The 143,109-nt window shown below is 41.6% G+C and overlaps 1 protein-coding gene across 2 annotated transcripts; it reads left to right on the forward strand.

Moving 5' to 3' along the window:
* Window positions 1–39,847: 39,847 nt before the first annotated feature.
* LOC126416229 (uncharacterized) lies at window positions 39,848–117,502 on the forward strand. 2 transcript variants are annotated; one of them, XM_050083833.1, is made up of 5 exons: window positions 39,848–40,154; window positions 78,729–78,941; window positions 80,341–80,460; window positions 97,719–97,894; window positions 106,397–106,523. In XM_050083833.1, the coding sequence occupies exons 1-5, from the start codon at window positions 40,058–40,060 to the stop codon at window positions 106,490–106,492; spliced, it is 702 nt and encodes a 233-aa protein (XP_049939790.1). In that variant the 5' UTR covers window positions 39,848–40,057; the 3' UTR covers window positions 106,493–106,523. The 2 variants fall into 2 exon arrangements, with proteins under 2 accessions (XP_049939790.1, XP_049939791.1); XM_050083834.1 differs by lacking the exon at window positions 106,397–106,523 and adding an exon at window positions 116,937–117,502 and having other exon boundaries at window positions 39,865–40,154.
* Window positions 117,503–143,109: the final 25,607 nt, after the last annotated feature.

Raw genomic sequence — 143,109 nt, forward strand, 5'->3', positions numbered from 1 at the left:
ATGGCTCCACATCCCTGTTGGTACCTTCCAGAGCCTCACTGACACACTTCCTGCACATCTCACAGTGGTTTGCACTGCAAAAGGTGGTTATTCTGACTTTTAACAAGTCCTCACATTAATGTGTTTGGATAGTTTAGTTCAGTTCTACCAGAATTAGTACCTGTTATTGGTAACTGTAAGCAGATACCAGAAGTGTGGTTGTGATGAAAGGTCCATAAGGCAGAATTCACAAGATGGAGCACAGTGTACAGACAACTGCATGAGAGGTAATGTCAGGTGAGTTTCATAACTTGGAGCAGTGAGGCTGGCCAACAAGGACGCAGTACTGATAGGCAGGTCAGTAGTACCATAGATAGGCAGGTCAGTAGTACCATACTGTCAAGCACCTCTGCAAACAGCCACCTATTGCAACAGAGAGCTAGTTCCATAAGTATGTTGTAAAGTAGGGTTTTTCATTTCTGCTGTTTAAAAAAGATGGCATGGCCTTGGATAACAAATGTATTGATGATTACTGGCAGCAGCACATTTCAAAAAGAGACATATCATGTTCAAAAACATGTTTAGGCTTCTCTTACATTATCCCATGGAAATGTGAACATAGAGAGAAGATAAGCCATTTCTAAGCGCGTATCGAGAAGACAAGACAGCAATGACTGAAAGACTTTTAAACAACGTTTTAGCTGCTTGACTGTGAAGGATGGTTTGTGACAAGACCCCTATTTGCCAGTAATAGGGTGGTGCTGGCATGAGTTCATTTTATCAGTGCAGGTTGTATACACTAGAAGCAAGCAGGGGCAAAACTCATCGATTTATGACCCCATGGGGTTTAATTGATTTATGACTCACTGGGGATAATCAGTGCTTTTGAGAAACCCAACCTCTCCCCTTTACCTATTGCTATGCTAATTGATTTGTGACCCCCTGGGAATAACCCACCTTCGGAGAATCCCATCTCCCTAAACTATTGTTATGCTAATTTATTTATGACCCCTGGGTGTTGATTTATCAACCCCTGGGGATAATCTATCACTCTGAGAAACTTCTCCCTCTACACCTCCTCCCCACCCACCACACTGGGAAATCCTCTTCCCCCTCCCTCTCCCCTCCTGTTAAAAGCACACTGTTAATATCAAATTAACTGATTAATTAATTAAACCGATCGATTAATAACCCTCTCCCTTCCTAGGAAATTTCACAGATCTCTCCTCCCCACTACCCCCTCTTACCCCTCCAGAAATGGCGAGAAAAATACTCTGTCTAAGTTGAGTTACTGGAAAGATAGGACATGACAGGAAAGCTCAGCCCATCACATACCCACCCCTCCCCCCACCCAGAGAACATCAAAATAATCGATATCATCTGGGAATTATCAGTCATTTCTGGGAAAAGATCATTCCAATTATTCTGGAATGATGCAGACTGTTTACAACAACTCAAATCTCCAACACAGTGGAAAGGCATTTATTAGGTTCCTGCCAGTCATTAATATAGCATCAGGTGACATGACTGCATGTTATCACCATTACCATGTTTGAATAAAATTGTGCATGATAAAAATTTGGGGGGGGGGGGGTGCCAGATCAGTGGATATAACAACAATGCTTAATTCAAAACAATGATACTGATTTAGTTTTTTCAAAAGCAGTTATTTAATTCTTAAGAAATGTCTTCATACCTACCTGCTTTGAAAAAATCGTTTACACTTATAACCAAAGATTAAAATTATTTCTATGTTGTTTAAATGAAATCTGTTACTGACATTTAAAGGTCTGTTTTACTAACATAAATATCAAAAAATATCTTCAACTAAGTAATCAGTATTTGAAAAACAGACAAAGTATTTAATTTGATTTTTCGGTACTTTCCCATGGTCTGATTTTGTCTGATATTAGATATGTTAAAAGACAACATTTGTTGAGTTGAGCACCACTTCAATAGCTTTTTAAGCTTACGACTCATTTTTCTTAATTTTATTTGACTACAAGTCAGCGTGAGTAGGTTTCCTGTAAACAGAATGTCCCCATATACAATCAACGTTCCTCCTGACCAACAGATCAAGGAATGGAAGAGAGCTATCCTTTTCTGCTCCCATTGTGAAACGAATATTCCGGTGCATTGAACTCATGATAGTCTCAGTCTGTCTAAAGGGCTGATTATATAACGGTATATGTAAAAAAGGAGGATGCATTAACAAAATATAAATATTTCACAGAACTTATGATATTTTTTTTCAAAATACTTATCAGTATTTACGATTAATTCCTGGCTATAGGCTTCTGTTATGGTGTAGACTGGAAGCATACATTTCGTTTGTTAACGTTCTATTAATTTCTTTATTACAGACCTGCTTAAGTCTATTCAATACATTGCATCATTTCCCTAAGACTTGTACAAGAACAATATAATTTTATGAAGATTTTTTTTTCTTTAAGACGTATGAAATAGAAGATGCATATCTAGATACAATGTACGTCACTACAGTCTATTAGTGTTACGTTTCTTCCATAGAGAGGACGACCAACATCTAAACGACATATTGGTTAGTACTATATCATAAATTGTAAATTTAAGCTGTTCTTTTCAGAAATATCATTAATTGTGTAAACTTTTTTTCGGAAACTTGGGATCACAGTGTCCTCATTCAAAGTCAACAGCTCCCTAATTTCACTATATGTTTCCATAAAAAGGTATACTTTTGAGAATTTTAAAATATTTGCGTAGATTTTTGTAAGTTACAAGTGTTTTGCATAACCTACTTCGTATTAAATCGATGTTTGAGTTTTCAGTTATAAATAAATAACATACCGTTTCAAGTTAATGTTCTCATTATCAGGAGTCTACACTGTCTACATTTATCGTAAATTAACGCTGTTGTCGAATTTCTTAATGGTCATAACCTGAAAAACATTTAGGAGAAATAGTAAAACGTGTACCTAGCTTTCTGTTTCCGTAATACATATTTTGTTGTCTCTATAAATCGCTTTAGTTCTAAACGGTTAATGCTAATACTTTTAGTATATCAGAGCCATAAATTAAAGTACAATCGGCAAGCTTAATATCACTTGTTTACTGTTCTTTAAAATATTGCACCACACATAAGTTATTTGTTTACTATCATGTAAACAACTGCACCAGGTATAATGCAACCCAACTGTATTTGCGGTTCTTGGACAGGGGATGACTTAAATGCTCTTTGTAAGCAGTTAGAAATCGCCCTGACTACTGCCAAGCGATTAGAAGCTGCTGTAAATGGGTGTGTGGGAATGACTACCAAGGGTCATGTACCAGAGGTACCAAAGGATACTCTCTCATGCAGGAAATACAGGGCAGACAGGGACCCGAGAACTCAGGATGTAAGACCCATCCACATAATAAACAGGTCCGAGAAGCTGTCTTCCACTGAAATCGAAACTGAGACAGTGACATTCACATCCCATTTTGTGCAGCCTTCTGTATCCTATGTCAAGAGGGGGCAAACACAAATGGTTAGAGGTTTGTTAATCATCGGTAGTTCAAATATTGTGTAAGCAGTGGTACCCTTGCGAAAATGGCAGCAAAGAATAGCAAGGAACGCCAGCTGCACACAGTGTGTATGCCTGGAGGTCTCATTGAGCATGTTGAAGAGGCTATTCTGTGACAATTCAAGGAACAGGGTGTAACCAACTGCAAATTGCAGCACACATTAGAACAAACGATGACCCTGATCTGGGCTCCGAGGTTACACCTGGGTCTTTCCAGAGACTAACAGAGAAGGGTGAGAATATCAGCCATGACCATGGAGTTCCAATGAAGCTCACAATCTGCAGCATTGTCTCCAAATCGTGGCCCCTTCGTTCTGTGTAGAATGGAAGGCTTGAACCAGAGACTGTGAACATTCTGTGACATCGTAGGCTGTGGCTTGCTAAAATTGCACCCTGAATGCGTCAGGTGTGCACTATATCAGAGACTACCATTCAGGTAGATGACTGTGTGTGGGGTGCACACAAGGTTTCTTTTTAGACTAAGCGACTCTGTGTTCATTCCAGACAACGATAGCTCTTACAAACCCAGATGTATCAGCGCGCGATCCAAAGAAAAGCACCACAGAGATGAGAGTATTAAAATGCTAGCATTAGAATGCTAAAGAGCAGTGGAGGTCACGGAATATTAGGTACAGGAAGCTAGTTAAAGCTTGAAGTTGACAGTAGCGAGGTCTTTAGGGAAAAACTAAGCATATACAGAAGGTTAGGTTAATGGGAAATGTAGGTGGTGTATTTGTCACAATAGGCAAGAAAGACAAGAAACTCAAACCCACTGAGAATGAAACTAAAGCTGCATGCGAGATTGTTTGGGCAAGACTCATTATCAATGGTGGACATAAAATTATCACTAGATCCGTCTACTGACCCCTGGCTCATCTCCTTGTGTAATCAAAACCTTTAGAAAAAACCTTATTTCACTTGTCCATAAGTACCACAATCATAGTGTAGTCATCCTACAATCAACTGGGATAATTACTGTTTTGTTAGTGGTGGGCGTGACAAGACATCCTGTGAAACATTACTGAATGCCTTCTCTAAAAACTACATAGAACATATAGTTTGGAATACTTGTTAATGTATTAAATTTAATCGCAACAAACAGACCTGATCTCCTTGAAGCTGTCCACATTGAAACTGGTATCAATTATTGTGAGGCAGTTATAGCAACAATGAATATCATAGTATAAACGGCAGCTAAAAGAGGTAGAAACATTTATATCTTCAGTAAACTAGACCAAGAAATAGTAGTGTCATACCTCAACGAGGAACTTGAAACTTTTAGTTGAGGATAGGAGATTGTAGACGAACTATGACTCAAGATTAAGGGGGGAGGAGTAGGATTCAAAAATTTAAAATCCGATTTTTCAAAAATATGCCTATTTTCTAGCGTTCATCTCTCTGAATAGTTTGATGTATAACGTATAACCCTATCACAGCTTGCGCCCAAAAGGAAGTGAGTCATGTTGTGGCCACCAAAAGTAAATTTCTGGTGGTGAAGAATATCATCACAGGAATTCTCTACCAACTGATTTAATACAAGCTATCAAACCTATATTCAGGGACCTTGCAAATGAAAACTTATTGAACAAATGTCTTCATGACGGTACCCAAAACCCAAATGACAGTTCTAACCAATGTGTATGGGAAAGGTTGCCAAAAACCATTTTTGTGGGAGGAAATGCACTTGCTATTGGTGTTTATGATGCAATTTCATGTTTTAATGATGGTGTGCAAAGCAGGAAATATGTTTTAGAGAAAATGAGAATTAAGCCTGGAGTGAACTGCTTCAAAGCTTTGTATGTGATAGACAGTGTGTAGTGAAAGAAGATAATCATTTTTGGAGGTGATAAAATCAAGAAGAGTGCATCATAGGAATGTGAAAAGGAAGAGAACTGATTCGGAAAATGAAAAAGAACCTGCTTATGGTGCTGGACAGTTCTAACAGAATGCCAAATACAAGCAGAAACTTCAAGGTCCATTTTCCACAAAACACAAATTTATGTACGTAGATACATATTACATCCAAAATAAATATCCTATTACTTTCAAACTTGGTGTATTTCTTAAACACAAACTCCTTAACGCAAAACTCTAGAATTTTCCAAATCTATTAAAAACTGTGGTAAAAATTGGGATAATGAACTATAAAATTTGAGTTTTTTCTAAACATGAAGATTAAAATGTGACAGCTCATTAATTTTTACAAACTAAATAAATTCTAGAGTTTCATATAGCTGTAATTATGGTTTGTAAGCTGTCTAAAATTCATCAAACAATCTCACTTACTTATGAAGAAAAGTGTACCTATAGCAACAAATGCAGCCAATAGAAAGTGAAAAAAATGATTAAATTTCATATTTAAAACAAATATTTTGTTATGTTTTTGAAATTCCACTGCTATGAGTGTTAATCCTGAATCCTTCCTGGTCATGTTCACAAAGTTCTAATAATTTATTTGTAAAAATTATAGACAGTGGAAATTAAAATGTCCTGTTGTGCCTCTCCTGCTCCAGGTCGGCCTGTTTGATGTCCTGCCACCTTAAAAGACTGGTTGACCATGTACTGGTTGGATATGATCACGTAGAACAGTTCATGATTCAGACACTGTAACGAAACTCCTAAAGAAGTAGAGACTACTATGTAATAGGCGTAAAACAAAGCATGCGGCTATAGATAAAGAGAAGCTGAATGAAGCGTGTCCAGCTGACAAGAGAGTGATGCATAAAGGCTCCAATGACCACTGTAGCAGAAAATTGTGAAAAGATATTTCTCCAAGTCAAAAGAAATTCTGGTTCTATGTAAAGGCAGTTAGCGGCACAAAAGTCTGTGTCCATTCGTTCTTGGATGAGACAAGATCTGAAATGATGAGTAGCAAAGCAAAAGCAGAAATGCTTAACTGTGTTTTCAATTGTTCCATTACAAAGGAAAACCCGGGAGTACTGCCCCAGTTTAATTCTTGTAGCACTGAAAAAGTAAGTGAACTAGATAACAGTATCAGTGACGTTGAGAAACATTTGAAATAATTAAAACTGAACAAAGTCATTACAAATTACTGGCCAAACCCCACTGAAAATTTTCTTCTGGGGATTAGGTGGAAACAGTAACATAGCAGGTCGTGAACTGCGTGGCATAATCTCACTAAACTCAGTGTTACAAAGACATCACAAGTGAGTGGTCTTTCCAATCCATAAAACTGTGATCAGCAGGCTTGACTTTCCCAATTTTTTTTGCATAATTAACACTGTCGAATCTTTTGGTCGGACACAGATAGTTAATTATTATTTTTAGTACCTCATTGGAAAAAGTAGCATGAAAAATTTAATTATCATCTTGTTCATGTGTCTATTGTTCTCGACTTCAAGGTGCTTTTCAGAGTTATTATTCACAGTTATGAGTTCAGAGCTCAGAGCAATGTTAAGCAGTGGAATGAGTAATAAAAATTTTACTTCACAATATTTCCATGTTATGTGTCGTTGATCCAAGGACAGATGTGGGATGTAGAAAATCAAGAGTGATGGGAATGAGGATTGCTAGTCTTCAGCTCGTAGTCTGTTGTGGCAATAAATATTACTACTTGGGAAGTGGCTTGTGTTTTGGAGAGGAATGGAGAGGGATGAGAACGTTAGCAGCAGGGACAGGCTCGCATCACCCCACATTGCTTGTTGCTAGCATACATTCAGAAACAAACCTATTGTTCTGTTTCAAATGACGGTCCTTAACCTATTGTTCTCCGTAGTGGATTATGACACCCTGGGGATAATCTCTCCTTCCAAGAAACCGCCAACCAACCCCTCCTCCTCCCCTCCCTCTCCTCCTCCGTTTCCCCTCCTGCTCCTGCTCCTGCACCTCTCTGGGAACTTCCCTCACCGATGCAAGCACACTTATGATATCAAATTAATTGACTAATTGTTTAAATCGATCAATTAATTAACTCCTCCCCCTCTGGGAAATCCCACAGCCCTCCCCCTTCCCTCCCCTACTTGTAAATTGGAGCAAAAAAGACTCAGCTGATCGGCCATTTGGTGGGAAACACATTGCAGTGTATGGAATATTGTTTAAACAATTTATGGTAGACAAGGCAATGTGTGAAATATTGTTTATTTAAACAATTTATAGAATACGATGTAGTGAATGGAATATAGTTCATTTATTTAAAGTATTTGGCGGGAAATCGATTGTAGTGTGTGGATTATTGTATAAACAATTTCAGGTGGACTAGGCAATGTGTGGAATATTGCTTATTTAAACAGTTTACAGGATACAAGGCAGTGTTTCGAATATGGTTTATTTATTTATTTAAAGAATTTGTCGAGAAATTACTGCAGTGTATGGAATAGTGTTTATGTATACAATTTGTGGATGACAAGGAAGTAAGGAATATTTAAACAATTGTGGCGCTTTTTTATTCCAATCACGCAAGGAAACGCTGAGTGGATTTAGCTTATATTTGCTTCCTGAGTTAGGGACGTTAAGGCATTTATTGTTTATTTTCCTCACATTTGGAGACAGAACAATTACGTATGTATAAGTTCTTGATATATTTCGAAACCACAGCAGATCGTGAAGAAAACACAAACAAAATTCGAAGCATTGTCCTACTGATGAGAAAAATGGCTGAAATTTCTGGTGAATTGTTCTAAAACAATAGTGGTAGGTGGGGGACAGCATCCCACTTGTTCGAACCAGAGGGCAATGGTCTATTGAATTTGTCTATGAACTTTCGAACAAAAAAGACGTGACTCTCAGACGTCACGGAACTTCCTGTAGGTACTTTACACCTGTCTTGTTCGAATCAGTCAGTAGAGGCTCCTGCACCCCTCACAAATGGTGTCTTGTGACTCTGACGTCATGGAACTTCCTGTGAATGGAGCATTATGATTGGTTCTTACTGAATTTACCCGCCTAGTTGCTGCTGCCGGTATGGGCGCACTGCCTGCCGCTCTCTGTAGATGGACAAATTACGAGAAATTCAGCGGCAAACTATTTTTGACAGATCGAGAAACATACAGCAGTCATATTGCACTGACAGTTGAACCCTGCAGAAATGGTCTGTAGATCATGAATGGAATGAAGTGTGGTGTAGTAGCCACTATTTGGGGTCTCCCGCGTGTCTTCCTCAGGGTACCGTCACGAAAGTCAAAACTGCCCTATGTCCTAATTACATATCACGCTACTAAATACCATCGATCACAGACCGGTTATTGGCCTCCTTTAATCTCGTGGACCCCAAAAAGTATCATGAAGTGGCGGCATTGTGTTGATTGGGAGGTTCCAGACTCGCTTCCTGTCTCTGTCTCTCTTAAGAGGCCACTCTCTGTTTGTCTGTGTGAACCAACGTCTTGAAACACGCAGACGGAGGTTTTCATCTCTCCTCAGAATACTGTGTTCCTATTGGCTAATACTGGAAGCAAAGGGAGAGCTGACGCAATTTCGATATCAAAAATAGAGTGAAATAATCCTGTTGCGCTACCCTATCAAATTAATTGTTTAACAATTTAGAAGAGTTAAATAGATGGCTTGAAACACTTATGTCCACTTTATGGTGATCCTTCGTGATAAAACATATTTTCAACGTTTGAGTATCACATGCAAACGCTATGCAAATCAAGTAATGAAATTTCCACCACAAATAGATTGTCGCGCTAAGTATATCCGAGGTCATATACGCACCGACGTTTGAGAGCACAAACACCCTCCTCCAACACAACGTTTCCACTAAACATATCAGGAGAAAAAAATCCAATCGATAACATAAACTCTCGATCGCGAAGATTGTGCTGTCTGGCGACTGTCTGGAACATCGCTCCTTCCGCCGCTGGCAGGGACATCGCACCGTCTCGCGAGCGAGGAGAGACCAATACACGTATCGAGTATGCTGGCAGCTGCGCATCCGTCTCCCAGCATGCACACGCCCGCCATCCCAAACGACCAGAGGTGAGAGGAGACTGTCACCAAGCGGTCAACTGACCAATGTATATGGGTGGAATAATCGTCCAGCACAAACACCCATTATTCTATATCTTCTCACGCAATGCACACGTCTGCTTCTATCGCCACTCACCCAACACACTGCTCACATCGCTAGCTCCCACTGCCACAGGCAAGAGCAGACAGGTCGGCACAAGTCTGAGCTAATCCCTTAACTCCGGTCGTCGATTCCTCGTGGCCATTCTTGCTGTGGCACAGTCATTATGTGGTAATCAACAGCATACCAGTGGACAGATGGGATGGAAATGACACTGTTGATATGGGGCGATGTACTGTAATAAGCACTTTAGTTGATGGTGAGATCAGTTTTAGCGATTTTACCAGTTTCTCCATAATTTAAACACCAAGTTGATGGTGAGATCAGTTTTAGCGATTTTACCAGTTTCTCCATGATTTAAACACCAACCAATGAAATGGCTGATTCTGCCCAGTTTCTATATCATTGTTATACCACCTGTCCACTAGTTACAAATGTAGATAGATGACTATGCAGTATGACCATTGCTAATTCTCAGACATATACTCGGAAGTGTACCAGACAGCATTCTATACAGATGCAGTTAGGTTACTACATATTTCTAGCACTTCGATTATTGTGTTATGGGAGCTATCCACGACACAAGCACAGACACAGACATACAGGAAACAGAGCAAATGCACTGCAACTGTAAAATGTGCAGTTGGAGGTCGCTGGTTGCATTCGAGTACAGTGATATACTATAACGTCCGACCAGAAAAATGGTGCATTTGTGCTACGTGTTGATAACTGTACTACATTTACAAACAATTTTAAAATACGTGGCGAGAAGTGATGTCATGTTTGCATGGGCAGTAGTGACATAAAATCGATAAAATTACGAAAAATGACGGAAAATATCGTTTAAATTGAGGTAAAATACACCATAAAAGGGGGGTGGGGTGGAATTGAGGAGTGATAAGGGAGTACTTGCATGTCTTCTGCTCGGTACAGGAAAATTCTTCTGCAGGGGAACGAGTATGTGACAGCATGAGGAATACGAGGAAAGGTTATCATGGAAGCACTGGATACCAGGGAAATAGTTATTTTTCGTCATCAGTGGTAAGACTTGTTGGAACGGAATGTTTAACGTCAATGACCACCAGATGTAGAGTAATAAATTTATATAACCCGGGTACAAGCTCAGGTGCGACCCCAAAGTTATTGGAAGCTGCCTTATACATTTTTATTGAGTGTCCTTAGCTAAAGAGCATTGTATTACTAGCAGTGGAGATTGCAATATACAACTGCAGAATGGATCGAATGTTTGACCCAGTGCAAGAGCGTTTAGGTATTTTAAACCCTAACAGTCAGTATTTACAATGAGTCTCTCTGTTCTCTCCACCAATCACAATAATAAAATGCCGGCTAACAAATATCTCGCAGAACAGTTGGTGTATAGTTCTTAACAACATTCTACCGTATGTCTGTTGAAGTGATACATGCAAGTTAACTGCTGTTTTTTATGCTTTCTTGGAAAACAAAACCACCTGTCTCTAAACTGGCATGCATCTGCGTTAAAGGATGATAGAAAGTAGATGGAGTGATCCGTTGAGAGGGGTTGTACCAAGGTACGATTTAATGGTAGACTGATAATGCATTCTAGAGAGAGGGAGATGTTGCTGCAGGTCATTTATCACGAATTTCACCATTTTTTACCATTATTCTCTCGGGGTACACCAGTTGTGTGGTATAACGTGCGATCGACTTGTATGCAATTGCGTATTTTGTGCATGACTTAGAGCAATATCTACCTGCAATCGGTAACAGGAAACGTCTCCCCACCACTGTCAGCAGGGGACTTCCAACACAAGTGTGATGAATCATGTTCACCGATGGAAAACCTATTTCAGCACCCTCCTCTAGAGTCTAGACGAACGAAGGTGTATCCAAAGTACTCCATTTCTCTGTCATATCTAGGACATAAATCGAGTCTTCAGTTTCATATAGATACAAAGAGACTGCTACTATACTTTTCACGATCGTCCTATCCAAAATGCATGCATGTGTATCATTGGGGAGAGGGCAAGTTTAGGATTTTTAGTAGTAGTAAGATGGGAAAATATTCTCATAAAAAATCAAAGAGCACACGGGTACGTCAGAAATATGAACCTATATGTATGGAAAACTGTGGAAAAAATATGAAAAATGACATAAAATTGGTAAAACACGAGGAAAACCTGGTATAATCGCAAAAAACTGATGTGAATTACGTAAAAAAAGAGGGAAGTACGATGAAGTATGTAAAATTGCGGAAACCTAGTAAAATGATGGGAACTGACTGAGAATACATAAAATTAGAGAAAAATACCATGAAATGAATACTGAGCACAATAAAAAAGAAATTGCCTGTTCTGTAGGAGGAGAAAGACTGATTCCACATATACACATCTTAATAGTGGAAAGAAGAGGCATTCGAGATGTGTGACGTCAAGGTGATACGTCAATATTATCCCTCATATGAGCAATTTATCACAAATTTCGCGGACCTTGACTTCTGTGTGCAGGAGGAAGGTTACCAGGGCCGTGGTAAACTGCGATAAAACTGTCACATCTCCTCTGGCTACTGATCGTGGTGTTTATTTCTTCATAAGATGTAACTGCTTCTTCCTTCGCGTTTTCAACTGCTGACAATCATTTCAAGGGGTTGGTGTGAAAATATCATAATTTCTGAGCCGTTATTGGGCTTGAACTTCGTAAACAGAAAGTCTCACACACCTCTGGAAACCAATGTAGTGTTTGTGTAACAAAGAATCGATGTTTTATTTTAATGAGGAAGGTTGATGTTTTATTATTTTACAGGTTTTGTCCCCATAGTTTATCGTAGAGAAACTTGCAGGGAGAATGTATGTGATGCACTGGGAATATAATTCTTTCATTGGAATATTAACAGTGTTGCATTCCATATGACTGATAATTCAGAAACACCACCACTCTAGTATTATAGCGTGTTTAAGTGCAGAACTCTACAGCCTTTGGAATATGTTTATATTCAACGATCATTTCTCTCTTTGCAGTATCGTCTTGGTATGTACACCAAACACAGGACAATGCTTCAGAATTAATAGCATGGTTGATTTACGTAAAATGTTTCAAACTCCATCCTTCTGGAGCTCCATCATGCATAAAACACGTGTTTCTTCTTAACTGTCTGTTATAAGATCACAGCACGTAAGGGGTGCTAACCTCCTCGACATGCGCGCATATGGAGGAATCTTGCGTATTTGGATGGGCGCTGTGAGTAAGATTGATGCAGACTAGTCTTTGCTCAACACCAATTATAGATTCAGCTCACACTGTTCTTTCATGAAACACGGAATCTGGTAGGTATAGTACCCTCCTACTTCTGATCGGTTGCAAATTAAATCAAGGACTGTATTGCAAGGAGGGTTCGTCAAAGGCAATGTGAAGAGATCTTTCAGTGTCTGACTTTATCCTATGAATGCGATCCACATACGAAATAGATGATCAGTTGTAATCGTAAACTCAGCACAATAATCTAAATGCTAGAAATATGTAGTAACCTAACTGCAGCGGTATAGGATGCTGTCTGGTGCACTTCAGTGTTTATGTCCGAGAATTAACAATAAATGGATGTACTGCATAATCATCAATCTACATTCGTAATGGAATTTATGGTACTCACAAACTAGTGGAGAGGTGGTTTAGCGATGATGTAGAAAATGGGAAGCACGAAGCCATTTCGTTGGTTGGTATTTAAATTACAAAGAAACTGGTAAAATTGCTAAAATTGATCTCACCATCAACTAAGGTGCTTATTACACTACATCGCCCCATATTGACGGTGTCTTTTCCATCCCATCTGTCCACTGGTTCGCTGTTGATTATCACATAATGACTGACTGGCATAACTTGTCTGAAATGGAGAGTGTCTTGGTGGGACCAACACCTTCAAAGGATAGCCAGCACCGAAACAGTGATTGCGTACATGACTGCAATAAGAGGAATGAATCGAAACAGAACACGAAGACATTTGCTACCCGGTCAGAGTCGAAGACGAGAATATGTGTGGAGGTGATTGTCTTTGGACAGCTATTTGGAAACGCTCCACAGTGCCGCAAACTCTTGCAGTATCCATATGTTGCGATTTATTCCATATTTTTTGTCAATGAGAGACACAGCCACTGTCTTTTATTTCAATTATCCTGTGTGTTGTGAGAGCAGCAGCAGCAGCACAATTTACACCATGCGATGTCTAGCTTTCAGTCAGAGGCAATGGATCAAAACGTGTTAATGTCAGTCCAGCACCTGACACAGATCTCAAAGTCATGGCAGGAAAACAAAATGTATGGCTGTGTACACAGCTGCTGTCATACACTGTATAAGTGTGTTACAGAAAAAAGCAAATGCATCAAGTTGCTTATGAAAGAATTATCTCATTGTGATCGACAGTCAGTGGGATATGGTCCTCCTGCACTACAGGCGACAAAACTTTACACTGATCCATGGAAGTGACTTCCAGCACTGGTCGCCTGCACCAGTGGGCGAATACATGCATATTTAATGGGATCAGCCCATAAGGTCAGTGTGAACATGCAGACAGTATTTGGTTTCCAATGTATTGGAAGAGAGAGATGTAGTAAAATCTTATTCAGGTCTTTATGAGGTGATTTAGAAAAGTTTTCATAGTTCTTAGTTTTTCTCTTTTGCATGGTACAAAATATCAAGGAGGGAGAGAAGGTTTGGGTGACAGACATGAATGCGCCCTGAGAAATGAAGATCTCCTTCAGACTGCAGTACCTGTATGTAGTTTGGAGACGCACTGCAAAGCAGTAGCACAACCCTCGTCCTTCCTCCAGTTCCTGTATGATGTGGAGTCTTCCTAATTTTCCCAATAATGAAACACCACTGTAACTATTCGTTCTGTTGTACAACTTCGTTTGGAGCTGGTCTTACACAGTGTACATGGTTGACAGAGCTACAACAACATTTATCCATTTTGACCAAGTGGTCAAAACATGGTCCTGCCCCATTAACTCAGCTCACCCTGTTTCTCCATGGGATACAGGTCTTCGATATAGTGCTCTCCGACTTCCGTCCAGTTCCGACTTAAACTGGGACGATAACATGGACAAAGCTACAGGAGGGCAGGGGCAGACAGAGGGACAGTTACAAGATGCAGAGAGACTGTCGAAAATACCTCACTGGATTTTTGCTGTATGGGGTCCTTAGAAGATAGCTTCGAAAAAGGCAGTGGCGGATACAGAAAAACTTCAAGGAGGGGGCGCTATACTTTTACTGTAATAAAAAAATAATTCATATTTTTCCTGAGAAACTACTATGAATTACTATTATTAATACTTCACAATCAACTAATCCCTCTCACTCTTGACTAATCTTCACACTTTTACTTGCTACAGCTGGGACTTTGTACTTATTCATTCTTCAGTCTTAATATTTCTGCTTCTGAATGTAAACTAGCTTCCTATTCGGTGAATAGTCCGTATTTATAACGCCACATATCGAAGGTTCCCTGTAAAAGAAAACAGTAGAATATTGCCGACTTTTCTCGAACAAATGCCAGACAGAATAACGTATCGAGATCACTACAATGGCCGCGACTTTTATCGTAGGTATGTGTTAGCTGTCTACTGTATGTGCCAGACCGAAACGTATAAAATACGATGACGCGGACGCGCGTGCTACGTAGGAAAGAACAACTAATCGATAACTCGATTCAGTATAGTCGACTTACGAAAGAAACGAATGAATAGCAGGCAGGCTGACTGGTGGAGGCGGCGTGCCCCCCATATGTGTCCTTCACTGGAAAAAGGTGACTCGGTTTCGAGATATGAGAGTGCTACGAATATGATTCACCAGTGCCTGTAATCATAAAAAGACTTCTCCATAGGAGCCAACGCAAGTATGTGGTTGAATGGATAGACTTGATCTGGCTTTCTGCCAGAAAGCGCAGCTCTAACAGCGACTCTTGTGTGTGCCTGTAGAACCAAGACCGCTTTTTATGCAGTATGACAGTAATGTAGTCGTTGTGATTGTGTTTTCAGTAGCGCGCTCTTTACGCTAAATGTATGTTACTGGCTGTAGGATCCTTCTGCGGTCAGTTACAAATGTATGTTCTCAGCAGTGTTCCTCGAAAGGAACATCGTCTTCCCTCCAGGGATTCCCATTTGAGGTATTTGAGTGTAATCCGACTGCTGAAAAAAAAACATACTCGCCGTGCGAAGTGACTTTCATGATCAACTTAATTAATTAGCCCATCAATTTGATATCAATAACATGCCGCCTGGCATGTGGAAACGATGGTTAGGATACCAAGGATATGATTCGGGCCTTAGAGCGTTTAATCAGGCGTTTTTTCGTTGTGGTGAGGTCTTTTAACGGAACCTACACAGGGCGAAATGATCATCGTATAAGAATCAGACGTATTACCAAATTTATAAAGTGACACAGAGTATAAACCTAATATTTACAACTTCTTTGTGCTGTTACCTTAAGAGACTTCGTGTGTGGTGATTCATTTGGGTACTTTAAGGTACTTCGAAAGTATGGAGGTGTACTGTGACAGAGGTAGGTTTTAGCTCTATGTCATGAGCTAAAAATGAGTATAATATTCTAGTCGTATGGTGCAGAGTGTGACAGATATTAAGCTGATTAGAGCACTTCTTTTTCATCTGATAAGAGAATTGTATTGTATTGTATTGAACTGGGGCCCTAGAAACGATGGAGAGGCTTCTTCCCCGCCTTAGCCCTCAGTGGTACACAACCCCACAACAGCCTTCTGCAGTCCACTTACCCCACCGCCGCCCCACATCGAACCCAGGGTTATTGTGCGGTTTGTCCCCCAGTGGACCCCCCCCCCCCCCCTACCCAGGAACGTCTCACACCAGACAAGTGTAATCCCAATGTTTGCGTCGTAGAGTAATTGCGGTGTATGTGTATATGGAGACAGTGTTTGTGCAGCAATCGCCGACGTAATGTAACTGAGGCGGCATAAGGGGAACCAGCCTGCATTCGCCGAGGCAGATGGAAAACCGCCTTAAAAAATCATCCACAGACTGGCCAGCACACTGGACCTATACACTAATCCACTGGGCGGAATCGTGCAGGGGACCGGCACGTCATCCCGCCCAGAAAGCAGTGCGTTAGACTGCACAGCTAACTGGGCGGGCTTGATAAGAATTTGTAATTGTACAATAAACGATGAAAGGTTAATTGAAGCAGTTAGGCAGCAGTCTGAATTGTGTGACATGAGTGTTCTAAGTTATTTGCCATCTATGACATTGATATAACGGATTGTAAACATACCAATGCTGTATTTAATATTTTAAATGAAACGGCTTTGACATGAAGTGAAGAAAGTACTGTGGGTAGAATCAGATTGATTAGTGAGTGCAATTTATTTGTATGTTGTCAGGCATTTGTGATGTTTCATAAGGATATGGACTGAAACCTTCAGACACTCACTGGCAGTTTTTTTTTTTTTTTGAGGCATACATTAAGTAATGTATTGGAGTTGTTTGTTAAAATGTGTTATTGAGGCAGGCTTATTTATTGATAAGCAGCTCTATGGCTTGTGTTTGAAACAATGTTGCAACCATTAGTGATCAATATTTATGTGATTTCACTAGCCAATCCCAGTGCAAATAAGACACTTGAACTATTAAGAACCAAATACAAAATATCAAGAAAACCTATAAATCTTGAAGGGAAAGGTATTGAGGGACATATGACTATCACACAAAAATTTGCACTGGACTGACAACTAAACTTAATCTTCAATCAACTCTTCATGGGATGTGATGGCAGCTCGGAACACTCACTATGTTTATATGTGACATATCTTCCGATAGACGAATTTTGAAAACCGTTTTTCGCTGTTGTGTTTACATGTGGAGATCTGAAGCAGATTTGCTAGCCCATATAAGTGTAGCATCTGGAAAATAGCTGTTCCAGTTTCTGATTTAGTCAGCACACTCGCGATTTCTCTTCACTTAAACACTAGAGATAGACAGCTTCATACTTAGTGCAATGCACAGTACGTCACTCCATCCATATTAGTCGAATATTTTGAAAGTGAGACCTAATATGACATTCAAAGCCCGTTTACATGGGAGCAAAAATCGATTTTTTTTTTTTTTTTTTTTTTTTTTGCGAGGCATACATTAAGTAATGTATTGGAGTTGTTTGTTAAAATGTGTTATTGAGGTAGGCTTATTTATTGATAAGCAGCTCTATGGCTTGTGTTTGAAACAATGTTGCAACCATTAGTGATCAATATTTATGTGATTTCATTAGCCAATCCCAGTGCAAATAAGACACTTGAACTATTTAGAACCAAATACAAAATATCAAGAAAACCTATAAATCTTGAAGGGAAAGGTATTGAGGGACATATGACTATCACACAAAAGTTTGCACTGGACTGACAACTAAACTTAATCTTCAATCAACTCTTCATGGGATGTGATGGCAGCTCGGAACACTCACTATGTTTATATGTGACATATCTTCCGATAGACGAATTTTGAAAACCGTTTTTCGCTGTTGTGTTTACATGTGGAGATCTGAAGCAGATTTGCTAGCCCATATAAGTGTAGCATCTGGAAAATAGCTGTTCCAGTTTCTGATTTAGTCAGCACACTCGCGATTTCTCTTCACTTAAACACTAGAGATAGACAGCTTCATACTTAGTGCAATGCACAGTACGTCACTCCATCCATATTAGTCGAATATTTTGAAAGTGAGACCTAATATGACAATCAAAGCCCGTTTACATGGGAGCAAAAATCGATTGTGGAAGTGGAAAACCAGCAGCTAGAAACAGATTTCCAGAACCAATTTTGAAGTGTTTTGTACGATCAACCATAAAAGGAATTGTGAAATCGGTTTACGAAATACGATTTTGGGAGCAAAAATGTGGATTCTTCTTCCTGAAGCTCCTTTTGCAATGTATGAAATTCCCCTTCTGTACCACACAATAACATTTTTCGGACCCACACTTCTTTCTTGCTTTGCTTTGCATTTCTGTCTTCCTTATCTAATATAGCGAGTACCGAACGTTGGGACACCTGTAGACTTTGACCAGTGGTGTTACAAGTTACCACAGATGACGCGTGTTGAGTCACAAACGATGTCAGCATCGAGAAAACAGATCGTGGACATACTTCATGTACATCCGTATCTCGAACGTAACGTCATTTATATAAATTTTTTCGCTGTAGAAAAGTCTAATATCTTATTTTTCAGATTACCTATGTAGGTACTGGCATGGAACACCTGAATCGACATATATACAAATTTTATGTGTGACGATTTTTTAGTCTTTACTAGTTCTATTATCAGCTGAAAAATAGGATACTAATACTAGTGCAGGCGAAAAAAGCGACAAACGTAAAATTTATATCCTGCCCTTCAGCTGACTTTTATAGGTCATCTGAAGAATAGAATACTAGCACTGGTGGAGGGAAAATAGCAACAAACATAAAATCAAAGTAAAATTGTGTCCTGTTCTTCAGTTGACCTATATAGGACCTATATTGGTCAACTGAAGGCTAGGATACTAGTACTAGCCAAAAAAGTGACAAATGAAAACTGTGTATCCTGTTCTTAAGTTGACTTCTATAGGTCAACTGAAGACTGACAGACATAAAATTTATATCTTGTATTTCAGTTGACCTATATAGATCAACTGAAGAAGAGGATACTAGCATTAGCGATAAACATAAATTAAACCTAAAAAAGCGTCCTGTACTTCAGTTGACCCATGCAGCTCAGCTGAAGAATAGGATAATAGTACTGGCGAAGGCGAAAAAAGCGACAAACGCAAAATATGTATCCTGCATAAAGTAGTGGCAAGTACACACTCTCTCTGTAATTTGTGATCATATTTCGTCAGTAAAGTGTACTATATGTCGTGAAATTGTGTTAAATGGATTAAGAATTTGCGCCTTCTGTCATAAATGGTCTCACACACATTGTTCCTCACGGCTGGATGTTCTGAATAAGTGCACCTATGGTACAGGATGTAATGACGGTGCCATTGAAATGTACAGCGCAGTTTTGCAAGTGAATGTAGAAAATGATCCTAGAAAAGAACTTGATTTTATCATAAAATACGCTAAAGTGCTTGAAAATTTGGTAAGAAGGAATAGTAATTCTTCAAAATCCAGCCAACATGTGTTCTCCAGTGTCAGACTAAACAGGAGTGCACTACCTATAACAAAAACCGCACAACTTACTATACAACAAAGTAATAAGATTAATGTGCTTGAAAATAACACAGAGAAGAAGAACAGTCGAACTGTGCTACCATCCAGGGATGGGCTATGATCGCGCTCGAGAAACGCGCCACGCGAAGACAATTTCTCGAGAATTTCTCGGGTGCGCTCGAGAAGTTGACAGTGCTGCGCTCTTTGAGAAATTGCGCAAACCTTCAGTACACGAAGCACTGGGCCGCAGCTGTCGTACTCGTCGTACGTACGTGCACGGAGAACTTCGAAATTGTATGATCAACTGTACTACCGTTATTAATGTGTACTGAAGTATTAGTATATGTCTCATAAGGGAAAAATCATAGATTTGTTGTTTAAAACAAAGCACAGAATTCGTATAAAACAGAAGCTTTATTCTTACAAAATAAATTACCTCGTACATTCTGCATGTATGTATGCATGCTTTAACGTAAAAGAGAAGTGCTATAGCCTTTTTTTTTTATATACAGAAACCGCGTACATGCGTTTACTTACTGAAGAAAGAAAGGAAACAAAAGTTGTTCAGCAGAAGTCATTTTTACATCCCATTGCTACACTGCCGTCGACTTTTGTTTAGAAATATGGTTTTATTAACCAATTGGCCCTTTGGTCTGCTTCTTTGTTTGTTTATAAGTAGTCCTGTTTTCGAAAATATTCTTTCACTGGGAACAGAAGTTGCAGGTATTGCAAGATATTTTTTTGCCACGACAGCTAGACCTGGGTAACTGTTTTCATTTGTTTTCCAGTAGTGTAAAGGATTATCCGTGCGTTGTAGGTACGGCTCTTCCAAATATCGTTGTACCTCCAGGTCTGTGGTATCACAACCGGTTTTAATTAGATTTTTATTGGAAACCTCTTCATCGAAAGAAGACCATTAGGAACTACTGGCGTTTTGTACGAATGGTACTTGTGGCTAGTGTCGTTAGCAGCCGAATGAGTAGCTCGTACGGTCTCTACCACGTTTGTGTCCTCTGCAGTTAGGCTTGCAACGGCATGTTTTGAATGAACGGGATTCGTAAATGGTAACGTTTTGAATCTTGGGTCGAGAACTGTGGCAACGGCATGTACTTTGTTTGTTTCTGTTAATCCTAGCCAGGTTATTAGTGAGTTGTGCAGATGTTGCTGTAGCTCTTGCGCTGTCGTGGTAGCCCACTTCCCATTGCATACGGTTAGGATTAGCTGTCTGATTATTGGAATAGCTTTCGAAAGAGAGGTATAGTTTTCAGTTGAGATTTCACTTGTTACCACTTCAAATGGCTCCAGTACACATAAACATTCGCTCAAAATTCGCCACTCGTCAGCTGTGAGGTTCTCTACACCTGAATACAAAGATGATAAACAGGCTGCAATGCATTCCTTTTACTCCACTAGACGTTGTAGCATATAAAACGTACAGTTCCATTGGGTTTCGGTTTCCTGAATCAATTTATGAACAGGTTTTTTCATTTGATCCTGGATCTCATGGAGTTTTTCATTAGCATTGCAACTTGTTTTAAAATAGCTAACAAATTTTCTGGCCTTTTCCCGCATTATGAAGAGCTCACTGTTGCTGTTCAAAGAACTTTTCACATCTAAATTGATGGTGTGTGCTAAACAAGGCACATGCTGCATATCTATGTTGCCACTGTGAATAAGTTGTACGGCTGCCGTCATGTTACTGGCGTTGTCAGTTGTGGTGCTTACAACTTTGTTTGAAATCACGTTATCTAACGCCTCACTAATATTTAGCGCTGTATGCTTTTCTGGGAAACGGAATGTCTCAAGAGCTAAAATTTTCACGCACCAAACAGTGTTAATGAAATGACCAGTTACAGCAATATATGCCTCACTATTGAGTGAGGTCCAAATATCGGTCGTTAAAGAAACACAAGTAGTCTTCCACACCCAAGTTTACAGCCTCTTTCTGTTTATGTTAATCGTCCTCAATCATGAGGCGAAACTTTTTTCGATTTGGTATCGAGTATTGTGGGTCCAACAGTGAAACAAAACGTCGAAAACCAGTGTCCTCGACGATTAAAAGCGGTTGAAAATCGTCTGTTATCATGGATACTAGTGCTTCGTCTAGTTGCTGTTGCCGTTTACTTCCCTCTGTGAAGAGAAACGTAAGATTTAGATCAGTGCTCCTGCGAGTGGATACCTTATGCTCGACAACCAGTCCAATAAAATTCAGACACTATCCGAACTTTTGCATGGAATTCACCTTTTGTACCATACATACCTGGATATTTTGTCTGCCTCGCACTATTGGAAGAATGAGCCTCTGTATCCACGGACGTCGCTGTTTTATTGCTCGATAAATTGTGCAGTTTAAGATGTCTAATCATGCCCGTTGTATTTTTTGATACATTACGGAGATTTTTACGACAAATGTTGTAAGCAATGTTATCTCCATCCTCCGTAGAGTATTGCCAGCACCATAACGTTCGTTTTCGAGTGTCCATATTGATCTGAATAACAACTTTACTCGAATGAAACCTGGGACATACTAGTTACGAGTACATTGAGCGTGTTTGTCTAGCGGCGGCATTCAATTCATAAAACAACAGCAGCGCGGCGTATGTTGTCGCAGCCAACTGGCGCGCAGCGGCACACGCCGCCGAGCAGTTCCTCGTGAGCGTCTCGAGAATTGCTTGTGAACTAGAGGCTCGAGGAATTCTCGGTGCGCTCCAGTCGCCGCGCCTTGCCATCTCATCACTGCTACCATCAATTGGACAGTTGTATGATCAATGCTAAATTGAGTTTGCAAGGCAAAACAGATAATTCTATTTGTAAACAAAGCAAAATATACACACTGGAAAATAGACAAGACACCTTTATTCTCGCAGGCAGCCATGGAAGAGGTATAGCTGAACTTATGCGTATTAATTAAACAGGATTCGAGGTAACAGGCGTAATCAAACAAGGAGTTCCACTACATGAAGTTTTAAACAGCTGTACAAAAATTCTGATGAGTGGTAGCACATGTGTGACAATTGAAGGTGCCAACGATGTATGGAAATGGAAATGAAGTCCCGTGCTTTTTGCTGAGCGTAGGGGAACGATGCGGGAGACTCACACCGCCGAACTAGACAAGGTCCTAATGGATGTGGTTTGCTATTGCCTTCCTCTGACCGCAATGGGGATGGAATGATGATGAGGTAGACGACACAACAACACCCAGTCATCTCGGGGCAGGTGAAAACCCCTCACTCCGCCGCGAATCGAACCCAGGGCACAGGGGACACTGTGCTCGGGAAGTGAAAACGCCACCGCGAGACCACAAGTGGCGAACCCAATGATATATACCACAATAAAACTAGATATGCTAGGAAAATTTTAAATGGAGGAGTCTACAAAATGCCTGAAGTTAAATTTTTCGTTGTCAGTATTCCTCATAGGTATAATCTCATGGAAAATTCGTGTGTGATTACTGAGATTATTACCACCAACAGACTTTTTGCCAAGATATGTAGAGGTTATCATAAGGCTACATATATAAGGAAAATAGTGATTACAGAGAGTTTTTACAAAGCAAGGTCTCCACAGAAACATGAAAGGAAAACAAACCATCAGTGATGAAATACTGTATGCTATCAAAGAATCGTAAGTAGTGCAACACACTATCACACTGTCTGATAAAGAACATATTGGCGTCTGTGGAATCAGAAAGAGCCAATGTCCCTCATCACTGATAATGACAGGTGAATCTTCTACATTAAATGAAGTACAACAATCTGTATCTGCATTTGAAGTGTATTCCAGTACAGCAGCCACAACAGACAACTCATAAGTGGTATAAAAAATCACCATTAACAGTTGAAACATTTCTGTCAGCTGCAGATTTATAGCTCTCTCCAGTTGTATCGGCAACAAGCCTAGTATCAGTGACTAGTCCAGCAATCAGAAGAACAGAGCCAAGTCCAGTGCTACAAACTGCCACACACACATCGGCCACATCAGTAGCCAAACCGACATAATCAGAACAACAATTATCAGCTTCAATTGCAGCACAAACATTTTTTGTAACTCCAGTGGCTTCTACAGTCCAAGCTTTCAATGAAATTACAGCTTCAGCAAAAGTTCTAGCATCCACCAAAACATAAGCTGCAATAACAGATTCAGCATCAAAACTCGACGCATCCCCAGCATCTATTGAAACATTAGATTCAGAAACAATTCCATCATCCACAGAAACATTAACTACAGCTGCAGATGCAACATCAAGAATGGCATCACCTCCAGGGATAAGAAATACAAAGAATGTAAGTACAAACTCCTCTCAAGCTATTTTTAATAATTTAAAAATAATGAGACTCATATACAGTAAATTAAAAACAAAGAAACCTCGAGATTGCAGCCAAAAAGCTAGTATAGATTGTATTTGTGTTCAATAACATTGGTACAAGAGTTATGAACTACTACACATTAGTATTTTCCCATATAATTTAGCCATTCACTACTGTAGGAAGGAAACAAGAAATGGTGGCGTCTGCATTTATGTAAAACATGGAGTAAAAGTTAAAAACTACTCTGTAGGTGAATCTATGACTGAAGAAAAACATCACGGGATTGTAGAAATACTGCTGAATAAGTAGTAGTGAATAATAATAATAATAATAATAATAATGTCAGTGTACAGAGCACCATGTGGTGATCCTGAATTTTTTAGAAATAAGCTAGATACATTGCTCAGCATATTACATGATAAAAACAGCAATAATTATGAGTGGAGACTTTAATGTCAACTTATTAACTATAAATACATCTAAAGATGTGAATGTTCTACAGAGCTTCAACTTGTATCTGCATACAACTAGCCCTACAAGAGTAACAAACTCTTAGAACACCTCATAGATGATTTCTTTACAAACGTAAGAGCAATAGATACAGTTATAATTAATGTCGACCTAGGAGTATCTGATCACAATGCACTCATCCCTAAAAGTCAGCCACAGTGACTAAAAATACTTCACATCAAACACACAAAAGAACTCTCCTCCAACAGTTGTAGTCATTTTTTAGTAAATGCACTGGTTAAACAAACATGGGCAGAGGTATTGTTACAAACAAGCACAAATGTTGTATATAATGTTTTCTCTTCCCTTTTTACATTAAAATTTGAAATGCGTTTTCCTAAGAAAATTTGTCAGAACAAACTCATCCGTGCATTTACATACAAATTCCTGGATTACATGAGGTATTAGAAATTCCTCCAGGACACTGAGAATGCTTAACACTACATTGAAAAGCTATACTGACCCCACATTTAAAGAACATGTAATAAATTACAAAAAATATATAGAAACGGAATTACAATAGCAAAATTATTAAGTAATGATAGATTAATAAGAAAATCAGGCAATAAATCAGTAGCAAAAAGAGAAACAGGTAAGAGCATTGTGTATCAGGAAATAGTATTAAAAGTAGTGAAAATATTGAATAAAAAAATGAAACTGTCAAATGTCATTAATAGCTATTTTTAAGCATACCTGTTTCATTAATCAAAAACTTTACCAAACATGAGAAATTAACAGATTCAAAAGTAGACAGTAGTATCATGTTAACTCCCACAGCTGAAAACGAAATATTAAACGTGATAAAGAGTTCAAAACCAAAAATGTCTGCAGCTATGGATGAAGTGCCTATGTCACTAATTAAAAAGCTGCCCAACAAACTATAAAGCCCCTGGTACATATTGCCAGTTTTTGTTTCAGCAAAGAGATGTTGAAAATCTCAAAGATTATACCTCTGTTTATAAAAGGAGATCCATATAAGGTAGAAAATTACAGACCAGTTTCCCTTCTCCGATCATTTTCCAAAATTTTAGAGACATTAATCAAAATCAGTCTCATAAATTACTTCGATCAGACAAACTTCCGAACTGCAATCTACATGGCTTCCATTCAGGCCACAGCACAGAATCAGCCATCCGTGCCTATACTGAAGAGATTGTCAGGAATCTTGACAATAAAAACTGTGTACCAGAAATTAACTTACATCTATCGACAACCTTCAATACAGTAAATCACCAAATTTGGTTAAACAAGATGGAGGCAATAGGAGTAAGAGGAGTCGTGTGGAAATGGTTTGAATCTTACCTTCAAGGCAGAACTCAGGTTGTAGAAATCATCTCAGGTCATAATAACCAGAAAATCAAGTAGGATTCAGATGCAAAAAAAGTGGAAATAGGTGTCCCATAGGGCAGTGTTTTTGGTAGCTTATTGTTCTTGCTTTAGATAAATGACATAAAGAATCTAAATATTGCTACTAAAGTTATATTGTTTGCAGATGACATGAACATCATTATAAGTGCTGATAAAAAATCACTATCAACCACGACTGACATAGTCCTGGAACATTCAACAGTGGTTTAATGCAAACCAGTTAACACTTAACTGAAGTAAAACAAATTGTATACAGCATGGCAAACCAACCGTAGGAAATGACCTCCAATTAAAACAGTGACAAAGAGAGAGAGAATGTGCAATACAAAAAGTTTCTCGACATGCACATTGATCAATACTTAAGCTGGAAAGACCATATCAAGTATTTATCCAACACACTCAATTCGGCATATTTTGCAGAGTTGCTATATTAGTGCATTTTCCTGACTTTCAGTCTATTGTGTGTTGTGGTATGGTATTCTGGGGTTAAACTAAATGACACTTAATAGATTCCTTCAAACTACAGAAAAAAAGCTATCATTTATAACACAATTCTCCAAGAACTCACTATAAGGCCCTCTTCAAACAATTACAAATACAATGCCATCACTGTATATATTTAAAAGCATTCTATGCACAAGAGCACACCTGAAAAATTTACATACCAATGGGGACTGCCAAAATTATAATGCTCGCAATGGTAAAAATTTACATGTAGAAAGAATAAGGATAACACAAATCCAAAATCATGTGAGTTATTTTAGAATAAAATCTTACAATGCTCTGACAGTCTACATGAACGAAATTACAGATAAAGTAAAATTTAATACTGAGCTTAAAAATTATCTCTTATGCAAAAATTTCTATGACATAGATGAGTACTTGGAATTTGTGTAAAATTATTGGCTAAACATTTGTGTACATGTTCATGAAATACATTGCACTCTCAAATATGCATTAAAAATAGCTATTTAAGTGATAGTCTGTTTTTTGTCATCAGTCTACTGACTGGTTTGATGCGGCCCACCACGAATTCCTTTCCTGTGCTAACCTCTTCATCTCAGAGTAGCACTTGCAACCTACGTCCTCAATTATTTGCTTGATGTATTCCAATCTCTGTCTTCCTCTACAGTTTTTGCCCTCTACAGCTCCCTCTAGTACCATGGAAGCCATTCCCTCACGTCTTAGCTGATGTCCTATCATCCTGTCCCTTCTCCTTATCACATATTCCTTTCCTCTCCGATTCTGCGTAGAACCTCCTCATTCCTTACCTTATCAGGCCACCTAATTTTCAACATTCGTCTATAGCACTACATCTCAAATGCTTCGATTCTCTTCTGTTCCGGTTTTCCCACAGTCCATGTTTCACTACCATACAATGCTGTACTCCAGACGTACATCCTCAGAAATTTCTTCCTCAAATTAAGGCCGGTATTTGATATTAGTAGACTTCTCTTGGCCAGAAATGCCTTTTTTTGCCATAGCGAGTCTGCTTTTGATGTCCTCCTTCCTCCGTGCGTCATTGGTTATTTTACTGTCTAGGTAGCAGAATTCCTTAACTTCATTGACTTCGTGACAATTCCTACGTCATGTAAATTATTTACAAGACGATCAATAAAATGAAATGAAATGTACTTCAGTTTACCTATATAGGTAAACTGAAGAACAGGATACGAGTACTAACAAAGGCGAAACAAGCTACGAACTTAAAATCAAATATAAAAGTTGTATCCTGTACCTCAGTTGATCTTTATATGTTAACTGAAGGATAGGATACTAGTGCTAGCGAAAGCAAAAGAAACACTGGCAAGAAATACATCATTTGACATATATAAGTTATATCCTCTGTCACTTGACCTACTATCAACTAATGTACAGGATACAAATTTAATGTATGTCGGTTTTTTCACCTTCGCTAGAAAAAGTACCAACTGAAGAATAGGACACTAGTACCAGCGAAGACGAAAACAGCGAAAAATGTAAAACAAAACGTAAAATTTGTATCCTGTACTCAGGCTGACCTATATAGGTCAAGTGAAGGATAGGATACTAGTCCTGGCGAAAGCAGAAAACAAAGAAAAAGAAAACAACATATGTAACATTGGCATGGAATGCCTCAGTTGAAATGTGTAGGTTGGGTACTAGTGCTAACAAAGACGAAAAAAGCGATAAACGTAAAATTTGTATCCTATTCTTCATTTGAAGGTCAACTGAATAATAGGATACAGTCTTTGTAGTTCAACTGAGTTACAACATGCTAGTGTTATGTATGCTGCTTTTTTTGCTTTTGCTAGTACTAGTATTCTATTTTTCACCTGACCTCCATAGTACAGGATACAAATCAACTGTAGAGGTAACAGCAGTCTGAATGACTTACTATCAACAAAGGTATAAATGATTTAAAATTACCACAAGTAACAATCATTCAAAATATGTACACCAATTATTTACAATTACCACAAGTGAGGAAAATCATACACAGCATCTGTCTCTTAATAAAACATTCATTTATTATTATTTAAAATTATCACAAAGAGTGAACGATTTATTAACTGCAGCATGTATCTATGACTAAATTATGATGTTGTAGGTCAGAAATCAACTCCACATATACCTGAAGGCGTTTATTTAGTAAGCTTAGAGTCAGAAGTAACAGCTCTAAAGGAAAACAAGTAATAAACATCGAAGTCTCACAAACCACTCTTCTAAGGAATAAACAAAGCACTTCACTGGTCGGTCTCTTGTTCCCACAATGTCACTGATCAAAGTCGGCGAGTTATATCCCATTCTTCAATTGACCCCAAAGGTATAATTCAAAACATGTACACAATAATTTAAAATTATTACAAACAACAAAAAGCATACTCATTATCTGTCCCTTAATAACGCATTCATTTATTTCTATTTACGATTATGATGCTTCACCACAGAAGATAACCGATTTATTGTCTACAACTGTAAAATAAACAAATTAATATCTATGACTAAAATATGATGTCATTGCTCAAACCCGACAAGTTGTACAAGTATGGACTGCAGCATTCATCTATACAAGCTACCACGATGTGTATGTGCACTTGACGCATAAAAACAGTTGAAAATCATCTTACGAAGATCGCAGTTCCCGTGAATAAAAAAGTAGTTGAGGAGAGCTATGCACGCTGAGATCACATGACTCGAACTGAGGTGAAGGGGTAACGCTCGTTTCACAACAATTCCCGCAAACATTGCATCATTTTGACGTGTCACGTGGCCCACAATAAATACAGTCCTAAGCGAACGTCTGTGTGACGTCAGAAACGGCCGACACAAACGAATGCTTTATCTAAGATTTTGTGAAACTTCTTTGACAAAAATACTTCGCTGGAGCTTTCGGGAATTGGTTCAAACAGTTAAAAGCAGCATACGTTGCTGGCGAGCGAAGTGCTGGAAAAGACAGAAATGGAAGCAATTATTGTGGGTGAAACTGTGGATAGTGCATGGAGAAGCTTGAAGTGCTCACTAGAATTTGCTTCGTGAACTACAGTGCGAGGGTGTAAAGAGCAATGCAATTTGTTTGAGAATGTGCGATCTTGCCCTCATGAAAGTGGTCCCTCATATTTGCATGCATAATACTCATTTAAGAAAAGTCATTTCTTAATATCGTTAATCGTATTTAATGTTTCTGAAAAGTCTGCAACTGTGTTATTCATGATTTAAATAATGAAACACTGCTAGTTACGCATTTTTCATGTTTAATGTGACACTTTTCGAGAATTTCAAAAGGAAATATTCAATTAGATATTTATGCAGTGTTTATGTGTGTGTTATTTTGTCTCACTTGCTCTGCAGTTATGTTATTATGCTCAACTGCAGTCGGGCAGATTGCTTTTTGACGATTTTCCGAAACATCACATAAAATCCTTATGAAAATATCTGTACTTGACCATGAGAATAAAGTCTCGTAAAATCTTGTGGAAATCGTAAAAAGAATTGTGTAAGTGGTGCAGTGTTTCATTCTTTAAATAATGAATACTGTTTCTGCTAAAGATTGTCTCATAGCTAATTTCAGGTTTTCAGCAATAGGAGAAAGCAATTCCAGCTTTCAATATAGTGTTCGGATCCCACAATGAACCGTCCCACGTAGTATTCCAGAAACACGTTAACCAATATATAAATCACCCAATGAGGAATTCATGAACCTAAAGGTATTTGGAGTACAAGTAAACACATTTATTTCATGTATGTATACTTTGAACATAGTTGGCTTTTCATGCCTTCATCTCCTTCCACATCCTTTCTTTTTGTATCTAACTTTAAAGTCATCCACACTGCAGCAAACTAGAATGCAGGATTGCTACAGCTATTTCTTTGTAAGATAACAATCGCTTTTGCAAAGGTCCCGGGTTCGATTCTCGGTCCAGCACGCAGTTTTAATCTCCCAGGAAGTTTCAATAGCTTTTGTAGTCAATGTGCTTTCTAGTACATACAAGTTCGTATTTTTCATACTTTGCAACGATCACTGTTGTGGTATCCACGCACCAAATACACTTCGTCATTTTACAAAACACACTAAAGAAGCGAAGCGACTTATAAACAGTGGTCTCACTCTAACTTTTATCAAAGATCTTTGCTGAAAGCTTCCTTACTAAACTTTCAGAGAATTTATATAAGGACTTTGACACCATTGAGGTAAATAAGAAGGAGGTGACATTACGTCCGCTATCTTAACTAGCCCAAAACTTCAAGTTCACTGCGGTGATACTTTCCTGTGACGTGGTTCTGACGTGCCCATGCGCAGTTTCCATAGTGTTGGGCGCTTTGATTGCGTGGAGACGTTGTTGTTTCGTCAAAAATGCCAGCTTGCGTTGTTCACGGGTGTATTAATCAATCCTATGGGAATCTGAAATTTAAAGTAATAACATTTCATTTCTAAGTAGAACAATTCAACCAATATTTTCATGTGTATACATGAATTATAATTGCACTGTTTACTTTTATTGCAATGGTTTTATTTCTGTCATTTGTCTTTAGATTTGCCTTACTGTACTCAGTATCCATTCATTCTTTTTCTTTCCTGTGGTTTTCATTGTCTTCCAAGAGGCAAATGCTCCGACAACCAAGCCACACTGTATCACCGGTTTCATCCCCGTATAACACATGACTATGTAGCCGATCTGATTGTTGGGGAAGCATCAGATACCCTAAATTCCTCTCGCTTATAATTATTATTCATTGTTCACATTTCCTCCCCCTTTAAAAAAGATTCTGGCTAGAATAGCCAGAGATAGGGGTCATGTGCACGTGAGTTTCGTGTGTATGATTTTATGAATGTCTAGGTGTGCTGTGTTTCTTTTCTGAAGAAGGCTTTGGCTGAAAATTTATGTGCACACTTTTTCGTCGTGCATGCCTTGTGCTCGGCGTGTGAGTAGCAAACTATCTACTTCACAGTGTGGTTCTTCCTTCCCGTAGTTTGTTGTAAATAATACACTGTGCTTCAACAGGAAGAATAATGATGTATATAATTACAATACAAGAAGGAAAAAATGACAATCACTACACCATGTTAAGGTAGTCTGTAGCACAAAGAGTGGTTCACAATACTGCAACCAAAAGTTTTGAGCACTTACCCATTGATATAAAATGCTACCCATTGATATAAAATGCCTGACACACAGAAAAGTAAAATTTGAAACTAAGCTGATAACTCCTCCCTCGATAACTTCTCCCGTTCTGCGGAAGATTATCTGTTACTGTAATGTGTAAATGGTGATATGTAGGACTTACTGCCTGACATCTGTCTGCCTTTAATTAAAAAACGTAAAAACTAATAAATGATTAGCATGGAGGCACATTTACAAAAATATTTGATGTCAGTATACAATGACTCTTTCCATATCATTACAATTTATTGTGAAAATGTTACATGGAACACGAAACTAAGTAACTAGCTATTGGTATATCACAAAGCATAGTACAGACTTATATAATTTGAAAACCTCCTTCCCCTGTAAGTTGCTATTATGGTCACACACTGAATGGCGGTTCTTAGGTAAAATTTCAAAGAGAGAGGCTGGGTAAACCACAAAGAGACTAATCCACTGATAATCTAATAAAACAAGAACTCTATTCTGCATGGAGGTATACTCCTATGCAGTACTGGTTCTTTGACATTTCAGTAGTCATTCACAAGATACGATAGAATACCTTGCTTATTTCCTCGTTGCACACGTTTATGGGCTGGCAAAGAGCATGCAGGTAAGTTTTCAACATATGTGAGCTCTAAAAATGTTGTGCATACGAGATGAAAGCTGAATATGTAACGAAAATTAGCAGTACCGATACCAGTACACAAACAAGCATTGGCTTCAGAGTTACAGATTCATTTACTGTCGATACAAATACAGTAAAAGTGGAATCAAATGGATTATGAAAACATGCTTGTCACATCACTTTCTGCTCTTTCTAGATAATAGAAATAAAGCAGCAAAACACAAAATACGTTAACAACGCCAAATGTGTCGTATTACTAGAGCAAATACGGATTCAAGAACAGATAAAGGTAGAAATTGTCTTCCTGCCACTATGTTAGTTACGTAAGTTCTACAATTTTTTGTATTTAAAACAGTTGCAGCGCTCACACGACAGAAATAATGAACAAACAGCAAACGTAAACAGTAGTCTGCTAGTGTTTTGGGCTACTTAAAATGGTGACAAGCCCCACTCACTCTGGCTTCAAAACAACATACAGCATAAGTCTGTAGTGCCATGTCCCTTCTTTTTTTTTTACCTCCCTGTTTAAGATGGACATACATTTGCCTGTCTGTGTCACAGCCCTTTGATCAATTCCTTGACAGTGTAGTAGGGATGTTTTTAGTGAAGATCTTTGATCAAAGTTAGAACGAGGCCATTGTTTATATGTCGCTTCATTTACTTCAGTGCAACTGAACTATAAAATTATGAAATGTATTTGGTGTGTGGTTACCGCCGCAGTGATTGTTGCAAAGTATTGCATAATACGAAATCCTTCATACCACAAAACATACTGACTACAAGAACTGTAATAAGCATTTACAATCTTGCAAAGAAATAGCAATAGCAAGCAGCTACATTCAGATTTGCTGCACTGTGGATGATGTTAAGCTTACACATAAAAAAAGGATGTGGAAGGAGATGGAGGTGTGAAAAGCCAAGTATGTTCAAAGTACACATAAGTGAAATAAATGTTTTTATTTGTACTCCAAGCAACCTAGCATAACCTTCACAAATTCCGCATTAGGTCATTTACTGTATATATTGGTACAGAACTTTCTGGAATGTATTGTGAGATTCAAATACTATATTAAAAGTTGGAATAGCTTTCGAATTTTTTTTAATAATCTTAAATTATCCATGAGACCATTTTCAGCAGAAATAGCGTTCATGATTTCACAAACTAAAACACTTCACAAGACACGTATTTTTTCACGATTTGGACAATGCTTTGTGAGAAATTATTCTCGTGCTCAGGTACAAATATTATGTTTTTTCAGAAAATTGCCAAAAATATATCTTAATTCAGTTGACCATAATAACATAACTGCAGGGCAAGAGAGAGAGAGAAAAACACAAATACGAACACTACATAAAATACTATGTGAATATTTCCTTTTGATAATGAGAATAAATTCTCGAAAAGCTTCATATTAAGGATGAAAAATACATAACTACAGTGTTTCATTATTTAAATCATGAATAACACAGTCACAAGCTTTCCATAAACATCGATTATGATGAATGACTTGAAGCAATGGCATTTCTTATATAAATATCGTGTTGGAAGATAGGAGACGAGATACTGGCAGAAGTAAAGCAGTGAGGACGGGGCGTGAGTCGTGCTTGGGTAGCTCAGTTGGTAGAGCACTTGCCCGCGAAAGGCAAAGGTCCCGAGTTCGAGGCTTGGTCCGGCACACAGTTTTAATCTGCCAGGAAGTTTCAAATATCGTGTTTCCAAATACGAGGGGCCACTTTCTTGAGGGTAGACGTTATGATTGTTTGTCCATTCTCAAATAATTTTCATTGTTCTGTATGTCCCTGCACTGTAGCTGATGAATCAGGTGAACACTTCATGCTTCCCCACTCACTAACCATGGTTTCACCCAAGTTTCGGTTTCTCTCTTTTTTAGCAATTCGTGCGCTACCAACATAAGCTATTGTTAAATGTTTGGTATCCATTCCCAAACAACTATGATGCAAAATTTTAAGTTTGTGTAGTAGCTCTAGTGAAGTACTTTGGTCAAAGAAGTTTCGAGAAACCGTTGACAAAGCATGCATTGCTGATGTCACGTGGATATGCACTTGGGCCTGTATAGCCCACAAACGTCACACACAATGTCGACGACTGCATAATTGGCTATCGACTTTTATTAGCATTCGATTTGGATCTCTCACAAGATTTCATATGTATATACCGGATATTTAGAAAAATATGTCATTCTTGGAATGATCTTTATAATTATTGATATAATAAATTGTCATGTAATGTTTTATCGATGGTTAATGTTTCCATATAAGAGTTCTCTCTTAGAAGTGAGTTATTATCGTCAATAATTTAGAATTAAACACACTTGTTTTATAATATGCAGTGTGCCATTTTAACAATGGAGCACAGAAAATTTATGCCAAATATGTCACCATCATCATTAAATGTCACTTAATAATGCATCAACGATAGAAGCCCTCAAGATAGAATATGATAACCAAGACTGGAGTTAAATAGCATCTGGTTAAGTACTACTGTAATGAATAACATTGTAGTTTCTGGAGTCGAAAGTTATTGGTTCACATTCTATTACATGCAATTTTTTCAAGGTTATTGTTATTAAAACTATCTGTTACTTTTTATTGGATGTAATACAAGTATGTTCTGCAATACTGGATGTTATCAAGCTGGTGTGAGAATGAAAGATGAAATAAATATTTACCGTTTTCCAAGTATGAGGTTAGGCGTGAACCTGACGACAGCTTAAATTTAGCGACTGAAACGAGCAACAATAAAATTCATATTCTTCCTTCCCACAAATATTTCGCTGTTTATTTACGAATGTGTAGCGTTTTCCGGGGGTGTGGTTGCAGGAATCTAAGAGTACAGCTTTAATTGCTGCAAATTGAAACGAGCAGTAATAACGTTCATATTCTACTTTTCCGCTAATATTTGGCTCTTTATTTCAAAATATGTGGCTATCTCTTTATTTCCGAATACCTAGCGACTTTTGAGTGCGTGGTAGGACAAGAATGTAAGAGGAGAGCTTAAATTTCCTGCTAGTGAATTGAGAAGCAATGATATTCGTATTCTTTCTTGTCGCAATGTCGTTAGCCGATCATACGGTCTTCGATATTGCGTTTGACGTCAAAATGACATCATGTTTGCGGGAACTGTTGTGAAAAGAACATTACCCTATGTGTCGGACAGTGGGAATACACCTTGACATTACGGTGCGGTGACGGCCAGTGTGAATTGGTCTTTAGTCGAAAGCATAACGAAGTCGGCATGGAACATTTACAGTTTGTCTCGAAAACAAAGCACAATAATGAACTAAAAATTAACAATACACAAAAGCACTAACATGAGTAAGTGCGGCGAACATACGTTAAGTTCTGATGTTAGTGGACGAAGTCACTGTCAAAACGATCTTCCCGAGAAACGTTACATGATGTGAAGGCCTATGCAAATGCCGCCATTTGTAACGCTTAAGTTGACATGATAGTGTGCAAGTTTCGTGTGTCACACGTAAGTTAATTCACGTGTAAGGTGGTTGGCGAATGCACATGTAGGAGATTCCTGCCTGTGGAAACTCGGATTTAATGCATTGTGGAATGTTTTATCGTGATGCGACGTGACTGTCTGTTGATTGGCGTTTAAGGTTACAGCGTATTGTAATTGTTGTAAAAAAGTCTTCTACTTCTTAAATTTATAAAAATCCATCAATTTATATTGCTTTCACCCCAAAATTTTCGTCTTTGTGTACTTTTAAAATTCACAATAATCACTTCGAGTTGATAGCAATTTAAATTCGATGTACAATTCGTCTTTGACTTTTTTCTCAGAAACATAGACCACAGCTGACTTTATGGTCTGTGCTCGGAAATGTATTCTTCCTACCTCCCGCCTCTCAAGCCATAACTCTAAAAAATAGGGCTCTGTCTGAACACGACTCGATCTGTTCGAACAGTTTACGTCACAGTTCGGGAAATCTCGAGTTCCGTTCGATCTCTTGGTCGTCCTGCTGTCTAGCGACTTTTGTTGGTACTATACAAGGTTTTAAGGAGATGAGATCTGGATAAACTGAAAGAACCAGAGGTTGTAGAGAGTTTCAGAGAGAGGATTAGGGAATGATTGAAAATAATGGGAGAAAGAAATTCAGTAGAAGAAGAATGGGTAACTTTGAGAGATGAAATAGTAACGGCAACAGAGGATCAAGTAGGTAGAAAGACGAGGGCTAGCAGATATCCTTGAGTAACAGAAGAGATGTTGAACTTAACTGATGAAAGGAAAAAATATAAAAATGCAGTAAATGAAGAATGCAAAAAGGAATACAAACGACCCAAAAATGAGATCGACAGGAAGTGCAAAATGGCTAAGCAGGGATGGCTAGAGGACAAATGTAAGGAAGCAGAGACTTATATCACTAGCCTACAGGACAGTTAAAAAGGCCTTTGGAGAGAAGAGGACTCATTCTATGAATATCAAGAGCTCAGATAGAAAACAAGTTCTAAGCAAAGAAGGGAAAGCAGAAAGGTGGAAGGAGTATATAGAGGGTATATACAAGGGCGATGTATTGAGGGCGATATTATGGAAATGGAAGAGGACTTAGATGGAGATGAAATGGGAGATATGATACTGTGTGAAGAATTTGACAGAGCACTGAAAGACGACCTAAGTCGAAACAAGGCCCCAGGTGTACACAGTGTTGTATTCGCGGACCCAACCGAATAGCGCGCGCGCCCTGCCGTCGCATCGCTTGCCACAGTTTCCCGTCGCAACCGCTGGCGGCGCATAGCGTTGCCGGCGACCGAAGACGTCGCGCCATTGCTGAGCTGGGGCCTACAGCGCCCTCTGGCTACACGATATAACAGGGGCGCTGGCCCCGAGTCAGGGGGTCTTGCAGACAGCTCGTTACAGTCGTCAGTGCCGTCGTTCGTTGTCTGGTTAGCTAACTCGCTGTGTGATTCAGTATTGTATAACGACTTAGGCCACGAATCAGGAATATTCTTTGGACACTAATTGGAACTGTATCTACGGTACACTCTTCGCTGGCAATAAAGCTAAGTAACTGTTTTATAATAGCTGGCGCTTATTGGTCACTGCCACCAGATTTTAGTCACAACCTGCTCACATCCTACTCCAAATCCAAATTATGGTTACCACGCCTGGACAGCCATAAAAGACAACATTTCATTACAACTACTGACAGCCTTGGAAGAGCCAGCCCTGACAAAGCTCTAGCATCTGGTGAGCAATATGTATGAGACAGACTTAAAGAAGAATATAATAATTACAATCCCAAAAAAGGCAGGTTGTTGACAGGTGTGAAAATTACCGAACTATCAGTTTAATAAGTCACGGCTGCAAAATACTAACGCGAAACCTTTACAGAACGATGGGGAAACTGGTAGACCTCAGGGTGGATCAGTTTGGATTCCGTAAAAATGTTGGAACATGTGAGGCAATACTGAACCTATGACATATCTTAGAAGATAGGTTAAGGAAAGGCGAGCTTACGTTTCTAGCATTTGTAGACTTGGAGAAAGCTTTTGACAGTGATAACTGGAATACTCTATTTCAAATCCTGAAGGTGGCAGAGGTCAAATACTGGTAGCGAAAGGCTATCTGCAATTTGTACAGAAACTAGATGGCAGTTATAAGAGTTGACAGGCAATGAAGGGGAAGCAGTGATTGGGAAGGGAGTGAGACAGGGTTGTAGCCTATCCCTGATGTTATTCAATCTGTGTTTTGAGCAAGCAATAAAGGAAACAAAAGAAAATTTGGTTTAGGTATTAAAATCCATGGAGAAGAAATGAAAATTTGAGGTTTGCCAATGACATTGTAATTCTGTCAGGGACAGCAGAGGACCAGGAAGAGCAGTTGAACGGAATGGACAGTGTCTTGAAAGGGGGATATAAGAAGAACAACAATAAAAGCAAAATTAGTATGATGGAATGTAGTTGAATTTAATCAGGCAATGCTGAGGAAATGACACATAAAGTAGTAGATGAGTTTCGCTATTTGGGGAGCAAAGTAACTGATGATGGTCGAAGTAGAGAGGATATAAAATGTAGACCGGAAATGGCAAAGAAAGCTTTTCTGAAGCAGAGAAATTTGTTAACATCGAGTATAGATTTAAGTGTCAGGAAGTCGTTTCTGAAAGTATTTGTATGGAGTGTAGCCATGTATGGAAGTGAAACATGGACGATAAATAGTTTAGACAAGAAGAGAATAGAAGCTTTCGAAATGTGGTGCTACAGAAGAATGCTGAAGATTAGACGGATAGATCATGTAACTAATGAGGAGGTACTGAATAGAATTGGGGAGAAGAGGAATTTGGGGCACAACTTGACTAGAAGAAGGGATCAGTTGGTAGGACATGTTCTGAGGCATCAAACTATCACCAATTTAGTATTGGAGGGTAGTGTGGAGGGTAAAAATCATAGAGGGAGACCAAGAGATGAATCCACTAAGCAGATTCAGACACATGTAGGTTGCAGTAGTTACTTGGAGATGAAGAAGCTTGCAGAGGATAGTGTAGCATGGAGGGCTCCGTCAAATCTGTCTCTGGACTGAAGACCACAACAAGATTACAACGACCTGTCTTAGCGCTTTTAAAGGTCTGCGGATATTAATAATAAAAACAACTATGAAACACGGACTGAAATACCTATGTTGCAGTTCAGGCGAAGCAACAGAAACTAACAAAGCAATATAAGGTTACAACCATGATTCTTTGTAATTCTCGAACTTTCTATCGTCCCGCGATCGGGTGATGTTTGATGGCACTATCTCCAAGACGGGTGTATTCGGATGTAATTTATTCTCCCGATAAATATTAGTTAGTTTATTACGATACAGTTCGTTTATTCGGCATTTAATTCTCGATTAGTTGTCTTGATTGTTTCATTTGAAATTTGTTGTCTTGCTTTCAAACTGTTTAAAATCTGATAAAGTTTTTATCTGTTGTTCAAATATATGAACAGGGACTGAGTTGCTCATTTGCAGACTAGGTAAACGGTTACCGCCTGTCATATTCAAATAAAATATTATACTGGGTTCAGCCAAGCAATGTTTTTTGGAGGACAAAATTTTCACCTTTGTTTGTTACCTGCACTTAAAAATCGACACGAACGTTTCTTATATTCTTACATACTTTATGAGAACACGTATTGTTGATTTGTTCAAACTCAATGGAGGTCGTGCAGTGGAAGGCTGTAATGCTATTTCCTCCACTGTTTCATAAAATTGTGAAATTTATCTAGAGTCATAGCTTATTTAGCTAGTTCCAGTTTCTTACTTAACCCTTGTATTCGCGCCATCGGGGTCATATGTCACGTAATTGTTCGAACTAGCTCAATACTTCAGCGAGCGCTGTGCCGTATCGGGACATCTCGAGCCCGTTTGAACGCCCTAGTTTCTGACCGCAGCATGGTTTGAAATCACGTTAAAGGAAAAACATACTTATCTGCACGACTGGTAACAACTATTTTTAATGTCATATGTTCAGAGCATCATGTACCCCATTGATTCAGATAAATTTTTAGATTTCGGGGTAGCCGCCCTTTGGTGGCCGAGCGGTTCTAGGCGCTTCAGTCTGGAACCGCGCGACCGCTACGGTCCCAGGTTCGAATCCTGCCTCGGGCATGGATGTGTGTGATGTCCTTAGGTTAGTTAGATTTAATTAGTTCTAAGTTCTAGGGGACTGATGACCTCAGATATTAAGTACCATAGTGCTCAGAGCCATTTCGGGTTATGATTTTTCTTGATTCATGTGTTGGTATTACTGGTTGTAAATCGCATCCGTTTCTCATGCACAAACAAATCAAATTTAAATTTCAAGTGTAACATGTAGGAAGTCTGGTGGAAGTATACACTGTTTAGCGTAATTGATATATTCTATTTGGTAATCATATCAACATTTTAAGTAAAGTATGGAAGTACACTTAGACCCGAAGGAAGTCTTGGCTCACCTCAACGAAATGGGATATAGAAACATTACACCGGAGCAGTTACGGGATTTCGTTCGAGGTATGGTAAATTAGTGGATGACAAAAATGTGGCATTTAAATGTGTGGTGCATATCACATGCAGTTTTGGTTACGCAAATAGCAGTCTATTATTGGTGTGAAGTAAATATTGCTTACAGTAAGTAATGAGGCTGTGCGGATCGTACTTATCTATACATTATATTTACCGGATCATCTCCTTCGGGTTTACATTTTTAGATGCGGTTGTGTGATTGTTGACCCTGAAACTGTAGGAGTTGTGTGATTGTTGATCTTGCAATTGTTCAAGATCGGACGTAATTAAAGGCAATAGCAGATGTGTTCTCGAAAATCACCATTTTGACCAATTAGCAGAGTCACCCGCAGAATGCACCATAAGTACATGATCTGTAGCGAAAAAGAATTCGTATGCACTTTATTAAAACAAGAATATGCGATTCAAGGCAGCTGAATCTTTCGTACCCCTAACTTTGCTGCTCTACAGTGGCATCTTATATTGCAGGTGTCAAATTTTTCAGAAAAGTGACACAATTGCACGTGGTTTTTGTGGTTACACACACACACACACACACACGCTCGCTCAGTTTTATTTATTTATTTTGAGTTTTGTGTCAGGATAAGGTGTAGTATTTTGCGTGCTATATATGTGGCAATGTTTGGATGCAAATTGCACATTATCACAGTCTGCCTTTTGTCCACTATCGCATAGAAGTGTAAAAGTATCTGACTTAGTAAATAAGTGGTACTGTGACATTCCTGTTTATAACTTCAGCTAAATTACAATTGAGATAGAACTATTTTTTTCTTTATAGTCTGCGCCACCAGGGAGCGTTTGGAAGTGAATAACACTTAATATTTAGAAAATATGGGGCACTACAAAATACATGCATTATAAAATAGGATGTCCATGGCAGCCTCTCAGTTTCCTTAAGTGCTTCATCAAAAATAGCTAGCCTATTTGCCAAGAATTAGGAGTAAGTTTTCCTATGTGTTTTCTCAAGAGAATGAGAAGAGGTATGTCTTTTTAACTTGGTCTCAGCTGTGATTTATATGCAACAAAATTTACTTGTTGAGAATCTGGCCATTTAAAATTAAAACTGTCATCTTGTAATATAGTCAGCAACAGGTGACTTTCAAGAGGCTGACACAATGTGCTAGACTAATAGAGTTCTATATCTTCCTTGAGAAAATAGCATTGATCTTTAGTGGTGATTGTATTCTTGTAGACTACTTGAGGTACAACTAGCAACTTTGTCTGTACATACATGAAACTGATGATTCAAAGTGTCGGTTGAATGCCAATAACCTGGTAGCATATGGGGCCAGTGTGCCGATGTTACCCAAATATTTCCTATAGATCTTCCATAGATTACAACTCGATAATTAAAAACTGAGTGACTGAAGGGTGACAGAAAGGGTCAGACAAAAAGTTGCAGTTTGTACATCTTCCCCAATTACATTTTGAAGTAACTTTAAATATAGTAAATAAGATTTTTTTTTTTTACCCATTTTGCAATGTATTTACTTTTCGTGGTCACCGAAAGTTACACATAAATTTTAATTTTTCATCTTCTTTGTGCATATCTGTTTTGTTCAGCAGTTCTTATAATTAATGTTAGTACTCCTTGTATCCATATGGAGGGGGGTAGGATGCAGTCTGCCTTTTTACTTTTATCTTCTCAGTGTTTCCCCTTCCGTGATCCATATCTCGTCTCTCATCCTTTTCATGTGTCCATACCATATGATTTGGGTTTCTTCCACTGAATCAATAATTGAATTTGTGACATTCATTTTCTTCCTGATGACTTTATTTCTGACTCTTTCCCACTTGGACAACTGTGCAGACCATCTCCAAACCTACATCAAAGTTGCTATCTATCTTTTCGTTAATGGGGATTTAACTGCCCGTACTTCTGATCCTTGTGTCATAATGCTTGCAATGGTTTCTTGTGTTTCTAATCTGTTCACCTCAGTACAGTTAATGTTCTAATACGGAACTTTCCAGCATTTATTCTTGAATTAATATCCTTATTGTTTTTACCATATTGTGTGGTATTTATTCACAGATATTTGTACTCTTCAGTATGTGTAATCATTACAGCTCTTCTAGTGTCAATTATTGATCTATTCCTCATGTTATCATGCATTTTGTTTTATCTGTGTTGTCCTGAGGACCTATTTTTTAATCCTGTATTAAATCCTTGGTGATATATTCAATGTCTTCATTTTGAGTCAAAATTAGATGGCCATCGGTAAATTGTAGTGGATATATAGTACTACCATGTATTGGAATTCCCATGTTCTTCCATTTTTTCCTCCAATTTTCCAGTGTTTTCTTTGTGCATATTTTACCAAGTGTTGGTGATAGGCTGCATCCCTGATGTAATCCCGTAGTAACTTTAAATCATGGTAAGGTATTGTAGATGTTCCGAATTGCCTTAATTATGATAGTAGGAGATCAGCATTAAATGCGCTTAAAAGATCATAGGTGAAGAGCCTTATGATCTAGCAACTAACTGCTCAGTCTTGTTCCTAAGATAATCTTATGTTAAAATAGGTTAAAACATCTTCATTTGGTGTATGAAGAAGATGTAAGAATGGAGAAGTACAGAAACGTCCGATCCTACCCGTCGGCTTTGACCCATGACGTCACAAATATGGCGGAAACGACAATTCCAATACGGCGGATATAAAACCGTTCCATACGTATCATAAACACGAAAATACACAGATAAACAACACACACACACAGGTTTCACAAAAAGCCTAATGACTCTAACGGGGCCAAGCGTGGGAAATTGGGGGTTTTTGGGTGGGGAGAAACTAAATATAAACAAATTTAGCCACCCACCGCCATACAAAACCACGCAAGACGACGAAAAAAACCTACATCACAAAACTCAACAAATACCACAAAACACAATCTTATCTGGAATCGGACACTTCCCTTGACCTATATAGATCAACAGTAGCTCCCGATCCCATAAATCGGGATCGAACACTTCCCTTGACCTATATAGCTCAACAGCATCTCCTGATCCCATCCCCCAATACAAAAATCAAAATACACCGCAAAACATAGCGAACAAACACTTCCCTTAACCTACATATATCTACAGCAGCTCCCGAGCCCATAAATTGGGATCGAACACTTCCCTTGACCTATATAGCTCAACAGCATCTCCCGATCCCATCCCCCAATACAAAAATCAAAATACACCACAAAACATTGCGAACAAACACTTCCCTTGACCTACATATATCTACAACAGCTCCCGATCCCATAAATTGGGATCGAACACTTCCCTTGACCTATATAGCCAAACAGCAACCCCCGTTCCCATCTCCCATTACAAAAATCAAAATACACTGCAAAACATTGCGAACAAACACTTCCCTTGACCTACATATGTCTACAGCAGCTCCCAATCCCATAAATTGGGATCGAACACTTCCCTTGACCTATACAGCTAAACAGCAACCCCCGATCCCATCTCCCATTACAAAAATCAACATACTCCACCAAACATTGAGATTGAACACTTCCCTCCAACTATATAGCTCAACAGCAGCTACCAATCCCATGACTTAGGATCAACCACTACCCTTGACCTATGTAACTCAAAAACATCTCCCAATACGAATACCAATACCAACCTTCACAGCCACAAATTTCATTGAAACACTTCCCTATACTCCAATACACAACACATACGCCGAAAACAAAAGGGAACTTACCACAATAAAGTTCCAGCCCCACAAACTAGATTGGCCACCACAATCACACACAAATGCACACGCAAACACACACAAACACACACACAACACACACACACACACACACACACACACACACACACACACACACACACACACACACACCAACGAAAAAATACTGAACCAAAAGAAAAACCCAACCCACCCACACCTCAACCCCCTCCCCCCCCCACGACCCCAAAATAAAAAACCCACAAACAAAAACCAAATACAACATAAAAAACATCTCAATCACACACTACAACTCAACAAAAACTTCAACAAAATAGATCCTCCACAACTAAAACAAAAAACAAACACACTCCCCCTCCCCCCCCCCCCCACCTTAACAAACACTATACAACAAAATAAACCACCCACCCCACCCTGAACCACAGCCACCCACCCACCTACCCAGCCCCCCCCCCCCCCTAACTAACCACTTTCGACCTATATATTTTACCCACAGCCCTTAAAAAAACCCGAAAAATACAATAGCCCTCTGGGACACTCTTCCGCCAACAGAACTCATCTAAATGAGACTGAAGGTTGGAAGAGCGCCTCTTCCCCCTCCCAAGAACTGACTTAACCACCCCGTACATCCCCTCTATTGTATTAGTACAAGCCCCTGTATCATAATTCTTAAACTCTAAACTATGGTTCACTACTAAATGATTAAATCCCCTCTCACCCAACCCCCTATAAGAAGAAAAAGCATCAGAAACTATTGTGGACCCCGACTCTATATATTCCTCAATTAACCCCACTAATTCAGCCTTCGACCTCCCTCCCACAACCCTAAAAACACATTCGGAACCCCCACCCCCCGGAACAACAGCCCCCCACACCCAAAGACCAGCCACAGACTTCCCCCTCCCATACTTCCTTTTCCCAAACTGTGACTCGTCCACCTCCACAACCACCCCATGCCCTCCCAACTTACCCCTGTACTTAATAAATTCCGAACACACTTCACGACAAAAGGAATACCAATCTAAAACAGTCCTCTCACTCACACCAGTCTCATGTGCACAAAAACTCTGCGGGGATCTATAACAAAAATAATATGTAACAAGCACAATCCCACGCATGCCCAATCTAGACTTCTCGAACCGGGTACCGCGCCGTATGGAACGCCATATGTCATCTTTACGACAGTGCCACATGTAACCGTCCCTGGTCCGAGAGGCCGGAACTTTAACCAATTTCATTGGTTCGCGGCACACGCCGCACTTCACGACTTCGGCAATTAAGCCAAATAGCTGAAGAAATTTGATCAGCTCTATAGCTGTCTCCCCCATCATAGCCCTCAACCGAGCACTATTAATGTGGTCTTTCATATCCATTCCTGAACAAAAAACCACAACCGAATACACTTAATAACAGACTCACCCGATGTACAGCAATCATCATTACATTAACCATCACACAAAACCGTTAACTCACTGATACAAATTCCTCTTCAAAATGACGCACGCAGCACTCACCACTGAGCAACAGCAAACTGAGCCCAACACACCAAACAAACGAAAACCATGAACATACCACCAGAGGGCACAACAAACAACAACACGACATCTACAAACACGCCACACTTACAAACCAAACTCCGCGCCGTAGTGACGTCACACACCACAACACCCTTACGTCACGGGTCAAAGCCGACGCGTGAGATCGGATCTTTCTGTTGACCCAAGAATGGCATAGAGTGTTATAGGCATCAAAATAGCATAGAGTGTTGGATCCTTATGCTGTATCTCCTTATTCATTCTTATACTTATTCTTCACTTGTAGGTCATTAGATTGACGTGAGCCTTATTTGTGCATTCTGTACGTCATCGCTATACGACCCGATAAAAGCTGGACTTGTATACACTCCTGGAAATTGAAATAAGAACACCGTGAATTCATTGTCCCAGGAAGGGGAAACTTTATTGACACATTCCTGGGGTCAGATACATCACATGATCACACTGACAGAACCACAGTCACATAGACACAGGCAACAGAGCATGCACAATGTCGGCACTAGTACAGTGTATATCCACCTTTCGCAGCAATGCAGGCTGCTATTCTCCCATGGAGACGATCGTAGAGATGCTGGATGTAGTCCTGTGGAACGGCTTGCCATGCCATTTCCACCTGGCGCCTCAGTTGGACCAGCGTTCGTGCTGGACATGCAGACCGCGTGAGACGACGCTTCATCCAGTCCCAAACATGCTCAATGGGGGACAGATCCGGAGATCTTGCTGGCCAGGGTAGTTGACTTACACCTTCTAGAGCACGTTGGGTGGCACGGGATACATGCGGACGTGCATTGTCCTGTTGGAACAGCAAGTTCCCTTGCCGGTCTAGGAATGGTAGAACGATGGGTTCGATGACGGTTTGGATGTACCGTGCACTATTCAGTGTCTCCTCGACGATCACCAGTGGTGTACGGCCAGTGTAGGAGATCGCTCCCCACACCATGATGCCGGGTGTTGGCCCTGTGTGCCTCGGTCGTATGCAGTCCTGATTGTGGCGCTCACCTGCACGGCGCCAAACACGCATACGACCATCATTGGCACCAAGGCAGAAGCGACTCTCATCGCTGAAGACGACACGTCTCCATTCGTCCCTCCATTCACGCCTGTCGCGACACCACTGGAGGCGGGCTGCACGATGTTGGGGCGTGAGCGGAAGATGGCCTAATGGTGTGCGGGACCGTAGCCCAGCTTCATGGAGACGGTTGCGAATGGTCCTCGCCGATACCCCAGGAGCAACAGTGTCCCTAATTTGCTGGGAAGTGGCGGTGCGGTCCCCTACGGCACTGCTTAGGATCCTACGGTCTTGGCGTGCATCTGTGCGTCGCTGCGGTCCGGTCCCAGGTCGACGGGCACGTGCACCTTCCACCGACCACTGGCGACAACATCGATGTACTGTGGAGACCTCACGCCCCACGTGTTGAGCAATTCTGCGGTATGTCCACCCGGCCTCCCGCATGCCCACTATACGCCCTCGCTCAAAGTCCGTCAACTGCACATACGGTTCACGTCCACGCTGTTGCGGCATGCTACCAGTGTTAAAGACTGTGATGGACCTCCGTATGCCACGGCAAACTGGCTGACACTGACGGCGGCGGTGCACAAATGCTGCGCAGCTAGCGCCATTCGACGGCGAACACCGCGGTTCCTGGTGTGTCCGCTGTGCCGTGCGTGTGATCATTGCTTGTACAGCCCTCTCGCAGTGTCCGGAGCAAGTATGTTGGGTCTGACACACCGGTGTCAATGTGTTCTTTTTTCCATTTCCAGGAGTGTACATTTGGCTGGACATGCCTGACTAAAGCTGGACACCTGACAATCCACATCCACAAACTGCATAAAGGTGTATTATCATAGGCTTTTCTATACGTCTAAAAATACTAAGTGAAGGGACTAATTTCAAACAGTTTTCTTTTGAAATATCTTTGCAATCAGTTCTGCATAATATCTGCTTGTGTTATCCTCAGGGGGCTCACAACTCTTGAGTATGTGCATGGTGAGCGGGCAGTCCCAAGCTGTTGCATTACTTTTTCCTTTCCTGTGGTGCAATTTTACTTTCTCACTATGTATCTTTCCTCTGGCTTACTGTCTAGGACAGACCAGTAATGCCCTCATCTCCAGTTCATAAAAGAATCAAACACCCATCTATAAAACTGCTTCAGATCATTTTTAAAGTTTGTAGGAAGTTGCCAAGTGCTCTCTTTCTGTAATATTGGCTGAATAATGTCTGGGTAATTTGCACTCCATGAGTTACACAGCCTCAAGACGCATATACACGGTTTCTAATTTTAATATTTGTCTTATTGTTTTAAAACTTTAACTGTAGATTAGGACAGCATTTTAAATTTTTAAATTTGGTCAATAATTATATGAATTACTGAAATCAAATTTGTGTTGCACATGGAAACTGCAACCTGCAACTGAAATCGTGCACAGTTTTAGCTATTTAGTGATATAGGTTCCCTGCTTACGACCAAGCTTGCTCTCCGGATGTTGGGTATGGCTTCTCTCACTTTGTTCCCTTTATTTCAACCTGCACATGTCAGCTAACTAATGTTTGTGCCCCCACATAAGGGTTTGACCCCCACCTTGTCAAACTCCTTTTACAGGATGTGCAGGCTGTGCAAGGAAGGTCGCCAAATACGCAGCATGGTAGCTAGTCCGTGTGGTAGGTCACTGGTTACCTGTACAATGGTAGCCCTTTGACTGCACAATGATTGCACTCTTGATGCCTGATCTGTCGCTTTCCTGTGCATGCCGAGGAATAGCTGCCTATCCATTTGGGGGCACTGGGACTCCAGTCACTGGCCATCACACTGGATGACATTTGCTCTGGCTGGGTGGTACCTGTGTGAAGAGCCCTCATTTGGAGTACTGTATTTTACGGACTATAAAACACACTTTTCCTTCGAAAAATTGCCTCCAAGATTCAGGCACTTCTTATCTCAATATTAATATAAAAATGTACAGTGTTTCATTTAATATTCTCAACAGTCTAAAAAAATGACCATATAATCGATGCCATGAAAAACCTCCATCTATCTGGCAACACTAGATTCAACTGGCAGCAGCAGTGCGCCAATGTGACAAACATGAGTTGCGGGGATTCACAAACTTGCAAGAACAATCTCCCTCTCATCCTGCAATCACAAACTGAGAATACTGTCTAGCTTATGATACATCATTGTGGTGTATGTTGCCAGTGAACTTGAATTGAAAGTGATCCTTGTTATCGGTAACAGTACAATATCTTTTGTTAGTAGCTAGTTTCGTAATGGGGAAAAAATAAAAGGTATTCATATGATGTGGGCTATAAATTGAAAATAATAGTATATGGCGTTTCGGCCCTCCACCAACGGGGGGGGGGGGGGGGGGGGGGGGGGGTCATGATTGGCACGCTAGTAAAGAAGAATTGAAAAAAATGGGGAAGACTAAATGTGCAGATAGAGGACTGAATTCAAAATGGCCAAACCTAGATGATGACACACTGAAATGGATTCAAGGACACTATGAAAATAGCATTGGAATTGATACAAAAATAATTCAAATACACGTGTGTAGGCTAGTGCTACAGTGGAACTTAACAGACTTTAGAGGGAGTGGTTGGTGCTACAGGTTTATGAAGCGTCATGGACGTAGCATGTAAACTAAAACCAAAATATCTCGTATAACGCAGCAAGCGAAATATTATCTTTCCGTCCTTTATTATTATAGCGAATATGAGTGAAACTCCTCTTTCTGTGCCAAGTAACAGAACTGTTGCCATGAAAGGTGGTAAAACAGTAACTATAAAAACAAGTGGACTAGAAAAACATGCACTACACTGTTGTTCTTTCATGTTGTGCTGACTTAATCCAGTGACTATTCTCAAGCTCAAAAGACTGCCAAAACCTTCTAAAATAAGCCAGTTGGTGGTGTTCACGTTCATGAGAGGGGTTGGATGGATGAGGCTGGTATGAAATTATGGATTAACAGTGTATGGGAGAGAAGGAAATGTATGTTATTGAAGAGGAGTTCTCTGTTTGTGCTAGATCAATTTAGTAGTCATTTGAAAAATTCTACGAAAGAGAAATTGAGAAAAGGGAATACAGAGCTTCCTGTTATACCGAGAACATTTACTACGTAATGGCAAAGGGAGCTTTAAAATGACCTACAATCAAACAAGTGTGTCAGTGGATAAAACAGTCATGGTCTAGAGGAAGAGGGAAGACGTTATTGTTAAATCTTTCAAAAAGTGCGGCAAAAGTAACACTCTTGATGACAGTGAAAACTGTCTTATTTATGAAGAGGACAATGATAAGACAAAGAGGAGGAAGAAGAAGAAGAAGAAGAAGAAGAAGAAGAAGAAGAAGAAGAAGAAGAAGTTCAGCTGATGATTTTTGAGGATTTTAAAAAAAAGTCAGTTTGGTTTTATAAACCAAGAATTTTTTTTGGTCTGGCTTTGCAACCTAATAAAAAATTGGTACAAATGTTATTTAAAAAAATTACTCAAAAATTGAGGAGCATCTTATAGTCTGTAAAACACAGTAAGTGGCATTATGGTAGATATTCATCATCATGGATCAACCAAAGTTAGCAGTCAGTGGCCATGAGGCCTGATTTCAGCTCAGTGCATATCATTATGATCCCAGAAATTTTCTCTCCTTGGCCATGCCCTGGATGGAAAAAGAAAACCAAACAATTTATGTAGAGACTTACTCCCCTCAGTTTTTAGTTTCCACTTGAACAGATGGAGGGTCCCTCTCTCTACCAAGCCAATGTTCTTTGTGTAAATTGTTGAAAATACATTTGGCAAACTCTCTTCACGTATTCAATTGTGAAGTGATTCCGTCTTACAGTAATTAAAACAGCAAATCCTACCCAGAAAGTGTTACCCTCTTTTAAACAACTTAGTGGCGTATTTGTTACAATAACACCCCAGAAAAACCTAAGCATGCTATAAGGATTAATTTTTGACAAGGGCCTACCGCAGCAGACAGTTGAAGAACTAGGCGAATACTGGAAGAGGTGAGGAATCCACTTCATATGTCGTACACACTATGTGATCAAAAGTATGTGGACACTGAAAATGACTTAAAAGTTCGTGGCGCCCTCCATTGGTAATGCTGGAATTCAATGTGATGTTGGCCCACCCTTAGCATTGATGACAGCTTCCACTCTCGCAGTCAAACATTCAATCAGATGCTTTAAGGTTTCTTGGGGAATGGCATCCCATTCTTTACGGAGTACTGCACTGAAATATCAATGTTGTCGATGAGGCCTGGCACGAAGTTGGCATTCCAAACATTCCAAAGGTGTTCTGTAGGATGCAGTTCAGGGCTCTGTGCAGGGCAGTCCATTACAGGGATGTTATTGTCGCGTAACCACTTCGCCACAGGCAATGCATTATGAAAAAGTGCTTGATCGTGTTGAACAATGCAGGTGCCATCCCCAAATTGCTCTTCAGCACTGGGAAACAAGAAGGTGCTTAAAACCTCAATGTAGGCCTGTGCTGTGATAGTGCCACACGAAACGACAAGGGGTGCAAGCCCCCTCCATGAAAAACATGACCACACCATAACACCACTGCCTCCGAATTTTATTGTTGGCACTACACATGCTGGTAGATGACGTCCATCGGGCATTTGCCATACCCGCACCGTGCCATCAGATTGCCACATTGTGTACCGTGATTAGCCACACCACACAGCGTTTTTCCAATGTTAGGTCGTCCAAATGAGGCGTCGTTTGGCATTTACCAGCGTGATGTGTGGCTTATGAGCAGTCGCTCGATCATGAAATCAAAGTTTTCTCACCTCTCGCCTAACTGTCATAGTACTTGCAGTGTATCCTAATGCAGTTTGGAATTCCTGTGTGATGGTATGGATGGATGTCCTCCTATTACACATTACGACCCTCTTTAGCTGTCGGTGGTCTCTGTCAGTCAATAGACGAGGTCGGCCTGTACTCTTTTGTGCTGTACGTGTCCCTTCATGTTTCCACTTCACTATCACATCAGAAACAGTGGACCTAGGGATGTTTAGGAGCGTGAAAATCTCGGATACGACGTATGACACAAGTGGCACCCAGTATCACCTGACCACACTCAGACTTCAGTCTGAGTGTTCTGCGGAGCGCCCCATTCTGTTCTCATGACGTCTAATGATTACAGAGGTCACTGATATGGAGTACCTGGCAGTAGGTGGCATCACAATGCACCTAATATGAAAATCTTATGTTTTTGTGTGTGTCCAGATACTTTTGATCACATAGTGTACATCAGGCACCCACCATACGAGGATGACTCCAGTACATTCACTCTTGATTTTGAGGTGAATTTGCTTCCAGAAGAGGTCAAAATCTGAATTTACCACTGTGATGTGTAGCTGTATTTCCCACACCAAATGTGGTGCATGACCCAGTTTGTGGAGATTGTGGCTGGCTACTTCATTAAAATTTCACCATATGCGATACCACCCATCTGCATCTATTGCAGGAAAGACCATGTGACTCGATCCCCGAAATATGCTACCCTACTCAAGGAATGCAAATTTCATGAACTGAAGGTCACAATCATTTCTCATATTTTGAAGCTCAGAAAAATTATGATCGTATGCATTCAGTCTGTGGTAATGACTTCCGCCGTTACTTTAGCCAGGTCATTGGCAATAACTGGTGTATTAACTCCCTCAGTATCGATCTCTGGGGTATCTGCACAGATACACTTAACAATGGAGATAAGTCCTTCATATGATTCCTGCAGCACCATCTTTGTGAACCACTCCCTGTACCTGATGGGAGAAGCAGCATTCTCCTCCAGCATCTACCCCAAAAACCCACAGATCGGCAACCTGACAGCAGTCAGTACTGCAGGAGCCACCGACATTGGGTCCCAGGGCTGCCTGCTCTTCTGTTTCTACTCTCACAGTGGACGAGCCCTGACAAGTTTATCGGCCATGAAAAGTTGTGAAAGGGTAAAACAATAATTCTCGAGAGAAAGATACTCTGGAGCACCTCTCCCCTATGGGTCCGGGGGTTAGAATAGGCCCGAGATATTCCTGCCTGTCGTAAGAGGTGACTAAAAGGAGTCTCTCACGTTTCGACCTTTATGTGATGGTCCCCTGTATAGGGTTTGACCTCCACTTTTCAAAATTTTCCCGAAGAGCGAGCAAATTGGTGAAGGGTGCCTTACGTGGTGTATCACGTCCATCATGCATTGAGATCTTTAGCCCACTTTCTTGTTGTGCATTTCAGTCCCACTCATTCTCCATCTCTTGGGTGAGGACACCTTCCTGGGTGCATTTTCCACCATGCACGATGCAGTGTTGCTATCTGCGTTGACGATGACCATGGACTTCTTTGCACCTGATATCCAGGACGGTAGCCAGTCCATTGTGGTGGGGCCACCATGAACCCTGTTGGTTGTAGCCCCCTGACCACACAGGGATCGCTCTGCTGATGCCTTCACCATTAACTCCCCATGTATGCCAAGGGAAAGATGCCCATCCCTCTGGGGCATCGGGACTCCCGGCAATGGCCATCCTGCCAGGTGGCCTTTGCTGCGGCTGGGTGGTGCCTGTGGGGAGGGCCCCTGGTCAGATTGGGTGGCATCAGGGCAGATTACACGCGATGAAGCATAGTCCATCTCTTGCTGGTGGTGAACCACCAACAGTCTGAGCGTTCACGAGCTCAATTCAACCCACCGAAGTAAGACCCCAAATTGTTCCCCTCCCTGGCCACACCATGGGAGGAACGTCAGCTTAAGAATGGCAGCAGATCTTATTCACCCCATTACCTTGTGCGAATCAGAGCTGATGTGGACTCTTTCATGACAATGAAGCCTCAGTTTTTTGTTGAACGTTTAGAGGACAAGTTTGGGGAGGTGGAGGGATTGTCTAAAATGAGATATGGCTCAGTCTTGATAAAAACAGCATTCTCTGTCCAGTCACAGACGTTACTCGCTTGTGACAATCTGGGGCATGTTTCTGTAACCATTGCGCCTCATAAGAGCTTAAATATGGTCCAGGGTATCATATTTCACAGGGACCTTCTTTTGCAGTTTGACAATGAGCTGCGTGCCAACTTAGAGCGGTTTTTGCAACTTCTTTTGCATCAGCCCTTAAAACACCAATAGCTAAGTGTGATGCCTTCACACAAACTCAGACCACAGATAAAGAAGTACGAGCACATGCACTTGTCGCTGTACCTGTGGGGAGGGGGGACTCTCCATTTGCAACTGATGTCGCTCAGAAGCCGTCAGCAATAGACTTACCACCTAAGCCACGTACCACTCCCCAACTTCAGAAGCCACCTAAGCCATCCCAGCAACCCAGGCAGCCTCCTCCTCCTCCTCCTGACAGTAAAGAAAAATGTTCTTCTAAAAGTAGTTCCAAGTCCAAGAAAGCGGTAGGTAAGCCTTCGGATCGACGAGCGCTCTCCCTTTCTGATGGTGACTATGCTCTTGAAGATATGGACTTTCAATCAGAAGAACTAGAGAACGCAGAACCCGCTAATGTTCCCCCTGACCTCCCCGGTAAATCACCGCCTCCGAGGGAGGAAGGAAAGAATCATCATCGTTAACCAATGGCTTCCATAGGGACTTCCGTGCTGCAGTGGAATTTGAATGGATATTGCTCACATTTGGGAGAATTGCAGCTGCTGGTCGAGGATAAACCATTCTGCATCTGCTTACAAGAAATGTATTTTAAAGTCACAGATACACCTACATTACGGGGCTACCACATATACAGGAAAGACGATACTACTGTAGGCAGGGTTAAAGGTGGAGTGGTTATTTTTCTTGATGACAGGTACCACTCCTCTGCTGTCCCTCTTGCCATGACCATCCAAGCAATTGCTGTGAAAGTTTTCTCATACTATCACAGAGTGTTCTTCGTACCTGCCCCCCCCCCCCCCCCCCACCCCCCACCCCCAATGACACTTTGGATGCAGACGCACTGGCAGACCTCATCCAGGCACTCCCGCGCCCATTTCTTCTTGTGGGGGACTTCAATGCCCACAATACAAAGGGCAAATTGGTTACAATACAGTCGACAGGCTATTTTTGAACGAAAGGATTGTGCATAAGAGACAGTGGCCCATATATAGATCCAAAGGGCTGCTGCAGAGTCCATCCCCAGGTCTACTAACCACCTCGGATGACGGCCTGTACCGTGGTGGAATGATGACTGTGGATTGGCAATCAGGGCCAGACGGACAGCTCTTCGGAACTTCAAATGGTGTCCAACTACAGACAATCTTCATGTCTTCAGGTCTGCGAGAGCACATGCGAGGCGAGTGATCAAAGAATGGAAGAGGGCTTCCTGGAGGGAATTCATGACTTCCATTAATCGGTCCACCTACGCTGCGCATGTTTGGGAATCAATAAGACGATTTTCAGGCAAGAGTAGTCCACATCCCCTTACAGCCTTGTCAAATAATGGGGTCTTGGTGGACACACCAGAAGAGATGGCTCACGTTTTAGCTGAGCACTTCTTTACTGTTACTAAGTCATCCACACAAGCTCCTGTTGTTCAGGCATTCTGTCAGACTGCAGAGATGAGGAAGCTCAATTTTTTCTTGTGTAGTGAAGTAGTCTACAACCTTCCATTCTTCATGTAGGAACTGGAATCAGCTTTATCTGCAGCCAAAGACACTGCTCCAGGACCTGATGAGATCCATTATACCATACTTCGTCATCTGTGTCTTGAAGCAAAAGGTCAGCTCCTCTCATGTTTTGATCAGATTTGGTTTGATGGACAGTACCCCATGACTTGGAAGGAGGCAATCTTAATTCCATTCTGGAAAACAGGTAAGGACCGGAGCGCCCCTAACAGTTATTGGAGTGTCGCCCTTACTAGTTGTATGGGTAAGACTCTTGAACGCATGGTCAACTGCCACCTCGTCTGGCTGCTCGAATCCCGAGGTTACCTGAGCCGCTCCCAGTGTTGTTTGAGGCGCTACCGTTCCACTCTTGACAACTTAGTTCTATTGGAGACGGTGATACAAGAGTCCTTCTTACACAGGAACCATTTAGTTCGTGTGTTTTTTTGACCTCAAAAAGCATATGACACTACTTGGAGGCACAGCACCCTTTGTCAACTTCATGAATGGGAACTACGTGGATGCCTGCCGCTTCTGATCCAACCCTTTCTCGAGGACAGGCATTTTCGTTTCGCATTGGTGATGCCATATCTGATTGCTATGTTGCGGAGAATGGTGTGCCCCAGGGCAGTGTCCTCAGTGTTACATTGTTTGCCATCGCTATCAGTGACATTTCCTCTGCAGTCAGGAGCCCTGTCAAATGCTCTTTGTTTGTGGATGTCTTTGCAATCTTCTACTCTTCCTCTGATCTTACGACGACGAGGCAGCTACAACTGACCATTAGGAGGCTGGAAACCTTCCGGTTGTTGAACATTTTGAAATGCCTTGGCGGAAAAACATAGGGAGCTGACGGGTCCCGCCTCCTACAGTTTTATAGGGCATTTGTTTAATCACGCTTAGACTATGGCAGCGTGGTTTATGGATATGGCCCGTCCTTCCTATCTCCGGATGTTAGATGCTGTCCACCATGTGGGCATTCAGATATCGACAGGAGCCTTTCGGACCAGCTCAGTTCAGAGTCTGTGTGCAGAGGCTGGTGAACCACCACTCTGGATTCGGCGACACATCCTTTTGGCTCGCCAGGCGCTGAAAATCTCTGTCACACCAGTCATTGGCATTTAGTTCAGTCATCCAACCCGCCTTCGAACGACTATTCAGGAATCACCCCCACGCGACCCAGCCATTTGGTATACATGCTATGGCCTGCCTCAAGGATCTGGATCTCTTGGGCATGAAAATACACACCCAGGGATGGAACGCACTGCCACCTCAGTGTTTTCGGAGGCCCAAAGTGATTTTAAGCTTGATGCAGTACCCGAAAAATTGTACTGCAGATATGGTTTTTACAACTTTGTTTTCGTCTATTTTAAGTATGTACCATAGTTTTATCATTATTTGTACAGATGGATCCCAGCAGGGGAATGTTCTTGGTTGGTTTGTTGTTTTCCCGGATAGGGTTTTTAAAGTGCATCTTCCAGAACAATTTGCAAATTATGATGCAGAGTTATATGGCATTCTAATGGCACTGGAGAGGGTTCACAGGCATCACCGTATGAGTTTTCTTGTCTGTACTGACTTTCTTAGTGCACTGCAAGCGCTTCACCAAATGTATCTGGTAGACCTGCTGATTCAGCTCATCCATGACTGCTTACAGTGGCTCCAACGTCGTGACAAGGTGATCTTTTGCTGTGTACCTGGCCACGTTGGGATACAGGGTAACGACAGGGCTGATAAAGCTGCCAAGGAAGCATGTTGTGATAGTGCTGTCCATCTATGTCCCATCCTGTTGCACGCTCTTATCTCATTTTCTGAGAGATGCATCATGAGTCAGTGGGAGACTGAATGGTTGCAGGTGTCGAACAACAAACTGCGGTCACTCAAACTGACCACAAAAGCTTGGCGGACTTCATGTCAGCCTCGCCGCTGGAAGGAGGTTTTGCTTACCAGACTGTGTATCGGGCTTAGCCCTTTCACACATAGCTTCCTCCTCCGGGTGGAGGATCCACCTTTCTGTGAAGTTTGTGGCGTGCTGCTTTCAGTTCAGCATATTGTGGCTAAGCGTGTCCTTTATACTGATAATAGGGCAGCCCTTGGTGTTGCTGGAAATCTGCCCACCGTCCTTGCAGATACTGATACCAGTGTTAACAGAGTGGTGAAATTTTATGAACTGTCAGGCCTCATCCCTAAACTGGTGGGGAAGGGCAGCAGACTTTAGTACGTTATTAACTGCTCTGCATGTGGGGACAGCCTTCGTCCCCACCCATGAGATTTCATGTTGATTTTTCGTCAGGGCGCTGATGACCGTGATGTCGAGCGCCCCCTCAACCCAACTCATCATCATCTAGAAAGAAAGGAAAATCGTGGAGTACAAGACCCTGGACCCACTGACCTACACTGAGGCTAAGAGAAGATTTGAATGCCTGCATCGTGTGTGTGTGACATCGTCTTACTCTGCCGCTACAGCAGTTCTAACATCATCAGCTCCGCCAACCCCAGTCACCTCTCAGAGCCGGAAGACTACACCTGCCCCCTTGATGGTGGTGGGGGGGGGGGGGGGGGGGCATTTCCCTCCCTCTTGCTCCCGCACCACCTACTTCAGAAGAAACAGCCCCCACCCCCTCCCACCCCCAACCATGGGGGACGCCTGTCCCCTCTTCTAAGCCGGAGAAGCGTCTGAGCCAGTGAAGTTCTCCCAACCAGAGAAACCCAAGCAGCAGTGAGATAAGTCCAAAAAGAAGACCCCTAAGACCAAGGAAATTGCTGTGGCACCCACACCACCACTACCTACAAGCTCCGTGTCTGAGGATGGGGTGGAGATTCTGGCGTCCGCTGAGGACCTAGATCTCGCCAGACGCTCACAGTGGATATAGACTGCTCAGGCAATAAGTTGGTGGCAGCAGGTGACTTGGAGGTGTAAACTGTCTCATTGAATGTTCCATGTTTTGCCAGTCTCACGGTGACATCATCCTCTAGTGGAATTGTGGCGGTTTTTTCGACCGCCTGGCTGAGCTGTGGCAACCGTTAAGCTTTACACCTGTTATCTGCATTGACCTCCAGGAAACCTGGTTCCTGGCAATGCGGACCCAAGCCCCCCACGGCTATAAGGGATATTGCAGGAACCATAGTGACTATAATCGAGTGTCAGGTGGAGTTTCCGTTTATGTCCTAAACTCAGTCTGTAGTAAACCTGTGCCCCCTTGAAACCCCTCTTGAAGCTGTGGCTGTCAGAATAAGGACAATGCAGGAAATAACTGTCTGCAATGTGTATCTTCCTCCAGATGGTGCAGTACCCCTGAATGTATTAGCTGCACTGAATGATCAACTCCGTAAACCTTTCCTACTTTTGGGAGATTTTAATGCCCATAACCCCTTGTGGGGTGGCACTGTGCTTACTGGCCGAGGCAGTGATGTCGATACTGTACTGTCTCTGTTCGACCTCTGCCTCTTAAATACTGGGGCCACCACACATTCTTTTCGGGTACCAGACCCCAAACAGGTGTTCCCGGTGTTACCATAAATGGCGTGTTATCTACAGAAGCAAACGCGATTGCCGAGCATTTAGCTGAGCCCTTTGCCCAAGCCTCTGCGTCGCACTCTCAAACGGTGGCTGGAAGGGAATGTCCTCTCATTCACTACACGCCACAGTGAATCCTATAACGCCCCATTTACCTAGTGGGACCTTCTCAGTGCCCTTGAACATTGCCCCGACACAACTCCTGGGCCTGATTGGATCCAAAGCCAGATGATTAAACATCGCTCACCTGACTACAAGCGGCATCTCCTTGTCATCTTCAACTGGATCTGATGCGATGGCATCTTTCCATCGCAATGGCGGGGGAGCACCATCATTCCGGTGCTCAAACCTGCTAAAAACCTGCTTGATGTGGATAGCTATCGGCCCATCAGCCTCACCAGTGTTCTTTGTAAGTTGCTGTAATGTATGGTATGGCAGTGGTTAGGTTGGGTCCTGGAGTCATGTGACCTACTGTCTCCATGTCAGGGTGGCTTCCGCCAGGGTCACTCTACTACTGATAATCTTGTGTCCCTAGAGTCTGCCATCTGAACAGCATTTTCCATATGGTAAAACCTGGTTGCCGTCTTTTTTGACTTACGTAAAGCGTACGACACGACCTGGTGACATCATATCCTTGCCACATTGTCCACTCCCGATTCTTTTCCAAAACTTCCTGTCGTTCCGTACTTTCTGTGTCCAAGTTGGTGCCTTCCGTAGTTCCATCCATATTCAGGAGAATGCAGTCCTGAAGGGCTCTGTATTGAGTCTCTCTCTATTTTTAGTGGCCAATAACGGTCTAGCAGTAGCTGTTGGGTCCTCCGTCTCACCTTCTCTGTATGCAGACGACTTCTGCATTTCTTACTGCTGCTCCATTACTCGTGTTGCTGCGTGTCACCTACAGGGAGCCATCCACAAGGTGCAGTCATGGGCTCTAGCCCACCGCTTCCAGTTTTCAGCTGCAAAGTCGTGTGTCATGAACTTCTGTCGGCATCGTACCGTTCATCCGGGCCCAGAACTTTACCTTGATGACGATCCACTCACTATAGTGGAGACATATCAGTTCTTAGGACTGGTTTTTGGCACTCGATTGACTTGGCTTCCTCATTTTTGTCAGCCTAAGTAGAAGTGCTGGCAGCACTAAATGCCCTCTGTTGCCTGAGCAACACCAGTTTGGTTGCAGATCACTGTACGCTGCTGCAGCTCTACAGAGCCCTTGTCCAATCCCGAATTGACTGTGGGAGTGTGGTTTATGGTTCGGCAGTGCCCTCAACGTTGCATTTACTCGACCCTGTGCACCATTGCGGGGTTCGACTAGCAACAGGAGCTTTTAGGATGAGTCCGGTGACCAGCATACTGGTGGAGGCTGGGGTCCTTCCATTGCATAGACGCACACAACTGTTTGCCAGTTATGCAGCACACATTCGCAGTGCTTCTGAACATCCGAATTACCGTCTGCTTTTCCCGCCTGCGGCAGACCATCTCCTGCATCAGCGGTCCAGGTTGGGGTTAACGAATGCGGTTCGAGGGCAGTCCATTCTCTCCAAACTGGAGTCCTTCCCTTTACCACCTCTACTTGTGGTCCATTCACGTACGCCTCCATGGTGTACAACTTGGCCGCAGCTTCGTATGGACTTTTCACATGGCCCTAAGGACTCCGTTAACCTGCAGCTCTCCGCTGTCACTTCCTCTCGATTCTTGACATGTTCCGGGGATCTGAAGTGGTTTACACTGACAGCTCGATGGCTGATGGTCGCGTTGGCTTTGCCTACATGCATGGCGGCCATATTGAACAGCATTCCTTACCCGATGGATGCAGCGTATTCAGTGCAGAGCTGGTGGCCATTTCTCGTGCAATTCAGTATCTCCGTTCATGCCCTGGGCAGTAACTGACTCCTTGAGCAGCCTGAAAACTATAGACCAGTGCTACCCTCGTCATCCTTTGGTAGCGTCCATCCAGGAGTCCATCTATGTCCTTGAACAGTTCAGTCGTTCAGTGGTGTTCATCTGGACCCCTCGTCACATCGGAATCCCAGGAAATGAACTTGCTGATAGGCTGGCCAAACAGGCTACAAAGAAACCACTTCTGGAGATTGGCATCCCCGCAACTGACCTGCGTTCGTTATTACACTGCTAGGTTTTTCAGCTTTGGGAGACGGAATGGCAAGATCTCAATACGCACAAGAAACTGCGAGCCATTAAGGGGACCATGAATGTGTGGAAGTCCTCGATGAGGGCCTCTCGCAGGGACTCCTTGGTTCTCTGCCGATGCCGCATTGGCCATGCCTGGGTGACCTACGGCTACCTCCTGCGCTGTGAAGACCCACCTGTGTTGGTGCAGCGCCCGGTTGACAGTGGTCCATATTTTTCTGATCTACTCTTTTTTGCCTGCCCTGCGACTTCATCTTCGGTTGCTGGACTCGTTATCATTGATTTTAACAGACAACGCCTCATTGGCTGATTTGGTTTTACCTTTCATCCATGAGGGTGGGTTATATCATTCGATCTGAGTTCTAGCACATGTCCTTTGTCCCAGTGTGTTCTCCACCCTAGTGCTTTTAGGGTGGAAGTTTTAATGTGTTGCAGGGTGGCTGGCTTTTCCTTTATTTTCGTGCTCGGCGAGCCACTGTAATTTGCTCCCTTGTTTTACTCTCTTCTAACTGTTTCTTGCATCTCTCTGTTGTTTTCATGTCTTCTTATGTTCCTTTCAGTGTTTGTTGCCTTTCCTTCATTCTTGTGGTCTTTCATTTCTTCCCGTTTTGTCTTATATGTCTCGTCTGTTTTACTCTCACACTTGTGGCGTTGTTTTATTGGGAACAAGGGACCGATGATCTTGTAGTTTGGTCCTTTCCCCCCTCTTTTAAACCAACCAACCAACCAATCTGGAGCGCCTGTAGGTGCTAGATCCTGCCACATCGTTAGACTCAGAACCAGTATTCATTGATGTTGAAACTTCCTGGCAGATTAAAACTGTGTGCCGGACCGAGACTCGAACTTGGGACCTTTGCCTTTCGCGGGCAAGTGCTCTACCAACTGAGCTACCCAAGCACGACTCATGCCCCGTCCTCAGAGCTTTACTTCTGCCAATACCTTGTCTCCTACCTTCCAAACTTTACAGAAGCTCTCCTGCGAACCTTGCAGAACTAGCACTCCTGAAAGAAAGGATATTGCGGAGACATGGCTAAGCCACAGCCTGGGGGATGTTTCTAGAATGACATTTTCACTCTACAGTGGAGTGTGCGCTGATATGAAACTTCCTGGCAGATTAAAACTGTGTGCCGGACCGAGACTCGAACTCGGGACCTTTGCCTTTCGTGGGCAAGTGCTCTACCAACTGAGCTACCCATATTTCTAGAATGAAATTTTCACTCTACAGCGGAGTGTGCGCTGATATGAAACTTCCTGGCAGATTAAAACTGTGTGCTGGACCGAGACTCAAGACTCGAACTCGGGACCTTTGCCTTTCGCGGGCAAGTGCTCTACCAGCTGAGCTACCCAAGCACGACTCACGCCCCGTCCTCACAGCTTTACTTCTACCAGTACCTCGTCTCCGCAATATCCTTTCTTTCAGGAGTGCTAGTTCTGCAAGGTTCGCAGGAGAGCTTCTGTAAAGTTTGGAAGGTAGGAGACGAGGTACTGGCAGAAGTAAAGCTGTGAGGACGGGGCGTGACTCATACTTGGGTAGCTCAGTTGGTAGAGCACTTGCCCGTGAAAGGCAAAGGTCCCGAGTTAGAGTCTCGGTCCAGCACACAGTTTTGATCTGCCAGGAAGTTTCATATCAGTGCACACTCTGCTATAGAGTGAAAATTTCATTCATTGATGTTGTTCCACACCCACCTGAGAGAGACAATGACCCTGTAGTGTGACCTGTCCTCCTACCCCTTCACACATAGCCAAGGCACACTTACCGTGATGGTCCGGTGGACTGCAATGCTATCTACCAGAACTACAATCAATTTCCTCATGTTCTGCAATCTGTGTTGCTGTCCAAGAAACACAAATAATTATCATTTTCCATCTCTTTGAGGTTACTGTGCATTTTGTCAGAAGTGTACTGGCCCCAGAAGTATATGTTCATTGTTTTGCACAGATATTGTCAGTGAATGAATTCGCCCCCCCCCCCCCCTCTCCCTTCAGTGAGTGAATTCCCCTTCCCCCTTGCCGGCCCCCCTCCCCCCGTACAATATTGGAAGCAGTACCTGTAAGAGTGCAAAAGAGCCCTGTGAACCTTATTTGTAATGTTTATTTCTGTGCAGTGCACGTACCTACCTTGCGATATCCCCTTAATCCAACAATTCTCTCTCCATCACCTCCTTTTCTCTTAGTTGGGCTTTAAATTGTGCACCAACTCACTGTGAGGAAGTATCTCTCTCGTAGAGACTGTCTGGTTGAGCAGCTTCTTTCCGATCTTGATTGCTCTCTCCTCGGTGGTGGTACTCATACTCACTTTGATGCTGCCCATGACTCCTTTTTGGCTGTTGGCCTTACAGCCTCTTCCCCCAATCTAGTGGCTTCGCCACAGTGGTCACTGTACGACAATCTTTTTGACAGTGGCTGCTTTCTGTTATTTCCTTGTCACCACCTGACAGATACTTGCAGTGGGGTCTTCGAATCGCCAACTGACAGTTGTACACCTCTGCCATAACCTTTGCCCCCTGTCGGATTGCATTCATGAGGTTGTGGGAGACCTCCTTCATGATCACCCCCACCACTGGAACTGTAGTACCCTCAAAAGGCCCATTCCACCATTGGCCAGTGCCATAGTAGACCAAAGCCATTGCAACAGGTATTTAGGATTGTCAAAGGACCCTGCAGTGTCTCAAGTGACAGATCTCACGGACAATCTTCATCACTTTTAAATGGCTCCATGCTAAGACTCACTATTTGATTAAATGCAATAAGATGAAATGCTAGGAGTGCATCTCCTCCTTGGGAGCCTATAACTCTTCATCCCAGGTATGGGCCAATCTCCATAGTTTACTGGGTTGCTAAAGATCAAAAATTGCCCCTGGTCTCCTCCTTTGTGCATCAGGTCTTATGAATTACCTCATGACCCACTTTGCAACTGCATCCTCCTCCTCTTCTTAGCTGGCTATCTTTCAAATTCATAAAAGACAAGTTGAAGTTATCATCCTATCCTTTACTGTCTATCTCACTGAATTATATGATAAATGTTCCAGTGGCTGGGGCTGCTAGAGGCTTTTGACCAATCTCACAATGTGGCTCAAGGCTGTGGTTGATTGATAATCAGGTTATCCAAGTTATGATGTTGGGTCCCAAATCATGTGGAAATCCCAAGGAATGAACTGACTTATCATCTGGCTAGAGAAGTGATTACTATCCCAACGTTTACTTTGATGGTCACAGGTCTGGATTTGCAGGTGCAGATAAGACCACCTCTCACTAGGAATGTCTGGTGGTCTGCTCCACACCATGAAGGAGACTACTGCTGTGTGGCACTTCTCGTTCCATTCCTCCCAGAAGCAAGACATCATCTATGTTGCATCCACATTGGTCATAGATCAGCCCATAGTTTTATGTAACTAATGTCCCCCACATTGTGATTGTGAGGCCTTACAGGTAGTAGCTTATCCTGGTGGAATGTCTCCTCCTGGCTCCTCATACTATGCATGTTTTTACAGATTCTTTACCTCTGTTGAATTCTCTGTTTTCTCTGTGAAAGTGATGTTTATTCTCAGATACAACATGTTAAATGACTTTTGTGGCGGGGGCAGGGTGGTTGGTGTTGCTGCGTCTCCTGGTGCATGCTTGGTCTGGAGGGAGGGGGGGTGTCCTCGATCCTATTATCTTTGCCAGCTGGCTCAGTTACCATTCTCTTGCTCTGTTCTAATTGCCTTTAGATGCTATTAGCCACATTTTATGCTGCATCTTATTTCCTGTTTTAGGGGTAACAAATAATGGATTGGGTGTGGACCAGCTGTTAGAGGGACAGCCCCCATCACATGCAGAGCCCTCAGTGTCACAAGAGTGTCCCCTTATCTACATCTACACTCTGCAAACCACCGTGAGGTGAATGGCAGTGAGTATGTCCCATTGTACCAGTTCTTAGGGTTGCTTCCTGTTGCATTCACATATGGAGTGTGGGAAGAATGGCTGCCTCTTTGCATGCAGTAATTATTCTAATCTTATCCCCATGATCCCTATGTGAGCGATACATAGGGGGGTTGTAGTATATTCCTAGAGTTATCATTTAAAGCCCGTTCTTCAAATTTTGCAAGAAGACTTTCTCGAGATGGTTTACATCTATCTTCAAGTCTTCCAGTTCAGTTCATTCAGTATCTCTGTGACACCCTCATATTGATCAAAGAAGCCTGTGACCATTCATGCTGCTGTTCTCTGTCATGTTCAGTATCCCCTGTTACTCCTATTTGGTATGGATCCCACACACTTTAGCAACCCCACAGGGGGCTCAACTCTCTTTGGCAGGTTCGTGCTTGCCTACCACAGGACCCCAGCCTTTGCAGCATCTTTTCCCTTCCATGCTGCATGTGTATCCTCTAGCTATTCCTTTCCTCCTCCCTTGGGAACATACCTTGGATGTTTTTGGGAATGTGTTCCACATTTACAGTAGCTGACACTAGAACAGTCTCACCACTGTTTTTCATTTTGTTTTTCCTTTCTTCAATCACCTTTTCCTCTCCTTCCTCATCTTTGGCATTTGAGGCTCCTTCTTCCTCCTTCCTCCTTGTGCACTCCTAAAGGCCAGACCATGTGTCTTATGTATAACAGGTGACTGGGTAACGCTTAATTTCCAGCTCCGGGTCGACAGGTAGGGTTCACATATACTCCCTGATACAGCCCAGCCCCAGGGAGGGGTGATTTCCTGAGCTGCTACATTCCCAAATTACCGGTTGGTCCCTCTGTCAGGTGTTCCGGAGGTGTGACCTATGTGTGAACAATCACATAAGGCGGGTGAGCCCCCCTCTGGGGAGAGCCCCCAGTTGGAAGGAGCATGCCATCGGAGACGTTGGCAATCGTGGGGAATTTTCTCGCAATGACCCAGTCAGTCATCATCTTCGCAGTCCATGTCTACCAAATATAAACTGAATGAAGCCGCTGATTCAAAGACACTCCCAACTGCACCGGAGTTTCTCATGGTTTCACGTACTGAAGACGGTCAGTCCTTTGCAACGGTAAACTCCTTTCTCAGTCAGAAAGGTGTTGATGCAATTGCCAGCCCTGTGAAATCCTGCTCTTGTTTAAGCAATAGCACTTTGCACTTGGAGACTACTTCTGATTCTGAAGCACAACTGCTTGCCTCTTCACTTCTCCACAGCTATCCTGTTCGTGTTTAGGCCAATAGAACTCTGAATTCTTCCTGCGGTGTTATTTACTCTAGGCTGCTTGATGGGCTGAGCGAGGCAGAAATCCAAACATACCTCTCTGATCAGGGTGTCATTGCCGTCCATCGGGTGATTAAAAAGGTAGATGCATCCTTAGTGCCCACACACACACACTTTTTCCCACCTTTGATAGTTGTGCTTCCATCAAAGATCAAAGCAGTCTATGTAGTTATCACAGTCTGACAGTACAGTCCGAACCTGATGGGCTGCTACCAGTGTCATCATTTCAACAACACTCGAATATCTTGTCGACACCCTGCCAAATGTAAAACCCGTGGTAGGGATGTATACTAGGGTGATTGTCTACCTCCTCCTCCCCGCTTTATCAACAGCAATGGCGACCATGCCACTGCCTCTCGAGATTGTCCTATGTATCTCGACGAGCGGGCTGTCCAGGAAATCTGGGTGAAGGAAAAAGTACCTTACCCAGTCACTTGCAAATTATTGGCTAGTAGCAAACCAAACCAGTACTGTTCTTGCTACATCTAACTACATGAATTACATGGCCATGCAGACATTTGACCTTAAATTCAGCATTCTGGTTGTGAAATCACCCAGTGTCATGGTAGCAACGCCGTCTCCTCATTCAGCTGTGCAACGAGCCACCAAACATTCGCCTTGTGGAGTGAAGTCACCTGCTACACAACCTGCAGGCTAGAAAGGTCAGAAGGAATATTCCCGTGAAGACTTCCTACGTTCCTCAGTCAACAAACATCTGAGTCTTCCTCTGCCAGCCGGAAAGTCTCCAAGAAGTCAAAGGCAAATGGTCTTCTCCTTTGCTGACTCAGAGATCCTGTTTGACGGTATTGCCTGACTGACCTCCGTGTCACTGGTGCACATTGCCAACCATTTTTTCTGCCCTGAACTCATCAGACTGACAGAGGCAGAATGCCGACTCCTCTGTAGATCTCATGGAGCAGGATCCTCCAGCCTCAGCACTTTGTAGCAGTGAGTCTTTCAAGGCTGGCAATCAGTAGTCATGACACCCCTTCATTTTCCCTCCTCCCCTATCCTTGTTATGACTCGCCTTCAATGGAATGTTTGTGGCCTTCAATCAAACAAAGAGGATTTATAGCTGCTCTTAGAATCACAGTGTCCGCTTGTTCTCTGCCTCCAGGAAATAAATTGTGTCCTCACAACCTCTTTGAGCTCTCGCATTTTTTCCGGTACATTCTGACCTCCCCACCGAGGCCGGCATTCCATCTCATGGGGGAGTCATGCTGCTTGTACGGGATGACGCTCATAGTCAACCAATCTCCCTGACTACCTGCCTTGAAGCTGTTACATGGTTATGATGGAGTGCCTAGCAGAATATTAAAGTGCTGTGCCGCACATGGTAGCCCTGTATTTATCCATATTTCTAATTTTTCTTTTAGGAATGGTCAGTTCCCTGAACAATTAAAGTAGTCAGTAGTAAAGCCGCTTTATAAAAAGGGAGAAAGGGATGATGTAGGCAAGTTTAGACCTCTCTCTATGCCATCAGTGTTTGCTAAAGTTATTGAAAAGGCTGTATATGTGAGGATAATTGATCATTTTATATCGCACGATTTGCTAGCAAATGTACAGTTCGGCTTTAGAAGTTGTTTGACTGCTGAAAATGCTATATTCTCCTTTCTCTGTGAGGTACTGGATGGGTTCAACAAAAGGTTTTGAACACTAGGCATATTTTTTGATTTAACTAAAGTGTTTGATTGTGTTGATCACAAAATATTGCTCCAGAAGTTGGACCGTTACGGAATACGGGGAGTAGCTCACAATTGGTTCACCTCTTACTTTAGCAACAGACAGCAAAAAGTCATTGTTCACAGTGTTTAGAATAGCTGTGATATGGGGTCTGAGTGGGGTACGGTCAAGTGACATCTTTTGCCGGCCCGGGTGTAAATAACTGCTTCACTATCCAGCACCAGGCGTGCGGCCGCCTAGGGGACATCCCAGTGTCCATTGTCCCGCATCTGGCACTAAATAGGACGCAGGGGGCTATTTTTCATCGTGACCTCCTGCTACAATCTGATGAGGAGCTCAGGGCCAACCTGGAGCGCCGAGGCGTGCATTTCGTCCGGTGAGTCCAGCGCGGCCCCAAAGACCGTCGCATCGACACCGGGGCCTTTATCCTCGCCTTCGAGGGGGACGTTCTCCCGGAGAAGGTAAAGGTGATGTGCTACCGGTGCGACGTGCGACCTTACGTCCCACCTCCTATGGGCTGTTTTCGGTGTTTGCGCTTTGGGCACATGTCGTCACGGTGTGAGACTGAGCCCCTTTGTGGCGATTGTGGACGTCCTCTTCGTGAGGAACATACATGCACCCCACCACCTCGGTGCGTTAATTGTCCTGGCATCCACTCGCCTAGATCCTCAGACTGCCCCGCATATCAGAAGGAGAAGAAGATACAAGAACTCAGAACTTTGGATCGGCTCTCTTATTCTGAGGCCAAGAAGAAGTATGACCGCCTCCATCCCGTGCCGTTGACCACTTCGTTTGCCTCAGTTGTGTCCACTCCTTCCGCGGTATCCTCACCCCTATTCTGTCCCCCCTCCACCTCCTCCCCCCCATCCGGGGTCTCTGCCTCCGCCTCCCAAATCCCTCCCTTCCAAATCCTCCTCCCCCGTGGCCCCCGCCCTCTCTGCCCCAGGGGCCACCCTTCCCCCCCCTCCCCCCCCCCCCCCCCTCCCCCGCCTGAGAAGCGATCCTCTTCTCAGGCGTCCATCGGGGAAACGTTCCAGACCCCAGCTTCCGAGGTCCGGCGTTCCAAAACGGACCCCGCGCGTGAGGACCTTCTTCGGGTCCAGCCCACCATCCCTGTGCCTCCTCGGACTTCCAAGAAGGCCTCCAAGAAGAAGTCTCTATCCCCCTCTCCACCCCGGCGCGTTTCGTCTGACGCTCCATCTGTGAGTCGCTGCTCCCGGCCGTCCTCAGTTTCGCCGGGACACTCTGCTGCCAGGCGCTCAGCTGGCCTCTCGTCGGCAAATGATGCTGCCCCTCCTACACAACCAGGGACAGCGGCCGCAGCTGGCGACGACTCGATGGAACAGGATCCGCCTCCCGCCGGTTGTAGCGTTGTTCCCTCGAAACCTGGCCCTCCGCGGCCGTCGAGGTGACCAGCTCTTCCCCCGTCTCGTTCCCCCTCTTTTTTGACTAGTGATGGCCTTGTTACATTGGAACATAAGAGGTATTCGATCTAATCGGGAGGAGTTACAACTGCTCCTCTGCTTGCACTGTCCGCTCGTCCTTGGTCTCCAGGAAACCAAGTTGCGCCCGACTGACCGTATTGCCTTTACCCACTATACCTCGGAGCGGTATGACCTCAACCCTGTGGACGGTATCCCAGCTCATGGTGGGGTCATGTTGCTCGTTTGGGACGATGTCTATTACCATCCCATCCCATTGACCACCCCACTCCAAGCAATAGCTGTCCGTATTACTCTTTCTGCTTTTACTTTTTCAGTTTGTACCATCTACTCTCCATCGTCATCTGCTGTTAGTCGGGCTGACATGATGCACCTGATCGTTCAGCTTCCCCCGCCGTTTTTATTGTTTGGCGACTACAATGCCCATCATCCCCTCTGGGGCTCTCCTGCATCCTGTCAAAGAGGCTCACTCTTGGCGGATGTCTTCAACCATCTCAATCTTGTCTGCCTCAATACTGGCGCCCCGACTTTCCTCTCGGACTCTACTCATACCTACTCCCACTTGGACCTGTCGATCTGTTCTACCACTCTTGCCAGTCGGTTCGAGTGGTATGTCCTTTCTGACACCTATTCGAGCGACCACTTCCCCTGTGTCGTTCGTCTCCTGCACCACACCCCATCCCCACGTCCTTCGAGCTGGAACATACCGAAAGCTGACTGGGGACTTTACTCCTCCCTGGCGACCTTTCCAGACCACGATTTTCTCAGTTGACAGTCAGGTTGAATGCCTCACGGCTGTTATCATCAATGCTGCCGAACGTTTCATTCCTCGTACTACCTCTTCTTCACGTCGCGTTTCCGTCCCCTGGTGGAACGAGGCTTGTAGAGACGCTATCCGTGCTCGACGATGCGCTTTACGCACCTTTCGCCACCATCCTACGTTGGCGAATTGTATTGGATACAAACGACTCCGAGCGCAATGCTGTAGAGTCATCAAAGACAGCAAAAAAGCTTGTTGGGCCTCTTTCACCAGCTCCTTTAACAGTTTTACTCCCTCTTCTGTTGTATGGGGTGGCCTGCACCGGCTGTCGGGCATTAAGGCCCACTCCTCGGTACCTGGCCTGACCTCAGGTAATGAGGTCCTCGTTGATCCTGTGGCTGTCTCCAACGCCTTCGGCCGGTTTTTCGCGGAGGTTTCAAGCTCCGCCCATTACCACCCTGCCTTCCTTCCCAGGAAAGAGGCAGAAGAGGCTCGGCGACCTTCCTTCCACTCGCTGAATCTGGAAACTTATAATGCCCCCTTTACTATGCGGGAACTCAAACGTGTGCTTGCACTGTCCCGGTCCTCTGCTCCGGGGCCAGATGCCATTCACGTTCAGATGCTGGCACACCTTTCTCCGGCGGGCAAAAGCTTCCTTCTTTGTACCTACAATCGCGTCTGGACCGAAGGTCAGGTCCTCATGCGTTGGCGTGACACCGTCGTTGTTCCTATACCCAAACCCGGGAAGGATAGACACCTTCCTTCTAGTTACCACCCCATTTCTCTTACAAGCTGTGTCTGTAAGGTGATGGAGCGCATGGTTCATGCTCGGTTAGTTTGGATTCTTGAATCTCGACGGCTGCTTACCAATGTCCAATGCGGCTTTCGTCGCCCCCGCTCCGCTGTTGACCACCTTGTGACCTTGTCGACATTCGTCATGAACAACTTTTTGCGAAGGCGCCAAACGGTAGCCGTGTTCTTCGATTTGGAGAAGGCTTATGATACCTGTTGGAGAGGAGGTATCCTCCGCACTATGAACAGGTGGGGCCTACGCGGTCGCCTGCCCCTTTTTATTGATTCCTTTTTAACGGATCGAAAATTTAGGGTACGTGTGGGTTCCGTATTGTCCGACGTCTTCCTCCAGGAGAACGGAGTGCCTCAGGGCTCGGTCTTGAGCGTAGCCCTTTTTGCCATCGCGATCAATCCAATTATGGATTGCATTCCACCTAATGTCTCAGGCTCTCTCTTTGTTGATGACTTCGCGATCTACTGCAGTGCCCAGAGAACATGCTTCCTGGAGCGCTGCCTTCAGCGTTGTCTAGACAGCCTATACTCATGGAGCGTGGCAAATGGCTTCCGGTTCTCTGAAGAGAAGACGGTTTGTATCAACTTTTGGCGATATAAAGCGTTCCTTCCCCCATCCTTACATCTCGGTCCCATTGTTCTCCCATTCGTGGAAACAACTAAGTTTCTAGGGCTCACGTTGGACAGGAAACTGTGTTGGTCTCCACATGTCTCTTATTTGGCGGCCCATTGTACACGTTCCCTTAATGTCCTCAGAGTTCTTAGTGGTTCATCTTGGGGAGCAGATCTCACTGTCCTGCTTCGCTTGTATCGGTCCATAGTCCGATCGAAGCTGGATTATGGGAGCTTCGTCTGCTCGGCCATTCCTCTTATGCCGTCTCAACTCCATCCACCATCGGGGGTTACGTCTTGCGACCGGAGCCTTCTACACTAGTCCTGTTGAGAGTCTTTATGCTGAAGCTGCTGAATTACCATTGACCTACCGGCGCGACATACTGCTGTGTCGGTATGCCTGCCGGCTGTTGTCAATGCCCGACCACCCCTCTTACCAGTACTTCTTCGCCGATTCTCTCGACCGTCAGTACGGGTTGTATGTGTCTGCCCTGCTGCCCCCCGGAGTCCGCTTCCGTCGCCTGCTTCGACAATTGGATTTTGCCCTCCCTACCACCTTCAGAGAGGGTGAGAGCCCGACACCACCTTGGCTCCAGGCTCTGGTTCATATTTATCTCTACCTCAGCTCACTCCCGAAGGAGGGTACTCCGGCTGCAGTGTATTGCTCACGGTTTCTCGAACTTCGTGCTCGACTTGCCGGTCACACCTTTATTTACACCGATGGCTCCAAAACTGATGATGGTGTGGCTGTGCCTTTGTCGTCGGGGCCGCCACCTTTAAATACTGGCTCCTCGACCAATGTTCGAGCTTTACGGCTGAGCTTTTTGCTCTTCATCAGGCCATTCAGCATGCCCGCCGCCACCGCCATTCATCGTATGTACTCTGCTCTGACTCACTCAGTGCTCTTCAGAGCCTTGGAGCTCCCTATCCGGTCCATCCCTTGATTCAACGGATACAGCAGTCCCTCCATTCTTTCGCTGATAATGGTTCTCCTGTCAGCTTTCTGTGGGTTCCCGGACATGTAGGAGTGCCTGGGAATGAGGCTGCGGATGCTGCAGCCAAGGCTGCAGTCCTCCTGCCTCGGCCGGCCTCCCATTGTGTCCCGTCATCTGACGTTCGTGGGGATGTTTGTAAGAGGCTTGTGTCGTTGTGGTGGGATGCTTGGTCATCCCTCCAAGGAAACAAGCTCCGGGCAGTAAAACCACTCCCAACTGCTTGGACAACCTCCTCCCGACCATCTCGGCGAGAGGAGGTCCTTCTGACCAGGTTGCGGATTGGGCATTGCCGGTTTAGCCATCGCTACCTGCTCTCCGGTGACCCAGCCCCGCTGTGCCCTTGTGGTCAGGCATTAACAATGCGCCATGTTTTATTGTCGTGTCCCCGCTTTAGTCAATCTCATGTTGTCCTGTCCCTGCCATCTACTTTACCGGATATATTAGCTGATGATGCTCGAGCAGCTGCTCGTGTTCTGCATTTTATAACTTTAACTGGCTTGTCCAAAGACATCTAACCTTTTTACTTCTTTTATCTGCATCTTTGTCAGGTCTTTCTGGTGTCCCCCCCTCCCCTTGAGTTTTACTAGATTCCATGTGCTCTAACAACGGTGACTGGGCGCTAATGACCTCAGTAGTTGAGCGCCCTTAAACCCCACAAAAAAAAAAAAAAAAAAAAAAAAAAAAAAAAAAAAAAAAAAAAAAAAAAAAAAAAAAACACACATCCAACCCATGTGGATCCTCCACTCCACCACCAGCTCTTCTGTACTGTACAGATGGGAATTATTGTTACAACATAGTCTCCGTTCCTGAAATTACCCTGGCCACAACCTAAGATAGCATACTTTCCCCACACCGTCTAACCAACAGTTTCCACTCCCTTTGTCCTGTCATTTCCTCCCTATTATCATCTTCCATCCTGATTGTGCTGCCCTCTGCCAATGCACCAGCCCATCTTTCCCTGCTTCTCTCCTTTTTTAACCTCCTTGACTGCCTTCTGACATTGCATCTGTTGGCAAGTTGGCAGTCTGGTTCCTCTCCTTCTGCCAGACAGTGCTGTCTTCTCTCACGCCACACTTACACTGATATCCCTTCCCCTTACTCTTCCCTACTCCCTCCAGATTGCTGGTTTCATTCCGTGTGACAGTTGCGTTCTGGTCCAAGTTCCAGGAGATAGCAGTCGTGTGTGAGATGTGCATGCATGTGTCAATGTCTGTGTGTGCATGTGTGTGTTTCTTTTTCTGATGGAGGCTGTGGTGGAAAGCTAGTGTGCAAGCGTCTTTTAATTGTGCCTGTCTGCAACTTAATGTGTCATCCTATACAGTAAGTAGCAATCTATCTTTTTCTTACATTGTTAATTGGGGATTTTTCATGCAAACTACTACCACTACCACTACCACTACCACTACCACTACCACTACCACTACCACTACCACCACCACCACCACCACCACGTGACAGTGTTTGCTAAAGTTATTGAAAAGGCTGTGTATGTAAGGATAATTGATCATTTTATATCACACGATTTGCTAGCAAATGTACAGTTCGGCTTTAGAAGTTGTTTGACTGCTGAAAATGCTATATTCTCCTTTCTCTGTGAGATACTGGATGGGTTCAACAAATGGTTTTGAACACTAGCCACCACTACTAACATTACCACACAAAAAGTTGAAAAAATCTGAGAGATGTCAAGAACAAGTTCATTGGTTGATTTGACATAAGCTGATACTACTGTCATGTGACAGAGTAATTACAAGAGGTGAATGAAAAGTAATGCCTCCACCTTCATTAATAGGGTTTGGATGGGAATACTTTAATAAATCAAATGCAGAAGTAATCATTAGAATGTGATCTTTAATTACCAATATTCACTTTTCCACATAATCACCAGTCAATTGGATACATTTCTGCCAACGATGAAAAAGTTTTCTGAAACCATCATGGAAGAAGTCGACACACTGTTTCCGCAACCGCAGACTCACAGTTCTGTCAATGTCTTTATCAAAAGCATAATGATGTCACCGCAGATCGTCTTTCATGATCGGGAACAGATGGAAGTCAGATAGTGCCAAATCTGGACTGTATGGAGGATGCTGTACGGTGGTGAGATTCAGTCTCTGGAGTTCTGCTGTGATGACACATGAAGTGTGTGGTTTGGCATTGTCATACTGCAGGAAAACATTTCTCTTTTCCTTGCAGACCCTTGTTTGCCGTTGTTTGAGTTTGCAACATTCTGACGTAACGTGCTGAATTTATTGTCGTTCCACAGTCAAGGAAATCAACATGGGTAACACTATCTGTGTCCCAGAATACTGTGGCCATGATTTTTCCAGCTGAGGGCTGCTTCTGGAATTTCTTTTTCTGGGGCGAGTCTTTGTGTCGATATTCCATAGACTGACGTTTTGTGTCCGGGTCGTAATGGTGTACCCACATTTCGTCTTCTGTCACAATTGAATGTAGAGAGGAGTCACCTTCATTCTTATAATGCAAGAGGAGTTCCTCGCAAATTTCAAGTCTGTGCGCTTTCATTTCAGGAGTCGGCATCCGAGTTACCCATCGTGCACAGATCTTCCGATAGCCAAGCAAAGCAATAATTTGATCCACACGTTCTTGTGAAATGCCAAATGTGCTTGCAATTTCTCTCTAAATGATAAGACGATCATCCGGAATCAATCTGTCGACATTTTGCTTGTGAAACTCAGTGGTTGCTGTCGTCGGATGTCCAACTCTTTCTTTGTCACGCAGGTCAGATGTTCCCGCCTCAACATCTTTAAACTTACTTGCCCAACAACACACAGTACTCACATCAACACTATCACCATAAACTGCTTTCACGGTGTGATGAATCTCCTTTGGGGTGACACCTTCTGCTGTCAAGAATTCAATGACTGCACGTTGCTTAAATTGCATTGACCGACCGTGTGCACAGAGTTCCATACTTTACAGTGTAACAACACAACAATTCAGTGCTAAGACTTCCTGCCAACTGGAGCTGTAGATGATGATGAAATGATAAGGACAACACAAACACCCAGTCATCTCGAGGCAGGTGAAATTCCTTGACCCTGCCTGGAATCAAACCCGGAACCCTGTGGCTATGCAACAAGCTTGTACCTGCCGCATACCTATGCTGCCGACTGTTGAAGAGTATCGAAGGTAGAGGTGTTATTTTTCAGCCAATCCTCGTAATGCTAACTGTAATGAGAGTAAAAGATTCAAGTAAAAAGAGTTTCTTCTATTTTCAGACCTTAATTTTGTGGCTTCTTGTTTTCTAAAATATTTTAATAAATTCTAAACCCATATTTGATATCTTACGGTTGTTTGATGATGAATATCGCTTGCTCAAAACTCTGGCTTCATAAGCAGCCTAGCTACTGTTCCTGTGTTGACCTAATTCTTGAGTGTGGGGACTAGCTGTTTGCGTTGTCCTCTGTGTGTCTCTCTTGGCTGTAGAGATGCTCTTTTTGTAGGCATCAGTGCTGTGTGAGATACTACTCCTGCAGAAGGTCCAGACAACAAATTGTTGGCCTGTAGTAGACCTGGTGGCCCAGCCCACGAATGATGCACGTGTAAGATGTTTCACTAGTATGTACCCTCCCTCCCTTCGGGGGGCCTTTGCGGATAGTGCAGGGTGAATGAACAATTCACATGGTCCATTCACATTAATGTGACCACTGCCTAAGTTTGACATCAGTCTGCAATAACGACTGACAGACAGCAGGTAGCAGTACCAGGAGTGGAGGATGTATGAAGTGTGTCGAGTAGGGGGGGGGGGGGGGGGGGACAAAACAATGCAGTCATTGTTGTAATGCTTTGACATCCAAATCGTATGATAAGTGGCTTTTGGGCCAAAGATGGAAGCATTTCCGAAATGGCTTAAGTTTGTAAATTGCTTGCTGCTGTGGTTAAAGTATACTGTGCATGGGTGCTATCCAAAACTGATGCTGAGGCTACTTTGGTACACCTCAGGCTGTAGATGACGGGATGAACAACAGCTGCAGAGTGTGTGTGTGTGTGTGTGTGTGTGTGTGTGTGTGTGTGTGTGTGTGTGTGTGTGTGTGGGTGGTGAATAGATGTGCAACTGTGGAGCAACTGACTGCACAGATGAACCAAGGGACTACCAACAGTGTCTCCTCAATAACTAGTCAGCAAACATTGCTGTGTATGGGCCTCTGCAGCGGTGCACCTGGTTCATCCACCCATGCTGACTGCTGTTCATTGGCGGCAAAGGCTGAAATTTGCACACCAATAACGCAACTGGACATTCACCAAGTGGCCTTTTCAGATGAATCACATGTGGCTGTTAGTGTGTATGGCTCTGCAGTAATTGCCGTAAGGCTCCAGGCCAGAGGAGGGAGTGGTATGATCAGGGGAACATTTTTGTGGCCTTTTCATCATTCTGGGCGATGCAGTGGATCAATAAAATTGTGCACCTGTTCTTCAGACAATATCCACCCTATATGGTGTTTGTTTTTGTTGTCCTTGGCGCAATGGCACATACCAGCAAGACAATGCAATGTGTCACACAGCTAGGGCATTATAACAGCATGATTTGAACAGCACCAGGATGATTTAACCATACTCCACTAGCCACCAAACTCCCCAGATTTAACCCCAGTCGAGAATTTTTGGGACCACTTTGATTGGGCTGTTCACGTCGGGGACCCTCAGCCGAGAAACCTAGCTTAGCTGGCCATGACAATGGAGTCAGCATGGCTCCACATCCCTGTCAGTATCTTCCAGAACCTCATTCACACTCTTCCTGCATGTGTGCACTGCAAAATGTGGTCATTCAGGCTTCTGACAGGTGGTAACATAAATGTGACCGGACTATCCATTAATGCCAATCTTCGCTTCTCTGAAATAAAGTGGCTCTTTTGTATACAAACCTTTCTTAAGATAGTCAGCATCTGCAGATTAAACCTTTTTTCTCAGTGTTCCTAAGCTGTTATCAGGCTGAAGTCTAAAAAAGAGCAGTGCCAGCCAGGGCCCTTTCCCTCAGTGGCACATAGGTTGACAATGCTTTAGTGGAGTCAGCCATAATAATAACGAGGATCTTTGTTTTGTTTACCAAACAATTAAAGTAATCATTCAGAAGACAGTCAGTGATCATAGATTACATGTCAATCATTAGTTTGAAATGTCACTTTCACTGTGTTTAATGCACTACAAATTCATTGCTGCAATGAATATCTTGTTAACTTCTTTGATTATAATTCATGTTTTTTCAAATACATTGTGCATTTTGGGTTTCTGATAACCTGATACTAACATACACCCTATGTTCCCATCATCATCAGGGCGATGGCTGCCAACATTACCCTACTAATCACTTTAGTAGCAACACTGCCCTTTCTCTAAATGCTTATCCTTCAAAGAAGTTGCACGGAAGCTTGTAAATTTAAATGTAAAATTCGAGTTTTACATATTTTTGCCAAAACCAACCCTATTGCCCAATAAACTAAATGCTTTTTAGTACTCCTATGTATGAGCCATTTACTTTATCTTACATTATTTGCAAACTGTAGCTGCCTTCATAAATCTTTTTCTGTCCACATAGTTGCTGTTCTGAAAATAAAAACGTGATTATTCTCAACCCTAGTCTGCTAAGGTTGTCTTGAGTGTGGAGAAGGAAGCATACTGATTCCTATCCAACAGTTGCCATCTACAATGAATATGCAAAAATCATTCAGCCAAACTGAAGAAATATTTAATAATATATAAAAAAGTAGTCATGTATTATGTATGTACATAAAGAGTAAGAGTTGAAAGGAACTTCTCTCGTATCATATTGTCGTGAAACAAACCTTTTCCTGATTTTACTTCCAGTCGATTCCTCCTCTTTCCTCCCAAACTCAGCAGAGGTGCTGCTATGGTGCTGAGATATCACACCTCCAAGAGAGAAGCCCTAGAGTTGTTGCTGAGGGAGAAATTTCTTCAACTTTGAAGGCCTTGGATTGACCAAACTCGCCACTAAATCCTTTCTCTGAGGTGCAGATATCAGAGCACCATGGGGAGGCAGATAGAGTTTAGAAGAAAAGTGAAAAATTTGAGCTTTCAGTCAGTCTAAAAGACATGCCCAGGTGACTTAATTTGCACAGCACACTGTCTGTGTAATATATGGATTTAGATTTTAATCCTGGCCTAAAACATAGTTTTACTTTGTCACACATAATCAGCATAGCAAATACTCTGCCTAGAGTGAAACATTTTTCTCAGTATTTAGTTTCTTTCTTGTTTAGTGCAATCATTAAATTATGCCAACCAAGATATTTCGTTACTGGACTTACGTATATTTGATATAGACTGACATTAAACTTATTTCGCTTTCTTTATCGGTGATGTATCATTATATCATTGTAAATGAATGTTCCTTTCCAGTATGGGATAACACTTGGAACTTAAAGACAAAAATTTTGTGTATTCTTTTAGTACTCCTTAAATCAGAAACTGATTAGAGTGTTGTCTATGAAATATTTCAGACGAATTATAGGTATTAATTTTCAGTACTTAATACTAGTTTGAGCTTTCATCAGTGATTGATTTTACGCAATTTCTTTTTCTCACCAGATTTGAAAAAACTCATCAAATATGATGTTCAGCATTGTAAATGTGAAAATTGGCATAGTGGACTCTGCACAACCTGTAGCAGTAGATCTGCCACACCAAATGAAAGGCCTCCACTCTCATCAGTGAACGGAACACAGCACCAGCCAAGAGGCGACAAACTGTCGGATGACAAAAAGCCTACCAAGACAGATGCATCATGCAGAGAATACACAGGTAGTTATAATTGGACTTTGGTGTTGATAGAATTTTGGGAGCAGTGAGTTAATATGAATTTTGATTCATAGTTTCGGAACATAATTTGTAAGGCGATGGTCTTGAATAAAACTTTCTAGGTTTTCGTGTGATTTCAGTTGTGAGTGATAAACTAGGCTTTTGCAATTTCGTGCATAATTACCTGGAGCTGCTTGTCATAACCAATGTCTGGTGGTACACTGTTTAACCACAACTAAGTTGGATCTAACTTTATTTAGAAAATACTCTAGGAATGCCAAATTGCTAAGCAGCTTTGACTGTCTCTCACCACTATACAAATGGTTGTCCTGATGGAAGTCACCAAAGTCCTGTTAATACTCAGATCTGTTGTAACTAGAAAACCAAGGAAAAGAATTCTATTCTTGTAAGTAATTTTCTACTTTAATTACATAATGTGGACAATTGAGTTATGCAGTTGCCAAGTTGTAGATTTTCATAATGATTTAATTACACAGTCAGACAAACTGGGATCTCAAATTTCTGCATACCATAAACAGCACAGTGAATTCTATGTTTGTGATAGATATTTAGGACTTCACTATTTGCTTTTCTAAGATCCTGATATGCCCAGTAAAGCAAAAGCTTCTAATTTCATCCCCTATGTGACCATCATGTTGGTTACTGTGCTGTGGCAGTTCATTCAACGAGATCATGGCCAACTTTTATACTAAAACTTAGTATCTGATAATTTCCTTGTTGAAAGCTGTTAAAGAACACCCTCAAATGACTGCTTGACATGACTTTGTGCAGCCAAGCTCAAACGGGAAAACTTCTGAAATTATGAAAGTTTTAGCACCTCCAAAAAAGTGTGACAAACAGTCAGAAACATTGGAAATCTCGTATTGTATACAACTTCTTTTTTAATTTTTGTTATAGAGTGGTGAGGGGTGGGAGGGAGGGGGTGGGGGGGAGGGAGGGAGAGAGAGAGAGAGAGAGAGAGAGAGAGAGAGAGAGAGAGAGAGAGAGAGAGATGATAGTGATGATAGTTTGAGAATTCAGATACGGTAAGCTGTATCGTGTAAATGGCTGTCTAGGTTGTTCTTCAGTTTTTATGAGGTCTTAAATAAACTGGTTGGTGACTTTGTACCAGGTAGCTTGGCTTTCTGATTTAGAGAAAATGTATATTGTGTTATTCTCACCCATCTTTGTACACAATGAGAGAGCTGCACTTTCATTCTTCATTAACTATACAGGTGTATTGCTTTTACACTTAGTAAAGTAACGTAAAAGTCAAAGTAATTGTGTTTAGCTTTGTATTATTCATTAGTGCACCTATTTAGAACATTAATTCTTACTTTGAAAATTTGTCACCTGATAATCAACAGATAACCAAATAAGTAATTTGTGTTGTGCTCATTAGTTACAGCTGAAATAAAAACTGGCTACCCAAAAAGCAATAAATTGAAGAAACCAGACAATGTAAAGTTTGAAAAGGAAAATAAAATTGAAATAGTAGAATACACTAAACCAGCACCATCTTGTAAGTATTGCAGAAAACTAATATGATGAAATAATATTACTAAGATATGACTCACTAGTGATACAGGTGCATCAGTGAATTTTTATATTATCTCTTGGTTTAAAAAACATTCAGAAACTGAAGTTAATTGATTTTTAAATATGTATTTAACATGTGTGTTATTCTTTTAACTTTGTTAAAATCGTGCAGAGTGTATACAGTGTTTAAGTAGCAGGAGTAAGTACAGGGTGTTCCAAAATGAATATATAGATTTTAAGGCTTCACGCATTTATTATATTTGACTTACAATTATAAGTAATACATCAAATGAAGGAGCAACTCAAAAAGTTTTGTTTGTATGCCTGCATGCAAAGGAAAGTGTGTGGAATGACTAAGAGTTACTGAAGAACTTGTTGTACGAGTGAGGGACTTTCACACACAGCCCCAAGAAATCAATTCAGAAGGCTAGTTGTGAATTAGCAATTCCAGTGACGTTTGTGTGGGCACTTTCAAGGAGATGCTTACAACTACATCCTTATCATTTGCAGTTTTTACAAGCTCTAAAGCCTACAGACTGTGGTTTACATGCCAACATTGCAAACGAAATGGTGCCGCATGATGATAAAGATTTTCTGGATTGTGCTGTCTTCAATGATAATAGACATTACACCTAAGTGGAAATGCAAACACACATCATGTATGTATATGGGGTCAACAGATCCCAAGAAAATGGTACAATTGCAACAAGACTCCTCTAAATTGAATTGTTTTTGTGCCATATCTCGGTGGAAAGTTTATGGGTCTTTTCTTTTCAATGAAGCAACTGTAACTGGTGTTTCTTATCTTGATGTGCCAGAACTGTGGCTCTTTCCTCAGTTGGAAAACACTGAACCAGAGAACTTCATTTGGCAGGAAGATGGTGTGCTGACTCAGTGGCATAACTCAGTACATGATTGCGCTGAAGCTATGTGATTTTTAGCTTAGGTATTTCATAAATTATCATGTGTTTATGTCTCTACTACCAGCTGATCTACCTGACATTAATATCAGCATTGTTGCGTCAGTGACTCCACACTGGGAAGAACTCTCCTATTGACTCAAGGTGTGACAAACACTGCTTGCTTTGAACATTTACAAGAAAACCTGTTCGAATTGCTCTTTCATTTGATATATTATTTATAATTGTAAGTTGAAAGTAACAAATGCTACAAAACCTTAAAACCTGTACATTCATTTTGAAAACCCCTATCCTTGTAGTGGTGGTCATGTGAATCGTTTGCAGTACTTCATATACAAATAGCCAGCATTCTCTTGTTACAACTTTTTAAATTCTCATTATATGTAGTGTGTATGATGTGATGACAAAATAATGGAATCTGAATATGCTCTCAAATCAAAATATCAGTTATTTAAGTAAAATATCTATTTTTCAAATCTCATGGTTCAAACAATGTGATGGATTTCTCTCATAATGTTTAGCTACAGTAATGAGACAGTGATTTGAAAATATAAAGCATAACTGAGAACTTTTTGTACTTGACAGAAAAAAGAAAAATAGTCAAACAATAGAAAGTTCAAAATGAAATAACAGCAATATCGAAAAAAAAAAAAAAAAAATAGATTTATACTCGCCATATAGATTAGATATTGAGTCACAAAGAGACCCATTAAAATCTCCTCCTGCAATACAAAATACACACACACACACACACACACACACACACACACACACGACCTGTGTGGATTGAAGCTTCAACTTCGATGAAAAGAAAATCAACAAAATTTTGTACCTTTCCTGGGTTTTTCCAAATTACTTCAAAGCTAACTGTTTAATCGAAAAAACCATGGTTACCAGGAATGTGAAGCATTAAATTCTGCAGTGATTATCAGAACTTTGCTATGTGGTTAAATTTTCATATAGAAACGTTACATAAGAAAACAGCAATTTTTCACACCTTTCGAAAAAAGCACATTTTGCCACTATAAAATGCGCAGCATCTGAGAATTGGCTAATCTGATGCAAAATTTTATAGGAGAAAAGTTGGACAGCATCAATATGTGTTCTTAAAAAGTCGAAGAAAGATGTAAGTCAATGCTAAAATGTAAAAAAGCTAGTTGTAAGTAAATATCAACATTATTCAATGAATTTTTCAAATATTCACTTTCCTTAACCCAAAAGTTTTAGAGATTAGTGGAATAATATTAGGCCTACACAAAGGACAAAATATTGGTTTACAAGGATAAATATGTTAGGTTTATTATTGTTTTATTAGTAATAAAGAAAATTGTTTTATTAGTAATAAATTCAGTTATGTGCAATAATATAAAATTGTGTTAAAGTAATACTTTTAAAAAATTATTTTAACTTAGCTAAGCAATCTTTTATTCTATGTACAATTTGTTTTTCTTTATTTTATGGTATTACATCTTTGCATACTTGGAAGATGAGGGTCCAAGTAACATTAATTCTTAAATTTCTTCTGTATTCATGTCCTAGATGGGACCTCTTGTCCCTTCTTCCAAAATGTCATTATCAGTGTCACAACCATCAATGTCAATAATAGGGATGTCAGTTGGAACATTGGTGCATGGTTGATTTTTGGATGGTTTGCAAACGCTGGTACATTTAATGCTGTTTGTCCTGCAGGGACAACTTTCACGGCACCCTGTGTTGTGTGTGCAGTAAAGGATGTTAAACAGTTCCACAGGTGCAACATTTGTAGTACTGGGAACTGGCAATAGGCCAAATTTTGAAGCCTTCCAGCCCCATTGCAATGGATCTAGTGGGTTATTTTTCTAAGCTTGCACCTGCAAATATGTTGTCAGGGGATGCTGTCAAGCAGCTGCTTCTGTAGAAGACAAAGAGGTGAGGGTGACTGATGTCTTTGAGACAGTTTTTTAAAGATTTGATAGTGAAGCACTTTTAATGGCTTTGTTTCATCTTCAGAGTACATTGACCACTATGAACTTCTGACAAATCTCATAAAAGAGTAGCATTGGAATTGCTGAATGTCCCTGTTTCTTTCTGTAGGGCTTTTTTTTGTCTTAAATACATTGACGAGTTTGTTTTCCTTTGCCAAAAAATGAGGAAGTCATGACACAGCATATAGGAACAGAACATTATTTTTGATATTTAGACAAATTTAGGGGCTGAGACTATGTTGCCTTGTCTGTCCTTTTCTGGATTCAATAAAAAAATGTTGGGTGAAAATGGGGCTGAAGCAGTAGAGTACCAGTATCCTTAGCTCCTTATTTAGTATTGATCACTTTCCAGTTGTGTTAGCAACAAGAAAGTGAGTCCTGTTTATTTTGTTCATCTGACAGAAACAAATCTTTTGCCATGGTTACTGATGTTGTTTCATTAAACATGACAGTTGATGCTGTTGTTTTGGTGGCTCTGTGCAACTGCTCAGCTGATTTCATGCTCCTATCACTTAATACATTAGGGTAGCCATCAAACACAATTATAGCCTTTTTGCCATACTAATTGTGGATGTAATTATGGAAAAAAATACACTAGACTCTCGCTTGTCTTGTCATTCCTTGCACATGTGGGTGCTGGGTTAGCAGACAAGCAAGATTATTGTGTGTGTCTGAAATTTATTTAAAAAATGTAAGGGATATACTCCATTAAATTATGATTGTGGAGCCACATAAATTCCACACCCAGAGGGGCTCACCACTCTTTGGTGAGCTTGTGCTTGGCTACCACGAGGCCCCAGCCTTTGTAGCACCTTTTCGCTTTCTGTGCTGCATGTCTATCCTCTGGTTATTCTTTTTCAGTACCCTTGGGGAACATGTCTGGTATATTTTTGGGAATGTATTCTGAAGTTCCAGTAGCCTGACACCTGAACAGCCCTTCCACTGTTTTTTCATTTTTCCTTTCATCATTCTCCATCTTCTATCCTCCCTCCCCTTCAGTGTTTGAGTGTCCTCTGTTACTCCTTCCCCCTTGTGCACTCATAAAGGCCAGCCCATGTGTCTTGATATGTAAAAGGTGCCTGGGTAATGTGTAATTCCTAGCCTCGAGTTAACATGTAGGGTTCCCATGTACATACTTGGTACAGGCTAGGTCTAGGGAGGGGTGATTGCCTGAGCTTTTACCTTCCGAAATTGCCAATTGCTCCCTCTGTCAGGAGTTCAGGAGGTGTGAACAATCACCTAAGACGGGTGAGCCCCCCTCTGAGGGGGACAATCAATTGGAAGGAGCATGCTGTCGGTAATGCTGGAAATCGTGGGGATCTTTTCACAAAGAGCCAATCACCATCTCAGTCTATATGTACTAAACATAAACGGAATGAAGCGAAATCCAAGACTCTCCCAGCTGCAACTTGGTTCCTTGCGGTATCACATACTGGAGGAGGTCAGTCCTATGGTTTATTATTAAGCAAGGTGTTGACGCAATTGCAGGCTCTGTGAAATCCTGCTCTTATTTATGTAATGACACTTTGGTTTTGGAGACTAATGTGATTTTCGAGCCCAACAACTGCTTGCTGTTTCACTCCTCCACAGCTATCCTGTTTGTGTTGAGCCCCATAGAATTCTGAATTCTTTTTGTGTTGTCCTTTACACTAGGTTGCTCAATGGGCTGACCGAGGCAGATATGCTATATTCGTCGCACAGTGTTATTTACACAAGGCTGCTCGGTGTTCTTACTGAGGGAGAAATCCATACTTACCTCTCTGATCAGTGTGTCACTGCAGTCCAGTGGGTAATACGAAAGGTTTATGCAATAAAAAAGTGCCTACTTGCACTCTTTTTCTCATGTTTGATAGAGTAGTGCTTTCATCAAAGACCAAAGTGTACTATGAAGTCGTCATGGTTGCTCCATACATTCCAAATTCGCTGCGCTGCTACCAGTATCAATGTTACAACCACACTTGAATTTCCTGTTGACATACGGCCAAATGTGTTACCTGTGGTAGAGATGATCACGAGGGCACTTGCATGCCACTTCCTCTCCACTGTATCAATTGCAATGGTGGCCATGCAGCATCATCCCAAAAATGTCTCATGTTCCTGATGAGTGGGCCAGCCAGGAGATCCGGGCGAAGGAAAAAGTATCTTATCGCTCACAAGTTGTTAGCTAGTGGAAAGCCCAGTGTTTTACAACTGTAAAACACTAACAGTATTGTTCATTTTACAGCTCTCGCCACAAAGGACAGGGTCATGCAGATGTGCGACCTCAAATTTAGCACCACAGTCATAAAATCACCCAGTGTCACAGCAGCATCCCTGTCTCCTTCATCTCCAGCTGTGCAACAAGCCACCAAGTCTTTGCCTCCAGCGGTGAAATAACTGCTACACAACTGGCAGGAAGAAAGATCAGGAGTAATGCTCCTGTGAAGACTTTTCTCTGACTAACAAGCATCTGAGTCTTCATCTGCCAGTTGCAAAGGCTCTAAGAAATCAAACAAAGGCAAACGGTCTTCTCCTTCTCCAACTTGGGGTCCTCATTAGCGGTGTCACCATGTGATACCCTCACCCAGCCAACCGTTTCGCTGGTGCGCACACTCCTCCATTTTTTCTGTCCTGCAATCTGCAGGCCAACCCTGTGAGAATGCTGATGATACCTCTGTAGAACTCGTGGAACAGGATCTTCCAGCCTCTGTGCCTTGTAACCATGAGTCTTTGAAGGCTGGCACTCGGCAGCTGCCGAGGTAACTTCTCTTCATTTGGTCCCTCCTCCCTAATCCCTGTTATGACTCTTCTCTATTGGAACATTCGTGGCATTAGACCAAACAAAGAGGAATTACGGCTGCTCTTGGAACAACAGTGTCCACTTTTTTTCTGCCTCCAAGAAACAAAATTGCATCCTTGCGAACACTCTGTCTCTGGCAGAGTCACGCTGATCACCCGGGAAAACGTTCATAGGCAACCAATCTCACTGAACACTCGGCCGCAAGCTGTTGCAGTCCGCATTATCCTTCCCCGCTTCGCCTTTTCTCTTTGCCATGTCTACGTCCCTCTGTCATTTGGTGTCACCAGGGCAGACTTCCTCCAGTTTATTGATCAACTCCCTCACCCCTTTTTGCTGCTTGGTGACTTTAATGGACACCATCCCCTTTGGGGATCTTTTAGAACCTGTCAGAGGTGCCCTCTTGGCTGACCTTCTCAGTCATCTCTACCTCATGTGTCTCAACACTGGAGCACCCATGTTCCTTTCATACTCCACGCACACCTATTACCATTTGCACCTCTGGTTGTGCACTGCCCAGCTTGCCCGTTGTCTCAAGCGGTCTTTTCTCTCTGACACATACTCGAGCGACCATTTCCTGTGTGCTATCTTTTTGCTGACTTCCACCACATCTTCATGTAGACCCAATTGGCAGCTTTCTAAGGTTGACTGGACGCTTTCTTCCTCTCTGGTGTCCTTCGGTGAACATCATTTCCCCAGTCGTTATGACCAGTTAGAGTACCTCCCGAACCTTATCCTTACTGCCACAGAAAATTCCATACCTCGTATTTCATTTTTACTGTGCCGTGTCCCGATACCCTGGTGGACTGAGGCATGCCGCGATGGGGGTCACTCGATGTGCCCTCTGCATTTTTAACAGTCAACCTGCGATGACTAATTGTATTCATTATAAACAGTTGTGTGTGCAGTGTGGCCGCACTCTTCGCGATGGCAAAAAAGCTAACTAGATTTCATTTATTAGATCTTTTAACGGTTTCACTCCCTCTTCTGTCATGTAGGGCAACCTCCTTCGGCTCCCTAGCACCAAAGTCCATTTCCCCTATATCCAGCCCGATCATAGCAGGTGCTGTCATTTACCTATCTACAACACCGTGGATTGCTATTTTGTGGAGATTTAGAGCTCCTCACTCACTCCACTTTTTCCCCTCAGAAATTAGTGGAGGCTTGGGTGCTACCCTTCCCCTCTCAGAATCGTGAGTGCTACAATGCTTCTTTTACTGTGAGAGAGCTAGATTATTTTCCCATTTCATCCCAGTCCCCCACTCCAGGGTCGGACGATATTCACATACAGATGTTGCAGCACCTTGGTCTTGTGGACAAGTACTTTCTCCTTGACATATGCAGTCGCATTTGGGAGCAGGTAGCATGCTTCCAGACACTGGCGTGAAGCCACTTTCATATCCATACCTAAGCCAGGCAAGGACAAACACTTTCCTTCTAGCTACCGCTCCATTTTTCTCCCTAGCTGTGTTTGCAAGGTGATGGAACATATGATTCATGGTTGGTTGGTATGGTGGCTCAAATCTCGCAATCTACTAACCACTGAACAATGTGGATTTCGAGCACACCATTCTGTAGTTGACCATCTCATACTTGGTCAACTCATGTCATGAAAAGTTTTCTGCAGAAATATCAGACTATAGCAGAGATTTTCGATTTGGAGAAAGCGTAATACACCTGATGGAGACTGGTATACTGTGTGCTCGTGGGGCTTCCAAGGCCGCCTGGCCCGTTTCTTTCAGAAAATTTTAAAAGACCAGGTTTTCAATGTACGTGTGGGTTTGGCCTTGTCGAATACCTTTATCCAGGAGAATGAGGTGCCTCAAGGCTTCGTCCTGAGATCATCTTCTTTGCTATATCCATTTATCTATAATGGCCTGTCTCCCATCAGACCTATCTGACTCTCCTTTCGTCGACAACTTTGCAGTCTGTTGGAGTTCTCCATGGACTTGCGTCCTTGAGTGGTGTCTTCAGTGATGTCTTGATTGTCTTTATTCGTGGAGCATCGACAATGGCTCTCACTTTTCCACTGACAAAACCATTTATATGAATTAGAGGCGATGCTGTTGGTTTCTTCCTCCTCCTTTACGTCCTGGGTCTGTTGCTCTTCCGTTTGCTGAAACTATGAAATTCCTGGGGCTCATGCTTGATGGGAAACTTTTTTGGTCCTCCCATGTCTCTCACATGGCTGGACACTCTACCCTACGTGTTTTAAGCGGTACTTCTTGGGGAGCTGATCAGACCACCCTCCTCCATTTGTACTGATCTCTTGTCTGTTTGAAACTGGACTATGGGTGTATTGTTTATGCATCTGCAAATCCGTCCATCTTACACAATCATAATACAACCCACCATCATGTAATCTGTATGGCCACTGGCTCCTTGCACACTAAGCCCAGTAGCAAGTCTCTATGCAGAAGCTGCCAAACCACTGCTGTCATACCAGCATGATAATGTCCTCAGCGGATATGCATGCTGTTCGTCACCGTGCCTGGCCACCCATCCTATGCCTCATTCTTCAATGACTCCCTTGACTGCCAATGTGGGGCGTGTCCATCTGGAGTTCACTTTTGGCTATTGCTCCAGCAGATTAACTTCCTGCTGCCTGTCATATTCCCTATGGATGTGAACCCTTCTCCGCCTTGGCTTTGTGTGGTGGCCCTTATTCACTTTGGACTCGATTCAGTTCCTAGGGAAATTAATCCAGATTTCATCTATCACTGTGTTTCTCAACCTTCGCACGGAACGTAGTGATAGTACCTTCGTAGGACTGATGGTCTAAGACTGACTGTGGTGTCAGGTTTTCCTTCGTCATTGGCACGGACTATTTTCGGAACCAGCTTCCAGAACACTGCACAATATTTACAGTAGAGCTCTTCGCCCTCTGTCAGGCCACCCAGTACATCTGGCAACATAGGCTTTTTAATTGTCATATGCTGTGATTCTTTGTGTTCTTTAGAGTCTTGTGTGCTGTATACAGCCCATCCCGTAGTGCAATGGGTCAAAGAAAGCTTCCATTTCCTCACTGTTTTCACGGCAGTCTGACAGGAAACGAGGCTGCTGACGCTGCTGCCAAGACTGTGGTCCTACAATTTCGGTCCACTAGCTCTTCCATCCCTTTGGACGATCTCCACATTGCTGTCTTTCAGCAGGTGTTGTCACTTTGGCATTACCACAGGCTCCGGGGAATTGAACCTCTCCCAACAGCTCGGGCGATTTCATCTTGACTCTCTCACCATGAGGAGATCATTTTAGCTAGGTTGTGTATTGGGCATTATTGTTTTAGCCATTGCCATTTGTTAAGTGATGATCCTCCTCCTTGTTGTGCTCATTGTCGTCAGTGTCTGACAGTTCGCTGCCTTTTCCTGGCCGAATGCCTTTTTTTAAAACTACTTACGTACTTATGTATGTTCACCATCTGAGTTATTGGCTGTTCTAGCAAATGATGTGTGGGCTGTTGACTGTGTTTTACTTTTTACCTGTCTTAGCAATATGGCGAAGGACATTTAATATTTGGTTTGGAACCTCTGCTGTCTCTACAGCGAATTTTGTTGATCTTTCTCAGTGTGGAAGTGCTTGTTCTTAACTCACTTTCCTCCCGTCAATTCGGCTTATCAGATAGTTGCTTTTAATTTCTTTTACTTCTTGGTGATCTGAGGTTATGGATAGGTGTTTATGACCTTAGCTGTTCTAGCGTCCTAAAACAAACAGTAAACAAATAAGCATTCATTTTACTTCTTCTGTTACTTCAGCTTTGTGTCATTCTGCCATCTTCAGAATGAACTGGCTGACTGTCGCTCCAGCACTTGCTCCATACTTTTAAACATGTGGACCATGCCACTGTGAATGTTGCCACATATACACAAGGCACGGAGGACATTGATGGTGGCAAAGAGGTGCAATATACGCATGAATAAGATCTGTGGCTGGAACGTATGCATGATTGGATCTGTGATTGCGGCTGATCCACGCTGGCATATCGATGTATCACAGTGAACTGTGTACCACAGTGATCTGTACTATCGCAACGTCTTCATAAATTTCTTACAGATAGTATTGGATTCCATGATTTATCCAAGCTGAAGCTGTTATATCTATTAATTAAATTTGCCACCAACCTAATTTCAATTGCTTCTTTCACTGTTGAGTCCCAAAAAGGTGGAAGTCAAGACTAAAATTTTGATTTTTTTTTTTTTTTCATACATGATAGTGTACCTAGTGTCAACACAGTGCTGTGCACCACTGATTTAATGGGCTGTAAGAGGTGGGTGTACCTGCTGTGCTCTGTACATCTTTCCTGGACTGTACTTGTCATCTGCCTGATGTTTGAAAGGCTACACTCATAAGGGATCTAGTAAACTCCAGGATTGTGAAGCATCAAATCATCTTTAATGGTATCAAAGAGTGCTGCTGTCTTTGATGGAGGGTAAAGAATTACTCTCACTTTGTGTTTGCTGAAGGTCTGTTCTCTTTTTGATGATAAGTTTCCCACATATGGTAGAAAAACTATGGATTTAAAGCTTTTCGTGTTTTCTGCATTCCTTATGCGCACAGTGGGCATATGGAATGCAGATGATTTGGAAGCTTGTGGTTTACAACATCCCCTGTGAGTGTGACCTTCCATATATCAGATAGACAACACGTACAGTCCATGAAAGATGCACAAAATACTGCATGTACACCTGGCTCTTACAACACAATAAATTGATGGTGTCAGGGCACTGTCTTGGCACTGGGCACTCTATCATGTATGAAAACATCGAAATTTTAGCATTGACTTACATCTTTCTGGGCTCAGTTGTGAAAGAAGCAGTTGAAAATTGCTTAGCTTGAATAAATCGTGGAATCCAGCACTTTCTGAAATAAACTTAAAAAGACATGGCTACAGTACAGCTCGCAGTGATACATTGATATCCCTGTGTTGATCGACCATGTAGCCATATATCTAATCATGCATACGCTGCAACTCTTTACTGCCGATCAACATCTCTGGTGAGTGCTGTATGTGAGACCACCTGTGCAGAAGAGGAATCAGTGCTGCTGCACACCTGAAATTTAATTGATCATGCATTGCGCCACAAAAACGTGAAGATGCACAAAGGGGATATACTTTATTAAATCGAAAGGTACTTCCGTTTTCAAAGATTGATTATTTTTGTGTTGACTCCTTTAATAACAGCTGTAATTACATTAGAGACAATGCAAAATTCGTCCAACATTGTACTCAGCAGCAATGGCTTTTTGTGGAGAACCTAGGTTCAACTTATCTAAAGTTTTGAGCTTCTACTTGAGGTCCAGTGTAACATGTTTCCATTTAGAAGACGTGATACTGAAATGCAGAGAATGCCACAATTTCAAATATTTACAGCAGTGTTTAACACTGTAATTCACTAACAGCACTGTTACACAAGATAATTAATTGTGCACCATTTCAGATGTGGGCAGGGATTACTGAGGGCCGGGTTAATGAGAGTTTAGTGAAGTTATTTGGCCTCCCACGCCACTCTTACAAAACACAACTATTTGTGCTTTCAGCATGCCTACTTCATCAAACATTACAGGGTATGGGGCCAGCTCTTACTTGCTGAAGCACTTCATTGCACTGTTTGTGCAATGAAATTTTGTACAGGGATGACCTTATCATGCGATGTGATTTTAAAATTTATGCACTTCAATGGTAGGAGTCGATTTCTTTTTGGAATTTCACAGTTTTGTGCTCTACAACTATTATCTTATAAGGTTTTACCTCAAATTGGCCAGTACTCAGATGCTGCACATTTTATAGTGACAAAAAGAGTCTTTCTTGAAAAGTGAAAAAAAAAAAAAAAAAAAAATTTACCGTTCTCTAGTGCAGCTTTTTTTTATTGGAAAATTTAATCAACTATCAAAGTTTTGGTACTCAGTCGATGCAGAAATTAATGCTCTACATTATTAGCAACTTTTTTTTTTCTTCTAAACACTTAGGTTTGGAAGAATTTGGAAAAGCCCAGGAAAGATCCGAAATTTTGGTAGTTTTGTTTTCAGAAAAGCTGAAGCTCCACTCAGAAATTTGGCCAAACTCGGATTATTCATATTGGAGGCCTATTGAGTGAATGAAACTGTTTCCAGTATTCTAATTTTCTGGGCCTATTGTATGAATGTGTATGTATTTTCTATACCGAAGAAGGACTTTGTCCAAAAGCTTTAATGTTTTAACAGTCTTTTTTTCATTGTTCCTGTCTGTGACTCAGTGCCTCCTCTGTATGGTGAGTAATAATCTGTCTTTCCATATTGTTAGAAAAAGTCAGTACATTTAAATATCTTGAAGTAATGCAGTATGGCAGAGGAGCCAATAAATTAAATACATGGAAGATGAGGATGTCTTTATGGCCCTCATACTAAATTGCAACAAAATTAGAACAACGTATGTATGCACAGCAGAAAATCTGGACTTGAATTAAGGGAGAAGGTGCAAAAGATAGGTGAACATTTTGAAGAAAATTGGGAATTGTAAACATATAACAATAAATCAAAAAAACTTGAAAAGAAGTGTGTTACAATAAAGTCTAACAACTTAATGTAGCTGTGAGGAAACACTAGATGATCAGTGAATATCTGGTTTTGGTGAATGGGAGAAAACTATCTAATTGCTGGTTTGAACATGTTCATACAATACACTTGAGAAGCAGAGGTTTAAGAAATTAGAAATGAACTGAGGAAAGTAAACATTTTTGAATGTGGAAAATTAGCCAAATATATTTTCAGGATACAATTCAAAACTCTAAATGATTTAAAGAATATTAGAAGGATTATAAATTAAAGCAATAGCTGTCCATGGCTTCAGAAATACCAGGGTCAATCCAAATGAAGTGGTCCAATAAAAATTAAGTTGGTTGCTTGACCATTCTTAAATATTTTAATTTTTTATATGTGATTAACCTATAATTGAGACGTTCAAAACAGTTTTTTAAAAAAATTTTACCTTTCAGTTTTACTGAATAGTGGCCATTTTCGTTTGTAAGCGTGCGATGATGTTTGCTTAGAGACGTTAGCAAAAATATGAATATCTCTGCACTGGGTTAAATTACAACATTGCAATTGGCATGATTTTTTTAGGAAAGTGTCCTCTACAACATTGTCTGTTACACAAAATACCCTAAATTCAAAAATAACCAGTCAAAATGACCTCCAAAGTTTGGTATCCAAATTTTCAAAAATCCACTTTTTTGCCCAAAAATAAACAAGGAGTGATTTATGAGAGTCTATTTTTTGTAAATTTTGGGGTTATCTCAGGTGGGACTGAATATAACCATATGATTTTTACACAGTTTGTAGCAACATACTGTAAAAATTTCAACATTGATATGTGACTGTGAATAAAGATATGAATTTTCAAAAATGAGAAGATAATTCACATTACTCTACAACTGATCTTATGGCAGTTGCCTATTCATGTATGATATTGGTGTGATACAATCAGTTATTATTGAAGTAAGGTACTGAATTATATACAAGAAGTGGAAACGTCACTGATATTAACATTTATATTATTTTGATATGTTTAAAATAAATATTTTCAATTAACATCCTTCGAGATGCAGCTGTTCCTAAACCTGATGGTGAATGTTAAGAACACTTATTTCTTCAGACAGCTTCTGTGATATCTCCCAGTCGCTGGTTTCCTCAAAACATTTTTCATTGGTATCCAAACTTTGTCACTAGTAGATTTCTTGAATGATGTCCTTGGGCCAACAGGGTGGTAAAAATCCAAACTTATTCTTTCAGCCTCTGCAAGCCACCACTGTCCACCATACACACATGCCACTATGTCATTCAACGTTAAAGACAGATGTAATTTTACTGACACAATGATCCTCATAAATTTCGGTTTCTGATGTTACATAGCATCGAACAAAGTTTTCTGCAATGCCGAGGAATTTATGGAATGCCTTGTTCCTTTTATTGCTATACAGTTTTCAAATCTGGTTTGAAGCGTTGTTTTCATATGCAGAACCACTTCTTCTTTCTTGATCTGAAAATAGGTAATGCCTTTAATATTATCCTTGCAAAAGACATACATGTCCTGTACTGTGAGAATTTGGTCTGTGGTTGGTCTTTGTAGGTTGGCTTTACTTAGTTGACGTTTTGTTGTACCTCCTACTCCATCACAGGCATTTTTACCATGGCAAGATGCTAAAAAGTGCCATCAGCCTCCAACCCAAAGTCTACTTTGTGGTTGCACAGATTTGAAAAATTCCTTTTGTTCTTATACTGACTACCACTTCCATCTGAAAAGTATATCAGCTTCTTAACCTTGGGAAAATTTTCTTTTATGTAATTTATTACATACTTTTGAAACACATGTACAGCCAAAGTGTTGTGCTCAAAGTAGTCGCTTACAATGCAAATTGAAGAACTGCAAACTTTATCTTTCTCATTTTTAAAGTAGAGAATAAATGGAGATGCACTGTTGCTTGGTAATTGACCCAGTGGTACCCTTGTATTGCATCCTGAATCACAAATGTAAAATTTTCTGCAAAATCAGCTAGCACTACGCATTCAGTTTCATGAAGTTGTACTTTTTTGTCCCTCAGAAACTTACTTTGGATTTTAGCAACACAATAGTGACCAATTAAAGATTCCAAGTACTCTTCCTGAGATGTAACCACTGTCATCATTTCTGCCCTGTCAGTGTCACTGTTTGAAAGTAATACTGGCTGGCATTTCCTCATCAAATTCGTGAAACAATTTAATAACTGTTTTCTTATCAGGGCATTTATTACACTGACTGACTAATCATGCAGTCATAACTGTTAGTGTCACAGACCATTAAATCTAGTAACTCTTTGTAGTTAAGATCAATGAGTTTTGCACCTGCAATCATCAGTTTGACTTTTGATGTTTGATGATGTAAACAAACACATATGGAGTGTGTCCCTGAGGAGCCAGCCAAAATACACCACTTACGGTGGAGGTCACAAAATTTTGACCTTCCAGTTTTGCATTCAGGATGAGAATTTTTGGAAGCTACATAAAGTTCATTTAAATTTGACAGCACTAGTCGTTTCTGCTTTGTTAGTTTAACTCCATTTGTAACAATCTTTTGCTATCTTTGCAACCTGGGCACATTCTACTTTTTTCATCATCTTAAAAAAAAAACTACTGAGATTTCCCTAAATCGCTCCAGGCAAATGCCGGGATGGTTCCTTTGAAAGGGCACGGCTGACTTCCCCGCCCTTCCCTAATCCGATGAGACTGATGACCTCACTGTCTGGTCTCCTACCCCAAACAACTCAACTCGCTCAAAAAACTACTAGATCTTTTTAATTGTTTCATCACTTATACCTACTCCTTTCTTCTTTCCTAAAACTGGAAGAGCGCCTTGCCCTTGCTAATTTTCAGGTTAGTTTAACCAAACGATGAGAAACGTTGAATTCATTAACTTTTTTTCTCTTGACCATGAGTCAGGGAGCAAACTTAAATTAAAAATTAAATGTTCACTGACATCTAAAGAAGAAAAAGTTAAAATTTTCTCTATTAAGCTCAAATATTCAGTGTCAGATAATGCAGGTGGTAGGTTTTCTTCTTCTTTAGAAATAATGTTGGTATCTGTATTATTAAAGCACGATTCCAAGTCTTTTACAAAATCAGCATTGGCTGTATTTTGTTGTTTTATTGTCAGCAAAATCGATTTTCGGTCGCTTAGTGACCATCCTCAGTGCTGTAATATACAATTAAAATTGGTAGGCACTGGTATCAAGCTATAACCACAAGCTTAGAGTGATCACATAAACATGTTTAAGTTTATGTGGTCGCTCTAAGCTTGTGGTGATAGCTTGATACCAGTGCCTACCAATTTTAATTGTTTATTACAGTGCTGAGGATGGTCACTAAGTGACCGAAAATCGATTTTGCTGACAATAAAACAACAAAATACGGCCAATGCTGATTTTTCTTCCAATAATTTACTTCTTTATTGACAATAAACGTAAACAGGCATTTTTATTACCATAGAACAAAAGTAAAAGCTCCTATTGTTTAATATTGCATTATTAAAAATAAATAAACTAAATGAATATTGGATGATAGTGTTATTTAAATATATGTCACAATTAAATTTTATTACAGTGAAACAATATACCATTTAAATAGGCAACAGCCATAAGATCAGTTGTAGAGTAATGTGAATTATCTCCTCATTTTCGAAAATTCCTATCTTTGTTCACAGTCAGATATCAATGTTGAAATTTTTACGGTATGTCGCTAACATATAGGTGTACAAACTGTGCAAAAATCATATGGTTATATTCAGTCCCATCTGAGATAACTAACCCCAAAATTTACAAAAAATGAAAATTTTCAAATTTCAAAAATTCATAAAAAATTAAGGAAACATTTGTAAGTGTTCTTGTTCTATATGAGGCTAGTAGTGTATGATATCTAACTATAGGAAAAAAATACTCTCATAAATCACGCCTTGTTTGTTATTTTTGGGCCTAAAAAGTGGATTTTTGAAAATTTGGATACCAAACTTTGGAGCTAATTTTGACTGGTTATTTTTTGGGTATTTTGTATAATAGACAATGTTGTAGAGGACACTTTTCTAAAAACAATCATGTCAATTGCAATGTTGTAACTTCACCTAGTGCAGAGATATTCAAATTTTCGCTAATGCCTCCAGACTGAAAAATCATCGCACGCCTACAAATAAAAATGGCCACCATTCAGTAAAGGTGCAAGATAAATTATTTTAAAAAACTATTTTGAACTTCTCAAATATAGGGCAATCACATATAAAAAATTAAAATATTTAAAAATGGTCAAGCAACCATCACTGGACCACTTCATATGGATTGACCCACCAATATGCTGTCGGTTGTGTTTCATGACAGTCATATAAGAAACATTGCCCAGTTGATACACATGTAAAAACGCTGAAGCTCAACTTCAAAACTTCTCTTTATTGAAGCATGTGGATAAAGGAAAGGCCTTTGCCTCACCCACACATGTGCTCAGTCGGAGAGGTACAGCATGTTTGGACATTTGCTTCACAGTTATTGCTGAGTGATTAAGACAGAATACATCTAAGGCAAAATTCAGTGGAGCCATTGTGGCAGTGACGAAGGATTTACTGAGATTTGATCTGCCACTGACTGACCATAGGTGCCTTCATTTCTGTGTTCTGATTAAGAATTATCTGGATAAACACGGAGAAGAATAAAACCTCAAAAGCTGACCTACCTTGTGCAGCACTTTGTATTTGTGTTCATAGTTTAATTATAATAATATTGGCTGAAATTGAACAGAGTGAGCATGTTCTGATGCTCTTTCTCTCTCCTCTCTTTTCTACCTTCTTTCTTCCTGACCCCTTTTCTTGTAGTGTTACATGATACCTTGAGAACGTGCTATGTTGGCAAACTGGGTGCTGTGTGACAGTATTACTCTGTAGTTCATTTTGCTGTCAGTCAGTCTAATAGTGTAACAGAGAACAGTTATAATCAAACATCTTATTTTTGGCCTATTTGAAATGTAAAATGACTATCTAAAATTTGCAGTAGGCTGTTTTGTGAGTAATATTTTTTTGAAAATTCAACATGAACAGTCATCAAACCATGGCAACTTCAACGGGGTTCGATGCCATCACGCAGTGATCCTGTCTCCCTCTACCACAAGTACCAGACCTATTGGCGCCAACAGAAAGTTCCTGGAGAGGATAGTCGTGCTGAGTTACGTTGGAGAGTACGTGAAAAAATGATAGGACAGGATCCACATCCTCGGGTATGCAACAGTTTTGGAGTATGTTACATTCATATTAAATTGAACCGAATCAAATTTTCAGAGTTTAAAAACAAAAATGAAAAGAGAGAGAGCAAAGTTAAGTGCTGCTGCTACAATAATTCTTGGTTTTCTTGTGTTAAATTTGTATTTTGTCGATAAATTGCTTGTTATTTTCACTACCCTTTTTTTAAATTCTCTTTCCATTTTTTTCTTTTGTAATGTGATTTCCTTCTTTCATTCCCTTGAAGGAAAACATAGTGTTCGTGACAATTGATATGGAGCAGTTTGATTGAAAATAAAATGGCTTTGAAAATAGCCTGTGATTGGCAATATTCGGGAGAGGTTTTGCATGCTGTATCTGTAATATTTGATAAACAGCATATCTTCCCGTAGTGCGATCAACAGAGCTGTGAAAACTTGTGATCAGAGAAGGTGGAATGCATGGATAATACATTCCTTTAAAATTTCTAAAATCTTTGGTGGAAGTGACAACGAAACTATTATTCAGATTGGTTCGTGTAGAATCTGTGTCTTAGAGATACCATCAGTCAGAAAAATATCATGCTCACACTCTGATATAACAAGGGCAGATAAGTGAGAAAACTACTGCACAATCATCTTAAATGTTTCACACATCCAAATTACTGATGAGCATAGTACAAAAAATAGTGTAAAACAAAACTGAGGAACTGGTACGTGACGATCAGTTTGGCTTTAGAAAAGGTACAGACATCATAGAGGTGGTTCTGATGTGCTTAATAATGGAAGCAAGACTAAAAAAAAGTCAAGACAAGTCCATAGAATTTGCAGATCTAGAAAAAGCACTGATCAGCATGAAATGGTGCAAGATATTCAAAAAATTATCTTGAAAGTATGTGTAAGTTATAGGGAAATGTGGATAATACACAGTATTCACAAGAATGCAGAGGGAACAGTAAGAGTGTAAGATAGGAATGCACTCTTTTCCTCTTCAATCTATACATCGAAGAAGTAATGATAGAAATAATAGGAGGTTAAAGAGTGGGATTAAAATTCAGGATGGAAGGACATCAGTGATAAGATTTGGTGATGGCATTGCAATCTTCAATGAAAGCAGTGAAGAAGTGCAGGACCTGTTGAATGGAATGAACAGTCCTAGGAGTGCAGAACATGGGTTGATAGGGAACTGATGAAAGATGAAAATAATGAGCATTAGCAGAAATGAGATTAGCAATAAACCTATCAAAACTGGTGACCACAATATAGATAAAGTTAAGGAATAATGCTACCTTGGAACCAAAATAGCACATGATGGACAAAGCAAGGATGACATAGAAACAGACCAGCACAGGCAAAGAGGACATTCCTGGCAAAAGAGGTCTACTAGCGTCAAACAAGACCCTTAATTTGAGGAAGAAATTAATGAGAATGTACATTCGGAGCACAGGACTATATGGCGATGAATCATGAATTGTGGAGGAACCAGAAAAGAACAGAATCACAGCATTTGAGATGTGTTGGAATAGAAAGATGTTTAAAGTTAGATGGACTGATAAGAAATGAGGAGGTTCTCCACAGAATTGGCAAGGAAAGAAATATTTGGAAAATCCTGACAAGGAGGGACAGGATGATATGACACATCGTAAGACATCAGAGATTAACCTCTGTAGTAAAAGAGGGAGCTGTCGAGGGTAAAAAACTGTAAGGGATGACAGAGATTGGAATATATTTGTTAGATATTTTTGTTAGATAATTGAGGATTTTGGGTGCTGGTACTACTGAGAGTGAGAGTTTGAAACAATAGAGGAATTTGTGCTGCTGGGCTGCATCAATCCAGACAGAAGACTGATGACTGAAAAAAAAAATCAACTGGAAGATATCTCAAGAAATTTATTATTGAGGCAAAGCAAAAGATAATAACTTACGCAGTATTTGAAAGTCAGCCTCACAGTATACATTTTCCTAGATTTTTACAGGATCATAAAGGGTCCAAACTATTTATTTTCATTTTGATGCTTGTAATGTGGCAAATAGCAAATTGGGCTTCATGAAAAATATAAGCTACAGATTTTAACAGGACACTTAAAACACATTAAAATGTATTTCATTAAAAAGAGATCACCAGACAAAAATCTGACACACTGTCATAGTGAAATGGGTGATGGGGAGTACTTAATCACCACTAAGTTTGACACATTGTCACCATTCTAAATTCAGAAGTGACTTCAGGGACTAGTCCAGTCACTAAAATCTATAACATTAAATTCTGTACAATACAGCATTGCCAGTTGAGACACACACATCACAGTAGGTTACCAACTTACTGAAGGTGAAAGAATTTGGGGGATACTATTTCAGACGATTCACACAACGTCCTGAATAACATTGAAGATCTGATAACCAGAAGTGACAATGCACTCTGACGCAGTTAAACTATGGGAGTAGTGAACTGATAAAGGTGGTGGTAATAAAGTGTGTAACAACATGAAATGAGCCAATGCCGTAGGGATCAAGTTTTTGAGCAAATTGTTGCCAGAGGGACAATGCTTTCAGTATGGGTGAAAATATGCTCTTCAGAGTTGAAAAGCAACCATTCTTTGTCATTGTATCCTATTCTGTTCCTTCCCTTGCAGGTAGTGTTCAAAAGGAAGTGGTGGTAATCTTGAATTTCAGTGAGTACTCCTTATGTGAAACCACCTTTGAGAGAGAAGTGAAACGGGAGAGGGGGAAAGAGGTGCCTGGAAGAAGGAAGCTAAATGTGTTCAAATCTGTCTTTGTCATACAGTGCCCAATCTGAAGCATCTGTACCAAAGTTGTATCGCTTAAAAAACTGTCTATCCTTCAGTGGAATGATTTCATTTTGCAATTAGGATAAGGCATTGCTACTGTGACAGTTCAGTCTGTTGTTTAGAGGCACATGGAGACCTGAATTGTGAGCTGAAGCATGGAGAAAAATGATAAAGTGGAAGAGTTCATTGAAAGTGTTTCTGAACTTCACTGCAAATTCCACAGGGATATTAGATGTGCTCAGGACTTCTGCCTGAACAAGCTGTATCACTAGCAACTGTAGTTCTGAGAAAGGGTGTGTGCAACCAACTGACACATTGCCCGTTTAGTGGTGGAGTACTACTTTAGTTACCACTAAGGACAATTGGGATCAAGCTTTTCACTGACTTCAGATGTTGCTAAAGAGGGATGGTGGTAATTTATGTAGGGATACTGAGGAATAAATTACCCAACCCCCCACCCCCTGCTTACACCCCCTGCTTACCAGATGCAGGTTCTATGTTGTGTCAAGCTTTGGAGATGGAACTGATTAAGGAAGTATCAAGTTTTTGTGTGGCTGTCCATATTTTATCTGATTCTGCAGAGGATAACAATCGGCTGGATTTTTTCCTTGTTCTTATGCTAGTATATTCATTATTCATTGGGGCTTAAATCATCAGTAGTGTCTAACAGAAATATTGTTGTGTTTGTGTTGCATTTATTTTTATTGCTTTGTCTTTTTATAAAGTGGTGTATTTTATGACATGGCTGTATCTTAGTTTTCCGCAATTTAATTAATACTGATCCATTTTGTACTTTACTCTGAGCTGCGAACAAGCTGCAGTTTGACATTTTGAGTTTTTAATATCTCTCGGTATTGAAATTTTTCTACTATTTCTGTGGAAGACACATTTGTGAACTAATTCTTAATGGCAATTAGTAATTGATGCTTGACGTGAACATTTCTCTTAACAATTTCTGTTGTCTTTTTTCTTTTTTTCTTTGCCTGTTCAAATATTTATATTGTAACTGCAGACACTATTATGTGCGGCTCTGTTTGTAAGGCAATTTCAACTCTTTAATTACATAAACCATTAAGTATTGTCTGATCTCAAAAGATGTTAAACACAGTGTGTTCATAGCTCCATGAAGCTATTCACATGAAGATGAAGCATTGTATTTAGATTATAAAATTGTACAAAATGCCGGAAGACCTGCAGACATTGTAGTTGTGATGCAGGTATTGGTCGTTGACCTTCTGTATAAACAAATTTAATGTGTTTCAAAAATACACATCCACTAAATATTTGAAACAATGCATATGGAGTGACTGAAAGTGGAATAGCCACATGAAACTAATTGTAAGACAAGCAATCTGAGATCTGTCAGTACAATCCTCAGAAAGTGTTGACTAATCATGAAACAAGTAGCTCACAAAATCAATGCTCAACAGATACTTCATTATTTCCCTTTGAATCCTTACCAGGCAGTATTTATAGAGGAAATAGAGAAGTTCCAAATATGACCAGCATGTGTAGCCAGTCATTGGTTTAGCAAGCACAAAAGCAGCACAGAAATGCTCATCCAACTCCAGTAGCTGATACTGTAAGAGTGCAGTATTATCGTGGTGTAGTTTACAGTTAAAATTCAGAGGGTGTAGATTTTCAGGAGAGATAATAAACATATTACTTAAAACAATGGAAACGCCAGGTCGGAATTTCATCAATAAGGGTAGATTGCTACTAACAGTTAAGATGACCTGTTGAGTTCCAGACAGCCACAACAAAAAGACTGTTGCACATTATAGCTTTTGGCCAAAGCCTTCTTTAGCAAAGGAACACAAACGCGGACGTGCGTGCGTGCGTGCGCACACGCACACGCACACACACACACACACACACACACACACACACACACACACATAAAAGCAAGAACACCTCATGCACACATAACCACTATCACTGATGGCTCCAACAAGAATGTGACTGTCACATTAATAGCAATCTGGATTGGGGTGAGGAAGGGAGAGGGCTAGCAGGGTATGGGTGGGGGGAGAGAAGACTGTTGTCTGGTAGGGTATGCTGGGACTAGATGGCAGCCTGATGAGACTGCCAGGCACAGCGTAGGGAGGTGGGTGTGGGGGAATAATGAGGAGCGGAAAAGGAGAGGAGCAGGGAAGGGAAAGGATGGGTGGATGCATTGGCAGAGGGCAGCAAGCAATGAGAGTTAGAGGACATGAAAAGGGAGGTGGCAGGAACTGTTGAATGAAGGGTGTGGGGACAGCAGGTTAGTGTAGGTTGAGCCTGGGGTAATTTCTAGAGCAGAGAATATGTTGTAAGGACAACTCCCATATGCACAGTTCAGGAAAGCTGGTGTTGGAGAGGAGGATCCAGATGGCCCAAGTTGTAAGGCAACTGTTGAAATATAGCATGTTGTGTTCAGCTGCATGTTATGTCACAGGGTGGTGTATTTGCTCTTTGCCACAACTTGGCAGAGGCCGTTCCTCCTGGTGGACAGCCAGTTGGAGTCATACCAATATAAAAAGCTACCAATATAAAAATCTGTGCAGGGGTTGCAGCAGTCCTGGTATACAAAATGGCTGCCTTCACATGTGCCTGGCCTTTGATGAGATAAGCGTATGGCAGGACTGGAATAGGAAGTGCTGTGTGGGTGGCTTGTGCAGGTCTCTCACCTGAGTGTTCCATGATCCTTATGGCAAAGGGTTGGGATTGGGAGTGGTGCAGGCTTTGATTAGAATGCTGTGGAGGTTGGGTGGGTGACTTAAAACTACTGTAGGAGATGTGAGAAGGAACATGGATAGGACATCCCTTAATTCAGGGATTGATGATAGGTAGTTGAAGTCCCGATGGAGGACGTTGTTCAGTTGTTTCTGTCTGAGATGCTGTTCGGTATGACAAAGGGGGCACTCTTACGTAGCTGGCTCTTGGCGGTGGTAGGAGGGTTGGGGATGTGTGGGAAAGTGGCATGGGAAATCTATTGGCAGACTAGGTAATGGGATGGTGCATGTTTCTGAAGGCCTTGGTGAGACTTCGAGCATACTGCGAAAGGGACTTTCTGTCATTTCAGATACGCCATCCCCTGGTGGCCAGATCGTATGCAAGGAATATTTTGGTTTGAAGGGATGGCAGCTGTCAGAATAATAGGTAGTGTTGGTGGTTGGTGGGTTTAATGTGAACAGAGGTTTGGATGGAGCTGTCAGGGAGGAGGTGGTCAATGTCCAGGAAGGTGGCACACTGGGTTCAGGACACCTTGTAAAGTGGATGGGAGAGAAGGTGCTGAGGTTGTGAAGAAATGAAGATAATGTCTCTTGGCCCTAAGTCCCGATAATGAAGATATCATGAAGATATCATCAGTGAACATAAACCAGACCAGGGGTTTGGGGTTTTGGTAGGCTAGGTGGTTCCATAAACAGTTTGGCATAGGAGAGTGCCATAAGGGTTCCCATGGCTGTGCCACGTATTTGTTTGTATACCTTGTCTTCAAAGGAGTAGTAGGTGTGAGTTAGGATAGAGTTAGTTACGTGTATGAGGAATGAGGTAGTGGGTTTGGAGTCTGAAGGACATTGAGAAAGGTGGTGTTCAACTGCAGCAAGACTGTTGGTTTGAGGCATGTTGGTGTATAGGGAAGTGGTGTCAGCAGTGATGAGTAGGGAACCAGGAGGCAAAGGTGTGGGGATGGTGAAGAGTCATTGAAGGAAGTGGTTGGTATCTTTGACATAGGAAGCTAGATTATGAGCAGTTGTTTGCAGGTGTTGGTCAGTGAGGACAAAATTCTTCCATTAGAGGCACAGTACCTGGCAACAATTGGGCATACAGGATTGTTGAGTTTGTGAATTTTGGATAGCATGCAGATGGTGGGCATGTGGGGTATCATAGGGGTGAGGAGGGAAATGGATTCAGGGGAGAGCTTCTGGGAAGGGCCTAAGGGGCTTCAAGCAAGGACTGGAGGCTGTTTTGAGAATGATTAGGTTAGGATCTGTTTTGAGCCTGTGTATGGCTGTCCTTTCCTGCTGAAAGATTGGTGTTCATAGGGAGGGACATGGTAAAGGTGGTTAGGTAAAGATGGAAGGTGACCAAGGGCTGGGTAGGTAAGGGGGTTGGAGGATCACAGTTGGGTGGTTGTATGTACTGGGAGAGGCAGGGAATGTTGGAATTAATTTGGCTTTGGTTGGAGGGATAGGTGGCAAGGAACTGTTTCCATTGCATGGATTGGGAAAAGGAGAGTAGGTCTTTAAGCCCAATGTGGATAAACTTGGGTGTAAAGTTAAAGGTGAGGCCATTGGATAGGACTGAAACTTCTGTGGGGCTGAGGATTTTGTTGGAAAGGTTAACAACAGTGCTCAGATATTGTTAAGGCTGGGAATATGTAGTGTTGGTTGGGAGTTTCGAGGGATGTGACAAGTTTGAAAGGCCCACTAGCCATGGTATTATTGCTGTTAGGGGTTGATGAAGAGGAGCACTGTGGTTACGATAGGGGTTGAATAGTGGTGCCCCAAGGTGGTGGTAGGATGCCAACAGGTTTGATAACTTACGGAGGTGGTGTCCAGAATGCTCTTTCAGTGCTGGTGACAAAGGGGTTTTAATTCAGAGATGTGAAGTAAATTTGATTGTACAGTAACAGTATCTTGCAGAAGGAGCAGATTTGGCTCTGAATGCATGTGCCACGGAAATTTGTTTTTGTAGTACTAGGCTTGTGACGGCCAGAGACTTGCAGAATCTGGAAAGAAGGGGAGGGGCCCAGTGAAAGCAATTTTTATGGTTAGGCCATTGGAGAGAAGTCCATGGTTTAGGCAGCTTTTAAGGAACAGGATGTGGGACTGTGTTTCAGCCTTGGAAACGGATACTTTTCGGAACTGTTGCAGAAAGCTGGGACAGAGGTCCATTGTGGCAGGGATGGCATTGGAGAAATGGGAAATGTAGGAAGTTGCCAAATGCTATTCATGTGATAGTCGCATTCTGGTCGCTGCTGCTGGTTGTAGTGGTCATGTGGACATGAGATGTGCTTGCTTACGTGAATGTGTGTGTTTCTTTGCTGAAGAAGGCTTTGGCTAAACCTATAATGTGTAACAGTCCTCTCATTGTGCCGTCTGCAACTCAGTGGGTCATCTTTGCAGTGTGTAGCAATCTATCTTTTTCCTTATATTGTCAACATACAACTTCCTGCTACATACATCTGACAAAAGACCATGAATCTAAAATTTGCACTGATTTGATCTCTAATGAGGATTACCAAGAGTTGTCATTCCCATATACCATTTACAAATGGAAAAGAAAGTGACCATGGTACATGCTGTGTACTTGAAGGCGAGTTGAGTTTACAGATGGAGCTGTGTGGAACACAATTATCTAGTTGGGAATCAAGGTGTGAATGCAACTTCATGTGCCAATTCTTGCAGCCATCTCTAAAAGTAACTAAGGTCTGGTTTGTAGCTTCATCTTTGAGCCAAACCAGGTGCTACTCAAAATTTGAGTTTTTTTATTATACAGCTCAGAATTAAGTGTAAAATCTCCCAAAATATGACAATGTATGTGCCGGAGTACAAATCGGAAAAGAAATTGTGTACTTCTGTGTAATTATCATGTCGAATTCCTTTCCTGCTCCACAGGTTGTACATTCAAAATAAACTGTATTAATAGTAATTTTTAGTTTCCAAAAGTCTTGCAATGTTTACATGTTTCTTAAGACTTTGCTGGTAGATGAAAACAATTCTTTCACATGTATTACTTTTTTCTGTAGAAAAATACATGGCTGTTTAAAGTGAAGAGCTGTATTGATGATAACAAACATATTAACAAAATATTCTTTGAAGAAGAGTATTACCCCAGTGCATAGTAACAAAAAATGTGTTCTTCAAGCTTTTTGATCATTTAAGAAGATTGTTTTGAGATTGTATAGTGTCTCTCTTCATCAATGGTAAATGTCTGTTTTTTGAAGTTCCTTTGCTTTCAAGGTGACATAAAATTATGAATTGTAGTATAATTTTAAAATTTTTGCTGGTATAGTGTTGATATATTTTGCTAGAGCTATTCATAAAGTAACTTTCTTTTACTTAAAAATAAAGTGAATGAAGTTACAGAATTTGTTTTAGAATACTTTGAAAGTACACACTCTAATTTATTTTTCCATAGATATTCCAGCCACATTGAGATATTTGTTATAGTGTTTGAAGATCTTTAAATTCTGCAATTGCAGAATTCTGTTGTCTGCGACTGCAGTCAACCCAAAACTCTGGTTTTCAACTCGTTGTCACTGCCAACGTGCTTTGAGCCAAACCACTTCTTCATTTGCGTGATGAGATGACAGTCGCTAGGTGCCAAATCATGGCTGTAGGGAGAGTGATCGAATACTTCAGAATTGAATGCTCATAGTTTGGTCGCAGCATGCCGAGCTCATGCAGGAGCTCAGAATGCTGAGTTAGTGAATCTGCAGTTTTCTCTAACCCTTTCATCAACCAAATAAATCAGATCTGCATTCATTGTACTCGGTTAACAATTTTTCTCTTCATCATGGATTTTGGTTTACCCATGTTTGAACGTATAGCACCTTTCTCTTAAACCAACTTCACTCATTACATTTGGCCCATGAACTTCACAAAGTTCATAATGGATTTCACTAGCTTTACAGTGTTCTGCCACAAGAAACCTTATTACAGAATATATCTCATATTGGTGGGACTTGTAATTGTGGCACATGTTTTGAAAGCACGTGGCTCTGAGAGAAACGGACACAACTTTGATTCTCCACTGCTCACAGTGTGTTGGTTTAAGCAGGATTCTACCTCATAGGCAGTGCCAGTATCCGTACTATTATGAATGCTATATGAAAACAGAAGTTACATTATGTGTAGTCCTTGTATAACTTCTACTGTAATGTTGGGAAAAATATTATGTAACTCTTTTAAAACTCCTTGTTCGTTTTACAATGAAGATATTACCTTCACATGAGTAAAGATATGTGCTTCCTGCTGACAGTGTGCAAGCACTGTTTGCCAACAGATAAGAGAGTGAAATAGTTTTAGGGTTAACACTGTTTCAGCAAATAGTGGATGATTACATACATACTTCGGCTACTGATACACGGTGAAGAGGCTGTTCCAGCAGCCATTGAGAAAACAGGATGTCACCAAATGTGTATTGTGGTGCACAATGGAACAAACAATGTGTTTTCTTTGGTCTCAGATGTCATACTTGGATTATTTCAGTGGTTGATGGAAAAGGTTGGGAAGGCCAGCCTAGCTCACGGAGTTTCATGAAATCTTATAGTATACAGTATTGCCCCCAGAACTGGTTGTGGCACTAGTTCTAAGGTACGTAGGAGGCTGTGGCCAAAGACTTAGTAGATTGTGTGACAGATTAGGCTGTGACTTCCTGAACTTGTGCTATAGGGTTGAGAATTAAAGGGTGTCCGTAAATGGGTCTGTGTGCACTACACAATATAGTCTGCTGTCCAGACAGCTGACTGTGTGTGGTGACTCTCCATCAGGCTAGATAGTGATAGCTGTAGAATACCCAGAAGTATTAGTGTCTGGATCCAACGAAATACCCTCAATGGGTGAGAGTATTAAATTTCTGCTGAAGCATTTGCAAGAAAGTGTCAGATATTGAAGCCTTCCTAAAAGCAGTGAGATTTTTGCAGAAAATTTGTGTATAGAAAGGATTGGCTAATGGGAAACGGAGGTGGTGTATTTATCACAGTAGACTAGACTCTCGGATCCCTCAAGATAGAAGCTAAAGCTGCATGTCATATAGTTTGAACAAGTCTGAGTGTCAAGGGTGGGCATGAACCTGTTGTGATGGGATCCATCCATCCACTACTGCCAGACTCACCCCAAGATGCAACTGAAAACTTCAGAGAAAACCACTACATCCAACAATCATTTGAAATAATTACCATTTTGCAAATGGTGGGCATAAGACATCCTATGAATCATTTCTAATGCTTTATCTGAAAACTATGTTGGACAAGTAGTTCAGAAGCCCACTCATGATGGAAATATTTTTGAACCAGTGGCAACAAATATATCTGACCTCTTTAGGGATAACCAGATTGAAAGGTGACAGTAATCAAGAGATGTTTGTAACAACAATACTTACCAAAGTATAAAAGGCAACTAAAACAAATAGATTTATATATACAGCAAACTAGATAAAAAGGTAGTAGTGTCATATCATGGTGAAAAATTTGAAACGGTTAACAGAAGCATGTAGAAAAAGCTTTGGCTCAAGTTTAAATCAACAGTTGATGATGCAATTTATAGGTATGTACATAAACAGTTCATGATTGACGTGACACTCCATGGCACAAAGTCACTGTGAATTAACTCCTAAAGAAACTGCAACTTCTACATAATAGGTGTGAAACAAAGCCTATATCTATAAACATAGATGCTAAATGGAACATGTTTGGCTGTCAACAGCAATATGTGAAGCCATTGATGTCCACTAAGTATTTGAAAGGTAACTCACAAAACACCAAGAAGTATCATGTGTAAAAGCTGTGAGTGCCACTAAAATTAGAGAATCACTTGCATGTGACAAGGACTGAAATTGAGTGTAGCTAAGCAAAAACAGAAATGCTGAACTCGGTTTCCAACTGTTCCTTTATGAAAAATACAAGAGCACTGCCCCAATTTAATTCTCACAACACTGGAAGGATGAGTGTAATACATATTAGTGTCATTGGCTTAGAGAAACGGTTGAAATAACTAAAATTTGACAAAGCTCTAGGGCCTGAAGGAATCCCTATCAGAGTCTGTATTGAATTTGCAGCTTAGTTAGCTTCTGTTTTACATATAATGTACCATACATCCCTCAAAATGGGGGGGGGGGGGGGGGGGAGGGAGAGGGAGAGGGAGAGGGAGAGGGAGAGGGAGAGGGAGAGAGAGAGTGTACAACCCATACCCAATGATTGGAAGGCACAAGTCAATCTTCTTTACAAGGAGGATAGCAGAATTGACACAGGAAACTACAGTCAGATATCCTAGACACTCACTTGTTGTAGGATCTTAGAACATATTCTGAGCTCAAATGTACTGAAACAAAATGGCCTCCATTTCAACCAGTATGGATTCCTGAAACACTGATCTTGTGAAAACCAACCTACAGCTTTTTCGTATTATGTCATGATAGTCATGGATCAAGACAATGAGGTAGATGCAGTATTTCTTGACTTCAAAGAAACATTTGACTTGGTACAACACCTACACTCATTCAAAGTGCGGTAGTATTGTGTATCCTACTAAATTTGACTGGATTGAGGATTTCTTGTTAGGGAGGATGTAACATGTTATCTAGGATGTACAGTCATCGATAGCTGTGGGAGTAAATCTTGGATGTACAGTCATCGATAGCTGTGGGAGTAACTATAGGTGTGTCCCAGAGAATTGTGTTGTGACCCTTGTTGTTCATGTTGCATATTAATGACCTTGCAAACAATATTAATACAATGGAACTTCGATTTTACATTTTCCAGTGTTACATTTTCACGATTCTACACCATAAATTCGTAGCCCCTGTAAAAAACTCGCAAGACCAATACTAAAAATTCCCCAATATTACATTTCTTTCTAGTAAGGTTTACCTCTATTCTAAGTTCTTACTCGACGTTTTGCTTCACTTTGTCCCATTTTCTTCCTGTTGAGTTTTGATGTGACTGAACAATTCACAAGTGGCACAAAATGCAGATGGTTCACACCACAGGTGTTGGCGAAGTTCAGGGAATATTTTAGGCCATTGTAGAAAGGGGAGATGTGTGAGAGGAAATGCTGATGTAATCCACGACCTTTGTTGCCAACAGAACTTAACAACATTCCGCTTCACAGTACAATTATGATACAACTACCGCTGTGTTGCAACGGTGATGGAAAAACAAGATAGTCAACAAAAACTGATCTGGACCGAGCCAATATGTGACAAATGGGGCCCAGCCACCACCTCAGTGTCATCTTTTTGCATGTATTTCCAATGCACTGTATTTAGCAACAATATCACTCATCAACTTTTTGAATTCAAACACTGAATCTTGAAGAATATACTTGGTCATAATTGCAGAAACGTCCCTCATTTCTGGCTAGTGAACTTCATTGGTGGCGACTTGTTAAGTCACTCAATAGCCAGTGCAGCCTTCACACCACACTAACTCACGTAAAATGAGCTCATCTACTGCATGTGTGGGGAGGCAGAGTAACCCTTCAGTGATGGGAGTGCTGGTAGGGGTGAAAGCATTTTGTGAAGTGCTGAAAATATACTTTTTGTGCAGCAGATGTGCTATGACAGATTTCACATGGACATTATGAAAAGGAAAGTTGCTACTCACCATATAGCAAACCTGCTGAGTTGCAGATAGGCACAACAAAAGACTATCATACAATAAGCAGGCGGCCAACAAGCCCTGCCTCTCTCTCTCTCTCTCTCTCTCTCTCTCTCTCTCTCTCTCTCTCTCACACACACACACACACACACACACACACACACACACACACACACACACACACACACACACAGAGTCTCTGGCAACTGAAGCCAGACTACGAACTGCAGTGCATGATGGAAGAGGCAACTGAGTGGGGGTAAGAAAAAGGCTGAAGCAGTGAGGGGGACAGGGAGGAAGAGCAGGGTAAGGGAGGGGGACGGTAAACTGCTGCAGGAGTGAGGTGGAGAGAGAGAGTAGGGCATCTAGGTGCAGTCGGGAAGTTAGGCAGAGGGCTTGGGGTGAGGGTGGGGGGGGGGCGTGATAGTTAGTCGAAAAGGAGAGAAGTGAAAAGACTGGGTGTGTTGGTGGAAATGAAGACTGTGTAGTGCTGGAGTAGGGAAGGAGCTAGATGGGTAAGGGCAGGGACTAACGAAGGTTGAGGCCAGAAGGGTTATGGGAACGTAAGATATATTGCAGGGAGAGTTCCCACCTGCACATTTAATAAAAGCTGGTGTTGGTGGGAAGAGTCCAGATAGTACAGGCTGTGAAACAGGCAGGGTGGTCCATTTCTTTTTTTTTTTAGCTGCAGTTTGTTGATGGCCAGTCCTGCGGACAAACAGCTTGTCGGTTGTTGTGCCCATGTAGAATGCAGCACAGTGGTTGCAGCTTTGCTTGTAGATCACATGACTGGTTTCACAGGTACCCCTGCCTCTGGTGCAAGGCGTGGTGTTTGTGACTGGACTGGCGTAGGTGGTAGGGGGAACATGTGCGGTACAGGTCTTGCATGTAAGTCTGTTACAGAGATACAGGTCATGAGGCAAGGGGTCGGGAGCAGGGGTTGTGTAGGGCTGGAGGAGGATATGGTGTAGGTTCGGTGGGCAGTGGAATACCACTGCGAGGGGGGAGGGGGGGCACGACACGACGTGAGGTAGTCGAAACCCTGGCGGACAATGTAATCCAGTTGCTCCTGTCCTGGATGATACAGACTCACGAGGGGAATGCTCCTCTCTTGCCGAACGGTGGGACTTTTGTAGTTGTTGGGAGACTGGATGGATAAGGCATGGGAGATGTGTGTTTGTGCAAGGGTGGGGGGAGGAGGTAATCATGGTCTGTAAAAGCCTCAGTTAGATCCTCAGTTTATTTTCAGAGGGATTGCTCGTCACTGCAGATGCAACGGCAATGGGTGCCTAGCTTATATCGAAGGGACTTCTTGGTATGGAATGGGTGGCAGCTATTGAAGTGGGGGTATTGCTGGTGGTTCGTAGGTTTGAAATAGGCAGAAGTACTGATGTAGCCATCTGTGAGGTGAGGTGGAGATCAACTTCAAGGAAGGTGGCTTGTTGGGTTGAGTAGGACCATGAGAAGTGAATGGGGGAGAAGGTGTCGATGTTCTGGAGGATTGTGGATGGGGTATCCTCACTTGTGATCCAAATCACACAGATGTCATCAGTCAGTTTGAACCAAATGAGGGGTTTAGGATTCTGGGTGTTTCGGAAGGATTCCTCTAGATGGCCCTTGAAATGGTTGGCATAGGATGGCCCCATGTGGGTGCCCAGAGCCATACTGAGGATTTGTTTGCAGGTAATGCTTTCTAAAGAGAAGTAATTGTGGGTAATGATATAGTTGGTCATGGTGACTAGGAAGAAATTTGTTGGTTTGAAATCTGTCAGCTGTTGGGAAAGGTGGCGCCACCTCAAACAGCTCTACACCCTTCTCACTTCCTACTCCCGTCTTGGACTACCATTGTCCATCACCTCTACAACAACCTCCAAACATCCCCCACAACCTCTCATAGCTGACAAACCCTGTAAAAAAGATACTAACCATTTCCTCCACAGATTCTCCACAGTTACTGTTTCTTTGCCTCATAGTACTCTGCTCGTCACTATTGATGCCATCTCCCGTTACACTAACATCTCTAATGCCCATGGAATTACCGCTGTTGAACACTAACGTTCCCAATACCTGATGGAATCCAAACCGACAACCACCTTCCTAGTCACCATGACCAACTATGTCTTCCCCCATAATTATTTCTCCTTTGGAGGCATTACCTACAAACAAATCGGTGGTATGACTTTGGGCACCTGCATGGCACCATCGTATGCCAACCTATTCATGGGCCATCTAGAGGAATCTTTCCTAGTCAACCAGAATCCAAATCCCTCACCTGGTTCAGATTCATTGATGACGTCTTTGTGATCTGGATTGAGGGTGAGAACACCCTATCGACATTCCTCCTGAATGTCAACATCTTCTTCTCCATTCACTTTGCCTGGTCCTACTCAACCAAACAAGCCACCTTCCTCGAAGTTGATCTCCACCTCAAAGAAGGCTACATCATTAAGTCTGTCCATATTAAACCTACCAATCACCAGTAATACCTCCACTTTGACAGCTGCCACTCATTCCGTACTGAGAAGTCCATTCCATACAGCCTAGCCACCCATGGTTGTTGCATCTGCAGTGATGTACAGTCCCTTTCAAAATGAACTGAGGCCTTTACAGACCGTAAACCCCTCCCCCCAAATCTTGCACAAAAACAGATCTCCTGTGCCATATCTTTTCAGTCACCCATTACCTCCCAAAGCCCACTGTCCGGCCATAGAGGAGCATTCCCCTCGAGACTCAGTACCATCCAGGACTGGAGCAACTGAAATACTACATTGTCCACCAGGGTTTAGACTACCTCACGTCCTGTCCCGCCTCCCCCCCCCCCCCCCCCCCCCCACCCCCCACCCCCCTCCGACCCCAACAGTGATATTCTGCTGCCCACTGAACCTACACAATATCCTCCTCCTACACAACCCCTGCTCCAAACCCCTTGCCTCATGGCTCATATCTCTGTAACAGACCTACATGCAAGACCTGTCCCATACATCCTACCACCACCACCATCACCTGCTCCAGTCCAATCACAAACATCATGTATTCCACCAGAAGCAGGGTTACCTGTGGAGCCAGCTGCTTAAAAAAAAAAGGGGGGGTGTGTTCATTTCAGTGACTGCTTCACAGCCTGTGCCATCTGTGCCCTTCCCACCAACACCAGCGTTTCCTTAAATGCACCGGTGGGAACTCTCCCTGCAATATATCTTACATTCCCCTAACCCTCCTGGCCTCAATCTTCGTTAGTCATTGTCCTTAGCCATGTAGCTCCTTCCCTGTTCCCATTCCAGCATTACACAGTCTTCTGTTCCTCCAACTCACCTAGTCTTATTACTTCTCTCCCTTTCCGCAAACCCCCACCCCTCCCCACGCACCCTCTCTCCCCAGCCCTCTGTCTAACCTCCCGACTGCACTTAGCTGCCCTACCCTCTCTCCACCTCATCTTTGCATGCTCCTGCAGCAGCACTTTACCATCCCTCTCCCTTACACTGCTCTTTCTCTCCCTCCCCCGCGCTGCCACTGCCTCATTCTTACCCCCACTCAGTTGCCTCTCCCATCATGCAAGCTTATTGTATTTGTTGTGCCCATCTGTGACTTGACGTCTCCGCTATATGATGAATAGCAAGTATTTTTTTTCATATTATTGTTACATTCCATCTTGGATTTTCCATTGTTTGGATTCATTCATAACAATGCCAGTCTAACTACTTGTTCAGTGAAGTTTATGAACATAATTCTTCATAGTGAGCAACTCATGAGGAAAACTCAGTACAGTAGAGTTACACAAATAATCCCACACTTTTGATATAAACTAGCGAGTACTAATAAAGATGTGAGCTAATTGTGAACTTTTACAAATATGCGCCCATGTGACACACGTGAGAATATTGCTAAAGTGTGCGGGAACCATGCCAATTTGGACTAACAAGTGATATTGAACATATACAGAGAAGGGCAACTCGAATGGTTACCGGTTTGTTTCACCTGTGGGAGTGTGTCACACAGGTGCTTAAGAAACTGAACTGGCAGTCACTTGAAGGTAGTGTAAAGTAGCCTTCCTAGTTACAAAGCTTCAAGAACCAGCTTTAAATGGTGAATTTAGGAACATATTAAACCTTCTATGTTTCACTCCCTTACAGATCGTGAGGACAAGCTTAGATTAATTACAGTCTGCACGGAGGCATTTAAACAATAATTCTTCTCGCACACTGTATGTGAATGGAATGGAAAGTAGCCCTAATAACTGGCACAGTGGAAAGTACCCACTTCCATGCACTTCGCAATAGTATTGGTATATATGTGGGTGAAGTGTTTCTGTTGGTGGTACTGTAGATTAATCTGCTGACAAGCCGTTCTGTCTCCTTGTAATTGTAAGAATTTTGTCAGTAATATTTTTAGTTTCACATGTAAGTGGACTTCTTTTTGAAATTTTTGGCTGTTGTGTCTTGTGTGATATGTGATGTTATTTTCTGCAGATTAAAACAGATTCCAACAATCGTTAACGAGGTAGAGGTTGACATTGATTGTGCACCTTGCTACCACAGCCCCTGCATTAGGTTACAAAAATAGTAGTACTGGACTGCAAACTATAAAAATTATATATGTCCAGGAGAAATTATTACTCAAATAGGAGACTGGTGTTGAATATAGCTGTATAAAAATGATATACTTAAATTTATTCATGAAAAACTTAAGTGCCACTAAATCAATGACAGGATCAGTTTTGCTTTTACACAGACAAGGGGCATAAGTATTCCCCGCCAAGTGCTTGCAGAATGTGCACTGAAAATGAAATAAATCCACTTTGCTATGTTTCATGTGTACAATACACCCATGTGACACCCCCTAGAATATTGTTGAAGTAGGGGGGGGGGGGGGGGGGGGAACTGTGCCAAATTGGACTAACGGGCTCTGCAGTTCATTAAAACTCTCACCACAAAGGGCTTCCCCCGCTTCGTAGCAACTCAATGAGCTGCTTACAAGGGATATTTCAGAGCTACTCCAAAAACCATCTGGACATTAACATTTGACGTATTAGTTGACTCTCACAGTTCCAGAACGACAGTAACATTGATCTGGACACACCATAAAGATGTGGTATACTTCTCTCCAGGCCTCTCAGAAAAATGCTGTTGTACTGCATATCAGCCACATCAGCATTATCCACGAGTTCCTTTTGCACCAACAGAACTCCCCTCAATGTAGCTGTGGTACTCATCTCATGCTCACCCATATTCTTGCCGTGTGTAACCTGTTGGCAGATCTGAGGTGAGCAATCAACCTGCATGTCTCCATACCTTATATACCTGTAAACAATGGGTTAGCAGCTACTGTAGTCTTAAGTTTCTTGTAGGAAAGTGAATTTTGTAATGAAATTTAATGCACCTCCACATTGGATATCGGGGTGGTTGTGAGAGGAGTACCTCTCAACGCAGCATGTGCCGGAAGTGGCTACGGCCTATATTCTCCCTACACCCTGTTGTGCGTTTTTAAACTTTTATATATGCATTTTATGTGTCTAACTGTTTAACTTAATTAGCTGTCTGGTCCCTACAGTCTGCATTTTCTGACCGCGTTTTAATTGTGCTGACTGTGACGATCCTTCTTGGTGTATCCTTTGGAGACCAGCTACAGTTTTAGCTGCCTAAAGCTGCTGTCATGTACATTTTTAACCATGATGTCATGGTCATAGACCCTGGAGCTGACAGGTCTCCTTTTCTTGTTTCATATCTTTTAAAGTCATTTTCCTATGAATCAAGGGACTGATAACCAAGTAATTTAATCTCTTGAAACTTGTAACCATCCATCATCATCAGCTCCTATTGTTATGACCATGTCCTGGTTGCCATCTCATACTTATTTTTGCTTTCCCATTTTTAACTTAAAATATAGTACTTCATTCCATTGTGTGCTGGAATGTCTGATATTTTATCCCGTTGTGTATATGAAGTAAAATGCAGTATTTCTTTTTCTATTTCAGCCAGTTTCGAAAGCTTCTTCCGTGGAATCCTTATACCGAAGAAACAAGAGGTAAATTTCAAACAAGCAGTTGTAAAGGTTTTCGAATGGATTCATCTTTATAGTTCCTTTTAATGACTATTTTTACTGTTGTTGTACATTTGGAAGGTGTGTAATATATTGAAACAATTTGATACTGTTAACAAAAAGTAATTGCATACAAACATACCTGTACATTAAAAGAAGAGTTTCCTATTGTAATTTCGTGAAAAAAGTACCTGACACTTTTTCATTGTCACATTTACAGTGAAAATATAAATGTTAGATCCATCTGTAAGCTATGTTATGAAGTAGTTTATTTGGATTGACTGCAATTGGTTCATTCTTACTACGCTAAACAGTGTTTTTATATGCTTGTGTAGGTAAGGCAAAATATTCTTCTCTGTGTGACATAATCATAAGTTTATCATCTTTATCATTTTTTATTAATTTTGTAAACATGTAAAAGTCTGTAAGTTTTAACTAGTGATTTTAGTTTAAAATTTTATTGTAAATATTGATTTGTAAATATTTAGACTTACCGAGACTGTCTTTGTTTGAAATCTTTCGGTGAAAAGATAACTTTATAACTCATTGTTTGTTTTCATTTACTATCTGATTTACCTTACTACCACAAACTCAGATTCCAGTACAGGTTACAGTTCCTGCAATTCATATAATTCAGACTTATCCACATTAAGGATTAGCTCTAAAATTAACTTATATTTCTTGTTAACACCTTGATCTGACAGATTGCCAGTATGTAAATTTTATGGCTTTATAGTGTTAATGTTCATAGTATCACACTGTGCTGAACAAATAGAAAATCTGTTGGCTGATGGAAAAAAAAATATTGCTCACATGTGCACAATGCATTTATCATATTTTGGTTTATAGATACTAAGTTTACGATATCCATTAAAATTCAGTCTGAAGGAGATTGTTCAATTAGTTTCACAACTAAAATCCTAAAGAGAAGTAAGTGAAAGATACATGAACAGTGAGTTAATACTCTTCAATAAATGACCCTCCTGCAACAAAATACTTCCCCAAAAGATTTTCCAGTCTTCATACATCTCCTGCAAGCCAGCAACCGCTAGACATCAGGCATCATGTCAAAGCCATTTGTCCCCAATCTCACCTTTGGAACTTGTGAACAAAGTCATTGTTAAATGTGAAATGTAGTGTGATTGGGGCAGCAGCGCCATATTGTATTTTGCTGACTCTTCCCTCACAGTTAATATGTGATAGTGCATTGTCATTTTGGACATCTAGATATTAACAAATCTCCATTCTGGCATGGCTACTCACGTCTTCAAGTATTTTAGCACTTTCATGTTAATTTTACCATTCTCATTTGTTCAGTATGCAGAAACACTTTGTTTGTAGGAAGATGACAAGCTTAAATTTCACCCAAAAATAAATTTTGCTCTTCCATTATTTGTGCAAGACTTTTTGGTGAGGTGAATCATTTAAACTTGACTCATTTCAGATACATTCTGTTTATTCACATTATCATTTTGTCCAAAATACGTGAATCAGTCTCCAAACATTCCAAAAGTTGTTGCTAAATCATTTCATGTGTTTCTTCTGGCCATATAACAAAACATTCATAATTAACTTCACGCAACCTTTCTACATTTGAAAGTCATTGGCGACAATGAATTTAACACGTATGCTATCAGAGCTTCTTTCAGATTGATGTCAAATACCCGGCAGATTCCTGAAGTCTGTTTAAACATTTTTACAAAAAATGTATTGTGGGCATGGGTTTTGTCCCTTTAGGCCTTCCAAATCTTATTTGAAGCATCTGTAACAGATATGTTTAGTGTACTGTAAAATTTGGTGTCTCAACACTGCGTGACGTGCGCTGTATCTTGACTCTCAATGTGATGCACACAGTTCAGGGTTGGAAGCAACTATTTCAGACCCCCTTCTCTTGTGTGTCATTGCTCACCATTGATTTTGTCCATATTATCACCTTTCCCATTGACAGAGCACAAGGCAGATGATTATCCACCTCAACTTGGGTGTGTGCATTGGTGTCTGCAAAAGATTAATGGAAGTTGTTCTGCTCGTGAAAGAGCCACTGTTCACTGGGGAAGGCATGTAAAATTGTAATAACTCACATGTAGGGGCAGATGAAGCCCATGCACAGCAGTTAAAGAGGTCATCAGACAATTTGTATAAATGTGTTGCCAGTGTGGTTGGCAACTACTTTCTTGGGCCCTACTTGTTTCTCAACAACTCAGGTGGTCATTGGTATACATTGGTCTGAAAGATCCCAGGACCTCAACACATTAGACTTCTTTCTCTGGGGCTAACTGAAAAGTGTGTTCTACCCTTGTGTACTTACAGGGGGAATTAGTTGCAAGAAGTTTTGCAGTGGCTACACATACACTAAAGGTGCCAGATGTTTACCATCAAAGGAGGGTCTTACTGCTGTTCTGTGCTGTAGTTAATGGTACTCATTTTGAACATTTATTGTAACATGATCTGAAACACATTTCACACTGTTTCATTCTCATTCATGCTCAGATACTGTATGCTCTCAATATACATTTCCAACACTTTGTTGGTTAATTTAAAGGTAGAAGATACATTGATAAAATTATTTTATCATACAAGAGGTAATGCTGGTTAAATACAGGGTGATTATAGTTAAATTTAAACTTTCAAAATGCTGTAGAAATAACACTACTGGTCAGAAGGACATCAAATTGCAACAGAATATTATCGGAGAAGGGGGAAAACGTATGGCAGAAGGAAAAAAATGTGAAAATTGATCAATAGATGGCTCTGTATGTGTCAGAATACGTAAATGTAAACGCCTGTCATGCGTGCAACCCATTGAAGTTGGTATAAACATGCCGGGTAACGGCTCTTCTTCCTTTTGTGTCTGCGATATTCGTCATGACGCAGGATCACACTCTGCTTGTAAAGCTGTATCACAGGAATGATGACTGTGCCCATGTTGCTGTGGAAAATTTCTGGACACTGAAGGGTTTGAAAAAAGACGTTGGTCCGATGACCTGCTGTGGGGTCTGGAGAAAATGATTCGGAAATTTGAAACGATTGGGTCTTTTGGTATGCAACATGGTATAGGGAGGAAACAAATTGATTCGATGTCAGTGAAAAGTGGCCACAGCAGTGCAGAAGGAGACAAGTGGTGGTGTGCAAACGTCTAGTGTATGGAGAATTGCCTGAACATTGGACATATCCGTGAGCACAGTGTGTAAAATCCTAAGAGACATCCTCCTATCCATTTAAAATCACCCATGTGCATGGGTTGCTTCCTGTTGACTTGCCAGCGGGACAGACCTTTCCTTTAGAATTTCTTGCTCGGATGGAAGTGGACAATGATTGGCCATGGAAGATTTTGTTAACAGCACTTCCATCTGACAGGATATGTTAGTACACAGAATTGTTGAATACGGGCAATGGAAACTCTACACGTATATAACCAGTACCACTTCATCCTGAAAAGGTCACTGTGTGGTGCAAGCTTACGGCGTCATTTATCATAGGGCCATATTTTTTCGAAGAAACAGGTGCTTCTGCTCCTGTTATCTGTACTGTCGCTGGTAAGCGCTATGAGTGTCTTTTTGCGCAACAACATTGTTCCAGCTCTCCAGCAGCGTGGATGGGATCACTTTATACAAGATGGCCCATCTCCGCACGTTGCAAATCCAGTTAAGCAGCTGCTGAAGTGCCATTTTGGAAATGCTAGATTATCAGCTGCCATTTCCCTACAACCTAGCCACCCCTATCACTTGATTTTAATCCTTGTGACTTCTGGCAGTGGGGCTATCTGAAAGATGTTGTGTTCAGTGTGCCGATTGCAAACTTAGCTGTATTGAAGACATGCATTGCGCAACACATTTTGGAATGTGACCCCAGAAATACTTTGATCAGTTGTGGAACATGCTGTTTCTCGATTTCAACTTGTCGCAGAAAACGGTGGACAGCGTATTGAACATGTTTTGCACCAGTAACACGGAAATTAGTAATCAGATTTGATTTTGATTGATGGTTTTTGTGCAATTTTTGGCCTCAGGACAATTAAAAACTGATGTGATTGTTGCTTTTTATGGGGTTGTGGCCTCAGGACAATTGAAAACCTATTTTTCCCATCCAATGTGGTATGACCTTGCTGTGGTGGATGGGCTTAACGTAATTAACAGTATCACACATGTACACCCATGCACACTGAGTAGTACAGTTTAGTGTCAAATGCTTACCTTAGGCATTGTTGTATGATTCATCTGTCATTTGTAGTTGACCACTATTAAATTACGATGCTTACAGTGCCATCTATAGCTACATTTTGTAACTACTTATTTTTCGTCTCCCATTTCTTTTTCTCCTCCTCCGATAATATTCGTTTGCAATCCGACGTCATTCTGACCAGTGGTGTTATTTCTACAGCTGTCTGAAAGTTTAACTTTAATTATAATCACCCTGTACATGAAGAGGCTAGGAAGACAAGTGCCATGCACTCTAAAATTAATTTCAAGGTTGTGCTACAAAAAAAAAAAAAAAAAAGCATAACATTCCTGGATCTTGTAATTACCAACAGTGATGGAAGGCACAAAATAGACACACACAGGAAATCAACCAACACTGATGTGATCATAAGTGATAAGTCATGTGATCCCAGAAGGTATGTCTGTGTTCTTCAGTGGTACACAGACTCTTGGAGTTACCTTTAGATGATGATTAAATTGACAAAGAAACTGCAGATAATTTGTGCAAATGGATACAAGAATAAAGACTTATCAAGATGTACAGAAAAATAACTTAGCTAGGGATACGTAAGAATAATAAAGGTTATGTGGTGCTAACATTTAGTGGTATGCATTCTGTAAGCATCGCCCACAGCTTTCAAACCAGAGTTAGCTTTTGGGAATATGCTACACAGCAAAAAAGTGACAAATATAGTGACTATTGGTTGTATAAAATAAACTGTAACAGACGTGAAAAATTTTTACTTGCGAACCAAAGGAATTTTGATGATTAGGTTTAGAGGTCGCTACTACGATGAAAGTGGTAGCACTATGACAATGTACTTGAAGCTGTAGAAGCATATGTTAGATCAAACAATGGAAAAATCAGGGATGAAATAACAATACATAGAGGACACATGAGTGGCAGCCAGGCACATTTGAAAGACCGACTGTCACTGTCGGTCCCATCTTGTCCTACACTTAAGATCCCCAATGCCCATGGCCTCCCTCCGGGAACTCGCTGCTATTTGGCAGGTTCATACTTGGCTACCATGGAGCCCCAGCCTTTGCAGCATCCCTTCTGTGCTGTGCTGCATGTCTATGCTCTTGCTATTCTTTTTCCTCCCTTGAGGAACATATCTGGAATGCTTTTGGAAACGCATTCTTAATATTCAGTAGCTAATATCAGAACAGCCTCTCCACTGTTTCTCATTCTTCATTCTCATTCTCCAATCCTTAAACTGCTTCGGCATTTGAGGTTCCTCTTTTTTCTTCTTCCTCCCTGTGTGCTCCTGAAGACCAGCCCACAGGTCTGACACACAACAGGTGGCTGGGTAAAACGTAATTCCCAGCCCCGGGTTGACAGGTAGGGATTGCACATACCCCCTGGTACAGGCCAGGCCCAGGGAGGGGTGATTTCCTGAGCTGATACCTTCCGAAATTGCTGATTGGTCCATCTGTCAAGTGTTTGGGAGGTGTGACCTGAGGTGTGAACAATCACCTAAGGAGGGTGAGGGTGAGGGTGAGGGTGAGGGTGAGCCCGCCCCCCCCCCCCCCCCCCCCCCTCCGCCAGTTGGAAGGATCACGCCGTCGGATACATTGGCAATCATGGGGTATTTTCTTGCAATTAGCCAATAATCATATTCGCAGTCCACGGCTACCAAACGTAAATGGAATGAAGCTCCTGATTCAAAGACGCTCGCAGCTGCACCATGGTTCCTCCTAGTTTCATGTACTGAAGATGGTCCGTCCTTTGAAACAGTTTCTTATTCAGAAACGTGTTGATACGATTGCTGGTCCTGTGAAATCCTACCCTCGTTTATGCAATGGCACTTTGCTGTTGGAGACTACTTCTGATTCCCAAGCACAACTGCTTGCCATTTCACTTCTCCATGGCTATCCTCTTCGTGCTGAGGCCAACAGAACTCAGAATTCTTCGCATTTTATTTACACTAGGCTGCTCGATGAGCTGACTGAGGCAGAAATCCAAACATACTTATCTGATCAGGGTGTCATTGCCATATATGGTTCCTTAGAGCCTCCATGCACTCTTTTTCTCACCTTTTCTCATCCAAGATCAAAGCAGGCTATGAAGTTATTACAGTCTGACAGTACATTCTGAACCTGATGCGCTGCTACCAGTGTCATCATTTCAACTACACTCGAATGTCTTGTTGACACCCGGCCAAATGTGTAACCTGTGGTAGGGATGTGTCTGCCTGCTCCCCACTGTATCAACCGCAATGGCTACCATGCCACCTCCTCTAGAGATTGTCCTGTGTATCTCGAGTACGGTTCTTGTTACATCTCGCTCCATGAAGGAGATGTCCATGCAGACATGCAATCTCAGATTCAGCACTGTGGTGCAATCTCAGATTCAGCACTGTGGTTGTTAAATCGCCCAGTGTCGCCATAACATCACTGTCTCCATGACCAGCGGTGCAACAAGCCACCAAACATTCACCTCCCAAGGCGAAGTCACTGCTACACAATCGGCAGGCCAGAAAGGACAGAAGGAATACTCCTGTGAAGATTCGTATGTTCCTCCATCCAATAAACATCTGAGTCCTCCCCTACCAATCAGAATGGCTCCAAGAAGTCAAACAAAGGCAAATGGTCTTCTCCTTCTCCGTCTCAGAAATCCTCTTTGATGGTGTTGCTATGTGATACCCTCGCCCGGCTAACCTCCGTGGTGCCGGTGCTCACCACCAACCGTTTTTCTGCACTGGAATCCAAAGATTGACAGAGGGAGAGTGCCGATACCTCTGTAGATCTCATCGAGCAGGATCCTCTAGCCTCTGCGTCTTGGGGCAGTGAGTCTTTGAAGGCTGGCACTCTGCATCTTCCTAGCTGACACCTCTTTATCTTTTTTCCCTTATCCTCGTAATGACTCTCCTTCAATGGAATGTTTGTGGCCTTCGATCAAACAAAGAGGATTTATGGCTGCTCTTACAATTGCAGCTTGTTCTCTGCCTCCAGGAAACAAAATAGTGTCCTCACAACCTCTTTGAGCTCTTGCATTTTTGTCTCGGTCTGTTTCGACCTTCCTCCTGTGGGGGAACCATGCTGCTTATATGGGATGAAGTTTAAAGTCACTCGATCTTCCTGACTACCAGCCTTCAAGCTGTTTCAGTTTGCCTTTTCCTTGGTCACTCCCCTTTGTACTGTTTACATCCCTCTGCCATTTGATGCCACTAGGGCACACTTCCTCCAGCTTATTAGGCAGCTACCTCAACCCCTTCCTGCTGCTCGGTGCCTTTAATGTCCACCATCCCCTTTGAGGCTCTCCCAGAACCTGCAGAGAGATGCCCTCTAGGTTGACCTTTTCAATCAACTTAAGCTCCTCTGATTAACACAGGAGCACCCACATTCCTTTCACACACACACACACACACACACACACACACACACACACACACACACACACCTATTCCCATTTGGACCTCTCCTTCTGGACTGCCCAGTTTGCCCATCATCTCGAGTGGTCCATTCTCTCTGATACATACTCGAGTGACCATGTCCCGTGAGCTATCCGTTTGCTAACTACTACCCGACCTACGTGCAAACCCAGACGACAGCTTACTAAGGCCGACTGGAGGCTTTTTTTCTCCCTGGTGACCTCTGATGAACAACTTTCCCCCCATTGTGATGACCAGGTAGAATATCTTACAAACATTATCCTTACTGCCACAGAACACTTCCTCTTTATCATGCCATATTCCAGTCGCTTGGCACACTGAGGTGTGACGCAACGCAATTCGCATGCAGATACTTGCTCTCCGCATTTTTAACCGTCATCCTATGACAGCACTGCCTTTATTATAAACACTTGCATGCACATTGTCGCATTTTTCGGGATGGCAAAAAGCTAGCTGGATTTCAATCAGCAGTTCTTTTAACAATTCCACTCCCTCTCCCGTCGTGTGGATAAACATATGACGCCGCGCTGTTCTGCTGTTGACCATCACATCACTTTGTCCACCCACGTCATAAATGGTTTTCTGCAGAAATCCCAGACTGCGGCCTTGTTTTTAGAGCCTACGACACCTGCTGGAGGACTGGTATCCTCGTACGCTCTACATGTGGGGTTCCATGGCCGCACGCCTCGATTCCTTCAGGAATTCTTAAAAAAGGTTTTCAAGGTATGTGTTGGTTCTGCCTTATTGGACAACATTATCCAAGAAAACGGTGTGCGCCAAGGTCCCATCCTGGTTTTTGTCATCTTTGCTATCGCCAGATGGCCTGTCTCCCGCTGGGCATCTCTGGCTCCCTTTTCGTTGGCGTTTTTGCCATCTATTGCAGTTCTCCACGAACTTGTCTCATTGAGCTGCACCTTGAGGGATGTTTCGATCGTCTTTACTCATGGAGCATCGACAATAGCTTTCAATTTTACACTGACAAAACTATTTGTATGAATTTCTGGTGCCACAATTGGTTTCTTCCACCGTCTTTATATCTTGCACCTGTTGCTCTTCTGTTCGTAGTTTCAACAAAGTTCCTGGGGCTCATGCTCGATAGAAAACTTTCTCGGTCCTCCCATGTGTCTTACCTGCCAGCCTGTTGTATGCTGTCTCTCAGTGTCCTATATGTCCTCAGTGGTACTTCCTGGGGAGTGCATCGGACCACCCTCCTCTGTTTGTGTCAGATCCTTGTCCATTCAAACTAGACTATGGGTGTCTCATTTATACATCTGCACGTCCATACCTCTTACACCGTCTCAATACTGTCTGCCATCGTGGCATCTGCTTGGCCATTGGCGCCTTTTACACTAGTCGAGTTAAGAATCTGTATGCCAAAGAACCCGAACTACTGATATCATAGCACTGTGACTTTCTCCTCAGCAGTTACACATGCTGTTTGTCTGCTGTGCCTGGCTACCCATCCTACACCTCCTTCTTTGATGACTCCTTTGTTTGCCAGTATGGGGTGCGTCCCTCTTCTCTGTTACCTCCTGGAGTTCACTTTCAGCCTTTACTTCAGCAGCTTAACTTGATGCTACCTGCCACTTTCATAATGGGTGTGAACCCTTCATCACCTTGGTTTCATGTGGTGGCCAGTTTTCACCTTGGCCTTTATTCACTTCCTAAAGACATTAATCCAGCCTCACTCTGTCGCCTTAAAGTTTCACGACTTTCGCGATAGTGTCTTTGTGTACACTGATGGCTGTTGATTTGACCGTGGAGCTGGGTGTGCTTTAGCCATTGGCGCTGACAGTTTTTGGTATCGGCTTCCAGAACACTGCTCAGTATTTACAGCAGAGTTCTTTGCCCTGTATCAGGCCATGCAGTACATCTGGCGACACAGGCTTTTCAATTGCATCATCTGATCTGACCCTCTCATTGTCCTTCAAAGCCTCTACATGCTGTATCCCATCCATCCCTTAGTGCAACGGGTCCAGGAAAGCTGTCACTTGCTCACCCTCATTGGAGTTGCTATGATATTTATGTGGGTTACTGGTCATGTCAGTCTGGCAGGAAATGAGTTTGCTGTCGCTGCCAAGGCTGTAGTCCTTGTACCTAAGCCCACTAGCTCTTACATTCCCTCCAGTGATCTCTGTATTGCCATCTGTTAGCAGGTGGTGTCACTTTGGCATCACCATTGGTCCTCCCTTCATGGGAAAAAGCTCCAGGTTATTAAGCCTTCCCAGCGGCTTGGACGATCTCCTCTCGGCCCTCTGGATTGCGTATCGGGCACCGTCTTTCTAGCCATCGCCATTTGTTAAGGGGCACTCCCCCACCACCATGTGCTCATTGCCCTCAACCTCTGGTGGTTCGCCATTTTCTGATAGAATGCCCTTTTTTTTTAACCACTTACGTCCTCGTTTATGTTTGCCATCTGGAGTTATCGGCCATTTTAGTGAATAACATGTGGGCTGTTGATTGCACTTTACTTTTTATCTGTCATAGCAATATGGTGAAGGACATTCAATCTCTGTTTCTGTATGGCGCATTTTATGGACCTTTCTCCAAGTCCCTGTTTTTAGCTGCCTTTCCTTCTGTCGATTGGGCTTAATGTGTAGTAGTTTTTAACTCCTTTTTTTTATTTAGTGTTCTACGGTTCTGACATGGGCACTTATGACCCTAGCTGTTTTAGTGCCGTAAAACAAAACAGTGCCCATTGGTCTTGTCACTATTGAACTCTACCTTTTCCAACACTTTATTGACTCCACTTGCGATGAAATCTGTAGTACAGTAATGGGCACCTCTCTGGCCAACATCCTACACTAACCTTTTCATGGGCCATCTAGAGGACTCCTTCCTAAACCACCAAGAGTCCCGAACTGCTCGCCTGGTTCTCTGTGACATCTCCATGATTTGACCTAAGGGTGATGACACCCTCTATCCATATTCCTGCAGAACCGCAATATCTTATCTTCCATTCGCTTTACCTGGTCCTCCTCAGCCCAACAAGCAGAGCCTTCCTCAGTGTTGACATCCAGCTCAAGTATGGACACATCAGTACCTCCCATCAATTACCAATGATACTGCTACTTAGACAGCTGCCACTCATTCCACACCAAGAAGCCCCTTTCAGTCTAGTCATCCATGGACGTCACCTATGCAGTGATGAGCAGTCACTCTTCAAATATGGCAAAGGTCTCACAAGGCCTCCACAAAATGAAATTACCCTCCCAATATTGTACAGAAACAGACCTCCCATGCCTTGTCTCACCAGTTACCACTGTCCAGCTTCAAGGAGCACTCATCTCTTGACCCAGGACGAGACCAACTGAATCATATTCTCCACTGGAGTCTCAACTACTTCTCTCCATGCCCTGAAACAAGAAGTATTCTCCCTATTTTCATCCCCACCCGCATACCGTACCTACACAATATCCTTAACCCTCCCTATTCCACCCCTGCTCGCAACCCACTGCCCCATGGCTCACATCCCTGCATTAGACATGGATGAAAGACTTGTCCCATATGTCATCCCACAACCAAGGCTAGCTGCGAAAGGAATCATGTGACTTCTGAACTTAGCTGCAACCACTGTGCCTCGTCCTATATGGGCATGACAACAAACAGGCTGCCTTTTGCATGACAATACAGCTGGACATGCAGTTGCTGAATATGCAGCCCAACACAATGTGCTCAATTTAGATTGCTTCATAGCCTGTGCCATCTTGATTCTTTCCACAAACAACAGCTCTTCTGAACTGCACAGATGGGAGTTCTCCTTGCAACATACTCAATGTTCCCGTAACCTCCCTGGCATGAACCTTCGTTACCCACAACATAATCTTCTGTTGCTGCATGTAGCAGCTCACTACACCATCCCCACCATGTCCTTGCACACTCCTAAAGGCAGCATGAGCTTTTTCCCCTCAGACTAACCCTGCTATCCCTCATCCTCTGCTGTACCACCACTACCCATCCTCAGCAAAGTTAAGTGCTCATCTGAGATGCAAGAGCAGTTGGGCCTTAGCACCCGGAGACATCAGTGGCCATTTGTTTGTGATGTGCATTTTGTTTGGTCTGCCTAATGGACTAAGTCCTATAGCTGAATAATATCAATCATTGCCTTTCATTGTGCCTGTCTGTCACTTAATGCCTGCACTGTGTGGTAGCAATCTATATTTTACAAAGTGTTGAAGCATAGGTTAGTGCAGGTAAGTGACAGCTTGAAAGTCTTACACAGGGCACCATAAGAAAATGCCTCAAGTATAATGGAGGAGCTTGAAATTTTTATCCGTGAAACCAAATATCTGCAGACAGTTCTGGAATTTTTAACTAGTTTTTTTGAAATGTTTCGAAAACTGCTGTTTTGAAGTGTGCTGAGCTACACCTCAACATGCATCTGCTGACTGTACAGCACCCAATTTGGAAATTACTGACTCTACTGTAAGATGGAGCTGCCTTCCAAACTATATTAATTTAATAATTCAATTGTTTTGTTCTTTGTGATTTGTTTCAAAAATTGGCAAATTTTAGTACAGTCTTTAACCAAATTTTGGCTCACACACAGGTCACAGTTTTTATGTATCAGACATGCAACTATAGGAATAACTATTATAATCACAACAGCATGTGAAGACAAAGTATGTTTAATACTTAAGTTTTATGCAGATGTTGAATAGATATGATTGTGAAGTAGGTGTAATGAAAACCTCGTGTCATATGTAGGTGAACACATTACCTTCTCGGTACTATCTGTACTGGTATCTCAAAGTGGAGCCTGGTCAGGAAGGTGAAGATGGGTGTCGGGGGGGGGGGGGGGGGTGGGGGTGGGGGTGTTTGAAATAAGAGTTGAATAAACTAAATTATAGCACATACTTGGTACTTGGGGTACATGAGGTCTCATCCAGGTCAGACAAGGGCATTTGCCAGTCTGGTTGATAGTTGGATAAAGAAATTGTAAGAGGGAGCAAGGGTGGTTCACATTTGCACTAGCTGAATATGATAGAGGAGAACTGAGACAGAGGCAGACAGCCTCAGGTGTCTGCTTTGTCACAAGCCAAAAGACAGAGAGCAGGAAGATGTATGTTGGTTATAATGAATGTAGTCCTATCAGAACACTTGCTCTGTTACTGAACTGTTTGATACCATCCAAATTTCAGACTCAAATTAATTTTCTAGGGTTTCTACAAGTTTCTCAAAGTGAAATTCCCCGATTTCCAGACAAGTTTTAGCATTTTTCCCTGACAAATTTTGAGATCTCAAGGGTAAGTACAGGGTGTTTCAAAAATGACCGGTATATTTGAAATGGCAATAAAAACTAAACGAGCAGCGATAGAAATACACCGTTTGTTGCAATATGCTTGGGACAACAGTACATTTTCAGGCAGACAAACTTTCGAAATTACAGTAGTTACAATTTTCAACAACAGATGGCGCTGCGGTCTGGGAAACTCTATAGTATGATATTTTCCACATATCCACCATGCGTAGCAATAATATGGCGTAGTCTGTGAATGAAATTACCCGAAACCTTTGACAACGTGTCTGGCGGAATGGCTTCACATGCAGATGAGATGTACTGCTTCAGCTGTTCAATTGTTTCTGGATTCTGGCGGTACACCTGGTCTTTCAAGTGTCCCCACAGAAAGAAGTCACAGGGGTTCATGTCTGGCGAATAGGGAGGCCAATCCACGCCGCCTCCTGTATGTTTCGGATAGCCCAAAGCAATTACACGATCATCGAAATATTCATTCAGGAAATTAAAGACGTCGGCCGTGCGATGTGGCCGGGCACCATCTTGCATAAACCACGAGGTGTTCGCAGTGTCGTCTAAGGCAGTTTGTACCGCCACAAATTCATGAAGAATGTCCAGATAGCGTGATGCAGTAATCGTTTCGGATCTGAAAAATGGGCCAATGATTCCTTTGGAAGAAATGGCGGCCCAGACCAGTACTTTTTGAGGATGCAGGGACGATGGGACTGCAACACGGGGCTTTTCGGTTCCCCATATGCGCCAGTTCTGTTTATTGACGAAGCCATCCAGGTAAAAATAAGCTTCGTCAGTAAACCAAATGCTGCCCACATGCATATCGCCGTCATCAATCCTGTGCACTATATCGTTAGCGAATGTCTCTCGTGCAGCAATGGTAGCGGCGCTGAGGGGTTGCCGCGTTTGAATTTTGTATGGATAGAGGTGTAAACTCTGGTGCATGAGACGATACGTGGACGTTGGCGTCATTTGGACCGCAGCTGCAACACGGCGAACGGAAACCCGAGGCCGCTGTTGGATCACCTGCTGCACTACCTGCGCGTTGCCCTCTGTGGTTGCCGTACGCGGTCGCCCTACCTTTCCAGCACGTTCATCCGTCACGTTCCCAGTCCGTTGAAATTTTTCAAACAGATCCTTTATTGTATCGCTTTTCGGTCCTTTGGTTACATTAAACCTCCGTTGAAAACTTCGTCTTGTTGCAACAACACTGTGTTCTAGGCGGTGGAATTCCAACACCAGAAAAATCCTCTTTTCTAAGGAATAAACCATGTTGTCTACAGCACACTTGCACGTTGTGAACAGCACACGCTTACAGCAGAAAGACGACGTACAGAATGGTGCACCCACAGACTGCGTTGTCTTCTATATCTTTCACATCACTTGCAGCGCCATCTGTTGTTGAAAATTGTAACTACTGTAATTTCGAAAGTTTGTCCGCCTGAAAATGTACTGTTGTCCCAAGCATATTGCAACAAACGGTGTATTTCTATCGCTGCTCGTTTAGTTTTTATTGCCGTTTCAAATATACTGGTCATTTTTGAAACACCCTGTAAAAACATAAGTTGACAAAAAACTGCAAGGACTTCTGTATTTATAAATGTCTGAGAGCAAAAGTCTTAAGTATAAACATCAACATCTTTTGTAATGAACTGTTTTCAGATGGAGAAAGCAAGCCAAATGGCATGTATAAGATGACATATGTTATTTTATTTCAGAAAAACAAAACACATTTGGTGACAAAATTACACATTTCCTTGGAGTCGCAAGACAGATTTAAAATACCTTCACTGGTTTCAGAAGTAACCTCAGAAAAAAGTAGGCCGCTTGAAAAAAGAGTATAAGATGGAGAAGAGTTGCGTAAACCAACACTATAGGTGACCGCCAATAAAATGTTCGTTCTACTATGTTCATTATTGTCAGTTATTACCCACTGTTTTATGTCTATTATTTTACATATATTGTGTGATTTTTATCTTTCAAGAAATACATGAGGGCATAGCATACAAACTGCTAGCAATAGCCACAATTTTCTGCTTCTTATCATCCATACTTTCTAATATACAAACTACTTTTGAAGTGTCAAAATGTACTAGAATAAGTAAAATGTTGCACTATACAGTGTACTTGCGATGAGACAGTCGCAGTTCCTCAAATCCATCAATCATGGCCTCTGGGCTGCTGAGGAGTACTGCTGTCCTGGGTCCTTGGATAAATTATGAAAATCCGCTGAGTAATGTCACACACCAACAGACCTGACCTGGGTCCGACAGGCAGGACCTGCACATTTGTGGGAAATGAGTTTCAGATCAGCAGGCCCAATTCATTAGAGATACCCACAGAAATGGCCTGCGGGTGTGGCCCATCATGGAAGTCCATTCATGAGGCCTACTATTCACTTGTCACAGACACCACGTTGATGAAACGAGACCCTGGTGATCAATCCGTGCAACAGATAACTTGCACAAATACTCTGAGAATCAGTACTAACGAAGATAGGAGCAACTCACCGTGAAGATGATCGCTGAGCTGCAGACAGGCACACAGAAACGACACACACTCCCATAACTAAATTTTTGGCCATTGCCTTCGTCAGAAAATGAGAGCACCCACACATGTACACACTCAGATGCAGCTCATGCACACGTGACCGCAGTCTTCAGCTGCTGTGTCAAGTCTCTCAGAATCAGATCCAAACAAACCACTGCTCACGCGTCCCTGCCCCTCATCGGCAGCTGCTAGGCTAGTGGCAAGAAGTGGTGGCAGCACTGACTGCAAGCTGACAGGAATGTTCGAAAAGCAGTAAGAATGAGGGTGTAGGGAAGCAGCGCATGTACTCAACTGCGTCTAGCTCGTGACAATGTGTGACATCTCAGTAAACAAAACATTTCATCAACTGAGACAAAAAACGAGATCTTTCGAGTTTTTTTCCCCCTCTCCCTTAAATTCCTGTGATATTTCCCTTCGTTTGAAATTCACTGATTTCCAGAACGTGTGGCAACCCTGTTTTCATACATAAATTAAATAGTTCTTTTGTATAGATGTTTGTAGAGTTTTCTAATTTTCAAACACAATTTTTTTTTGTATGTTGTCAGGTAGTGATCTTAAACCATGAAAAGAAGTCTTCATTAGATACAATAATTTTTATTCTTCAGTGCTATGTGCAAATAAAATGTGTGTTGATTGGCGACTCCATGGAGTGTTCTGTGCACCACGACCAAATAGTGGATAGAACTGGAAGGAAAATCGGCATTGGCCGTATTTTGTTGTTTTATTGTCAGCAAAATCGATTTTCGGTCACTTAGTGACCATCCTCAGTGCTACAAGTAAAAAATTTTCCCAATGATCAGAGAGTATAAAACAGAAAATCACAACTACACCTGCATATGAACATAATAGTTGGTAGGAACACACCTGTAACATACAATTAAAATTGGTAGGCACTGGTAGTAATAACCACAAGCTTAGAGCGATTACATAAACTGAGGCTGCTGTTTACATGCACCAGTTCAGCAGACCTCTGTGTGACAGGGCTTGGAACACCCTCTATCTGGCATGTGTTACGTGAAGACTTAATATTACTGGTTTTGCAAGATATTAATACAAAATACCTCTTGTGAATTTGTGAATCATGAAGTGATTCAAATTTAAAATGTACGTAAAAAACATAGCAGACGAAGGGAGAAGGAAACCTCTAAAATACACTGGCGTATTGTTTTTTTTTTTAAAAAAAGCCAACTTACAAAACATTAAAACAGATCGATAAGTTGTCAGAGTGCAGGACCAGTAAAAGAGAAAAAGAAAAGGAAAAAGAATAAAATATGAATAACATGAAATGAGGTATAACACATATTTTTTAAACAAAACATAGTACCCACCATTTGGCGTGGGAAGTTAGAAGTACAACGTTCGTGATTTACGTAAAATGTTACGTTAAGACTAAGGAGTCAACATATAAAAAATAGTAATAGTACGCAAATGCCATTACGTAATAATTAAAGCGCTGTGAAACACAATATTCATTACAAAAAAGTTTTGAAGGTGTAGACAAACAATTTTGTAATATTTAACCGACATGATGATGTACCTCTCGTTTGTCCCTTTGGACAAGCTAACAATATTATAACAATTATATACGCTTCCGCATAAGCACTGGGTCAGAACCCATACATACATGACATCAAACATACATGGTTGCTTAATGTAAAACATAGCACCCACAATTTGGCATGGGAAGTTGGAAGTATATTGTTCTTGATTTACGTAAAATATTACTTTAAAACTGAGGAGTCAAATATATAAAAAATAGTAATAGTACGAAAAATGCCACTAAGTAACAATTCAAATGTCATGAAACAATATTCATTACAACAACAAAAAAGGTTTGAGGGTGTAGACTAACAATTTTATCATCATATTTAACGACGCGATGATGTACATATCATTTGTCCCATTTGGACAGGCTATCATTTTTTATAACACTGGTTATACGCTTCCACATAAGCACTGGGTCAGAACCCACACATTATTACTGTTTTATCAACCTGTGAATGTATGACAGTAAAACAACTGATTACGTAACAAATGAAGATTCGGGTGCTGAGGAAAATCCAAGTGTAGATAAATTACCAGCAAGTCAGCTCAATGCTACTGCGCTTTGTGATTTGGCCATTTCTACCAATGGTAATGCTGTGAATGCAACAAGGAAACAATCCTTTACCTCTGATGTTGTTCCAGGACACTCCAGCAGTACAAAAACAGCAACAATAACAACAACCACCAACAACAAACCAGCAAGGCTATCGAAGAATAAAGTTCTAAACCTCAAGAAATATAACTGGAAAAGTGGTGAAATAGTTATCCAACACCTGTATGGCCTCTAATATTCACAGTTGCAATGAAGAAAGGGCGAACACTGCTTGAATATTTCCAACAATTTTTTGATAACGAAGTGCTTCAAATGATGGTCACTTACACAAATCAGTATGCAGCCAAGAGAAATAGACTAGGTGGTTTTTCAGAAGATGAGATGTTGGTGTTCATTGCAATACTTCTGCTAAGTGGATATGTAACAGTGTCACACAGAAAGATGTACTGGCAATCAGACAATGACAGTCGCAATGACCTCGTAACAAATGCCATGTCCAGAGATCGATTTGACTTCATCTTTTCCAATTTGCATGTAAGCAACAATGACAATTTAGATAAATCAGACCGTTTTGGGAAAATCCGCCCATTACTGTGTATGCTGAATAATTGATTCAAACAATTTGCACCTCACGTGCAGCATCAGTCTGTCGATGAATCGATGGTCCCATACTTCACGTGCAAACAATTCATAAAATCGAAACCAATCCGATGAGGAGTCAAATTTTGGTGTGGAGGCACATGTGGTGTATATATTATTTGGCTCGAATCCTACCAAGGAACTGGCACGTGTAGTAAGGATTATGAAACGAAAGGTATGGGGTATGGTGTGGTAATGACTTGTGTTGACCAATTACTTCCACATATTCCATATCGAATATACTTTAATAACCTCTTTACCAGCATTGAACTACTACATGACCTAAAGGAGAGGGGCGTGGAAGTAACAGGAACAATAAGAGGAAACAGAGTTAAGAATTGTACTCTATCATCTGTAGATAAAATGATGTTGTTGTTGTGGTCTTCAGTCCTGAGACTGGTTGGATGCAGCTCTCTATGCTACTCTATCCTGCGCAAGCTTCTTCATCTCTCAGTACCTTCTGCAGCCTACATCCTTCTGAATCTGATTAGTGTATTCATCTCTTGGTCCCCTCTATGATTTTTACCCTCCACGCTGCCCTCCAGTACTAAATTGGTGATCCCTTGATGCCTCAGAAGATGTCCTACCAACCGATCCCTTCTTCTAGTCAAGTTGTGCCACAAACTCCTCTTCTCCCCAATTCTATTCAATACCTCCTCATTAGTTATGTCATCTACCCATCTGATCTTCAGCATTCTTCTGTAGCACCACATTTCAAAGGCTTCTATTCTCTTCTTGTCTAAACTATTTATCGTCCATGTTTCACTTCCATACATGGCTACACTCCAAACAAATACTTTCAGAAACGACTTCCTGACACTTAAATCGATACTCGATGTTAACAAATTTCTCTTCTTCAGAAACGCTTTCCTTGTCATTGCCAGTCTACATTTTATATCCTCTCTACTTCGACCATCATTAGTTATTTTGCTTCCCAAATAGCATAACTCCTTTACTACTTTAAGTGTCTCATTTCCTAATCCAGTTCCCTCAGCATCACCCAACTTAATTCGACTACATTCCATTATCCTCATTTTGCTTTTGTTGATGTTCATCTTATACCCTCCTTTCAAGACACTGTCCGTTCCGTTCAACTGCTCTCGCAAGTCCTTTGCTGTCTCTGACAGAATTACAATGTCATCGGCGAACCTCAAAGTTTTTATTTCTTCTCCATGGATTTTAATGCCTACTCCAAACTTTTCTTTTGTTTCCTTTACTGCTTCCTCAATATACAGATTGAATAGCATCGGGGAGGGCTACAACACTGTCTCACTCCCTTCCCAACCACTGCTTCCCTTTCATGTCCCTCGACTCTTATAACTGCCATCTGGTTTCTGTACAAATTATAAATAGTCTTTCGCTCCCTGTATTTTACTCCAACCACCTTCAGAATTTGAAAGAGAGTATTCCAGTCAACATTGTCAAAAGCTTTCTCTAAGTCTACAAATGCAAGAAACGTAGGTTTGCCTTTCCTTAATCTTTCTTCTAAGATAAGTCGTAGAGTCAGTATTGCCTCATGTGTCCCAACATTTCTACGGAATCCAAACTGATCTTCCCCGAGGTTGGCTTCTACCAGTTTTTCCATTCGTCTGTAAAGAATTCGCGTTAGTATTTTCCAGCTGTGACTTATTAAACTGATAGTGCGGTTATTTTCACATCTGTCAACACTTGCTTTCTTTGGGATTGGAATTATTATATTCTTCTTGAAGTCTGAGGGTGTTTCACCTGTCTCATACATCTTGCTCACCAGATGGTAGAGTTTTGTCCAGATTGGCTGTCCCAAGGCTGTCAGTAGTTCTAATGGAATGTTGTCTACTCTCGGGGCCTTGTTTTGACTTAGGTCTTTCAGTGCTCTGTCAAACTCTTCATGCAGTATCGTATCTCCCATTTCATCTTCATCTACATCCTCTTCCATTTCCATAATATTGTCCCCAAGAACATCACCCCTGTATAGACCCTCCATATACTCCTTCCACCTTTCTGATTTCCCTTCTTTGCTTAGAACTGGGTTTCCATCCGAATTCATGATATTCATGCAAGTGGTTCTCTTTTCTCCAAAGGTCTCTAATTTTCCTGTAGGCAGTATCTATCTTACCCCTCATGAGATAAGCCTCTACATCCTTACATTTGTCCTCTAGCCATCCCTGCTTAGCCATTTTGCACTTCCTGTCGATCTCATTTTTGAGACGTTTGTATTCTTTTTGCCTGCTTCATTTTCTGCATTTTTGTATTTTCTCCTTTCATCAATTAAATTCAATATCTCTTCTGTTACTCAAGGATTTCTACTAGCCCTTGTCTTTTTACTTACTTATCCTCTACTGCCTTCACTATTTCATCCTTCAAAGCTACCCATTCTTCTTCTACTGTATTTCTTTCCCCCATTCCTGTCAATTGTTCCCTTATGCTCACCCTGAAACTCTATACAACCTCTGGTTCTTTCAGTTTATACAGGTCCCATCTCCTTAAATTCCCACCTTTTTGCAGTTTCTTCAGTTTTAATCTACAGTTCATAACCAATAGATTGTGGTGAGAGTCCACATCTGCCCCTGGAAATGTCTTACAATTTAAAACCTGGCTCCTAAATCTCTGTCTTACCATTATATAATCTATCTGAAACCTTCTAGTATATCCAGGGTTCTTCCATGTATACAACCTTCTTTCATGATTCTTGAACCAAGTGTTAGCTATGATTAAGTTATGCTCTGTGCAAAATTCTACCAGGCGGCTTCCTCTTTCATTTCTTAGCCCTATTCCATATTCTCCTACTACGTTTCCTTCTCTTCCTTTTCTTACTGTTGAATTCCAGTCACCCATGACTATTAAATTTTTGTCTCCCTTCACTACCTGAATAATTTCTTTTATCTCATCATCATACATTTCATCAATTTCTTCATCATCTGCAGAGCTAGTTGGCATATAAACTTGTACTACTGTAGTAGGCATGGGCTTCGTGTATATCTTGGCCACAATAATGCGTTCACTATGCTGTTTGTAGTTGCTTACCCCCACTCCTGTTTTCCTATTCATTGTTAAACCTACTCCTGCATTACCCCTATTTGATTTTGTATTTATAACCCTGTATTCACCTGACCAAAAATCTTGTTCCTCCTGCCACCGAACATCACTAATTCCCACTATATCTAACTTTAACCTATTCATTTCCCTTTTTAAATTTTCTAATCTACCTGCCTGATTAAGGGATCTGACATTCCACACTCCAATCTGTAGAACGCCAGTTTTCTTTCTCCTGATAACGACGTCTTCTTGAGTAGTCCCTGCCCGGAGATCTGAATGGGGACTATTTTACCTCCGGGATATTTTACCCAAGAGGACGCAATCATCATCTGATAATACAGTAAAGCTGCATGCCCTCGGGAAAAATTACGGCTGTAGTTTCCCCTTGCTTTCACCCGTTCACAGTACCACAACAGCAAGGCCGTTTTGGTTAGAGTTACAAGGCCAGATCAGTCAATCATCCACACTGTTGCCCCTGCTACTACTGAAAAGGCTGCTGCCCCTCTTCAGGAACCACACGTTTGTCTGGTCTCTCAACAGATACCCCTCTGTTGAGGCACGCAAGCCTTCCCACCAGCGGCAAGGTCCATGGTTCATGTGGGTGGGGGTGGGGTGGGGGTGGGGGGGGGAATAAAGGATCATATGATGTACGTTGGAATGACAACAATGTTGTTACTTTAGCCACCAACTTTGACAGAGTGCAACCACTACACTCTGTAGCAAGATTCTCCAGGGAACAAAAGAAAAGGATTAGCATGCCTCAACCTAACTTATTACACTCCTACAATACTCATATGGGAGACATAGACTGAGCTGACCAAAATGTATCCCTATATAGATGCTCTATAAGAGGGAAAAAGTGGTATTTCCCGATCATTGCACATTTTATAGACATTGCAGAGCAAAAAGCCTGGGATCTTCACAAGCACAACGAAGAACCCATAGGTCATCTGACATTTCGTCGTCGAATTGTCACTGCAATTCTTGAAAGTAACAAGAGTCACTAGCAGCAGAGGATGTCCTAGTAAGAGGCCAAAACTAGATTCTAGATTTGTTGGAAGAGAACATTATGTTACTGAATTACCAATGGGCGAGATAACAAAAAAGAAGAAGCAGCTGAAATGTTGAAGTTGCCACAAAAATACTACTACTATGTGCGTAAAATGTGATGAACCACTTCATGTTTGTTGCTTTTTGTCTTGTCATACTAGTGCATAAAATATGTGTATAGGTTATTTTCTTTGTTTTTTGTATTTATTAGCTGGTTTAGCCCATAATTCAATTTTATTTATGTTTATTTGAAAGTATAAAAACTAAAACAAGTTAACTGTGCAAGGTCATATACTTTAAAAACATGTTCCCTTATTGTCCTGACGTCCTGGAAGGACGCCCATTTTTTTGAAATACTAAATAAAAATAAATACTCAAAATTGTTTTTACTTTCTTCCTTACAAACTTGTGAATGAATGTAGATAAGATACAAATCAATTTTGAAAACAAATAATTCAGGGCTATCTGGGTTAATTTTGCTATCAATAATGAAACTGGTTATATATAGCAACAGGAAGTTTCTATTTTCCATATTTTAAAATTTGTAACCTTTGTTATTAACCAGTAGGCCTGTTAATCTTCATTTAAATATTTGTTTTCAGAAAGCAATATATAAATTAAAACCGATAAACAATTTCAATCTCAATTTGATTTACCACATGTTCTCAAAGGTTCTGGAACATAAGATTTTTTGGCACCAAGCACGTCACTCAGAATTTGGTATTGGACTCCATGAGGTTAGTGTAGGTTACTCTCAGCTTGCTATAAGTTTTTCATGAACTTCTTATGAAAGATGTGAAAAAGTGCACATAGTAATTATGGAAGCGTGTGCTCAAATGTGAAGGACAAGTAAACACTGATTGCAAACTGAAATTGTCAATTCTTTGGACAATGTTAATAGTAACACCCAGGACCTCTTTGTATAGCAGCAGGAGCAGAGACCTAGATGCTGAAGCCATCCTGAAAAGATAAGTATACTTTCTCAAGTTAATGTAATGCAACCTACCTTTAACCTAAGAAATCATCACTACAACATGAGACATTACGTAGCAGTGTCATTATACAGCATATTTACTGTGGAACATACAAAGGTCGGGTTCATTACATGGTCTGATGACTAGATCACAAAAGAGCACCTGTTGTGTTGGAAATCTGGAAAGAATAATAACCAAAAATACTAGTTGAACTCAAGGTAAAGATCTGTTCAAAACACTGGGGGGTTTAACTGCTCCATGTGAATACATTTGCCAGTAAGTTAGACACATAAAAAATAACGTTGGTAATTACTGCACAAACAGCTCTGTCTGTGACAATGCAACAAGAGATAGGCTTTACCAAGAAAAAATAAACATAAAACTCAAAACAGCATTTTCTACCAAGGAATAAAATTGTACAATAAATTACCAAAAGAGAGAAAAGAAATTGCAAAAATACACGTATTTAAAAGGCAGCTAAAAAGTACCTGTTTTGAAAAAGCAATACATTTTATACATTGAAGGATTACTTACATAAAACAGAGTAGCGGTTTGATAAAAAAAGTTGTACAAATAAATAACAATAATGATTATAAAACATCCAACATAACCCCTTCACTTTGTTTTTTCCTTTCTAGAAATACTTACCCCCAAGCTATGCATAGCACAATACTAACACCGCTGCCTCTTTCTGAGCTCAACATCTTATTCATTGTGCAGGGATGCTGACTCAGTTTTTCAGGATAGCAAATGGGAAGTTGCTGTACAGAAAATGGCCCAGAGATCACTAGCGTGTGTGTGTAGTGTTATGAAACAATGTGTGTATAATGTGTGCAGTAGTGACTGATAGAATGAGTGAACGGTGTGGCATTACATTATTTAATATGTTATTTGTTATCTTATTTTAAATTGGTCTAAACTTGTAAATAACTTGACATGTCCTATATCCTTGTAAAAAGAGAACCACGGATGAATAAAGCTACTACTAAACGAAGGGTTACTACTAAACCAAAGGAGCAACTAGGCTGTGCTCTGTCCTCAAAGATGTGGCCACCTACAGATGCATTTAGCTGGTGCAATAGTCTCAGAAGTAAAGTGTAAATGTTCTACCTATAAAAGTACAACTCTTAATGGATCACTAAAGAGCCTCTTTCTAGTGACAGTGTCATGTACTAATTAGTGTAACCATGAACTTTACTTTATAAAGTTACATGCTAACCTGTTCTCTTCTTGAAGTACGTATACCCAAATATCCGAACTCAAAAAGTGAAATAAATTAATTTCTCACTTATCTGAACATTACTGTATTTATATTCCAGTCCACACCTGACCATTTCTAAAAATTGTGATATAAAACAAGAAAACCTGGTAGTAAATTGTATGATCAGAACAACATTTCACGTGAGTGCTCACAAACTAAGAATTTTACAACTGCAATAAAAGAACGGTACTGTCGATGTTTTCCTAGCCACTATTTCCTTTCACTGGTTATTTTGCTGCCTAGGTATATGCATTGAGAGTAACGAGAAGTAGCAGAAATGAGAACAGCGAGAAACTTATTAGGATTGATGGTCATGAAGTAGATGAAGTTAAGTAATTCTGCTACCTATGTAGCAAAATAGTCAATGATGGACGCAGCAAGGAGGACATAAAAAGCAGACTAGCAATGGCAAAAAGGAGATTCCTGGCCCAAGGGAGATTTGCTAGTATCAAACATAGGCCTTAACTTAACACTTTGCCGTCCGCATATCTCATACAAATTTATTAGTTTGGCGCCGGCAATGCTAATTCGGATTACTTGGTATATCGCTGGCCGCTTGTCACCTTTCCGTTGATGACAAGCTTCAAACACATTGACTTTTGCGCACAAATTTTTCCGGAAATCCTCTATTTTGCCGTATCGTTCCACAAACTTGAATTTTCTTTTCAAGTAACTTTTCTGCAAGTTCTACACCATTATAATAATTATCCATGTAGAGATGATGTCACTTTCCTAAGGTGTCAATAGTTCCACCACTGCTTTTGCTAAAGGTTGTCCAATGCCGGAATATATCTTGAACGAGGAAATGTGTCCCGTACTCGAATCGCACAGCACCCAAATGAGTATGCCATATTTCATAATATTTAAAATTTAACTGTCCATGCCATGGTATCATTCCTTCATCAACTGAGATGTTTTGACTTACATTAAACATTTCTTTAAACTTTTTAGAAAAATAATAAATTACGAATTGCACTTTGAAAAGCCGGTCGGCATAATCCGGTTTAATGTTGTTGTCGAAAAAATGTAAGAATGATAATATTTGTCTGAATCGGTTGCGGGACATCCTTTTGTGAAATATCGGTGTGTGTATCAATGGATTCGTCGACCAGTAAGCATCGATCCTTGCTTTTTTATTACAATTCCCATAAGGATAGCATGTCCAAACCATTTTCTAAGTTTGAGTGTTGTAACGTCGACATATTTGGCCTTTTTTTTTTTTTTTTTAAAAAAAAAAATCAGCTTCCTTCGATTGCAATTTTGACTGTAATGCTTGGTGATTTCATTGCTAATATATTCAAATAGATCATTCCCAATATATAATTCTACAATATCCACGACGCATTGTGTATCTTTGGGAAATGTGTGTGAACCTGCAGATCCTTCAAATTTATTATTGGTCCTCAGTAAATCGCAGTCTTGTGTTCTTTGTCTGATTCATCCAAATCAGTTGGCAACCGTGGCATTTGCCGAATTCTTCTTCCGACAATTCTGCTTCACTTTCATTTTTTTGATATCCAATGTCTTCTTCCCAATCGGCCAAGTTGTCCAGAACGTCAGACAAGACATCTGTGCATTCACTGTAAATAATCGTATTGTCTCTTTCGCCTGCCATGATGAAAGTGAAACAAAATACATATTGATGTGTGTAACTTATTGTTTGTTACCTAACAGAA

Source organism: Schistocerca serialis, chromosome 8, assembly GCF_023864345.2.
Source record: "Schistocerca serialis cubense isolate TAMUIC-IGC-003099 chromosome 8, iqSchSeri2.2, whole genome shotgun sequence".
Lineage (NCBI taxonomy): Eukaryota > Metazoa > Arthropoda > Insecta > Orthoptera > Acrididae > Schistocerca > Schistocerca serialis.

Coding starts and splice junctions, on each gene's coding strand:
- LOC126416229 (XM_050083833.1), top strand. CDS start 40,058: ATGGAAGTACACTTAGACCCGAAGGAAGTCTTGGCTCACCTCAACGAA. Junction 40,155..78,728: donor GTTACGGGATTTCGTTCGAG/GTATGGTAAATT, acceptor TTTTCTCACCAG/ATTTGAAAAAACTCATCAAA. Junction 97,895..106,396: donor GACAGGATCCACATCCTCGG/GTATGCAACAGT, acceptor TTTTTTCTGTAG/AAAAATACATGGCTGTTTAA.